This window comes from Cenococcum geophilum (assembly GCF_001692895.1).
Source record: "Cenococcum geophilum 1.58 unplaced genomic scaffold K441scaffold_60, whole genome shotgun sequence".
Taxonomy (NCBI): Eukaryota; Fungi; Ascomycota; class Dothideomycetes; order Gloniales; family Gloniaceae; genus Cenococcum; species Cenococcum geophilum.
The window spans coordinates 464055-604437 of NW_027137618.1; the positions used below are offsets into that span (position 1 = coordinate 464055).

At 40.4% G+C, this 140383-nt stretch overlaps 28 protein-coding genes across 28 annotated transcripts; 18 read left to right on the forward strand and 10 right to left on the reverse strand.

Annotated features, from left to right (window-relative positions):
• Nucleotides 1-17636: 17636 nt before the first annotated feature.
• Nucleotides 17637-18451, forward strand: K441DRAFT_736886 (DDE-domain-containing protein). Its single transcript, XM_067654318.1, has one exon. The coding sequence runs from the start codon at nt 17768-17770 to the stop codon at nt 18062-18064; it is 297 nt and encodes a 98-aa protein (XP_067498599.1). The 5' UTR covers nt 17637-17767; the 3' UTR covers nt 18065-18451.
• Nucleotides 18452-18676: 225 nt separating this feature from the next.
• On the forward strand, nt 18677-18961 carry K441DRAFT_585613 (uncharacterized protein; the record flags this gene model as incomplete). Its single annotated transcript, XM_067644587.1, has 1 exon — nt 18677-18961. A coding segment is annotated over one exon (285 nt), but the record flags the coding sequence as incomplete, so codon positions are not given.
• Nucleotides 18962-19085: 124 nt separating this feature from the next.
• Nucleotides 19086-19505, reverse strand: K441DRAFT_690230 (uncharacterized protein; the record flags this gene model as incomplete). The annotated part of the gene is made up of 2 exons (XM_067652369.1): nt 19086-19148; nt 19182-19505. 2 exons carry the CDS (start codon nt 19503-19505, stop codon nt 19086-19088), a joined length of 387 nt encoding a protein of 128 aa, XP_067498601.1.
• A 455-nt stretch (nt 19506-19960) lies between these two features.
• Nucleotides 19961-20866, forward strand: K441DRAFT_585514 (phosphotransferase enzyme family protein; the record flags this gene model as incomplete). The annotated part of the gene is made up of 1 exon (XM_067644583.1): nt 19961-20866. The coding sequence occupies one exon, from the start codon at nt 19961-19963 to the stop codon at nt 20864-20866; it is 906 nt and encodes a 301-aa protein (XP_067498602.1).
• Nucleotides 20867-22486: 1620 nt separating this feature from the next.
• Nucleotides 22487-23838, reverse strand: K441DRAFT_668134 (uncharacterized protein). The gene has a single exon (XM_067649949.1). It carries the CDS (start codon nt 23595-23597, stop codon nt 22977-22979), a length of 621 nt encoding a protein of 206 aa, XP_067498603.1. The 5' UTR covers nt 23598-23838; the 3' UTR covers nt 22487-22976.
• A 306-nt stretch (nt 23839-24144) lies between these two features.
• K441DRAFT_645566 (homoserine O-acetyltransferase) lies at nt 24145-26519 on the reverse strand. The gene is made up of 3 exons (XM_067646801.1): nt 26272-26519; nt 25820-26210; nt 24145-25770 (listed from the first exon to the last, which is right to left on the reverse strand). Exons 1-3 carry the CDS (start codon nt 26333-26335, stop codon nt 24636-24638), a joined length of 1590 nt encoding a protein of 529 aa, XP_067498604.1. The 5' UTR covers nt 26336-26519; the 3' UTR covers nt 24145-24635.
• A 1926-nt stretch (nt 26520-28445) lies between these two features.
• Nucleotides 28446-29328, forward strand: K441DRAFT_690234 (uncharacterized protein; the record flags this gene model as incomplete). Its single annotated transcript, XM_067652370.1, has 4 exons — nt 28446-28465; nt 28571-28690; nt 28811-29189; nt 29257-29328. 4 exons carry the CDS (start codon nt 28446-28448, stop codon nt 29326-29328), a joined length of 591 nt encoding a protein of 196 aa, XP_067498605.1.
• A 960-nt stretch (nt 29329-30288) lies between these two features.
• Nucleotides 30289-33946, forward strand: K441DRAFT_681377 (uncharacterized protein; the record flags this gene model as incomplete). The annotated part of the gene is made up of 5 exons (XM_067651466.1): nt 30289-30894; nt 30998-31864; nt 32038-33389; nt 33604-33632; nt 33795-33946. 5 exons carry the CDS (start codon nt 30289-30291, stop codon nt 33944-33946), a joined length of 3006 nt encoding a protein of 1001 aa, XP_067498606.1.
• A 251-nt stretch (nt 33947-34197) lies between these two features.
• On the forward strand, nt 34198-36318 carry K441DRAFT_585449 (kinase-like protein; the record flags this gene model as incomplete). The annotated part of the gene is made up of 2 exons (XM_067644580.1): nt 34198-35677; nt 35747-36318. 2 exons carry the CDS (start codon nt 34198-34200, stop codon nt 36316-36318), a joined length of 2052 nt encoding a protein of 683 aa, XP_067498607.1.
• A 1512-nt stretch (nt 36319-37830) lies between these two features.
• On the reverse strand, nt 37831-40418 carry K441DRAFT_645576 (uncharacterized protein). The gene is made up of 5 exons (XM_067646802.1): nt 40264-40418; nt 39615-40170; nt 39438-39560; nt 39030-39390; nt 37831-38964 (listed from the first exon to the last, which is right to left on the reverse strand). The coding sequence occupies exons 1-5, from the start codon at nt 40335-40337 to the stop codon at nt 37973-37975; spliced, it is 2106 nt and encodes a 701-aa protein (XP_067498608.1). The 5' UTR covers nt 40338-40418; the 3' UTR covers nt 37831-37972.
• A 74-nt stretch (nt 40419-40492) lies between these two features.
• K441DRAFT_620175 (uncharacterized protein) lies at nt 40493-41595 on the forward strand. The gene is made up of 3 exons (XM_067645912.1): nt 40493-40785; nt 40838-41137; nt 41242-41595. The coding sequence occupies exons 1-3, from the start codon at nt 40781-40783 to the stop codon at nt 41360-41362; spliced, it is 426 nt and encodes a 141-aa protein (XP_067498609.1). The 5' UTR covers nt 40493-40780; the 3' UTR covers nt 41363-41595.
• On the reverse strand, nt 41551-43665 carry K441DRAFT_620179 (FAD dependent oxidoreductase). Its single transcript, XM_067645913.1, has 5 exons — nt 43410-43665; nt 43242-43355; nt 43064-43196; nt 42743-42765; nt 41551-42669 (listed from the first exon to the last, which is right to left on the reverse strand). Exons 1-5 carry the CDS (start codon nt 43430-43432, stop codon nt 41787-41789), a joined length of 1176 nt encoding a protein of 391 aa, XP_067498610.1. The 5' UTR covers nt 43433-43665; the 3' UTR covers nt 41551-41786.
• Nucleotides 43666-44246: 581 nt separating this feature from the next.
• K441DRAFT_585414 (FAD-binding domain-containing protein) lies at nt 44247-45746 on the forward strand (the record flags this gene model as incomplete). The annotated part of the gene is made up of 1 exon (XM_067644578.1): nt 44247-45746. One exon carries the CDS (start codon nt 44247-44249, stop codon nt 45744-45746), a length of 1500 nt encoding a protein of 499 aa, XP_067498611.1.
• Nucleotides 45747-45992: 246 nt separating this feature from the next.
• On the forward strand, nt 45993-46664 carry K441DRAFT_296276 (uncharacterized protein). The gene is made up of 2 exons (XM_067641004.1): nt 45993-46483; nt 46543-46664. Exons 1-2 carry the CDS (start codon nt 46238-46240, stop codon nt 46612-46614), a joined length of 318 nt encoding a protein of 105 aa, XP_067498612.1. The 5' UTR covers nt 45993-46237; the 3' UTR covers nt 46615-46664.
• A 1716-nt stretch (nt 46665-48380) lies between these two features.
• K441DRAFT_585566 (uncharacterized protein) lies at nt 48381-50036 on the reverse strand (the record flags this gene model as incomplete). Its single annotated transcript, XM_067644585.1, has 2 exons — nt 48381-49765; nt 49832-50036. 2 exons carry the CDS (start codon nt 50034-50036, stop codon nt 48381-48383), a joined length of 1590 nt encoding a protein of 529 aa, XP_067498613.1.
• Nucleotides 50037-50674: 638 nt separating this feature from the next.
• On the forward strand, nt 50675-51650 carry K441DRAFT_585658 (hydrolase, NUDIX family protein; the record flags this gene model as incomplete). The annotated part of the gene is made up of 2 exons (XM_067644592.1): nt 50675-50995; nt 51096-51650. The coding sequence occupies 2 exons, from the start codon at nt 50675-50677 to the stop codon at nt 51648-51650; spliced, it is 876 nt and encodes a 291-aa protein (XP_067498614.1).
• Nucleotides 51651-53921: 2271 nt separating this feature from the next.
• K441DRAFT_585528 (uncharacterized protein) lies at nt 53922-58587 on the reverse strand (the record flags this gene model as incomplete). The annotated part of the gene is made up of 4 exons (XM_067644584.1): nt 53922-56192; nt 56243-56446; nt 56496-58190; nt 58240-58587. 4 exons carry the CDS (start codon nt 58585-58587, stop codon nt 53922-53924), a joined length of 4518 nt encoding a protein of 1505 aa, XP_067498615.1.
• Nucleotides 58588-59779: 1192 nt separating this feature from the next.
• Nucleotides 59780-63640, forward strand: K441DRAFT_700104 (uncharacterized protein). Its single transcript, XM_067653225.1, has 2 exons — nt 59780-60025; nt 60077-63640. Exons 1-2 carry the CDS (start codon nt 59996-59998, stop codon nt 63236-63238), a joined length of 3192 nt encoding a protein of 1063 aa, XP_067498616.1. The 5' UTR covers nt 59780-59995; the 3' UTR covers nt 63239-63640.
• Nucleotides 63641-64167: 527 nt separating this feature from the next.
• Nucleotides 64168-64461, forward strand: K441DRAFT_585355 (uncharacterized protein; the record flags this gene model as incomplete). Its single annotated transcript, XM_067644572.1, has 1 exon — nt 64168-64461. A coding segment is annotated over one exon (294 nt), but the record flags the coding sequence as incomplete, so codon positions are not given.
• Nucleotides 64462-64642: 181 nt separating this feature from the next.
• Nucleotides 64643-64898, reverse strand: K441DRAFT_296364 (uncharacterized protein). Its single transcript, XM_067641005.1, has one exon. It carries the CDS (start codon nt 64844-64846, stop codon nt 64682-64684), a length of 165 nt encoding a protein of 54 aa, XP_067498618.1. The 5' UTR covers nt 64847-64898; the 3' UTR covers nt 64643-64681.
• Nucleotides 64899-65023: 125 nt separating this feature from the next.
• On the forward strand, nt 65024-66386 carry K441DRAFT_668152 (prenyl cysteine carboxyl methyltransferase-like protein Ste14). The gene is made up of 2 exons (XM_067649950.1): nt 65024-66041; nt 66102-66386. Exons 1-2 carry the CDS (start codon nt 65210-65212, stop codon nt 66188-66190), a joined length of 921 nt encoding a protein of 306 aa, XP_067498619.1. The 5' UTR covers nt 65024-65209; the 3' UTR covers nt 66191-66386.
• A 376-nt stretch (nt 66387-66762) lies between these two features.
• K441DRAFT_668153 (uncharacterized protein) lies at nt 66763-67317 on the forward strand. The gene has a single exon (XM_067649951.1). It carries the CDS (start codon nt 66890-66892, stop codon nt 67112-67114), a length of 225 nt encoding a protein of 74 aa, XP_067498620.1. The 5' UTR covers nt 66763-66889; the 3' UTR covers nt 67115-67317.
• Nucleotides 67318-67374: 57 nt separating this feature from the next.
• On the reverse strand, nt 67375-69169 carry K441DRAFT_700107 (uncharacterized protein). The gene is made up of 4 exons (XM_067653226.1): nt 68858-69169; nt 68682-68780; nt 67576-68598; nt 67375-67445 (listed from the first exon to the last, which is right to left on the reverse strand). Exons 1-3 carry the CDS (start codon nt 68922-68924, stop codon nt 67814-67816), a joined length of 951 nt encoding a protein of 316 aa, XP_067498621.1. The 5' UTR covers nt 68925-69169; the 3' UTR covers nt 67375-67445; nt 67576-67813.
• A 593-nt stretch (nt 69170-69762) lies between these two features.
• K441DRAFT_620198 (uncharacterized protein) lies at nt 69763-71402 on the forward strand (the record flags this gene model as incomplete). The annotated part of the gene is made up of 3 exons (XM_067645914.1): nt 69763-70759; nt 70853-71167; nt 71238-71402. Exons 1-3 carry the CDS (start codon nt 70226-70228, stop codon nt 71400-71402), a joined length of 1014 nt encoding a protein of 337 aa, XP_067498622.1. The 5' UTR covers nt 69763-70225.
• Nucleotides 71403-71559: 157 nt separating this feature from the next.
• On the forward strand, nt 71560-72999 carry K441DRAFT_431097 (uncharacterized protein; the record flags this gene model as incomplete). The annotated part of the gene is made up of 1 exon (XM_067641642.1): nt 71560-72999. A coding segment is annotated over one exon (1440 nt), but the record flags the coding sequence as incomplete, so codon positions are not given.
• A 594-nt stretch (nt 73000-73593) lies between these two features.
• K441DRAFT_585654 (ankyrin repeat protein) lies at nt 73594-73968 on the forward strand (the record flags this gene model as incomplete). The annotated part of the gene is made up of 1 exon (XM_067644591.1): nt 73594-73968. A coding segment is annotated over one exon (375 nt), but the record flags the coding sequence as incomplete, so codon positions are not given.
• Nucleotides 73969-112502: 38534 nt separating this feature from the next.
• K441DRAFT_668156 (uncharacterized protein) lies at nt 112503-113485 on the forward strand. Its single transcript, XM_067649952.1, has one exon. The coding sequence runs from the start codon at nt 112891-112893 to the stop codon at nt 113179-113181; it is 291 nt and encodes a 96-aa protein (XP_067498625.1). The 5' UTR covers nt 112503-112890; the 3' UTR covers nt 113182-113485.
• A 60-nt stretch (nt 113486-113545) lies between these two features.
• On the reverse strand, nt 113546-115139 carry K441DRAFT_708496 (FAD/NAD(P)-binding domain-containing protein; the record flags this gene model as incomplete). The annotated part of the gene is made up of 1 exon (XM_067653780.1): nt 113546-115139. The coding sequence occupies one exon, from the start codon at nt 115137-115139 to the stop codon at nt 113556-113558; it is 1584 nt and encodes a 527-aa protein (XP_067498626.1). The 3' UTR covers nt 113546-113555.
• Nucleotides 115140-140383: the final 25244 nt, after the last annotated feature.

Below are 140383 nucleotides of genomic sequence, written 5' to 3' on the forward strand. Positions count from 1 at the left end.
GTAATATATTAAAAGACATCTTAACTTATCTTCCTTTAATGGTTAACGGAATAGGTCCTATTTTAAGATTAATAATGCCTCCTCTATAGGCTATCGGATCTCCTAAAATTGTTACTAATAAATAAAAACGTTCCTTTTGTCTGTGTAGTAACCCCATTTTTTTAACTACTACTAGCGAGATATGGTTCCTTATTGCTCCACTATCTATTAATACCTTAAACTATTAATCTTGCTACTTAACTCGTAAATTTAGGTGTTGTTTTTAAATTCCTTTAAGGGTTTAAGGCTCTACTACTAGCTCCCTTTAGTCCTATAGGCCTCTACTTTTCTTAACTATTAGCTACTTAATCCTGTTTATACTTAGTCTAACTTAGGCCAATACTTAGTTCGTTTTTTATCTTTAATGTACTATAAACAGGTATTCTCTGGATATTCCCACTATTATTATCCGTCTAGGTATTCTTCCGTAAGGAATCTTCCTGGTTAAAGTATTAAGTCCCCTTATTCTTAAACTTCTACTAGGTGCCAACCATGCATATACTTAGCATTTTAATACTTTGCCTTATCTATCATCCAATATATTCTTATTAAATACTTCCGATTTTTATCCTTTAGTGCTCTATATATATTATACGCATTATCCACGCATGCTATCCATAATAGTGTGTAATATACTTGGTATCTTAGGTTAACTTTTAGCTCGTCTTTATTTTTAAGTTTAAACCTTTCTTATATTAATCTGAGCGTTGTAACTTCGTTTATAGGTACTAAGATTTGCCTTTTACTTCTCTAGTCCTCTAATTACTCCTCTAGATCCTTTAACGTTATAATTAAGGCTCCCTTAATGTAAGTTATAGCCTTCTTTATAATTGGGTGGTCTTAAACAACTTTTTTGTCCAACTATATATAGAAATCCTCCCACTTATTATTATATTGTTGCCTATACTACTTTTAGTACAGCTACTTAAGTGTATACGGCTCGTCCGTAAGGAAATATCTTTTTATTACTACGTTATAACAACCTTTAGTATATCGTTCCTTAAACCTAGTAGAAATCCCTAAATCCTCTTCTTATTCCAATTTAGTAAGCTACTTAGCTCTTAGTATACCTACCTTAGGCCTATTAGTAATTCTTTATACTAGCGCTCTATCCTTTATATATCCTAATATACTAGATCTCTTTTCTAGTTTCTGTTCTTGCCATAAGGTAATTCTTACTCTAAATTCCTCTATAGTTTCCTTTATATTACGTCTTACGAGTAAATCCTTAAAGTCTTTATGCTTCCTAATCTTAGTATTAACTTTTCGATCTTTAGGCTAAACACTATATTCCCCTAGTAAGTCTTCTAGGTTTATATATCTGTCTCCTAGTCTAATTACTATTTGCGTTATAGATTCTCTAATCTATAAAGAAGCTCTTTACCTCTTACTTATAGGTGTCCTAATTTATACTCCGAATTCTTATCCCCTTAAATTACTTAATCCTAAGCTTGCTTCTAACTTAAGCTTAGCTCCAGCCTTAGTCTAACTAGGCATTACTAGTGTCCTTATCTTATCTTAAGAATCCTAGATCTTACTCATCTCGTTTTAAGAGTCTTATGCCGTTAGGAATTCTTGTCCTAAGCTTATTTGTATATCTTTAAACTAAGCTACTACTCTACTTTATTGGTTTTTGTCCGTTATAGGTCTTTAAGCTTACCTTATCTCGTCTTAAGAATCTTAGTCGTCTCTTATCTTACTATAAAAATCTTAAGCCTTTAGCCTTTTGCCTTTATTAAGTGGTAAGCTAGCACTAGCAGTTATCTGCTTACTTAATTGTCTCTAAATATTACTCCTTCTGTCTTGTAAAGCGATGGATGCCGTATCCAATAGTATTATAATACCCGTTACTAAACCTTACTCTATAGCGGTCTTAGTCTCTACTTCTATTACGTTATTAAGGTTTAGATACCCCTAGTTAGTTCCTTTACTATCCTTATCACTATTAATTAATAAATACTCTAACTCTATTGTTATTGTTACTAATCATTATCCGTACGTTATTATAATATCTTAATCTAGCTCGTAGAGTTAATCTTATTCTTTATCTAACTCTTTAGTTCCTCTAAGTCCTTTTAACTCTAGCTCTTATAGCCAATAGCTTATACCATACTTAGCGTCTTTATAAATTTAGCATGCGTTATTATAACAAAACGCGAAACTTCTAATTAAACATTCTTTTATTCCTTGCAGTATACTATTATCCCTCTATACATATATATCATATACTATTAGTCTAGTTCCCTTTATTATATAATAACTCTAACCATCTTTATAATCCCTCGCGAAATAACCCTATTTTCCGTAATTTATATAAGCTCCATCTCTAAACCATTAACTTTATTATAGAGTCCGCCTAAACATCTTCTACTATTAAGATCCCTAGTTTAGCCTCTACTCCTTAGTCCTATAATTACTAAATCCTTAACCTCTAGGTTTCTATAGTTTCTTACTCCCTCTCTTATAGGCTTCTTTGGTACTACTTAGGTCTATTAGCTCTGCGCTATACTATAGTTTCTAACTTAGCTTTAGTTATTGCGCGCTTTGCGCCTTATATAACTATAGAACTCTATCCTAGCCTCTCTTAGCCTGTTCCCTTTAAAAGATCCTATTATTAATCTTAATCGCTTAATCTATTAATTCCCTTAGGGTGTCCGCATCTTCTATTAGAATAATTACATCCTAAACTTTAGCCTTAAGTCCCTGTTTATACTATACTATAAGCGCCTTATTATTCTATTCGACTTATATCACAAATATTTAAAACTGTGTCGTATACTTAATTACTAAAGTTCACTATATTAGGTCCTAAAGCTTTCTTTTTACTATAGTCATTACTTCCAGGTCCCCAAATATCTATATTAATTATTCCGCGAATTCTACCTAGCTAAAAAATATATATTATACCTCTTAATTAGCAGTAGTTATTCCATTAGCCTATATTTCTATTAAGTAGGGTTTAAACTATTTAAGTGCCTAACCCGTTAGGAATAGTCCTACATAGGCTATCTAGTCCATTATTATAGCTAACTTAGCCCCTTTTTATATAACTTTAAAATACATCTACGTTAGAAATCCTTTAAGCTTTAATCTCTCTTCTAAAAATCGTTTAATTAATAGTAACTTAACCTTTGCTACTCTAATTCTATTAAGTCTGTTTTTAAGTACCGTGTTATTTTCTATTAATTAATCCACTATTTCTTATAATTGTCCTACCGTTATAGGTTATTACGAGTTAGTGTCCGCTATACTAGTGTTACCCCCTAACCTTAAAGTAGTTGCCGCCGTTAATAGCGTTATAGTAGCTGCTTTTAGTGGCATATTATTTAACTTTCTATATTTAATACCGTAACTAGGTAGTAATTATATAACAAAACCTTATAGTAGGAACTATAATGGGTTCTATTAATGGGCTAGGTGTATAGGAAATATAAAGATAGTAGTTAATAACGTAATAATAACTAGTGGAGTAGTTGCCTAACAGATTAACTCTAATTATATTCTAAGAATCACTATAAGGAAGGAACTATCTAGGTAGGGACTAAGAGTCCTTAAATACACAACCGTACTCCTAAGAAAGTCGTTACTCTATCTACTCTATCTGCTCTATTCGCTCTATTACAGATCTCGCAGATTACACAGATTACACAGATTACATCACATAACTCTACTTACCATTCCTCATTACATAGTTCCACGGGTTCCATCCTGGACCGTACCTATATCAACCAACTAGCTTCTTCCGACTCTTCTCTAAGTAGTCGTAACATCGTACTTAAAGCGTCCGTAACACCTAATAAGAAGTAAATAATATATTGCGACAACTTGTAGACAATTTAACTACTTACTAAAAGCGACGTAGAGCTTAATACTAAGCTTTAATATATTAATATCTATCACTACTAGCTCCGCTAGGAAGTTTATAAAGAAAGCATTAATATTAAATGGGTACTTACTGTGGATATAACTATTGGGAATGAGGCAAGCGGTCGTTACGTGTCGTTACATATCGCCGCGGCACTAGCGTAGTAAGGAACCTTAAGTTTTTTACCTACCCCCTAATTCTTAACAACAAGCTTTATTAACCAACATCACTATAACCCTACTTAAGTAGTTGTTATTAGTAAGTTACTCTATATAACTAATACTAATTAGTAGTTAAATATATAGTTAACTATAGAGCAGCTAGGTTATTAATAGAAGAGATAGTCTCGTATAGGGGTGCTATATGCGCTTATATAGAATGGATCCCGGTAATACTATACTACCTTAGACTTGCGGAAAATTAGTAATAAAAGTGTTACTAAGTACTAGGAGATACTAAGTTGCGTCTATTATATAAAACAATTATGTTTATAAAGATTTGGTTAAGTACTTTAGGTTAAAAGTGTTACTAAACCTAATAGAATTTCACTTAACAAAAGGAGCTCTTGCTGCACCCGGCCCAAAAAGACCAAAACCAACTAAAAGAACCCTAAAAAACACCTAGAGAATCCCCCTAAGATGCATGTATCGCAGGGGAGGCACACGTTAAACGACGGTGGCTTGCACTTATACGCGACTGCTAGAACTACGCCTAGCAATAGCCCTCTATAATAAAGATAGGCGAATACTATACTATAAAGCGGAAATACCTCTATTAAGAAGGCATCTAATAAAATATAAAGCCTATTAGACGCGTTTAGTATCTAAAATTGTGGGGAAGTAACCGTTAGCTATAACAAACTAATGCAGCTAGTAGAATAGCTCCGCTAGTCTAGCGAACCTTAGGCGCCCCTCTAGCAAACCCTTAATTAAATCCTCTAACGGCTAAGCAAAATTAAAAATAAGTATAACCCTTCCTTATCGGCGAACCGCACCTAAGCTGCTATAGCTGCGCTTTTATAGTATAGGGAACCCACCCCCCTTAAGTTAATAACTGGGTATATAATTATAATATAACCAAATATAGAATAAGTAGAGGGGCTTAAGGGACAATTAGAAATAGAAGTCCTTATAAAGATACACAAAGAGGTCTATAATGCTATTGTAGTCTAATACCTTAAGAGCGGAGATATTAGAGTTACCCTAAAGGACTAATAGGTAAAGGAACGAGCCGTAAGGGCAGGGGATAGGCTAGGAGAACGTATTAGCATAAAAGTACTCTATAAGGATTACCTAGTCAAAGTCCTAGCGGTTCCTATAAGCCTTAGGGTAGAAAAGGGACGCTAGGCGGACAACACAGCAATTATATAAAAGATAGTAAGATAAACGGAACGCCTTATACTAGGATTTAAAATTACCTAAATTTAATAGCTTTAATAGGAAAATACAAACTAAGCATATAATAAGAACAATAAGAGGATATAAGGGTCGCCAGAGACTTGCTAGAAAGACGCTAGACGAACGCATAGCTCCCTTATTGTTAGCACACATATACTAGGAATGCAAAAACTTCTTATTTAAAAAGGAATAATTATAAATAGCCTTATATACAATATAAGGCTCTATAACCACAGACTACGCCTAAAACAATGCTATTGCTATATATAATGGGGATATACCTAATTTATATGCGCAGCACAGGTGTGCTGCGGCTACTATGTAGGCCCTTATAATATAAGATATTGCTTAAATTAAGACTAAATAAAATATACGAACTGCCACCAAAGCACATATAAGGCGTAGGAGAGAGAAGACTGTATTAAATATAGGAGACGGAAGGTAAGGGCTTAACAGCTGCGGGAATAACTGCACGCTAGGTTATATAAATGGAAATAATAGGCGATAAGCTAAGGGGACGCAGGCGCCTTTCTAGCGTTTCCTACCTTTAATATTAGAGGGCTAGGCCAGCCATCCTAAGCCTTAATGGGCCAGAAGCGACGCCGTGCGATATTACTAGACCGATTAGGGATATAAGGGTTATAGGGGATATAAGGGAGAGGACGCCCCGTAGGAAGACCCCTATAGACAGCGACAGTAGGCTTAAGACCAGGACAATTAAGAATTAGACTTAATACGGTAAATATAATATTTATAGCCGACCTATAAAGGGTATATAGCCGACTAGTAAGAATAGGGGAAGAACTAGTAATAATAACAGATTTAGATATAGAAGCGCTAATAGAAATATAAGATATAGAAATAGAAAGCTCTATATAAAATAAGTAGTAACTAGGGTATAGATATAAGAGATAGAAGCTCTAAATATCCTAGAGAAAGTGGAAATAGAAGAAGCGAGGAACGAAGGAGAGTTAAAGGACCCTCGCTAGGGGTCCGCTACCTATCTATTATATAGTATAACTGCGGTAATATAAACCACCGCCTCGTAAGGCCCCTATTAGACAGTCTAGACCTAGAGAAACACTATATCCTTACTATATAAGAACCGTATTATAATACCTTTATATAATCGATATACTGCCCCTAAGGATTCTAGCTCCTATACAAACCAAAAGCAGCTATACACGTGTGCTTTATAATTAGTAAGGCTATTAGCCTATTCTTATAGTTATAGCAGGCAGTTAACCTAAATACTATAGTTATAATAATCTAAATATATAGGGGACTGGTATAAATTATTAATATATATAACCCTAGGGTTAAAGGGGTCCTATAAACAGAGAATATTATATCGGTAATAAGCTTACTAGAAACTAAAGGTATAGAGTTTATCCTACTAGGAGATATAAACCTCCACCACCTATAGTAGGGGGGTATCTATATTGCTGTAGATTAATAGTTAGAGTGCCTACTAAGAGCTATGGATATTTAGGGCCTTAAGCTAGCCACCCCCCTAGGAGCAATTATATAGCAATAAGGCACCGCTAAAAGTATAATTGACCTCACATTTATAGACAAAGGCCTATACTAGAGACTTAAAAGGTGCAACCCCAAAGAAGAATGGGCACTTACCCTAGATTATATCCCTATCTAGATATAGCTAGACTTAGATACTAAAGCGCAACTAAATAGAAAAAGATACGTAATAAGGAAGCTTAAGATAGACAGTTTCCTTAATATAGTTAAACAATAACTCTAAGACCTAGAAGAAATCCACCTAATACTAAACGAGCGAGGCTTATTGGCTACCCCTAAGGAAATTAACCGAAGACTAGAAAGGATCTAGGCAGTAATTAAAAATAGGCTAAAAGAGCACTGCCCAATCTCAAAACCGGGCCCCTATGCGTAATATGTATAGTCTATATAATACGCAGTTCTGGTTACTAGCTAATAATAAGTAAGAAGGAAATATATAAGCAGCCATAACCCTAAAGACAAAAGACGATATAAAGATATAAGAAACTAGCTAAAGAATACCCTAAAAAAAGAAGTAAGGAATAACTAAAGACGGTTTATAAATGAGCATACTTTTAACCCGAGCCTCCCCTATAATAAGGGCCTTTGGGCTATAGCAAAATAGGTAAAAAAAAAAAAAGGTAGGGCGCCTAGTAGAAGACTTATACCTACTACCCNTACGAAGAGTAGGAGAATTATAGGCTATAAATAATAATAATAAGAAGGCAAAGATCCTTATAGAAAGGTTCTTCCCCTAACTAGCTCTAGCAGACCTTAGTAATATTACGGGCGAAACACCGGTAACTCGCCTATAGGTTAACAGTGACATAATAATAGAGGAAATAGCTAAGACTATTAGCCGCCTTTTAAATAATATAGCACTAGAACTAGATGGGATTCTAAATAAGGCCCTAAAAACCTATAGGCCACTTATAGCACCTTAGCTTATAAATGTAGCTAAAGTATGCTTTACTATAGGCTACTACCCGTAACTTAGAAGATCTATAATAACGGTTGTCCTATAAAAAAAAGGTAAAGTAGATTATTTAATCCCAGGAAGCTACCGCCCTATTGCCTTAAAAAACACCCTTAGTAAGATCTTAGAAAGGGTAATAGTGGAATATATAGCAGACATAGTAGAGGAATACGCCCTACTACTACAAAGCTAAATAGGGGTAAGAAAGAACCGCTTAACACTATTAGCACTTACGCTACTTACTGCCACTATTAAATCTGTATAGGCGATGCAAAAGGACTTTATAGTATTAATGCTTAGCCTAGATATTAGTAGTACCTACAATAATATACCCTATAAGCGTCTCCTATATATCCTTAGGGCAAAGGGCTTCCTAAAATAGATTATATAATTTATTTAAGGGTTTATAGGCTAGAAAGAAATATTACTAGTCTTTAGCGGATACCAGAGCCCCCCTATCGCAGTTACAATAGGAATACTATAAGGATCACCCCTTTCGCCTATACTCTTCCTTTTCTTTATAAGCAACCTACTTAACTTTTTTAAGGAAGGGGCGACCTAGGGGATAGGCTTTATTAATAATATAAACCTAATTATATACGGGCCAACAGCCGTAAAGAATTGTAGAACACTAGAGAAAGCCTATAATACTTATATAGAATAGGCAAAACGTTATAGAGTCCAATTCTTACTAGAGAAATACCAGCTAATCTATTTTATAAGAAAACGTAACCAATTTACAGATCTCTAGCATATAATTCGCATTTAAGGCTTTAGGGGTTAACCAGTTTAGGGCCTAAGGGTATTAGGAGTATAGGTAAATAGTAAGCTTTAGTGGAGCGTATATACGGCGCAAGCGGCCTATAAAGGCTAAGTATAGTTTATCGCTTTATTTAGGATTATTAATTTTATATAGGGTCCATACTTCTAGAGGTCACGCCTACTATATATAGTAGTTGTCCGGCCAGCTATAACATATAAATCCAGTATTTGGGCCATTAAAGAAACTAAGAAGGGCCCCCCTAAATTACTCCTTAAACTACTTTAAAAGGTCCAGATAGCCTACCTTTAGAGTATTATAGGCGGGTATAAGNAAACNGCTACAGCACTACTTAAAAAGGAATCTAATATTCCCCCCCTATAGTTATATATTAAAGCCGCTGTAATATAAAGGACGTAAAATAAACGTAACTCTAATATTATAAAGTATATTAAGACACGCCTAAGTAAACTATAGAGGGACCCTAGGGTGCCCCATAGGAGAATAAACTAATAACCTTAAAGTAGGGAAGAGATATTAGAGAAATAGGTAAAGAAAATAGAAGAAGAATAGTGCCGCTTTAGGGCCCAGGCCTATATAGAGGAGGAAGGGAGACGCGTAAGAGGTTAGTAAAAATAATAGTAAGATAAAGAAAGGAGCTAAAGTAAAACACGTAAGAACGCTAGGAAACCATCTACCGTAATATAATACTGGTTGGACTAACGCTGGAGAGGCAAATAGAAGTTAAAGGTATAGAGGCTAACTTAGGTAAGATAAACCTAAGCTATAGTATAGTTAACGCTATAGGGGGTAAATACCTAAGGGCTCCGAGAAGGCCTAATAAAGGTAGAAAATATAATAGTAACACTCTTAAGAACAGGAATAATAGGACTAAAAGATTGGCTTTACTGAGTGGGTATCCTAGTAGGTAGCCTAAGATATAAATATGGCTGGCCAAGATAAATACCAAAACACGTAATACTACTATGCCCCTTACGCACCAATTAAGAAATAATACTCTTAGTAGCTGGCATAGAGAACTATAATATACTACTTTTAATATAAAAAGGCCTTAAGGCGGTCACCTAGTGGCTTATTAGTTAAAATATGCTAAATTAGTTCCGGGTTATAAGGGAAATGGTAATAGAAGGTAAGGGGGCAAGCAGCAGGTGCCCCCTAGTAACTCTATAGTAGTAGAGTAATAGTTTATAATACTAGCGCGTCCGTAGGCTTATTACGGCAGTAGTAGTTCCTAAGGAGGTTAAATAGTAAGGTAGTAGAGTACTATAGGCGACTCGTAGGCGCTAAGTAGGCGAGTCCCAAAAGGCGGGGAGATGGATCATAGGGTTTTCTTATTTTTCTTAAATAGAGTTTTCTCCCTATATGTAAATAAGGAGTAGTCCGTGTGGGCCTAATAGGGATCTAAATCGGACGTTAAGTAATGAATTATTATTATTATTATGTTACTAAACCTAAGGTTCTAAGTTAATGTCCGAAACGCGCTAAACAATATCTTAAATTACCTACCTTTAGATAGTAAACCTACGAGATCCTATAAAACCGAAAATCCTGCCTATTTTCAACATATAACACCTTATTAATTCTACCTACTATAGCGTTAACCTATTTAAAGAAGTACGAGAAAGATATTAACCCGGAGATATAGGACAGAGCTATAACTAACTTTATAACCGCTAAATAATAAAACCTAAATAGATTCTTAGTATACCGTATAGAATACTATAAAGACAGCAAATATAATAATACCGCGCTATAATATTATATAAAGGAGGACTTTATTAAATAGATAAAGGAAATATAGGTTCCTATAAATAAAGATATTATATAGGACTTCCGTAACTTCCTTTGGGAGTATAGAGTATTTATCCCTATAGATAGGGGTAGTATTAGGGATAATATTTAGGAACACGTTATTAATATAAAAAAAGAGTATAAATAGACTTTATAAGAGATTAAGCACTAACTACACACTATAAAGAAGCTTAAATTATAATAAAACCTAAGTAATACACCACTAGAGACGTGTTCTAACTCTATTACTCTAAGCATAAGTTCTAATATTCTATATCCATTACCTCTACCTTTGTCTTTAACTCCCCTATATTAACTAGCTTAACCTATAGCCTTAATTAATAACCCCTAACAAGCGTAAGATCCCCTTACTTTACCTTTAAACTCCGCCGACTAGATCTATATTACTATTACAGCCTATAATATAATACAGCTAAATACTAATTAGAGGTATCTTAAAAATACTTATAGAGCTTATAAAGCTCTGTTTAGAACAGGAGAAGAAGTTTAGCAGAGAACTATATAATATCCTTAATTTAAAGTTATATATCTTCTACGACTATTACTAAAAGGTTAGACTAGAACCCAATTAATACTATATTACTTATTTAGTTATGCTTAAGGGCTAAGCTAGTACCTTCTATTATAATTGTTTAGCAGAAAAAGAATATAATTTTAACCAAATAATATATAAAATAAGATGCTACTTTAAAATAGAGGAGAATAAGCAGCAGTATATATTAGAGTAGAGAGAGACTACCTTTTTAAGAATTATTACTATAAACCCAGGTACCTCTTAACTTAATTATCTTTAAAAGCTCTTTAATTAACTTTAAATAATTTAGCGTGGTTTATCTAAATTATATTAAAAGGACTTTAGCCTACGCGATTAAGTTATTAGTATATACTAAGGTATTAAAAAATATAACTTTACTTTCTTTAACCCTATAAGTACTTATAAAGGAATATATACTTAATTAAGATCCTTTATTAGCACCGCCCTACGCTCTTAAGAAGTATAGTAATTTAACGCCTAACTCTAACCTACTTTAATTAACCCGGCTAACTAACATAATTATAACTAGACTAATTAAATATATAGTAGTTATGGTAGGGGATATAGTAGAGGGTATAATTAATATTAACTATAAAGCAATTATAGAGGTCCTTGTGGAGGTTTATTTTATAATAATTAGTAGAAGAAATACTACGTTTATAAGAAGCCAAATTACTAGTTAACTAGATACCCCTTTAATAGATAAAAGGAGGTATATAATAAGTTTTGCTAAAGCGCACGAAACATTAAAAACTAAGAAGTTATTATAGCCTACTTCTAAAGCTTCCTAGTTTAATATAAAGGCGAAGAAGATTTTAAGGGTAAGATTAATAAGGCTAAATAGCTCCTTATAGATATAGAAATTAAAAACTACTCTTCTAACTAATACTTTACTAAATATAGTAAGGTAAATAGCATATAAACCGTTACTGTCCTTAATAACCAATCTATACTCTATTCTATTATAAGGTTAGATATCTTTAATAAGTTAAAGGAAAGTTCCGCGTTTTCCTTTAATAATAGATACTTAGCAAACGTCTTTTATAGTATTATACCAGATACTAGAGCTATAGGAGTATCTATAGTAGGAGAACCTTAAGTCTAAGCTCTTTAGTAGCTTAATAGTTCTATTTAGATTAACTAATTAACAGCAGGCTAATATACAATTCGCTTTAGTAAGGGTACTATAATCTCTTTTAGTATAATTAAGGTCCAAACCCCGTTAGGATATATTACTTTCTATATTATTCCCGCGAATACCCCGTTTCTATTCTACATCTAAAATATAAATAAATTAGGTGTTAAGCTTAATAACCTTAAAAATATGCTTATTTAGGGAGATAATCGGGTGCCCGTTATACGTAAGTAGGGTTACCCTTAGTTGCTCCTTTAATAGCTAGAAAGGAGCGTTACTTAGAGTTACTTAACTAAGTTAGAGCTATATTAACTATATTATTATTTTAGCCACCTATCCGTTTACTAACTACTTAGGGTTCTTTAATAAGTAGGTTATAAAGTTAAGGTTAAGGCAATTAAATATCTTATAAAGTACTGCTATTACTACTAAATAAACTAGAAGTCCCCTNGNCNATTTAAGTTNACCCTTAAAGATAACTANAACTTTAACTTCTGTATTATTNTNNANGTTATATATTTTAGCGGTAAGCTAGTACTCTAAGTTATTAACTTCTTAACCTCCTTTTAAGCCGTACGTTTTTTAAAAGATATATTAGCTAGGAACGTATAGAATTATACTAGATTAATGTCTACCTAGAACCCCCTAATTAAATCGTTTATAATATAGGAAAGAACTTCTTATCTATAAAGTTTTAATAATAAGTAAAGGTAATAATAATTAAGGTTAAGGAAGTCCCCGTTAAGGCATATAATAGTATTAAAAAGGTAAAATAATACTATACGCCATTACGCCGCGTATATAAGATTATTTCTTTAGAACTAAAGGGTGCTAGTAAAGAGCTTATCCTATAGATAGCTATTAAGGCTATTAATGATACCGCTAGCCCAGATAGGCTCATACCTATATTACTAGTCTTTAGCGCCTACCCTTAAATAACTAACAATTCTCTACTATTTTCCTTTATTATATAATAAGCTAAGGCAATTTACAAGGCAATAAAGGAGGTGCGATGTCTCTACGCTACGCGCTAGGTTAATAATGTACTAGAAATAAGAAATGGCCTAAATACCTTAACTACGCTTAATCTGCCACTCTAATCTAAGGTACGCGTATGGCGTAAAAAGGGAGGATAGTTAGGCCTATATAAACTTATTATAATTAATAGTTAGACTTATACTCTTTAAATGCCCTATAAACCTACTTAATTCCATTTAACTATTATTAAGCCTTATTATAAAGATAATAGTTCCAAGCCTTTATAGGATACCCTAGAAGATACCCTAGAAGATACCCTAAAGGAGAACCACAATTAATATACCCTAAAAGGCGACTATAACCCTAATATAACTATAGTAGATATGCCGTAACTATAACGCGGTAGAAGTCGCCTAAAAGGATTACAAAACCGCTAATACCTTATTAATTTTAAAGAGTAACTTATTGCCGCCATTAAGAATAAAGTTAAGCTATTAATAGCCTTTATAATAGCTAAAGAGAAGACTAACTTTAAGCTCGCAAAATAGCTTTAAAAGGAAGACTATATTATAACTCTAGGAGCTCCTTTCCAAGCATCTAATAAGTAGGAGATTAACGGTCTTATTATAAGAGGAGTCTTTAAGTTTAAAAAGTATAACCCTACTAAGTTTAATAGAGTTCGTATATTTAGGTTAAGAATAGTTAATAAGATTAAAGGCAAAGCTACTAATACCCTATTTAAGAAGTTAAGGCTAGTTATTTAAGGTTATAACAATAATGGTAAGGAAGTAATTCTTATATAATCCCCTATAATTTAACAAGCTAGTTAATAAGTTATTATTACGCTAGCTCCCTCCTTAATAAAGAATAGAATAGCGGTTTATTTATAAGATATTACCTAGGCCTATACCTAATTAGAGATACGCCTTTAGCGCTTAATACTAGTATACCTTCTAGAGTAAATTTGCTACTAATATCCTAAAGATATAATTATGGTTATATTTAAGCCACTATATAGAATTACAGAGGCAGGAATTTATTAGTAGGCTACTTACAGCAAGCACTATAAAGAGAAGCTTTTAATAACTACTTTTATATTTAATCCCTACTTCCTTATTACAGCTATAGGAACTCTATTTAGAATCGTCGGCATATAAATAGATAATATAATTATTTTAAAAGACGACCAATTTTTAGCTCTTAAAGAAAATAAGCTAGTAAAGGTAAATCTTATAGCAAAGCTAAAGGAAAGACTTAATTTAATAATACTATTACTCTTTAATAAATGCATTATTTCCCTAAATAAGGATTCCATTGCCCTACGCTAGAAAGGTTAAGGTAAGAAGATTAACGTTATTAATATTAATTCTCTAAAGCAAGGATATATAGAGTAACGCGCTTATAAAGCTTATATAGCTTCTATCTATTAACCTAAAGCTTTCTTTAATCTCTTTATTACTGCTTAATACTAAGAACTAACTAAGGAGGATATCCTTACCCTAAATAAGCGTCTTTTCTAGCAAAGGAGCTATTTTAATTAAGGACTGCTTTATGTGCCTATTAACCTTCCTACTGCTAAGCTTTTTATATTTATTAATAGATTATTTATAAATAATAAAGATTTTAGCTCCTAGCTAGGATATAAGATTATTATTATAAACAAATCTACTAGAGAGAGTAACTTTATAATCTATAGTAATCTTATTTATTAGAGCTTAACTAAGAGCAAACGCGTTACTTAAAGCGTTTTAGCATTAGAGATATATAGAATAATTAGCAGAGTTAATATAGTAATTGCAATTAAAACTACCTTAAAGATAATTACAGATTAACTTAAACTCCCTATTATCCCTATAATTATATACACCGACTTATATTCCCTCTATAAGTATTTAGTTAAGCTTAGTACTATAAAGGAGAAGCGCCTTATAATTAATATTATAGTACTTTAATAGTTCTATAAGCGTTAAAAACTCTTTAAGATCTAATAAATTAATAGCTAAAATAACCTAGTAAATATAATAACGAAGGCAAACCTAAATAAGATATTAGAGACGTTTATTAATATAAATACTCTACGTGTATAAGTTAAAGGTTAGGTTAAGAGGGAAATTTAAAAAAGTTAAGATCTTATAGAACTTTAACCACCGGTTAAAGTTATCTAATTAGTAAGATTCTTGCTAAGAGCGCCACGCCTAATTAATTTAGGTAGCGGTATGGAGTTCTACCAACGCTATTAATTAAGCTGGCTAATTAGGATTTTCCATCCCTAGGATAGAAAATTGCTATTGGCTTAGCTAAGAGCGGTAAGCGGAACTAATATCTTTATATAAACCCGTATATCTACCTACGCTACCCTTTCCCCTTTATTTCTTCTTCTTCTTTTCCTTAGCTTTGTATCTTTATATATTAGCAATCTATAAGTATATATAGATGGTAACTATAAAAGAAGAGTTGCCAGTGTCGGGAATAAGGCAAGCGGTCGTCACGTGTTATCATGTGTCGCCGCGGCACTAGCGTGGTGAGGAACCTTAAGTTCCTTACCCACCCCCTGATTCTCAACAACAAGCTTTATTAACCAACATCACTGTAACCCTACTCGAGTAGTCGTTATTAGTAAGTCACCCTGTGTAACCAACAATAACAGTAGACGGCCTAATAAAGGCTCTACCTCGTCAAAAGCACGAGACATTTATTTAGTAATTAAACCTTGTTAATATTAAGGATCTAATTTAATTTAATTTAAATAATATTTAGGCAAGGTAAATATATAAAGGATTTCCTTTAACTCAACACTAAATTGCTATCGTGACTTTTTAGTATTTTCTATAGCAGCCTAGAAGGCTCTGTATAGCTAGGGGGGTGTGTTAACCTAAATTAAAGTTCCTTACTACTATTGTAATACTGTCTGATGACCTAGATCGTCTATACGAACTATGTCTTAGTTGTCTCGTATCTTGAGCTCGTATGTCTCATCAAACGTCTCATTACCTATTTCTCTTAACTATGACCTACTACATGACGACGTCGTCGTCATTGTATTTGGGACCTACCTAATGTATATAAGAGAGCTTCTAGAGCCCTCTTTAATAAAAACAGAGTTCTTATTCCTGATCGTCCGTTCAACAATATCCACCCAGTTACGATCAACGAGTCTTCCAGTACCATCACGATTTGCATGGCCGGCTGTTCGAATTATCTCGATAGGGCCAGAGGGCTCCAACAATTCGCCTCTAATTTCCATGTGCGAGGAATTGCGAGGAGCAAGAGCATATACATTGTTGTCAGCATGGTGCGGTAATTCTGTTCCTAGAGCTGTCTGAAATAGCTGTAAGTGTATAGAGCAAGATGAGGAAGTAACAACAGTCTCAAAAGATCCAAGGGGAAATCCGTCAAAGAAGTTCCTATATTGGACTGGATTGCAGTCGTTATTTGCTGCGGCATCCGCAATCTGGTGTTGAAGCTGGGAGAGGAGAAGGCTGCAAATCCAACACCTGCCGAATACGTTGTATTGCTCTTTCAACTAAACGTTGTGTTAGTGAGTCTAGATGTTTGTAGTAACGTGAAGAATTCACACAAAACAACAGGAAATTTTCGATACGCGACAATTATACCTTGCTATATGACCCCTCGTGATACGTTACAGTATATCCATGAGCCATGAATGCAACAATTATAGGGTAATAAAGCTTAAATCTTGGAGGTGCTCGGTGGGGGAGAAATTATGTCTTTGAATTCATATCGTGTCCTGCTGTAAACATTCCTTCCCCCACAATGGAGGCTCCAAACGTGCACGAGGGCCACACGGATCCTAAGAGTGTGATTCATTCGTTCCTGAGTCACAAACCGCCCGAATGCTGCAGCACAACGCGCGTGTCTTGCTTGAACCAAAGTTTAAGGCCGGGTAGGAAACATCTCGAGGTTCGTCGTAAATGTTGGATTCACCCAACCTGCAAGAGTCTTCTCCATCACCATCACCATCACCACAGTAAGCTAACATGGACCAAGCCAGCCAAGCGCTAGCACAAGGTATTCCTCATGGCGTACGTAATACATACCGTGCCCTAGCGGACCATCACAATGTCGCTCGTTCTACCCTCCATGATCGCGCACATGGCCAACGCTCGAGAGAACAGAAGGCCCAGAGCCAACAGTATCTCACCCTATATGAAGAGAAAGCCGTCGTGAACTTTTTGTTGCAATGTCCGAATTTGGGCAACCTGTGCGAATAAAGCATATACCTTCATTAGCCTTCGGCGTCGCTCGCCAGCGATCCACAAACAAGCCACCTAAGCCTCCAGGCAAGAACTGGGCTCGGGCTTTTAAGAAACGTCATCCAGAACTCAAAGCAAGAAGTATGGCGCTGGACTGGGGCCGTTATAACATCTATGATAAGGTTCTGCACTGGTTTGAGGTGATTGGAAAAGTACTGCATGACCAGGCCATCTTGCCGGAAAATGTCTATAATATGGACGAGACAGGGGTGGTGTTAAGTATGCTCGGTAGTGTCAAAGTCCTTGTTAGTAAGGACGACCTCTACGTATCCGATAAAAGCGGCGGATATTGGCTCGTGCACTAACACCAAGGTATACGACTAAAAAAGCTAGTTTAATACGGTTTACACGGATTTTTAATACAGAAATGGACCAAAAGACAATATAGTATATGTATAAATATTATATAAAGCAATTGTATAATATACGTAGAGCAAATGGGCAAATAACCTAATATTAGATGTATATAATGTTGGTGTTAGTGCACGAGCCAATATCCGCCGCTTTTATCGGATACGTAGAGGACGACCTACGAAGCTATAGAGGCGCGCGTGTGAAGCGCACAGTAGTAACAGCGATCGAGTGTGTCAGCGCCAACGGTAGGTATCTGGATCCAATGATAATCTGGCCAGCCTCGACCCATCGAGCCAACTGGACTACATATCCCACCCCTGGATGGCATTATGCGTACTCTAAATCTGGATATACCGACTCTAAGATTAGCTTGGAGTGGCTTAAGCGTGTATTTGATCCTTAAACTAAAGAACAAGCTAAGCAAAAACCACGGATTCTGATATGCGACGGCTTCGGGACGCACGAGACCCTTAAAATCTTAAAGTTTTTTTTTGAGAATAATATTTTTCTGTGTCGTCTTCCCTCTTACATATCCTACAAGCTACAGCCTTGCGATATCGCGCTATTTGCCCTACTAAAGGCAGCCTATCGTGACTAGGTTGAACGACAAGAGCGAGGAGGTGTAGGTACAATCGGCAAGCAACATTTCACCTATCTATACAGCCCTGCAAGGGAAAGGGCTCTTACTAAGAAAAATATCCTTGCAGGATAGAAAGCAAGCGGTTTGTATCCCTTTAATCCCGATAAAGTACTTACGAACATCCCAAAACCAGTTACTGAACCAACCATTCCAATTCTTAAGACCTGCGAAATTGATCTTTATCCGTAAGGTGAAGTAGTCTAGACGCTAGTGATACCAGAGGCTCTTACATCGCTGCATAACCTGATTAAACAGGATGCCTATGCGGAGGATGAGAAGAGCAAATAGCGCCTACAGAGGCATATACAGAAGTTTGCCAATGCTGCCTAAATATGCTTTGCCGAACGTGCCCTCTAGCGGGAGCAAATTCATTTTCTGAGGAAAGTGAATAACGAAGCTAAAGTTCGCCGATCTACCAAATCACTGGTACTAGGGAAGGCGAAGGTCATGAGCTATGAGGATCTCGAGGTGGCACGAGCGAAGCGTGTTGCGAAGGACGCAGCTAAAACGAAGGGAAAAAGCAAACGTGGTCCGAAGCCCAAGAGTGCTGCGCCAGAGGCAGATGCGCTGCAGCCGAAGGCCAAAGTGGCTCGAACGAGTGAGGCACCAGAGCAAGTGAGGGCCTCTGTACAGGTTGCCCCAGTGGCGCGAATGATATAGGCTGTAGAGATAAGATTGCCCATGGGTGTCGCTGTACTCCTGTTTCTCCTGTGGTTGCAGACATTCCATTTCGAGTTCAATGAGCCGAATTGAACACATGGTCCTTGGGCATCGTTGTACCGCCCTAGCCTTTACAATGACCGTGTTTACATCCTTCACAAAGATCACTTTTGTGTGGAGCTCTGCTCTAGCCTGAGTATTGCGGCGTCTCCACCTGCACTCCAGACCACTTTTTAAGACGATACGCAACTCTTTGTGCATATGAATCATCCAACTTCGGTTTGCTAAGCTTATTGCAAGACTCGCAGCGTTGATGGTATACTCTTGCGTTGTACTCTGCCCCAGCATACATGCGTATGGTAATGGCTATCAGCTTGCTTGACCATCCACGGACTGGACAACTACGATTGTGGCATGTAAATCGGCCCATAATATTAGTGTCGTACTCCTCCTCGCAATCGCTGTCGTCATCTCTGTGGAAATCGAAGAAGAGATCGTGCTCTTCAAGCAAATCAGACACTGCATTATGGTATGACGGGTACATAGACCAAGGCTTGGGTGGCTTTCGAGAGGGCTTTGTCCTTTTGCTAGGCATAGTGAAAATTGGCTGAAGCTTGTTGCTTGGGAGAGAGTGTCGAGAGTATGTTGGTTAAAACTGGGGAAGTCTCGCTAATTTGAGAAGATAAAGGATTGGAAGATCTTCATCACGAGACTTTAGCCTGCATCACAGGTGGATGTGTGCCAATTGGGTATTGGGTAATTGTAAAATCGCGTAGTTACACAGCATAAATGTAGCCGCCATGTAGGAGTTCCACTCGTGGATAACGAATAAAGTGAATCATTGACGCACCAATTCCTTGTGAGTGCATGATCTCTCTCTCTAGTGCTCATTCTCAAAACCGAGTTGAACTAAGTCGATGATACTCCTGGTGAAATGAGCATCACACGACCATTAGTCGCACCAACTTCTCGCCCTAGCTTTCTTCGACAGTTTCTATGATGACCTCTTTCAACCTACCATACTTCGCTGATGAAGCAAGCCTTCCTGCTATATTGCCCACGGTGGAAGAGATCGAATCTGCGACGGAAATCCTCAATGAGCGCATGTCGGCGGCGTCGGGCAGAGTCGTCGGAGTTGGCGATCACTTTATTGTCAAATATGGTGCCTTTGTCAATTTACAAGAGGGAGAGACAATGCTCTTCCTAAAACAGTCAACGACTGTTCCGGTACCTCGCATCTATGCGTTATACCAGAGGCCCGGACCCGACAAGCATACCTACAGCTACATCGTCATGGAGCGCATCAGAGGTCCAACCCTAGCTTCCGTTTGGTCAAAGATGGGTCAAGCGGCAAAAGAGGCAGTGTCTTCGAATCTCCGCCTTGTTTTCGGAGAGATGCGGAAGTTGAAGTCACCGGGAGGATACTGCAGCTTTGGTCATCGCGGATTGCTGGATGGGCTTTTCGAGTCGGAGGATCACTCAAAGCCATTTAACGGGCCATTTGATACCGAGTCGGACCTGAATGAAGCTATGGTCGCCAGATATGTCAAGGAAGGCCTTTCCATATACAAGGCAGAGCACTTCTCGCGCGCCTTCGGGGATGTCTTCCAGAACCACGCCCCAGTTTTCACGCATGCAGATTTCCAGCGGAAGAATATCATGTTCCGTAATCCCCTGACGACAACAGAAAACAGCCAAGTCCAGTGGGACACAACGGACCTAGAGCTCGTGATCATCGACTGGGAGTTCTCTGGGTGGTATCCTAGCTACTGGGAGTATTCAAGAGCACTGTTTGGGTGCGGAGCATGGAGGGATGACTGGAGCTACTGGATCGAGCGAACGCTGGAGCCGTTTCGATCCGAATATGCCTGGGTACTACTATTTCTCACAGAACTATTTTCGTAAAAGCATGTTCAATTTTGACATCTTGCAGTTATATGCGTTCTGGTCTCCTTATGTATGAACCGATGCAGTGGACACATCCTGAGCTGGAGATTAACAACTCAACATGTTCTACTAGGTCCTCTCAGTTGGTGGGATTGGTATTCATGCGCCCCAACCTACGAGCTGGTCTCATCGAGCGTGAGACTACATACGGCAGCATTTTCGCCACTGCATGCCACTGCATGCCACTGCATGCCACGATGGAATGGCCTGGAGAGGAATTACCACCGGGAATATTATTGGGGTGGAGGGATTGATGGATCAAGGTGCATACTGTCAGACGCTGAGCAGGCTGATGGAAATGATACATATGATGCTCTATGAGGAAGAAGCTCAGGGGCTCGAGGGCCCCGAGAAGGTATCTACACGATGGCCCGCGGGCTGTCACGTGACACGTCGCTGAGCTCAAAGAGACTGCCCAAGTACCCCCCTACCAACACATACTGCATCCGTTCTGGCGCGAAATATTTGAACAAGATCTGAAACAAAAAGAAGTACGTGTCTAAGGATGCTTGCTCCTTATCTATGCTTTGCAATGAAAATATCCTGGAAATAATATTGACGAGCAGTGAAAGGATCTAGGGGTTATAGGCTCAGTACAACTTTACCTTGCTTAAATTCTCATGCAGCAGTATTCTGTTATCTTGCTGTAGCCTTACGTTCTCCTCCTGCTTATATTTTGTTGCTCCGTCTTTGCTTTTATAAGCTTCCTCTCCCTCTATCTTGTTCTGGGATTTTGGGTGTTTTTTAGTATTGCAAGGCACTTAAGAGATTTTTACTAGCTACTAGGGACAGGTTTCTTAGAGAAATCCACTTTTAAGGATAGTACCACATAGCGGGAGTAAGTGCCAACACTGACTTTTAATGTATCATACGCGTAGTTTTAATTCTGGTGTTCCGCACGTACCATGCTTTGACGGTTATACGGGAAAGATGAACCAGTCTACGACAACAATGCTTATACAACTTCTAGAATCTATCATAGCAGCACGCTCAAGATGTTCAGCCACTATACTGCTTAGCCGAACGGGGCTGGGACTCGCCCTGAGTATGATGACTGGTAACAAAAGATCCTACGTGCAAGGACTCGCTGCACTCAAGAATGCTGAAGATTAGACAAAGAAGATGAGGGACACCGTAATTGTGCGCGCGAACGAGATGGCAGGTCGAACAACCGCAGACGACGAAGAGGAAGAGGAGGAGGAAACGGACGAAGAGGCTGAACCGCCAAGCACAACGCCAAGCCTCGCCCACAGAACTAAACCAACCCTTAGCTCACTGACTGACAATGAAGATTCCGGAAGCGATACTTCGATAGACGAACTGCAGGGGGATTATACCAATCCCTATCCACTAGCAAAGCGCTCTTCATCAAATTCGTATTGCTCCCCTCTAGGAAAACGCAAGACTAGCAGTCGACGAACTGGCTGAGTGGGCAGTGATCGCGGGTAAATGGCACGGACCATTTCTTTCCGAGGCTGGACTGTTATGAAGACTCAGAGACGTGAGCAGGGAAAGTATAAGGGAACAGCGGCCCATAAGACATGGGTGGGGAAGGAGCCTACTTGCAAATAGAATATAGCCAGCAGCATTAGAAAACCAATACAACAACTTTCTACTCACTGACAACCGTCCCACACGGTCTGTACGACCTCCCATGACACCTAACTAGGGAAACAGGGATGTTGAGCTATTCAGTAAGACAAGTATAGTTAATTATTAAGGCAATCCCTCTTATGTTTTTGTCACCTGGTGTTAAGCCGGGACCTCTTGGGATTGAAAGGGCCTATACCAATGCGAGCAAACTTGTCATGCTTTCTTACCAACAACTATGCGGGCAAGAACTACTGTCAACATAATGTGAAATAGGAAGCGAATATATACTTTTCGTCAACGATAACTTATGTTGGCTTAGGCATCTCCATTATGCAGTCAACAGTCACTAACTCCAATCGCAATGCAATGTACTCAGTCCATGCAAGTCTATTTCAAACCCCATTCCCATCTAGTCCAATGCATTATTCCTGCAGCATAAGCTCTCCTTCCGGGCTCGGCCTCCCCCACCCATAGCTTATAGCACAGCCAGTCCAGCAGCAACAACGCCAACTGCAAGTCCGAACATCCCCTTTCCAGCAGCCAAAGCAGTTGCCGCACCAGTGAAGTGGGATGTTGTGGATGGAAGAGTAGCAGTGGCTGTCAAGTTGTTACCAACACCGGATCCTGTAGCCGAGATGCTGCCGGTCCCAACGACGGTGGAATGTCCAGGAGCAGTGGTGATGGTTGCGAAAGAGACGGCCGAAGAGACAGCACCATCGCCCGAACTCTCAATAGTAATGCCGGGGAGGGCAGAAGATGAAACGGTAGCAGCAGAGGTAATGGCCATGGTTGTTCCCGCAGCGACTGAACTTGCTATCGCGGTGGACACAGCGGTATTCGGGCTATAGCCGGACAAGTAGCTTGGCTCGTAGCTCGCAGTGCCAGAGTAGAGCGGGCAACCGGGGACAGTCGTCTTGGGAGGAGCCCTCCCGCCGCCGCAGTCGAGGAACTCGCAGATCTCGCCTGTGCCAGGCACATAATAGATCATGGAGGCCCCGCCAAAAGCGACGGTTTCAGAGGACGTGCAGCCACTCAGGTCGGTGCGGGCCAGGGCAGTAACAGCGAAGGTAAGGAGGGTGAGGATATTTGAATACATTATTCCAGTTGAGTAGGTTTTAGGCAAGATTGCTATTAGAACAGAGGAGTGTGTTTTTGGCAAGATGATATTCTCTTCGGGCTGTTTGAACGAGTGATAGCAGATATCCCGCGGATAACAGGAAGGGAATATAAATTAATAAGCTTCGTCTGAACGAGTGACTAAAGGATGAAGAGGAGGAGAGGAGAGGATGAGAGCGCTTTATACGAAGAGTATAAAATGAGTAAGCAATGATTTACTGCAGGCTGCAGTTCTTGAATTTGCCCGTTATGGTTACATCGCTAGCTTGCGCTAGTCACGGGAGGCTGGGAATAGATTTAAGGGGGAGGCGAGTTTTGTAAGCACCAAGATCTCGGGGCTCGCTGCCGAGACTTTTCATTGGGAACAAGGAGAATTAGTATAAAAGGCCGTTCAAATAAATCGCGACGACTTTTCACATATGCCTATAGTGATCATAAATCTCGAAGATCTTTCCTAAGCATCTGAATAAGGCTAAGTTCGAGCTTCTCACTACCCCTGCATGCCGAGGACCTTTGCTACTCCCGAAGTACTCGTCTTGAGACAGTCTACTGAACTCCTTATGTAGATCTTGAAATGAGTTATTTTGGTCCAATTCGCTTTATGATAAGTACCGTGGTGGATTTTCTTATTCTCAACTACTCCTACATGCGGCTCTCCGGTACATATATCAAAACCTAACATCAATAATGAACAGATTCGCCCTCCTTTCCACATGAAGCCGATACTCTGTGCCTAAGATAACCCGAGCAAACTATTTGTAGAGCGACATGCACATCTCTTCTAAAGAGGTAAAACTATCAGCAAATATATAAACAGGGTCTTTATCTATATCATAGCCGTGTCGGCAGGCATCATATGGAGGGGTTGAACCTCTTTCCGCGTTACTCATTTCGCGTAAGAATATACACATAAGCGTTCTTTCAAGCATATGCCGAAAACCAATGCGTCCCTTAATTCCATGTCATCTGAACGCTCATTCGCCTCATCTTCAACAAAAGCTCCTTGGTCAGCTTTTTCTTACCAAGCTGTTATATCCTCAACTTCGGCTTCCCCAAAAGTGCTATTCTTTTTAATTCCCATCCCATCATCCCCATCATCTCCTACGGCGTCATCTAACTTCGGACTGCGCGACATAATGTCCGGTAGCGTTTCATTCAAGAATCCAAGGAGATGCTTGTTGACTTGCTCAAATTCTAATAAGAAAGCATCATGGCCCTCCGGCGAGTCAATGGTTTTTAATGTAGCATTGGGAACATGTATAGCAAGCTCTTGTTGCTCGGCGAAGGTAAAAAGACCGTCCGATTGGATACCAAGGATGAGGGTCGGTTGCTCAATCAGTGATAATGCGTGGTGGAGGGCAGTGGCGGGGTCAATACCCTCAGAGTCGCTCGAATCCGGGCAACGATTTCGGGAAAGGTCATGAGTGTCAAGTTTGCGTGTTATAGCGATGTAACAATTTGCATCGAAGCGCTTTATGAATTTCTCGCCTTGGTAACGTAGATAGGATTGTGCAGAGAAATATGTAGGAGTGCGCCTCTTTGAAGGCTCTATAGAGCTGCTACTTTCGCTTGCGATTCGGTTTCCCGAAACCGAAGACGTGGGTAGCGAAGGCGACGAAGATGGATTGTGAAACTCAAGGTCGGAGTGAGTAGATGAAGCCTGTGCAGAGATGGCAGGCAGGTTTGAGGAGCTATTCGTTCGTGAATCGCGAGGAGACCGCGCGTTTTTATGACCCTCATTGTGGATGGCCCAGTGCTCATGGGAGGGTGTAGATGGTCTTTGAACGCCGTTTATGTTCCGACACTTTGAAGGGTTGGGAGTATTTCGTCCGAACCTCGATTCAAATGAATCGCGGCTCCGGTATGTCAAAAGTGCTGACATGCGCGCGGCTCCGAGGCCTGTTGAGGGAGGGTCTTGGAAGGTGTAGTATCCGTCATCGTATTTCGGGTCACTGTAAATGCTCTGCCTTTGTGCCTCTCCCCAGCTTATCCCCCATGCACTGTATCGGGCTGATGTTGCAATGGGAATTATGCTCCTTACATAGTCTTTCCCAAAGTATGCAAATTCGAGCACAAGCATACCACCCATAGAGCCTCCGATGACTGCAGCGACCTGTCGTACACCTAAGTCATCCAGGATGAGTTTAAAGATGCTACTACCATTAACGCTATGCCAATTCGCCCTTTACCGTTTTCACTTACTTCACGTCATCTCGTACAGTTATCAGCGGAAATTCTGGTCCATATAATCCCTTTTCTACATCTCCGTCTTTGCTGGTAACGGGACTCGCGCTGCCATACGGACTTCCGAGACTATTGATGCACACGATGAAGAATCTTGAGGTATCGAACGCCTTCCCTGACCCCCCTAGAAGAGGTCCCCACCAGTCTCCCACATCTGCACTTCCAGTGAGAGCATGGCAGATGACCATGGCATTGTCTCCCTTTGACGAGAGAGAGCCGAAGGTCTTGTACGCGACGGGGACGTTGTGAAGAACAACACCCGATTCGAGGGTAAAATGAGGAATAACGGCAATCGATTGGTCTGGTATAAAGCCAGCAAAAGGGTTCTCTGGCTGCGAATTCAGTCTTCCTATACAACTGTTAGCAGATATTAGTGGCGGAGTCATACAAAAAAAAGTTTCATAGCGTACTATATTTATGAGTTTCACTAGGAGGGTTGTTCGTGGAGGAGTCGTTCATAATTCCAGGCGTCATGAGTGTGGTAAATCATAAGAGTAGTGCTTTGAACGATGGGAAGGAGCAATTCCATGTTTCGCATTCCTCGGAATGACAGCAGCTTTTTTGGGCTCCCAAGCCCACTGCGGCGAATGACGTGCTAGCGATGGATAAACGGTTAATGCGACACCCGAAGCCTATTACGGCAAGCTGTAGCGCGCAATCACCGACATTGCTGGGGAGGCCTGGAGAACTCTCGAATAATGAGCGCGAAGATCTCACTTACTCGTGTTCATTGCAATCTGCCGGGCAGTGGCGGCACCATGATTTTATAACTGTCTCCAGCTCTCCTAGATTTAATAGGCCAGAGTTTTTCATGTATCCGCACGCCTGCCAGTGATAATGAGATCACACGAGATGACATCCTGGGTACGTTTTAGGAGAGTCGGTTTCCGTCTTTGATAAAACAAGATTGTTAATGGTTATTATCACGCTACATCCATGGATGCATAACCAAGAGCAGTGATCTTCAAAGTCCTCTAGAACTGTCGCACAGGACGATCAAGGATGAGAACTCTGGTTTATTGCAAGAGGCTCAGAGCCTCATTAAATATACGAAGTTGGAGGAGCTCCATATTCAAAAGTTATCAGATTTATCGAACAACAACCTCATATTCAGATTTGAGCTCCATATTGAATATGAAGTTGCGACCGAACGGCCCTTAAAAAATTCCTCGGAGAATTGCTTTAATACAAAAAATTACCTAGGTAGTATTAATAAGATCCTTGGCACCAAAACTGAACTGATACAATAGTTCCACCCTTTGCGCTAACAAATTTTGGGAAAGTTTTTAAGATTCATGGGTTCATGTGTAATGCAATTACCCCCCGCACCACTCAATCCCTTTAGAGAAGGTCACTCGACCCACACTATCTTCGATGGATTAAAGTATCAATGCCCCATAAAGCATTTGGTATGGTCTAGTTTTGTCTTTGAGTGGCAGTTGCAAAGAATGGTGCTCCACCACGTGGACTACAAAGACACGAATGAAATAGCACCGTTGGCGTTAGCTTTGAGAATGGCTCAATCACGTAGAGCTCGAGGTAGTAGAACTGCACCTACTCGTTGCGATACATGTCAAGTGTGATGAGGTCGACGACAGAAGCCTATACACATCTCAATGAACGATAGTTACCTGCCAATCAGGGATGATGGCTAGAATAATTAGAAGAATATATTTTAGAAGGGTTTGAAATCATAGCAAAAACCCCGGCTAGGTGCGGAGAGTGGTAGGGAAGGCTACTCCGGTTGAAAGGTGGCCCTACTATATTAATTGGCAGCATTGCAGATGTCGAGCAGTTCTGGAGAACACCAGCTCTGTGCGGAGCCGAAAATGGGGGAATCGTTTCATGAACAGCTATGCGATGCGGGATAGATCAACATGTCTAGTGGATCAGGTAAATAGTACGCCTCCCGGTGACGAATCATCATACCCTCATACGGGAAAATATGAAAGTGAAGTTCTGTGGTTGTGAAGCAGGATGCCAAGACTTGCGCTTTTAGTGACCTACCCAAATCCAGACTGAGGCCGCGCTGGACCACCATCAATCACCAGAGCTTCGCCTCATCTCAGCTGCTGCTCTTCCTTCCCTTTGATAGTAGTCCTCCCCTTCACCGAACCTGTCAAATAGATTCCCGCGTCTTGCCCTCCTTTCCTCCGCCGATCTATCTCTCGCTCCTATTGTTCTCCTCGTCTCCCGGTTTGAAACCTCACGCACGGAGCCACCTTACGTTTCGCGTTTCAAGAACAGACCAGTCCGCGTTGCACGCGCCTCTAGTGGTCCTGAGTAGGAGTCTGAGGTATGATGATTCTTTGGTGTGGTCTAGTAAGTTTTTTAATGTGCGATGCTGATTTATCCGGTTACTAGGCTCCTTTCTTTCATTTCACCTCTCGTTTGGATACATCCAAGTCTCTAATCGTCCAAATCTTCTTCACACTACCTTTCGGAGCTATTGACGCGATTCTATATTTGTTAGCGGCTATATTCATTATTATAGGCACCCGTTACACATATCGGCTGCTCTCATCACCGCTTCCGAATATCTTCCCTCGACCGAACTTAATAACCGTACCTTCGTCCAATAATCATGGTTGTAGCCACTATCAAGTATGCTCAAGGCCCTTCTTCTGCGGGATTATGTTACACCATAGATCACATTTGACAATTCCTATGCTCCTGTCACACTAAACTAACATTGACATTGTGGTTTAGGTGTGTTGTCGTCGGAGATGGTGCAGTCGGCAAAACGTGCCTTCTAATCAGTTATACCACCAATAAATTTCCATCAGAATACGTTCCTACGGTTTTCGATAATTATGCCGTCACTGTCATGTGAGCTCTCTGCATCATACTGCGGATTTAAGCCAGCGAACCGAGGCAGCTCTGTCAAAGTTTGCTGGCAACATGGCATTGCGCCGGCCCGAAGCCTATGCTGATTGCTCATGTTTTCAGGATTGGTGATGAGCCATACACTCTTGGTCTGTTCGATACTGCTGGTCAAGAAGATTATGACCGTCTGCGACCGCTATCCTACCCACAGACTGACGTCTTCCTCGTTTGTTTCTCAGTGACTTCGCCAGCGTCGTTCGAGAACGTCAGAGAGAAGTGGTTTCCCGAAGTCCACCATCACTGCCCTGGGGTCCCTTGCCTTATCGTGGGCACGCAAGTAGATCTTCGGGATGATGCGGCGGTGAGGGATAAGTTGGCTAAGCAGAGAATGCAACCAGTCAGGAGAGAAGATGGTGAACGGATGGCTAAGGAGCTTGGTGCTGTCAAATACGTTGAATGTTCCGCTTTGACTCAATATAAATTGAAGGATGTCTTTGATGAGGCAAGTTCGCAATGATCTATTTTGAGGCCCCAGTACTATACCTTTCGCAACGCTAACGGTCAAACAGGCAATTGTTGCAGCCCTTGAACCTCCGCAGACGAAGAAACCAAAGAGACATACAACTTGCGTAGTGTTGTAGGCACGGGTCTATCGTGACAGCCCCGAAGGGGCTCTTGACTTCAACTGCTAGCATTCATAGTGCCCATCTCTATTTTGTGCTCTTTGCCTATCATTTCTTCAGGCCGGGCGTAGTTTGGGGGATACCTTATGTCGTGGACACCCGGCGCTTGTGGGGAGCGGTGTTTTTCTCTGAATTGTGGTCATTTGCCTCTGAGCTTTTCAATTCAGACTCCGAATTTACTCATAGATTGCCTCTTTTCTGAGACCAATGCTGTAAGCTTTGGCGGAGCATCAACTGACCTCTAAATCAGTGCTTATCATGGCGCTCAATAGATTCAATTGCCAAATTTGATATACTAGACAAATCATGCACGCTTAGTATGGTTGTCCTGTAAAGTCTAGCCGGCTTGTAATCAACACTCGGGTGGCTCTTGAACAATATTTTCCTTTTACGCAAAAAGGCTCGGGGATAGCGGGTTGCAGGCGGTCTTCCAATTCTTGGTATTCCATTTTTAGGTATACATATCTTGCCTAGGACGTAAGTTGACATTGTGTAGGTTAAGAATATGCAGGCGTTCTCAACGAAAGAGGAGCTCTGGGATACTCGACCATATTCCCGCAAACAATTATACCCGTAAAATTTTGGGGTGGGTATTGAAGGGTGGTTTATAACTTCCTTGATCGGGACTATTCACCTTTGAAGGCACCTAGCCAGGCAGAACATGAGAGCCAATGTTCTCACCATCATTTGATTCCTTGCTATTGTTCTAGACTCAAGAGCTGCCTTGCTGAATGGGCTTTGCGTCCTATTGTGCCGTTGATTGTGTGGGAGTTATAAACAACCAATGCAGTGAGTATCTCCTCCAAATCATTAATTTTGCCAAACAACGATCAACAGTGTCATAATCTGACACAAACCCTTAATCCGACATCCAAACAAATATTACTTGCTGATCATTGAGTCAACCAGATAGGCCCAATGCTGCCCAGAAAACGTCCTCCAATTACAATTCCCAGTGCGCCGCAATCATTATTTAGCGGGAATGCTTTTGCCATTGCAAAGGCGCGAGATGACGACGCACTGGATAGACACAGAGAACTTTCGAACGCATTCTATGCCCTAGAGAAGAAATCCGCGACGCCTACTCCAACTGGAACTCCTCCACCCACTGCAAGCAACAGCCAACAACCATCGCGAGTACTGAAGCCGGATGTCAACACACTTAAGGCGCAGGATTTCACTCCAATGACTACTATGACACAGTTCATTGACGCCGGGAAAGAGAAACCCCAAGGCATACCAGTCACGAAAGAACCCATGTCAGTCGACCGGAGTGTAGCGGGCGGGAAACTAGATCAGAGTCAAATAACTCGAGGAGGTGTTGAATCCAGGGGGAATGAGGGTACACAGGCTACCATGCGGGCAACAATAGAAGCAAGACATGAAAAGAAGCTATTCAAGATTATGGGCACAGTCCCTACAACTCCAACTTCATCTGATTCTGAGGGGGATGCAATTGGCTCTACAACGTTTGTGATCTCGAAGGTAGACTTATCTGATGCATGTGCGAAGGCAGCCGTAAAGGTACGCTAGGCGTCTCTTACTCCTTTCTGCAACTGTGCTGGGTGTCTAATGCTCACTAGTACCCCGCTCTGAGAAAGAAAGCGGTTGAGCTAACTTTACGCAGCAACAGGTCGAACAAAACGAACAAAAGAGTCCGAAGAAGAAACTCTTTGGCATGAGCATACCCAACTTTAGAGTAACCACTACATTCTCCGCAGACGATCCGCCGATGCCACCAAAAGCGGCACAAGTACTTGGATCTTTGCCATCCAAGAAGCGTCGACATCCACGTCCTGTCAAGGGCCAACGCTCCGAAACCTCTACATCACTTCCGCCTAAGCCGGGTAACACGAATCGTTCAAGCGACAAACTCATCAAATTATCCCACCAGCCAACACCTTATTGTAGGCCTCGAACCAAGAACTCACACCAGCTATCATCCAATCCTACTCAGTATCAGTGTAACCAATCAGAAGACACCAAGAAAGTTCTTCCATTGAGCCTCGAGCAATCTGAGGCTCAGAACTTCTCAAACAAAGCCCTTCCGCCTACACCACAGACTAAAGTAACTCCTCCGAATACCAAGGTACAACATACCCAAGCACCGGTTGATGGGCTTGGGATATCTACTACGTGTGAAAGTAAAGATGAGCACGGACATGCACTAAACGATACCAGGAACCTTCAACTTAGTCCAAATAAATTATGTCTTTATGGCGCGCAAGAGTATACCAGTCTAATCAAAAATGCTCCCAGCATCTACTCTATGCATGGTGCCATTGAAAATGGAGGTACTTATACTGCGCCTTTAGAAGGTGAAAGACGTGATCGGGTAGATGGACCACCCGTTGGTCGTTGGAGTGAAGGACAAGCTGAAGAACGCAGACAGCATATTGGTATGTTACATGGTGGCCATCTACCTCCAACTTTCTACACACCATCCGACTACTCTATTCCATTCAGCAGCCCGGGCTACCGGCCCTCTCACAATGTAAGTCAAAATGAATTTCTTCATTCATATGGCGTTATGGTAGGCGAACGGAACTGTATGTAATTGACCTTTCCAAGGTCAACTCTGAAGGAAGCCACTTTTAGTGTTATATCACCAATTCACCTTCCTCGGAACGCCTTTGTGAAGAGTACAACGGCTGACAATGTATTTAGTTCGACACCCAACGCTTCCTCTTCTCCTCTGCTCGTAACAACATCTCAGACCCCACTCACGTCCACCATTCTCGGATTAGCGGGGAGTCGATTGAAGTCTGTTTTCAAGACAACGCTCATGAAGTCACTTCAGAAGCTGACCGCAGAGATTTACCAAACTCTAGAAACAACCTCAACTGCTCATTAAACCACGTTAACTCCTCCGCACAGTTTCTAGGTGAATCGTCGTTGGCTTCAATCGTATACGCAGGTATGCGCACGCCTTCTGACGATACTTCCAATTACTCCGTCAATCAGGAGACTTCAGGTTTCACCTTCAACAACAAGCTTGCAGGCGAATCACTCAACGACCAACAGGAGATTGTCGGAGGAAAAGACGACAGCTCCACTTCCTTCGGTCTCACTCCTCTTTTGAACGAACAACTCGCTCACAGTCCCAGTCCCCCAAAGGGTCGTTACGAATTTGCCAACCACCACCCCAGCGCAGTTCCTTCTCCACTTTACGTCCACACCACAATGCCTCGAGGCCCACCAAGCCACCTACTTGCCGATGGTAGCGATATAATCACTCATTTTGGCGTTGCCAATCATCACATTGACCTTGTGGCCCAGTCGCTGCATAAATCCATCGACACGACAAAGCAAGAGGCGGTCAGCTCCATGATTACGAAATACAATGAGACGGTAACCATCTTGGAGGAGCATGTCAGTGACATCAAAGCACATCTGAACGCGGTCGAACATAACATGGGTAGCATATCTGGCAAGACAGAAACAGCGAATTCAAAGCTAGACAAACTCGTGGAGTTCTTGAAGAAGGAGGTTGTTGAGCCGTTGGTCAAGAATATTCAACGGAATGTTAAAACGGAAAATGAACTGAAGGCATATCAGATTAATACGGAAAACGAATTGAAGGCCTTACAAGCAATTGTACAGGAACTACAGAAGAAGTCGGAGACAACTCAGAGCCAGTCTCAGCATCCACACAACCCAGCCTCGTCCTCCGACAATGCGTCTCTACCTGCACACCGTTCCCAATATCTGGAAGATTCAGGGTTGCCATACTTTGATGAGTCAAATCTAGACCTTATTCGCGAACTTCCTGTTCACATGCATGTCGTGAGACAAATGCGCAACGATGGGAGGTTTCAGCAGTACTGCCACAATGTTGGACAAACTTGGGCCAGCACAGACGCGGGACGTGAACATGAAGATAACATCCGTCGCCAATATATCGCGCAGTATGCGGGTAACGGACCGGGGCAGTTTGGTGGTGGCTATGGCGGGGCATATGCTGAAGCATATCCTGCCGATTCTTCTAGTCAGGGTTATGGCTTCGGCATGAACGCAAAGTGAGTATCTTGAGGGAATCGAAAGTAGGTTAGGTTTGACAGACGATCGCTCACCATTGAACGATGCCGCTGCGAAAGGGGAGGCGATTGAGTCTGTACGATATTTCGTGGGTGGTGCCTCACTGCAGGCGGTTTTTTAGGGTTTGGCATGGGTACATGCACAGCAAGCGAAAGTCGAGTACTTTGGCGGAGTTCCCTATGCAATTATGCAAAGCTTAGGAGGCCGGCTAATTGCAGGTCAAGGTATTTTTTCGATTGGTAGCGGGGCTAAACGTGGCCGAATGTGTCTTCTGATGAGTAGATGTCTAAAAATAGCAGGAATTCCTGGTTGAATGGTGTTCACTCTGCTCGACCATGGTGATGCCAATTGATGCTCAGTCATGCTCGAATGCTGCGTTGCAATAGGTCGAGACGCCGGCCGCACGTCACGGCCAAGTACGCGCACCGCAGCGTGGTTTTGCGGACTCGCTTTATTGAATTCCTGGCTGGTGATCGCGCGGCCCAAGAGTCAATCAGGCGCTGGGCCAGCGCGGCAGCACCATGTATCTATCAAGTAGAGAAAGGCCAAATAAACCACCATCTTCGTTCACGTACCGCGCTCCCCAGCCATCCCACACTGAAAGCCGGGGCAGCCTCTAGTGCCCCTCCGCCTTCAGATTGGGCCCGAAATAATCCTTCCCACTAGAAGCCTCCCGCTTGTCGGGAGTGTTTCGGCATTGGAGCCTTGAGGCTTGGAGGCGCTGATGAATGACCCGGCTGCCTCAACACCAACCGAATCCCTCAGGTCCCGCCGCAGTGCTCTCTCATCATGGGTGAGCGCGACGGCTCTCTCACACTCGAGGGCAACCCTCCTTCCACCACTCTTCCTGCCGGTCAGGAATCTGCTACAACGCCCGTACGGTCCAATACCACTGTATATACGGATACGAAACACAACGATACTACTCATTCCGACTTTGCGTCTAGGAACACCGCTACCGTTTCGCATAACGCTGAACTGCCAACTATAGGTCCCTTAGGCCTAGCGCCATCTCTTCCTGTCCTTGCGAGTCGTCCTCACATTCGAACCCCCTCAGCCACTGGCCTGCAGCTCCAGACAGATCTTCCCCTGTACGCGACTACCGCGCCACGAGAGTCGCCAAACACTCCCACTATAGTCGAGAGTAAGGCAGAAGGATATCTTCGGTTTTCGGCAACGGCACCGATTGCCATACAAGGAGGGAATCTAAGGACTGCGTTATCGACGGCCAGTATGACAAGTTCTCTCTCACCTGGATCTGCGCTCTCCTCACCTGCCTTGAATGCATTGACCGACATAACACCGCTACCATCACCATTGGTGGTCAGTGACTCTCCTGGCCCATGGATGCGAGCGCGCCCAGGCTCTCGAGGTTCCACGAGTGTCACTCGAGACGATTCCTTCGCAATGCTCAGCAATGGGACGTTATCACCTTCGCCTTCGAAGAAAGGCTACAAGGGGCTGATGCCTGCCGCCGCCGAAGCAGCCGCCGCAAATATGCAGACTTACCAGAAGAACGAATCAGGTCATACTAGGAATAGGAGCATAAGCGAAATCGTCCCAGAAGTCATCCATAACATACGCCCACGGCATGTTACAATCTCAAATGTTACACCTGGTCAGGTGCCGCTAGAGCCCCACCTCCACCGGGAGGAGTACCTCGCCGCCCAACGCGGCCTGCTGCATGCTCCAGCTATTGCGCCTGCCAATCTACCTACACCTCCAGCAAGTAACCGAAGTGTTACGGAGAGCGAAGAAGAGGAAACTCAAGAAGAAAAAAGTAATATCGATTATCTCACTGTCCGACAAGGACCACAGAACCGAAAGAAGTTATGGAAGCCAGTCCGCCAGCTCGGGCAGGGCACATTCAGTAAAGTATTTCTCGCTACCAGTGAGAAACTGACCGCGAAAGACCCTCTAGATGAAGCTACCCTCGATCCCAGAAAACTTGTTGCTATTAAAGTCGTCGAGCACGGTCCAGCCGGCGGCGCTGATGAGAAACGTGTAGAATTGAGTTTGAAAAGAGAAGTGGAAATGCTCAGATCTGTCTCCCATCCATCCCTCGTGCATTTGAGGGCTTTCGACCATGACGACTCGCAAGCACTGCTGGTGTTAACCTACTCCGCTGGTGGTGACCTTTTTGAAATTGCTAGCGAGCATCGACACCTTTTGAGCGCCGACCTCGTCCAGCGTATCTTTGCTGAGCTTGTCGGTGCAGTTCGCTACCTTCACACTCAATTGATCGTGCACCGTGATATCAAGCTTGAAAGTACATTTCTCTGCTCCGGATTTGGGATTCAACCCAGCCGAAACGGCTAGACATGCTAACCTCCGATAGACGTTCTTCTCAATATTCCCGTTGCAACTGTCCCACTCCTCAAGCAACCTCAAACCCACCCTTATCCACTAATAACACTTACCGATCTGGGACTTTCCAGGCGTATCCCTACTCCGCCTGCTTCCCCCCTTCTCACCACCCGGTGTGGTAGCGAAGATTATGCTGCACCTGAGATTCTTCTTGGGCAACCGTATGATGGCCGCTCTACAGACGCTTGGGCTCTTGGAGTCCTTCTTTATGCGCTTATGGAAGGCCGACTGCCCTTTGACCCACCACCCGGAAAGGTGAGCTCAAGAAGTAGAGCAGCACACCGAATCGCCAGGTGTGATTGGGTATGGTGCCAATTTGGGGACCAAGATGGTGAGTGGGATACAGAGAGAGGCAAATCCTGGGAAGGCGCAAGGCAATGCGTTGAAGGGCTATTAAAGAAGGTCACTAGAGGGAGAAAACATCTAGAAGAGATAGAAAATACAGATTGGGTCAAAGCCGGCGTGGCTGTAGAAGGTGGCCTAAAAATGAGGATGGAAGATGAAGACGGCGATGAAGAAATAGACTACATGGAGGCGAGGTAGCCGCTAATGAGGAGCGAAAGCTCCAAATTGTGATTTTTTGGAGCGTTTAGAATTTCAACCTACCCTGGTTATTCCGAGTCCTTTTCAGACGCGTTTCGGCATCTGTATTATCACTTCGTCTTTCGCTCGCTCTCTTTCTTCTATTTTCTTGAACTGAGCTTGCAGTTTTCGGGATTTGAGTTTGATTGAACGAGAAGATACCACACCGACTAAACAGGAATAGCGAGCAGGGCGTTCATGGGAGATTTACAATACACTTATGTCTCAACTTTTTCTTTCTCGCTTTCCTTCTTCTCTCCTTTGTCTTCGTACTTTCTCCTACTTTTTACCATTCCGATATTCGGGTCCTTCCATATTATGCCTCACGAAGCCGTACCTACCTTCTTTTAAATCCTTTCAGAAAGCTTTTTTCTATTTTGTGCGGTAGCGCTTCCACCACTTGAAGACCTGTCCATTTTTTTGGACTCTTACTATTAGAAAAAAGTTGTGCTCATCAAGCTGCTGTGGGCCATGTTAGAGGAAGAGTGGGTTCATTCAATTTAGATTGCTTCTTTCAAATCGATCGCTGATTTAGGTGTGCTGTTCTATTATCCGCAACACGTTAGAAATATATAGCAGAAGCTTTCTTCACTCCCACTTCGCTTCAAAGTTTCGGTATATTCTGGATTCTTTGCAAAGTCCGACGGTGTCAAGCAGCCTTTGTAGCCAATCCTATGTTCGCGATCTACGCCTAATGTGCGCTTGCAGTTGGAGTGAGATCTCCTAGAACTCGTGAAATCGCTCCAGCGCCTCAAGTAGAACAGGACGGCCATAGCTGCCAGGATTGTGTCAGCTAGGTTCGGACACTTCGCCGCCCTTGGGTACAAGCTTGGTGCTCTGGCATATGCCACGGATCTCGTTTGGTCCTTCAAGTTTGTGTAGGCTTTAGTATGGTCGGATCACGCGCATGACAAGCGGTGAAAGTGTACACCAGCCCCCGGAACGTGTGATGTTCCTAAATGCCCTCTCTCTATTGCTCTTTTCTAGAACAATCAAGAGCATTCAGCCGCGTGCGCAACCGTTACTCTAAATAACATCTTCCTAGAAAAAGTCGCGCCGTGACAGTGTTTTATTTCTGAGCCTGGGGATCGAGTCCGCTACCCCCAGTTCAAGCGTCACAAGGCTTTAGAATTCACTGCTGGTATCTTCCACGATGTCTTCAGGAATGGCCGGTACGCTTTCTTGGCGCTTTTGGAATTCGGCTCGACACGTTTAAGCATTGAGGATTGAGGACAAAGCTCGGTCCTTGAGTGGATAATGTATGTTAAGAGAATGGAAAAGGATAATACCCTAAAGCGGGTAGACGGTGGCTATACGGTTGCTTATGCAGACAGCTGGGAGGATGTGATCAGATAATTAGCCCCTTGCATGTTTTCAAAGATCCTTAATATATAGCAAACGGCAGACGCAAGAACGAGATTACGAAATAGTGTATCATGGGCTCCATCTTCAAGTGCGTGAGATGGTAATCTAACCTTCCTACAGTTAATGTTTATTAAGGAGTTAAAGGCTGGGTCAGGGTACCCACTATTAACATGTTTATCCGATAGAAAATATTACTTCGTTCTTTTAATACGACACGGGTAGCACAAATGCCCTACCTTTTAACCATCGGTTATAGCTTACTGTCCCTTCCCTCAGCCGGTAATGCACCACTCATCACTTTATCCCCCTCCGCTAATCTTTCCCTTCCGTAAAGCACCGCCTCTACCCCGCCTTTGCTCGTCCACCAAGCGACTGCAACACCGCTCCTCTCTGGATCCATCTCCCCACTTACCAACACCTCCCAAAACCGCCTTTTCGTAACATCCCGCATGTCGTTATCTTCAATCACATTCATTAATTCTGCACACAGTGGCAGCCACTCTTCGAGTAGTATTATGGGGAGGAAAGGGAGTGCATCCAGTAACGTCAGGACTAATACCGCCTGTTCAGACAGTGCCGGAGGCGGGGCATCCGATCCCGCAAGAGCCAGGGCGACAGAGTCTGGTGGAAGGGGAGACGTTGGAGCGTGGAGAGCGCGGTGATGCACCAGTTCCAATAGGGTGGCCGGGAGGTCTGGCTGGGTAGCTGAAAGGGGGGACGGTGGAGCGGTGACACGTAGGAGCGTCTTGAACGCCAGCCTGAACTGACGCGGAGAGAGATTCTCCGGGAAGACTTTAAAAAGCGCGTCGATGTAGAAAGGTAAGTGCTTCGCAGTTATCTCGGCGCTCTGTGGTGCGGATAGAACGGCAAGCATGACGCTATGCGCGGCCTCAAAGATAGGCAACATATTATGGTTTCCTCCAGCAGCAAGATACGGTACAGCGGCTGCAACGAGCAGCTCTTCGTTGGTGACAGGCGATAGGACGAGCGTGAAATGTTCTACAGTATTGAGGAAATAAAGATCTAGTGTACGGTCAAGGGGATGGCGAGGGATTTGGCCAAAGTGAGAAGAAGCAATAGATTTGAGGAAAGCGTCCGATTGGAGGGGATAGGCCGTAAGGATATCAATGGCAGTTAGATAGACGAAAGTGTGCTGAGAGAAGGAAGAGGGTCCGAGACGCGAGGAGATGAAATAAAGATGTCGAAGAGTGTGGAGCGTTTGAGTTGCGAGAACGGGCGCCACTGTCAAAATATCAGTGAAAAATATTGGGCAATAGAGTGATATATGCGTTGTAAATATGGCTTACCTCCATCCGCAGCTAGTGTGCTGTCACCTAGGACACGACCCATTACGCCTCGTAAAACAATGGTTGTGGCAAATAGGGCCGCTTTTAACAGTTTCCAAAGAGAGGGGATAGTTCTTGCTCGAGCCTCATCGTCTAGGTATAGCGATTCTTCTGAGGCATCAATCCCAGAGAGTTTGTTTTGTCTCCATTGGGTCATAAGTGCTCGAGAGAAGCTGGCCAGGTCATCCATCATTGTTTGAATCAGCCACGGATCCCTGACATGCTCCACGGAATGTGCCATTAGCCGTGATAAAGGGCCCATCGATGTTACCAGTGGGCGTGATGTCATCGCCTCAACCTGTTTGAAAGATGGCGAGCTGACCTACTGTTGTTCAATACTTGAAGAGCCATAAGGGAGGCAATGCCTACCGGCCAATTAAACTTCCCCCCTTCTACCTCCACAACATCCAAATCCACTGTCCCCAGAAAATAAGCTGATTGGAATCCCTCACTCGAGAAAAATGCCGTCCCGATAAGTACAGGTAGGAGAAGCTGAGTAACCATAAGTACCATGGAATCGGTGACATTACAGAAAATCGCACTCACATCGTAGTCTAACCTAGCTCTCTCCACGTCCCCAAGACATCCAAACGCATGATTGAAAACCAACACTATACTCCACCCCCCCATCGCATCCATTTCGCCCATCTCTCTTACCTCTACCAGAGCCAAATTTGTCGCCTTCACTAGTGCGCCCTCCAACCTCTTCCTCAAAACTCTGGCCCATCCCAAATCTAGTCCCTGTTCTTCTTGACTTCCGATTCCAATTAAAAATCCGCCAAGCACCATCAGATGTTTCCACCGCGGGCTCCTCTCATCTGCGCCTGCAACTACAGCTCGGACCCATTCATCGGGGGATAAACCACCACCAATGGGTAATTGACCTGGAACAGGTGGAGGAGCGGAGTTTGTGAGTACAGCATGGTGGTGTGTGAGGATTGTGCTGATGGCAGAGTGGAAGACACTTAGGAGACGAAGGCAAGTGCGGAGACCAGAGGGACGGTCCCAGAGAGCGGGCGCAGTGAGGAGGTGAGATGTTAGGAGCGAGAGGTTATGCGGGTTACTTAAAGTTGTTAGAAGGGATGTTGCAGTTGCTAAGAGCCTGTGTGTAGAGAAATATCAGTAATGTGTGCTTGGTATAATAAGAGTAGGAATTTATCGATAGGGACGGTATGGGGAAAGGGTAGTTGATTACCGTAGGGTATCCTGCTGTTCCGCATAAGTTTGAAGGGAGCGGAGAAGCGTGCTGAGGAGGCGGTCCGCTGGCATAACTTCAGCCTTGATTGTTTCCGTTATAATGATTTCTTCATGCACAGCGGAGGCGCATAGTTAATAGGATGTTCAGATGCCGAGGTCACTGGAAGAATGTTCCTCCATCTCTATCCACGCGGGTGACAAAAAAACTGGCTCTACAAAGTAGTCATCTTCCTTACAGCTTAATAATATAATAACCGTGAGATATATGAAATAATAAAAATATAAGTATAATATCTTATGGTACCTTAACACCTTTATCTATTAAAAAATTTAAAACCTACGTTATTGTGGCTTAATAAATTCGTAGAGCTGAGCGACTTTGGACGTTCCCCATGGTTTGAAAGGTCACCTTCTGTCATCCGCGTGGCATCAACCTACCACGAAGGGTAAATCAAGCTCCCAAACTATCAGTCCTGTCGAACGGCTTGCGCTGTTCCACGAAAGATGCTGATTCGATGAGGTCGGTCATATGCGGATCTCTTTATGATAAGTTTTACTAACATCACCCTTAGCTTCATTCAACGTATCTCCTCTGCCGCCCCACTTGACTACACAACTCCCAGCTTTCCTTCCCTATATTGGCCTGTCCCCGTCCGCGGGCCCCAAGCTTACTACCTCTACCACCCGACCGATATCTGGCGCTTTACAACACTCTGGACGCTCTTGTTCTATGCCGCAGTGCATTTCGTAGTTGCGGGATGGGCCTGCGGGGTGCAGTGGCGCAATTGGAAAGTGGTATGGGTCGTGCCAGTTATTTATGCAGTGCTAGGAGGAATTGAAGGAGTAGTAGCAGGAAGCGTGATTGGAGGATTGTAAGTGAAATATTTTTACGCTGCAAGGGACTCTATGATGGAGTAAGAAGAGAACGATGGGGCTAGGGAAGTGAGATGTACGTCCTAGGACTAATGAATAACAGATTAGGTGGCGTGTATAATGCCGGCTACTTCAGGATGTCTACGTGGATACCGTTCGTGTGGGCTCTGATAAATGCATTAGTACTAATTTTATCATCGTTTGCAATCCAAGGAGGATTATAGGGTTCAGCACCCCTATTTATGGCGTTTTGGTGCTACTAGTAAGGCGGCTCTGTTACTGGTACAGGATCCTATGATTGCGTTATGGCACAGCTCACGGAGATCGAGAGATATACCCAAGCAGATGCAGAATTGTGTCAGCAGTCGTCGGGCTACTTTATCATTATAAATTCTTCTGTATTATTGTATTTCCTATTCAATTGGTCATCAGCACGACTGCCATCGGCGTTCCTATCAACCCGTGTCATTTCAAAAAACGTATATGATGTTCTGAGAGCACCATCTTCCAGCTAAGCTACAGTACTTGTCCGGGCTGAAAGCTGCATAGCCGAATCACACGACCGCCAGCTATTTGATAAAACAAAAAGTGCGGTCGGCTTTTTCATGCTGAATACAGATGCTTTCCCAAATAGAGGAAATTGCTACTCTAGTCTCTACTTGCGATCTCTTGGTCCTTCACTGTTTCTCGCACTTCCTTATCGTCCCCTTTTCGAACACACTCTCCAACCAATGCTACAGCCTTCTCCGCACTTCCAATCGAATTCTGATAGCCTGCCCCCCCATGCCCGTACTGATGCACTACAAACTTCGTTTTCCCGTTCACCTGCACCTCTTCCGCCTCCAATCTCGCGCCCCCTTTTCGTCCAGGCCTAAAACCTACCTGCGTAGCTAACATCTCAATCTCGGCCTCTCTCAATGCAGGCCAAAGTGCTCTGCACCGCTCTATAATCTCCAATGTCGTGGTTTTATCAGCAGCCACAGTCCAATCGTTGACTTGTTTTGTGCCGCCGAGCACGTAGGTTGAGGTGCCCGGACGTGGGATTATGTATGTTATGGAGGGGGTGGCTGCGTCTTCGCGTGTATATATGGCGGGAGGTGGGAGAGGTGAGCTAGGTTGATTGAGTGGCGACGTTACAGAAGGGATGCATGCGAGGAGTGTTTGTCCCCTGATTGGAAACACGTTCTCATCTTTTACCAACTCTCTCGCGCCTAAGCCTGTACAGTTAACAAATGCAGCCACTTCCACCTTTTCCGTCCCCACTTGACTGAGAAGCCTCTCGGCTTCTTCAATTGCTCCTGCAAGACCAGCCTCTGTAGGAAGCATGGCACGGATAGTGGATGCACCTAGGTTGGTAACACGGGAGAGGAGTGAGGCCAGATATTTAGACGGATTGATGGCTATTGAGTCATACAAGACACCTGCATAAGTATCTGGCGGCATAGACCTAGCAGGGAGTACGGAGAAATTATGTGTATGAGATGCGAACCAGATTGACGATGGGGACACAGATTCCTCGGTTGGTGTGGCCCTGCAGAGGTTGGTGTTTTAACGAGACTAGAAAGAGACGGAACGGTAGAGGAGGTATTTGAAAGGGAAAGTACCAGTAAAAGTAGGACGGGTAGATCTATTGCGATGGAATATAGTTAGCTGCTTGTCTACAATAGTGTGGGAGTAGACTTGTGTCTTGAATCTTAGAAAAGAGTTCGGTGCCTCGTTCTCTCTAGGAGTTTCTAGACCGTGTCGTTCGGGTCGATGGTCTTCACTGGCACAAGAAGGGTAGTTACTCTTGACGAATGGCCTCGTAGTATCCAAAGATCTCATATGATTTTTTGTGGGCCAATCAATATTTGAGGGGTATCGTAGGTGATAGATTGTGAGGTACTTCTCTTGGCTGCGAATGGTACAAGCAAAATCTTGCCTACCTCAATGCCATTCTCACTTCTACCTTCCGCACCCTTCTTAGTCATGTTTATCCAGTATTTATAACTCGCGATATCCCATTGGCACTGCTCTATTTGATCCGCCGTGGCATGTGTTCGCCATTGCGCACCGGCCCTTGTAATTTAGAAAAAAATTGGATACATAGGCGTGTTTACTTACCAGGGAGAAGTATATTCTGTTGATTCGTCTCCAGGAAAGTGTTTCGCTATAACAGTGACCTTGTAGCCTGCTTCAACCAGTGTCACAGCCGTCTGAAGGCCAATGACACCGGCACTAGAGAGAGTTAGATACCCAATTTCAAAATACCTTTATATTGTCATTACGTACCCAAATACAACGACGTTTGACATTTGAAGGCTGGGTTAAAATTTTAGGGAAGGCTAATGAGGAGTTATACTTTATATAAATTATCTCTGATCTTTTCCATTCTTGGCAGGTCCTGACGGGATTAGCTCGCTCGTAATACCAACAAAACCACCACCGAAGACTTGGCCGCTGCCCGAGTTTAAACCCTTTATTATAGACAACTATAACGCTTATAGAAAGAAGACTCCGGAACCTTATAGAGGAAGAAGGAAGCTTTTGGTAGATCTCTCTATTAATACTACTCGTGAGGAGGGAACTAGTAGAGACTGGAAACGCCGCTAACGCGTGCCAAGAACTCAATTCGGATGCAGCGTGTAGAATTCCGTTCTGTAGAAGGGGCGACTGCTGGAAAGCCTATATCGAACGACGCTCTACTGAGGATCGAGTGTAGATATTAATATATATAGTTTTTTGAGCTTCATATTTCTCATCACGGCTCTAAGATTCTCTTGATTTGATTGGCTGGAGATTATCGATAAGAATAGGGCACATTTCAACGTTGCAAGGGGGCTCACGAGAGCTCTCTAAAAATGTCTTACACTTAATTGCGAAATATTATTCAACCAATTCACCTCCAAACGACCAATTCGCGGGCTGCAACGTTTATCTCACGGGCAATGAGGGCCTCCTCCCTAAGCCGATGGAGATCCTTCCGGATCCCCAAGTTCACCTCTAGCATCTCTAGCTCCTTCGCCTTCTCCCTCCTCGTCCGCAACTCAATCCGGCTTTCGACCAAGGAACGCGTCCAGACGTCCTCAAAATCGGCATTTCTCGTCCCACAGTGCTGCCAGATCGGCCATGGACACGCATCAGAAGCAGGTTGAGCTCATCTCCAATCAGATCCGCCATCATTACGAGCGAGGCGAGAAGTTCCGCATTTCCCATGGTTCAACAAACAGCACACGACCATCGACAACAAAACGGCGGGGCAACCTTGTTCACATTGAACATCTATCCAATGTTTTGAGCGTCGACAAGGCGACTAAAACCATCGTCGTTGAACCGAATGTCCCCATGGATCGCCTTGTTGAAGCGACATTGAAGCATGGTCTCATTCCCCCTGTGGTCATGGAGTTCCCAGGCATCACTGTTGGAGGCGGCTACGCGGGGACTGCGGGTGAGAGCAGTTCCTTCAAGCACGGCTACTTTGACCAGACCATCAATTGGGTCGAGATGGTGCTTGCAACCGGTGAGACCGTTAGGTGCTCCAAGTCCGAACGGCCTGACCTCTTTCATGGCGCTGCCGGTGCCGTGGGATCGCTGGGGGTCACCACCTTAGTCGAGATACAGCTGATCGATGCGAAAAAGTACGTCGAAGCAACGTATCATCCTGTCAGCAGCGTAGCGGAGGCAGTGAGAAGCTGCGAATTGCACACTGCGGATACCACTTTGGATTACATCGACGGTATTCTCTTTTCAGAATCGCAAGGAGCCATAATCGCCGGTCGGATGACAGATTCACCAACCGCTGGTCTAAACATCCAGACTTTCAGTAACGCCAATGATCCCTGGTATTTTTTACACGTGCGAGATCGCATTCTGAACACCACTGGTCCGGTTTCAGAGGTCATTCCATTGGCAGAATACTGCTTCCGGTATGATCGGGGAGGTTTTTGGGTTGGCGCCTCCGCTTTCGATTACTTCCCCTTCCCCTTCAACGACTTCACTAGATGGTGGCTCGATGATTTTGTACACACAAGAATGCTCTATTCCTCTCTGGACGCTAGTGGGCAGTCAAAAACATACGTCGTACAAGACCTGGCATTACCTTATCAAAATGCCGAGCAGTTCATCCACTACACCGCCGAAACATTCAAGATATGGCCGCTTTGGCTCTGCCCACTCAAGCAGACCTCTCTACCCACAATACACCCCCACCACGATGAGAGGCAAGCAGATGGCACCCTTAAGCCCATGCTCAACATTGGATTATGGGGTCCCGGGCCAAAAGATCACGACGCCTTTGTCGCCCTTAACCGCGACCTGGAGCGGAAGTTGCGCGAGCTCGGCGGGATGAAGTGTCTTTATGCGCACACTTACTACTCTGAAGAGGAGTTCTGGGATGTCTACCCGCGTGAGTGGTACGACGAACTGCGGGAAAAATACAATGCGAAAACATTACCAACGGTCTATGAAAAAGTAAAGATAGACCTCGATGTGGAAAAGGAAGAAGCCCAAACATGGGCGAGCACAGTCACCAGTACCTGGCCTGTTGGAGGGTTTTGGGCCATTAAGAAGGCCATTGATAGCGGCTCATATCTACAGGCTAGAGCCTCTTCGTGGAGAACGCGAAAGTAATGCGAGCAGGCCACGTAGCGAATTCTCTCCTTCGCTTCAATCTGCTGTTCCCCGTGTGAATTCTGCCTTAAATGCTGTAACGAGCTGGAGCGTTGAAGATGTTTGCTATCGAGAGTCACCTCGCAAAGCACTCGTGCCTTCATGCTCATTTCTCTTGGTACTCTCAAGGATCTACAGATTTATTACTTGGTGTGGACGCAGATAGCCTTGTCGGTCCGTTTTTCAGTGACAGCACTCCAACGCGTGTGGCGTAGAGGGGCTATGCTACAGATGCATTAAATATATTTTACTGCAGCACATGAAAAAAACAACTCCGTAACTCCCCCACACTCAAGCTTGCAAATTCATAGCCACATCCAGCGCACCACAAGGCCGAAAGACGGACACGCACTAGACATCAAGGCAAAAGCCCAGATCCACAACCTATCCCATCCCATCCCCTTTCACGACCGTCTTTCACCTCTCCTACCTCTCACTATCTCACGGGAGTGATGGTAAACCCCTCGGTCTACTTCTTTCTTAACAAGATCACCACCAGAGACGACATCGAGCCGCTCAAATATGTTCCTTGCGACTCCACAGTGCCCGTAAGCGTCTGTTGTGTCATTGGAGAATCATGTACTGGAAGCAGACTCTGCTACAGCGCTCTCGGCTCTATCTATCGTGGCGCATGTACGGATAGGAATTGGGGCGACTCTTGCCCGCAGATATGCACAGATGACGGTGCTGGATTTAACGTAGGTATGCGTGCCGCGTGATTGATTTCCCTCTAAGAATATCAGCTTAGGTTGAGTAGAAACTGGCTTGTGCATTGTTCAAGGCCGGATCTGAAGGCAAATCCACTCCATCCGCTAAAATAACGATTTGACGCCAGGAGCGCTGCGGAGCTCCGGTCTGGTGCTATACAGTTATTAGCTGCGATCGAGAAATCCCTGCCCTGGTAGCCACAACTTGAACAAATTCAACATCAACCTGCTCTCCATCCCAACTCCTGCCATAATACCTCCAATCTTTCGCACCGAAAATTTCCAGTGTTACCCACGCTCTTGCGGATCTGGAAGGACACCATATTAACCATGGACAGGCTGTTGCGAAGTTTAATCTCCACGAAGCGAGCTGCTGAGAGGATATCCGCTAAACCGACACCTCGATTCCCCGGTTGTACTATTTGCATCAAAGCTAACATGTGCAATTAAATCGAGACCTTGCCATCTAGGCTTTAGGCACCGATAAAGTTGAACCTGCACTTATTGAAACGCACTCAACAGATGGCGTTGTATCATCACGGGAAAGATGATTTGGGACACCTGCGAGGTCATCGTGAAGATGGCACAGCACGCTTTGAACTACTAAGTGGTAGACCTTCGGTATACGTCTTAGAATCTCATCGCTTCATCTTTTTACAGCCAATGAATTGGATCCCAGCTTGAGGGCTAGAAGATCGGAGCTTGGGAGCGCTTCGTAAAGTCGTGATAGAATCTGTGTCTGAAAACCGAACCACCTTCACGCAACGACAAGATTACAATGCGGACAAAGAGATTGGAGAGATTGGAAGGGTGAAAAACAATTGAGAGAATATTCGAAGCGCAAGAATATCGTCGACAGGTAACGAATCAGTATTCTGATTGAGACGGAATCACTCTCAATCGATACACCAGATGATAATGACGTGGAATGTTTTCGGCTCTCCCTTTCTGCAATAGTGGCCAAGGCGCAGAGTAGAGAAGTGGCCTGATAGCTCCGAGTATTCCCATGGGTGGGTTAGATCCATATTTACAATCTACTTCTTTTAATACAGCACACCAGCGCTCCACACAACCTTTCTCTGTATATCGAGGCTCATTTCGAAAATTCATCCGAGAAAAACAACATACGATCAGCAAAAGAGTGCTCAGTTGTTGATCATGAGCTTTCCACTGGCACTCTTACGAAATATGAGACGGAAATCATGGAAGTCCTCGGAATTTCAAAGTACAACGAACTAGATATCTGGGGCGCACACGAAGATAGTTTACATACGTAGGCAGTGTTCGAGACTTCGGGAACTCGTTGGAGAGTTGGGGTAATACCTCGGGCTAGTTCAAAGCATCCACAGCACGGAATGTGAGCCGTGTAGGATTATCATCAGGGTTGGCATGTCGGCGATCGGGCTGTTAAAATAAAGGGCCTTTACTAGCAATATTATCGCAGGTGAAAGGCGTTGTCCTTGAGACATTCACCTAAAGGAGATGATAAAGCCTGAGCATCCACGAGATCTGGTTGTATTCATTCTGCCAATATCTAGCTGAATTAATATCTAGATATAGGATCTTGCTCTTTCGCCGTTATTTCGCCGATCTAACGGTGCGGTTGTGGCCAACCACAGGCTCTATGGTAATAAATTTAGCGTCCATTGAGTTTAATACTACGATCAGCAATGTATAGGGATGGATCCTTTGCGGAGGACATAGTTGTTCAACCAGCTTGTGGAAGTAGTCGAGCCAAGTTCTTCGCTTCTTTATTCATTCTGCTTTTCAATGAAACCAAAGAGTTGCTTCATCCAAAAGGGGTAGATGTTCGACGTTTCACATATTCCGATTTTTATAATTAGGTATCCAAAGCCCACCATATTGGCTAGATTTCCCAGTTTACGGATTAGCCATGGTGGATTCGCACCCGCTGGCTGACTTTCTTTCTGCACATCGGGCAGTTCGAAGGCCTTCGCAGAATTGTCCCATGCCGGACGGGCATCGTTATGTCAGCACACCACTTGCACATCACCATGTGACCACATGGGAGACAGGCTATATCTGCTACCTGGGAGTAACATATCTGGCACTCTAACTTGACCGTCATTTCAGCGTCAGTCTTTGGCGGAGGGCGGTTGTCGCTGTCCAGTCCCATGTGCGGTAGATCAAACGGCTGATCCTGGCTAGGAGGCCGAGGACGGCGTGTATCCCGAGACTGAATTTCAGCAATTCGCCTGGCAATCCTTTCATGTGCAGCCGCTCGAGATCGCCCGGAGTATGAAGCAGGGCTATTAGCTGGCTCTCGGGCATCTGCAGGGGATGATGCTTGGGATGCCGGGTTCGCACCACCGTTCCTGCCAGCTTCCATTTCTGCAATACGCCTGGCGAGTTCACTCACTTCACCTGTTGCTCTCAACCGTGCACGAAAATTATTAGTTTGGATACCAAGAGCTGGGTATGCTGAGTGCGATGCCGATGGATCTGCAGGGGATGATGCTTGGGATGCCAGGTTCGCACCACCGTTTCTACCAGCTTCCATTTCTGCAATACGCCTGGCGAGTTCATCCACTTCATCTGTTGCTCTCAACCGTGCACGAAAATTATTAGATTGGATATCAAGAGCCGGGTATGCTGAGTGCGAAGCCGATGGATCTGCAGGGTTGACGTCTTCTCTACGTTGCTGCTCTGCCTGGTGATACCTGTCCCATGCCCTTGTGTATAACCCTGCAATAGGACTCTGGTAGTCATCGCTCTGTATTTCCTCGCGGGTTCCAAAGACGCGGGTCACGTTTTCTCGCAGTCGTTCTGTCAATCGACGGGTCATCTGCTCACGTCGTGTGAATGGGCGAGATAATTGGGATTGAGGCGTGTTGTTCTCCTGCACGCCTTCTCTTGTGAGGTGATCGTGCTCTTCGTTATCGGATATTTCTTCCAATAAGTTGTCGATGGTTTCTTCTAAGGTTCGTTCAGGCTCCTCGGGGCCGGTGGCGTCGTTGGAGGGGGTACCTCTTATTGCCACGGTTCTGTTTGCGGCTCTAGTTGCGTCGTTCCTTTGACCAGCTCGAAGCTCTTGGAGTGTTCGTGGTAGATACCCAGGAGAAACGTCTTTGAGAGGCTCGCCGATTACAGCAATTCGGTCTTCGCTTCCGTTTTCTCTTCTTACAGTACGGTACCCTTGATGAAATTCGAACCACCGCTCAAGAAACTGCGTCTGATCGGGCACTTCAGGAATCCTAGCTTGTGATGGTTGAAGCGGGGGATCAGTGGCCGCAACCCGGTTGTTCCAAAACTCTGGTGCAAGGCGTCAGTGTTGGATAAAGAGTAAAGCTGTCAGCCCCCTAACGTCTGATGGCATACCTTTGCAGAACCAGCAGTAACTCTGCCATCGCGTACCTCGTTGTACAAAGCCAACTCCATCAATATACACCGAGTATGTTGTCGAATGAAGTCGCACATCCGCACAAGCGCAGCATCGAGGAGTCGCTGTTAGCCTACAGGAGGTAGCCAATTTGTGAGGGCAATGCTCGGCGAGCCTTGGGGCTCCCGCAGTAAGTGTCCCCATGTTATGGGGACCTCACAACCTTCCTCCGAGCAGTAAGGTGTTGGATAACAAAGTCACTAGTAGCGGTATATTGGGCAGATGCAATGCTGGGTGGTGATGGCACAGCAAATAATCAAAATTAAAAGGTCAAATGATTCAACAAATAAACATGGACCTAAGCAGACACCCACACAAAGGTAAGCTATGTGGCGGAGAGGTATGCGGGAGTTGAGATTCGGTTCGGCACTGCGCACTTGGCGATCATAGCTCACTAGTGCATAATCCGAGAGCATTTCTACATATGTTAGAACTTAAGATTATGATGCTTATGATGCCATGTGTCGTATCGAGAGTCTCATTAACTCTAAGGGAGCCCTGCTAAGGAATACCTTCGGCACTAGGGGCACGTTATAAACCTGAAAATCGATCGTGAGAGCATGCTATATCTGGAGGATTCACCTAAAGTGACAACCGCGGCGAGATCTTAAGCGCACTCTCTTAACGTCAATCTCTATACCAGGCAACAAGAAACAATGCCCCAACAAACTGATGGAAGGCACCCATAGAGACTTCCTTCTAGCGAAGCCTTCATGCTTCCTCGATTTCGGCTAATCCTCCATCAACTTCCCAAGCCATCCTTCGTGCTAGAGGCAGCCACAATGTCGACATCTAGTTTTACACTGGCACAATCGAATTGTACGGTCAATCTACCTTCCAATCTTACAGAACAACAACTTCTGAAGTTTACCGCGTTCAAGAATTGGATTTCGACCTTACAACATTCGCTATCTCTACAAGCTTCGAAGCAGCACACTTTCCATGCCTCGCCCTATAAACTTAGGAAGATAGATGTCCAAGCTGTAGATTACTTTGGGGGTGAAAGGATAGGATTTATTAAGCTTCAGGCAGAAATTTCGAATGATGAGGGCGAGAAGCTGCCAGGCGCAGTTTTCTTGCGCGGTGGGAGCGTTGGGATGCTTGTAACCCCCCCCCCAACATTTGAGTTTCGCGAACGCGTATGAGGACTCCTAAGACAACCTAGAATCACTGCACATGCTGATGATATATCTACAATATCAGTTGATCCTCCAACCAGATGACGTTCCCCAGAACACCGAAACAGACAAACACGTCCTCCTAACAGTCCAACCCCGCATCGCAGCTGGCAGTCTTGCGCTTACCGAACTGCCCGCTGGTATGCTAGATGACGGTACATTTTCAGGCACGGCCGCGAAGGAAATCAGCGAGGAGACCGGATTGCAGGTACCTGAATCCGAACTTATAAACATGTCAGAGTTGGCTATGGCCAATGCTACCACCACGCTACCAAGATTAACATCACAACAACACAATAGCCAACATGGAGAAATAGTAGTGGAGAAGTTACAGAATGCCATGTATCCTTCTCCAGGCGCCTGTGACGAGTTCATATCTCTCTTTTTATACCAAAAACGCGTACCGAGATCCCAGCTGGATGAGTGGCGCGGCAAGCTTACGGGACTGAGGGAGGAGGGTGAGAAAATCACTATCAAATTAGCTAAGTTGGAGGATCTTTGGAAGGAAGGAGGACAAGATGCAAAGGCATTGGCAGCATTGGCGTTGTATGACGGGTTGAGAAAAGAAGAGAAAATATAGGTGCCGGTTAATTGGAACCGTCGAAATGGATTTAGCTAAATTTTGAGAAGATTGCAGGAAATTCCGTCGTATAAAAGGCTACACTACTCGCATTTTTGGTGCGAGGCGTCCCTACACAAGAGCCGAGCTCTGTAGGTGCCTTCAATTACCCTAGTAAATGTTGCGAGGAATGCGGATTCTTTCTAGCAGAACTTATGAAGCACTTAACGAACGATTGCTATACAACTAATCAACTATTACGTTTCTGAATTTTGTTAAATAAAATATTTAATATATCAGTTTGCCAAAATCCTATTGAGCTCCATCGTCAGCAGACACCTAAGTGCGGACATCCAACCTCGAGAAATATCGCGTAACACTTCCTCTCAACTATCCGCCGTCCCCCAATGCATGAATTGCGAATCAAGAAGGGGCTAGCAATCATCGATCCGGAGACGAACCAACCGATGATGGTAACATATGCCCACATTCGAACCTTCCTCTTCATAGCTCTTTACCAACCAATACGACTGTTCCCAACTGCTGCAGAGATCCTTAACGCGCTTTATCGGGGAGATGAAATGGCGCTGCTGCTCCGACACTGCCATCTAGCTTTGATATACGCGATGCTAATATAACTATCGACTGTGGTGACAAGTGGTATAATGTGAGCCCTTCCAATGCCTAAGATCCCCATTCAGACCCTCATTGTCTAGAAATATTCGCTGATGAGCAGTGACAGTTTAATGAAAGTATCTCAAACATCTACTCATTATTTGAACTAATGACCCGAAATGCGTCATTCGCAGACGTCGTAATACTCAGCTTTCTTGACTGCCAAGGCTAGGATATTCCGTTGTCTGATCCGCCTTTGCCTTAGGATCTAGACTATGGGATCCTGGGATCGGATGATCTCAGTCCATTCAACTCATCCAGCAAACAGAAACACACCTCTTTCCCGTTGCTCTTTGTAAACACTTCGTTGGATCCCGTCTGCCCGCTCTCTGGAGCCCCTAAAATGGCGCGGAAATCCGCCAGTGCAGGGCTGTTATAGCAGGTCTCGGAGGAGCATAGATCACTTTCCTTAGTATCGTGATGTACGATCGATGCTATGAGGAAATATTTTCAGTATGGTGAAGTTCTAGCCCCACCTAATTCAGGTGTTGAAGGTGGGTGGAAGAGATGCGAGACTGACAAACGGTCGTGGAAACCCTTTCATAAAGAAGAGTAGCTGCGACAATATGGAAAGGCGGCAGATATAGATGGAGAAGACGTGCAAGTAATTGCAGAAAGAATGCAAGCGTGGAAAGATATCCAAAGATACATAGGGAAGAGGCGGGAGGTGTGATACTAGAGCGGTAGGATCTGGGCAATAACACTAGGCAGTAGCAATACTTTTTAAATCTTCTAGTAAGTTTAATTCTGCCCGTATACAATTAGTGGCTTAGAGCTCTTTTTTTGGAATTTATAGGGTAATCAAGTACGGTTTATCTTGGGCAGTAAAACTAACGTTTTCAGGGCGTTTTTGCGCCGTTATGGTCGCGGAGCGGGCGTCGTATCTGTCCAGGTTTACACCCGGCTGACCTCAACATATGGCGCATCACAGCCAAGTCGCCTGAGGCTTTTAATTTTGGCGAAGACCCCCCAAGCCTCTAGACGTGAATGCATATACCTCAGAAAACTTAGTGCGGCCTTTGGAGTACAAAATTAAGGTTGCTCCGCGGAGTGAAGGGCATCTGGCAGTACAGCACGAGCTGAAAGGTGTACTAGAATTTGGTCCCACTATGGGTCGAAATTGTTGCATTATCAGTACAATTTCCAGAGTCGTACATCTTGCTCAGATTCGACTCTTCGCTCTCTTGTCACATCTTCAAAGACCCACAGCTGACGCACGACTCCCTGGTGAATTATGCGTCTCACGTTACTGTGGAAACTATCCTACAAGAAATTCCATGCATCCATTTTAGGCAAGAGATTGCAATCATAAAACCACGTAGTTAAGCAAGACAGCGGGTATGACGCACTAAATAGAAAGGGCCGTGCTCAATAGAGACCGCACATTATGCAAGAAACCCAGAGATGGAACGTGTGAGTATGATGCCGAAACCTCAGGTTCCAAAGTAGCATAAATATGAAAGGCCAAGTATGGGCTGAAGAGGAAAGAGGAAGCATTTTCATACCCATAACCGTTGTGACTTCCCGTATGTATAGCCAAAGTTACACGTCCGGCAATTAACTAGTCTTCCAAACACTCCTTCCCACACATGATTATAGCAACGCTGGAAAGAGTAGTCACTCTTGATCCGATTCCGGCGGATCAGTAAGTGCCTCATCGTCTTCTTGGACTTCCACAGAAGCCTTGCCCCTGGCCCTCCCTCTCGTTATGATGTTCGTCTTTGGGGTTGTGTTAGCCTTTCCATTCATCTTCGCCTTCCCCCTTCCATTAACTGTAACAGGGGTGGACTTCTTGGACTCAGCGATAGGGGTAACGCCGTTCGATTTCTTAGCCCCTCTTGTCCGCGTTTCCCTAATCGCCGGTTCTGGCGCCGGCTCTGGTTCTGGTTCCGGTTCCGGCTCTTCCTCTTCTTCCTCTTGCTCAACTTCAGCTTCAGCTTCAGCCATATCCTCATCTTCATCAGCACGACCGCCTTCCTGATTTTGGCTCTCCGTCTCACTTGCCTCAACTTCCTCGTCTGTGTCATCAGCCTGCCACTTTTCCATCTCGACGTCATCTTCATCATCGCTTTGCTCGACATAGCTCTTTGTAGTGGACTTCCTCCCGCTCCGGCGTCGCGTCTCACTCGAAGGTGCGACACCACCTTCGGCATTGCTATCATCAACCCTTCGGGACTTCTTCGGTGTTCTAACCGGCTTAGTGGCTTTCAGCTTCACTTTGTTTATGGTTGGTATTTTAGCACGTTTCTTAGTTCGTATCTCCGTGCCGTCATCAGCAAGATTTTTTCTCTTCTTTGCCCTTATGCTTCCCCTGACCACGCCTTCTAGCCCTTCTATGACTTTTTCCCCGATCCACACTTTGTCAGCAACCTCTTGTGCTCGTTCGTGACTCTCCAAAGCCTTAAAGATCACTCCAGGCGGTTTCAGTTTCCCAGGCCAAGCTTGCATACTCCAGCCCTGTAGCTCTTCCCACTGCCTGATTACCGCTTGAGCCAAGTCGCTTAAGACGTAAAGATTTTCGTCTGCAACAAGGGAAGGAGGGGAAGCGATGCCGTCTGCGACACCCTTGACTCGTTGCGCTACATGATATATGAGGCTCAGATTATCAGGGTTAGCGACACATTTGAGGTAGAAGATGATATACTGCACGAAATCTTTCAGGTTTTCAGGATCTGGGTCGAAATCTGGGTGGTGCGCGAGTAGACTTATTAAGCGCGCGAAGACAGTTTCGAGTGTCGTGCTCTTACGGGCCTCGAAACGTGTGCGCTGCGATTTGACCCAAGTTACTACACTGTCCTTCAAGTGTTGATCTGGTTCGAAAGCCATCAGGAACAGGATGGAGAAGAAGCGGGGATGGAGAGATCCTTGGCCAAGATATTTCATTAACTTGTTCACGAAACCAATACGTATAGGTGTACAAGGATCTTGCGCCACAGTCGCAAGAGCGTTGAAGGCGGATGGAGTAAGCATAGAGTCGAGATGTCGAGTGCAGGAAAGCTTTAGGAGGAGCTGAGAGGCAAGCAGGCGCAGCCGACTTTTGTGTCCGGCTGGGGAGTTACCCTTCTTAGAGAGCTCGCCATGCTTAGCGACAAGAACGTTGAGAAGCTTGTAGACCGGAGATGCGATTTCCGCGGCAGGGACATCGGTAGGAATGGCACGCAAACTATTGATGAGAATCTTGAGAGCCCAAACTTTGGCCGTCAGGTCTTCGTCTGGTGTATCAATCCATTCAGGGTCGTCAACTGAGGCTTCGTTGCGACTTTGGAGGAGAACATGGTTGATAGCGATATCGATTACAGGATCAGTGTCATCTTCAATTTCACGCCGGGCGAGCAGCATAAGTTGGCTAAGTGCTGCGAGTTTGGATAAGTAGTTGCCAGAGCCACACTGGAAGTCCTTTGAGCACTTGCTCAGGATATCTTTAGCGTGCATCTCTTTCTTATCCGCAATACTCATGATGATTGTGACTGCATGCTTTGCAGCTTTTGGCGGTGTGCCATAGAGGGCAAAGCTGATCAAGCTTTGCAAGAATTTTCGATCCTTAGGGAGATCCTTAGGGAATTTTCGCGCGAACCCAGCACAGGCCTTAAGGTCATCCACTGCACCTTGTCCGTTGGGTTTATTAGCTGTGGGAGCTTCGCCTTCGATTGCTTTGCAAAGATCCTGTACATGAGCCTTGAAAACATCAGGGTGTTTGGTTGATATCTCCTTTAATACTTCGTGTGCGGTAGACCCAAGACCTTCCTCATCAGCGCGCGAAAACTCAATGATGGCCGGCACATGGCTTCTGTTGTAACAAAGAATGCTGACTCTATAGATGAGCGGTGTTAGAGTGTCCAATAGACTAGAGTTGCCCGGAGCATCCTCTATTCTCTTGGTAAACTCTTTCTGTACACTGTTTTAGTAGTTGCGCGCATGATACTGCCCTTGAAACTTACTATTGACTTGTATACCTTCCTATAATCACTATCTGGGGCCATACAAAACCTGATCAGCTGGTAGCTCCGGCGGTCATGCATCTTGGCAAATTTCCAGAGATCATCATGAGTTCGTGAGGCATCTGGTAGAACCTTGCAATAGTACGCAATGAGACCGCCTAGTTGTTCTTTGACTTCCTTTTCGCCTTTCTCTACGACGCCGCCCTTGGAGTATGTTATCATGTGTGTTAGTGTAAGGAGGGGCTATGCTCACATTATAATCCTCACACTTCTTAAGAAATGCTTCCATGTACTTTGCTCCTGCAGCCTGGTTTGCTTGACGCGCAAAGTAAACCATCTTAGCTCTGTCATCTAGGTCCCTGACAAGCACAAGCTGGCGTTCCGTCCTAATTTTGTCCAATTCCGATTCTGTGTAACCATGATCTCCGTTCTTCTGGCTGTCTTTCACAATCTGAGAGCCGCCATTAGCCGTGGGCTTTGGCTTAATCGGTGGGTAGTTGAGGGGTAGTAAGGACTCAAACATAACGTGGTCGACAAGAACATTAATTTCGAGGTCATTGATATAACATGCGCCCAGAATTTTCGACGGAATTGGACCAAGGAGCTTGCTTATCCGTTCGTTCCCTTCCGCAATTGCACCGGATGCTACGCCCCACATCTTTCCAAGCAAGTTCATTGCTTCGGCACGAATGCTATGCTTCCTATCCTTTACTCGATCTGCAAGATTAAAGAGCACAGACCCTGTTTCGGATGCGCTACCAATGCTGCCTAGCTTTTGAACTATATCATTGAAGTTGAACTGCTCGATGGATCTGACGGCTGCAAGCCGGACCCTCTCATCGATATCTACGAGCATCTCAGCTAAATATCTGAGCAACTTTTGCTCTTCTTCAGGGTCTAGGCCGACGCCTCCGGCAGACGTCATGAGAATGCGTCCTATGCTTGTTGTCCATGTGGCACGAATAATTGGGGACTTGTCCTGTTTTCGCGAGAGAAAAGACTGGTATGGCTGGGAGTGACTGGCTGGAAAAGAGTGAGGCGAAGTTGGGGTAGTGAGGAAGTTGTATACTTGAGTATAATCTGACGGTGGTGCGAGACTCTGTGAAGGATAGGCAACGGGATTTAGTACCGCAGGAGGTGGCGGACCTGCTGCTCCAATACCAGAAATCATATCGCCAAACGTCTCCGTTGCTAAAAGACGAAGCTGAACGTTCTCGGCGCCCAACTCATCTTGTAGGTGTGGGATAATATCTTGCAGAACATCTGGAGTACATCGCCATAGCTCACGAAGTAGCCTATGCGCCTTTTTGGCTTCCTCTAGATCCTCTTCCGTAGGTCCTCGTAGCACCTCATCCTCTGAATCGTCCATTTCGCTGCTAGCTCGTTTCCGTGACTTGTGCTTCGGAACGGAGGTTATAGCGGTCGAGGCATCAACAATAACAGAGCTGAAATATTGGCCTATATGTCGTGCCATCTTGTCAGGGCAAGAATTACAAATATTTTTGGCCATGTTGTATGGAGGTGGTGCCTCTTTGAGAAGTAAGGTAGACTGTTTCTCGTCCACATGCCCATTCTTTTTGTTCTTGGAGCTCCCCGTCGGCGCCACCCTGGGGTCTGCGCGCAAAAATTGTGCTAGTATTACGTCTACCACTTCGGCGGGTAGCGTCTGGGATTCATCGACCAGAATCGCCAACACGGCGGTCATATGGTGTTCCACGTTCTTGCTTAACTCTTCGCCAGAATCTGCTTTGGAGGGACCCGAAAGAACATCGAAACAGTAGGAGAAGAGTTGTGACATAAGATTCTGTGAGGATGGAATGTCTGTAAGAAGTACTATGGTCTTAACTTCAGCGAGGGACTTCAGGACATAGAGATGTTGGCCGTTATATGGGTTCGAAGGGTCCGCAAGCGCAGGAAATATTTTCGTTATGAAGAGAGCAAAAACATCCTGCGCATATCGTTAGTAATTGCCCCTAAATTGGTGTATCTCTAATCACCTTTAATTGCGATGCCGTGTAAGGCGCATCCGGAGCGCATAACCGGAATATGTCCACGATACAACATGCTGTCCATGCCCTGACACCTCCATCTTTATGCTGTACTAGATTGTGGTGCGCCAATTCCTTTGCAACAGGCAAAAGTGAATCTCTGTCCGCTTCCTCCTGTTCCATGCCCCGCAGCTCCTGAGAGAGCGCCTGTAGTCGTCGCAGAAGTTCTCCTACTGCTATCGGTTTACCCGGTCGCCCTGTGAGTGTTTCGTCGAATCGCAGCTTTGAAGTGCCATCCTGCCCTCCCTCTTCTTCTACGACTTCGGTGGCTGCACTCCGCCGGCTTCGTGTCGCCATGCCGTGTTGTTGCTCGTGCTGTCTTGCGCTTATTTCGATGCTATAAAGGCGAATACTTCCGGTAGAGGGTTCGAAGATCGAGACGGGTGATTGAGTCCGCTTGAGTATCTGAGTAGAGGGAAGGTGTGAATGTGTGGATTCAACGTGTTAAAGATTCGAGGGTTGCACGGCGCGTGGGTTGGCAGTGACGCGTGAGATGGAAGCTCGAAGCGAGGAATCCAGACGAAATGTCAGCCACCCAAGCGAGCCACCGAAAATTATGCCAAAATCAACCAACTTTATATATCAATAACTCTACTACTACTTAATATATAAATTTAATAATTTAATAATAAATACTTCCATACTTATACTACTAGTATAATAAGCTTTTTAAGTATTATTTTTATTACTTCTATTAAAGTTATACTTTTTACTGTTTTAATTTTTTTGGAAAATTTAAACTTTTTAAACTAAAAGTTAACGTATGTGATGGGGTTATGAAGGTGACCCTAGTTATGACCGATTTGAAAATCAAAATTCACCAAAATGCTGATTTGGTGGCAAATAATTAGTAAATGCTATTATATATTATCGCATCATCCTTCCTATAAATCCTTTGGTAAGCAGCTTCTTCTACTGCCTTCTTATTGGTCTCCTAAAGTTGCATAATAAAAGCTGTAGCTGTAGCTGTAGCGGCGGCTGCGGAGGACTCTTCCGCCCGCTTTTAGAGCGGTTGATTGTTTCCATGCCTTAATATACGCTAGGTAGACTCTAGGATACGTTATATAGGCCGCAAAATACGCACCTATGCTTGCGCGTACGCTGGTTCAAAACTTCCTAGGCCTTTGCATAAGCTTTGGCGCCTTTATAAAGTTTTTTTTTTGCTAGGCCGTTAAAGCTGCTTATAGACGATCTTTTGCATTTAGAGTACCCGGCCAGCGAGGCATGGCTTTAAGTTCTGTGCAAGGAAGTAAGGAGAAAAGTTAATGTGTTGATGTTCAAAGCGGCAGTATATTTAGCTACCCTAAATGAGAAGGCGGTAATGTAAATCGGTCATAACTAGGGTCACCTTCATAACCCCATCACATACGTTAAATAATTAAGTTTTTAATATTGAAATTTTATAAACTATTACTCAAAAACTTTTTAAAAATTTTTTTTTTGTACGTATATAAGTTTAGCTAATTTTAGTGTAATTTTTGGTGGCTCGCTTTGGGTGGCTGGCTTGTTTGGGTGGCTAAGACGTTAGATCACAGACCTTGATTGAACGTCAACCATCAATTCACCCTCTTAATCAGGACATTTTCTGATGATTATGGTGGGAAATTTAATGCAAAGAAAAGACCTGGACCACTGAGAGATAATTATGTTCTTCAAAAGGGTACCTGAAATTCCGATATACTAAAGCGCCAGAAGCCGTGACGTGATGGAAAGAAGGAATCAAGTCTTCCAAACTGTAAGACCCTAGGAGCTGATGTCTTTGTTGACTATCTAAATTCCTTCTCAGCTAAAGCCGCACTGTGTGAAGCTGAGCCAGGCAGCACTAGGGTTTGCCGGAAAAGCTGGAAATAGCAAAGATGTCGTTGACAGCTTAGCACAGCTTTTAACAACTCTCAAAGATATCACCACAAGCTCAGACTCCCTAGATGAAAAACTCGCCGATTATGCCTTCTTTCCACTATCGCATGTTTTACGGGAGTCTCAAAATCTCCCCGTTCGTGCTCTGGAGCTTTCTTTGCACTGTCTTTCTATATTACTAAGAACAGGCTGGCGCTCTCGAATCGCCCCGAATCTTGGTGGCCAGCTCCTGATCCTATTAACCTTTTTAGCAAACGCTACTTCCGCCGGAAAGAAGATACCAAACACTTCCGAAGAGCTTCAATCAGTGGCATTCATATGTTTGTCAGAGCTGTTTTCGGCACTCGCTTTTACCCAGCAGGGTAGAGAATCTCTCATCAGTTCTGCCAATATACCCGCACTTAGTCACGCGATCACAGTTGTCTTGGAGGGTATTACAAATGGAGCGTCGAACGAGGTTCAGCTTGCAGCACTCGCAGCTCTAAAAGCAGTTTGCTCTGCGGTGGAGGAACGAGACGCACTAGCCAGCTTCTTACCAGGAATTGTATCATCACTAACCAGAGTCTTGACTCTGAGTACCAAATCTCGGAGATCTTTCAGACTCCTCGAAGGTGGACTGAATGTGTTATCCGAATTATTTCATATTGTACTCAGCGACGCGCACACAAAGGACCTTCCAGATAATACGGAGGATGATGGAAAATCACCCAAATTCGAAGGCCTCACCCTTTCCTGGCTCAAGGCTACTGCTGGCCAGATTAAGCTTGCGTTGGCAAACATTGTCAAGTTACGTCAACATGACCGAATTGAAGTCCGTCAAGCCTTGCTTCGACTTTGTATCAGAGTTCTCAAAGATTGCCGAGTCTCTCTGTCCCAATCCACTGGTATGATGGTGGAGACCCTTGTGATGCTATCTGGAGTGGATGAGCGAGATGAAGTTCAACTAACATTGAAACAAATGCTCGGGGCAGATTCAAATCTAGCAAATCTACTAAGATCAAGTTTGCATGGCTGGGTCACAGCTTTACCGCGTATAATGCAGTCACCAGAGGATTCAGCCAAACGAAAAATTATTCATCTAGTTTCTATCGCTTTTCGCATTCTCAGCGAGCAAGGAATTGATCTTACAATCGTTGACCGCGTAATGGCTTCAAATCTCCGAGACAGTGTCTCGAATGTTATCTGCGAGTCCAAAGGATTCGGATCTGTTATTGAATCAAGTTCAACAAGTTCGCTCACGGACAAAAAGACTTGGTCTGCAGAAAACCAGTCAACTTCCTTTCAACCTCTTCTCATGAACTCAAAAGGCCAAGAAGATACAGTGTTGGAGCTGGAATCACTACTTCAGCAACTAGCTACTTCAGATTCTTCAATGATGATTTCCAGAGACCTCGTAGAATTCACTCGATCTAGCTCACGTGAACCACAATTAGCCAGTTTTTGGTTATCTTTGAAGCTACTCGAGCTCAACACCAAGCATAGCATCGAAATTGAAGACTTTCTGGATCTGGGCACGTCGCAGGTGGGCCTTCGAACCGAGCTTCTCGAGGAACTTTACTCCTTCTCTCTTCATATCCTTACAAATTCGGATTCTGAGACAGAGTTAGACTGGCGCTTTCATGCCATTTCATTGGAGACAGTGGCAATGCAAGCTATGCGGAACAGAGTTGGCTTCAGAGCTGAGCTTGTCGACGCGCTTTACCCTGTAATCCATCTTGTCGGAAGCTCCAATCCTATGCTCCGTAACCATGCAATTACTTGTTTGAACATAGTTTCTGACGCCTGTGGTTATGCGCATGCCGGCGATCTAATTGTCTCAAATGTCGACTATCTCGTAAACGCTGTCGCGTTAAAACTGAACACCTTCGACATATCCCCTCAAGCTCCCCAAGTTCTACTAATGATGATTCGACTTTCGGGGCCATCATTGTTGCCGTATCTTGATGATTTAGTTGAAAGTATTTTCGCAGCGCTGGAGTACTTTCATGGATACCCAAAGTTGGTTGAGCTTCTCTTTTCGGTGCTGAAAGGCATTGCGGAAGAAGGCGTGAAGACCCCGCAGCTTGCTATTACCACGGGCGATGTTGATTCACATCACAAACTGCCGTGGAAGCTAGCTAGTGTGACAGATGTGGTGGATGTCATTAAGGCGATGAAAATCGATGCTGCGAAGAGTGAAGAGGAGAAAGCCGAGAAGATGGAAGGGATTTTCCCCCAGAAACCTTGGAATCCAGCCAGTAATGAAGAGGAACATCAAGCCAACGACTCCTTTGATGAAGAAACCAAGGAAGAGCAGCCAGCCGAGCGTCCAGAAACCCCTCCGCGGGCTCCCAAAATATTCGATATCCTCCTGAAAATCTCCCAACTTACCCAGCATTACCTCACGTCACCATCGCCAAGCTTGCGCACGTCGCTCCTCTCTCTACTGAATACGAGTTTCCCTGCTCTCGCGTCTCATGAGAATTCTTTCTTACCGCTGATTAATACTTTATGGCCTGTTCTCCTTCCCCGTTTAGAGGATCCTGAGGCTTACGTTGTTTCCGGTGCATTGGATGTGGTTGCCATAATGTGCCTACATGCTGGTGATTNCATGACAAGCCGCATAGAAGGGATCTGGGAGGATATCACGAAGATCCATCATCGAGCCGCACGCGCTGTCAGAAGGCCACCTCAAAGTAGCGGAGACTCAACATCAATGACCATATCGCAGTCAACTCCGAAGAGGACCGATATTGTTCTCTCTGAACCTGCCCAGGTAACTCAGGCCGCAAACCAAGAATATTACGTAGACGCTCCAACACGGTTGGTCTGGGAAAGCCTTGTGCGGTTTTTGACAACGATTGTCGAGAATGTGTCCGTGAGAGAGGAAATCTTCGACGACGTCTTGAGTATGCTAGAACCCGTCTTGGAGGAACGGACAGCAATCAAGAAGTCATTAGAGACTAGGAATCCCGATGCAGTATGGCTGAAGCTGTTCGCTAAGAGTCAACGGCAGATGCACGAGCCTGGAGTCAAAAACGTTTCTAAGTACGAGCTAACCGAGCCTGTCGGGCGGCCAGAGTGGAAGTTTGCACGACTGGAGGCACGATGATAGGCACGATGATAGGCACTTTAAGGGCATACTTTTCACATTAAGTCAACGCGTAAATCCACGTCATTCAGGCGTGAAAACGTCCGGCATTCCCCGACAACATTGAAGCTGGTAGCGTGCACAACATTACATGTGTCACACATGTGGTGCTGCATATCGAACCCCAATTTGACCTGTTTGGTCTTGCTTTGGTTAACCAATCAGAGGAAACAAGCATGTGCGGGCGTCATCAGGACGCAAACACTAGCGATTAAATTTTATTAGTGGCATAACGATGCGAGGATTGCTTCTTTGCATATTCGTAAGGAGTTAATGGATATAAAGGGGACTCCTATGGTTATGCAAACATGTACATCGTATTCATTCTTTATATTTGGTGCCGAACAACGTATTCCCAGCTGTGATGTGCTCCCACACGTATACCACCTACAACGTTTGTCATTGCATCGCTATTCACTCGCACCAATGTTGGCGGTGCTACTCCACTCTGCCTTAGGCTAGATTGAGCATGCTGGTTGTTACAAGTGGTTTGCGACAGATCTAATGTCTATGCGCGAACCTTCTACAACCCAAGTTCTTCTCATTCCGGAGGAGTTCGTAATTCACGAAGCATGTTTCTGTGAGTCAGCAATAGAAAAAGAGCGTCTGGAGTAAGCAAAGAGCAACTTAAAAGCTCTCGATGACTCGTTTCACAGTGAGGTCAAAGCCCACCAAGTGTAACCTCAAGCTCCTTTGCAAGCTCTGGAACACCCCGAGTCTCGATCTGCAGTCTTTCTGACAATTTCTTGGCTCGCTGGGCCATAGGCATTTCGGCCCCCATAACCTGGTCTTTGGTAGACACTGGGCCTCTCTGCGAAGGATCCATCTGCGTCTCAATCTTCCTCAAAACTCTGGCAGGATTTCCCGCAGTAACGCAGAAATCCGGAACATCTTTAGTTACCACACTTCCTGCACCAACCACGCATCCTCTGCCCAGCGTCACACCTGGTAATATAACTACATTTCCACCGATCCAACAATCCTCCCCAATTTGGATCTCTTTACCAAGCTCAGGACCTTGTGTCCCGTTACGGAGCGCTGGGTCGAGGGGATGTGTGCCAGAGAAAAAGGAAACGTTTGGTCCGACGAGTGTGCGGGAGCCGATGGAAATGAGACAGGTGTCTAAGAAAACAGCATTGAAGTTTAGGAAGACGTTGTCACCAAGGCGGATATTAGTGCCATAATCAATGTGGACCGGAGGTTCGACCCAGGGGTCGTTATCAAATAATGCTTCATCTTCTTCTGGTGTAGTGGCTGGATGAGGTAACGGGGTTTTGTCGTCTGTTATGCTGCGAGACGATGTCAGCCTTTTACGTTGCATTCAGAAATACAAGCAAGGATAGGATATAGCCAGTAATGCAGGGTAGAAGGGGCTATAAGGACAGAGGAAACGACAAGACATACTTACTCCCTCCATAACTCGGTCAGACGTCTGCGCGAGACTTCTCCTGCATTGTTGTAGCGGGCGCAGGCGTGTTTGCAACGGGCTCTAGCAGCCACTAGTTCAGGTGTGAAAGCGTAGTAGAGTTCGCCACGTAGCATCTTCTGCTTATTATCTGAAAGAGCCATTTTTGGACTAGTTCTATAATTTTCGCCGAGTAATATACAGGAAATGATTGCAAGAAGGAGGGTTTGTTTGTGATGTCGAATTCGGGGTCGGTTCGGAGGGACATTTTCCTGTCCCGAAGGCGGTGGCAGAATTAGCGACGACATCACCGCCGGATTCGACTTCAAAGTGTTCAGAGCTTCATATTGTTCTTCTGGCGCCGTTATATTCCTTCGTTTAAAGCAGCCTGGCCGTATTTTTTTTCTCCTGGCTCTTTCGATAATGCGCATTGCATTTCACCTGCCGAACTATTTGTCTCGCTACCTGCTTCTGATTTCACCTTAATCTTGCATAGCAGGTGCATAAGACATATCATATAGCGGAACATGGCTGAACCTGCTGCTTCTGTTAGCGGCAGCGGTACGCCAAAGCCAAAATCTTCCTCAAAATCTTCTTCGAAATCCCCTCCTACATCTCCTCGTCCGGAGATCTCATGGCCTGTCAATCGCCCGCCAGAACAAGGTCCCTGGACGCCCCGCCTCGATGCTGCATTGCGCGCTCGTGAAGCTTCCACCCTGCAACATGCTTCTCCAAACTCTCTAGCTAAAGAGTTCTACGCTAATGGCAAGCGGTCCCTAGCTGGTATTGCTCTGCGTGCCTTCTTGCTCGGCACAACACTCGGCGTCAGCATTCTAATGACCCTCCTCCTTCTGTATTACAACAACAACTTCTGGCGCGCGGCGTTCTTCCTAGCGGCTCTTTCCCTTTTCCATTTCCTCGAGTTCTGGACGACCGCCGCTTACAACACGCCTCTTGCGACCGTTGCCTCATTCCTTCTCACTAATGGCCAGCGCTACCAGCAGGCGCACACTATCGCCTTCCTTGAAACCCTCATAACGTCCTATTTCTTTCCGGACTGGCAGTCCCATATAAACCATCCCTCCACAATAACTATCGGCCTCGCCATGATTGTAATTGGGCAGAGTGTGCGGAGCGTCGCCATGGCGCAAGCGGGTACGAACTTCAACCACCAAGTTCAGAGTAGAAGGAATGAAGGACATGAACTGGTAACGACAGGGCTGTATGCATGGCTGCGGCACCCGTCTTACTTTGGCTTCTTTTGGTGGGGGCTAGGAACACAGGTTGTGCTGGGGAATATCGTGAGCTTTCTGGGTTATCTGGGCGTATTGTGGTATTTCTTTTCTATAAGGATTAGACGTAAGCGTATTTCACTACTGTCAGTTCCTCGTTGTTTTATGCTAACATAATCCGGCGTAGATGAAGAGAAGCATCTTGTCGATTTTTTCGGAGACGAGTACGTTGCCTATCGGGCGCGTACGCACGTTTGGATACCCTTTATACGATGAGCTAACGGACTTCGTCCGATCTTCCTCCATCAATGGATTGTAATGTGGGGTGTTCACGAGAAACTTATGCGTCCTCCGGTTGAGGCAATTTAATAAGGCTCCGCCTTTGGCTGCGCCCGAGATTAAAATAGCTTCCAGATTAGTATCTATAGCTTATTCAGATGAAGCTTTGGCCTCATGGTTATTGATATCCGACATACAACTTTCGAATTCATGTGATCAGACTGATGTTTCACGCCAATGAAGAAAATACAGGCCTATGAGCTTCCGAACTGTAACTGCTATTTCCTGTCTACTTAATTTGTTCGAGCTATCGTATCTCAATGTCCACCGCTGCACTCCCGTCTTAACACTTATTAAGGAGTTTCAAGAATAGGCTTATTAAAGTAACTCCTTAGCCACCCAGCCACCCAAGCGAGCCACCCAAAATACACCAAAATAAACCAACTTTATATGCTAATAAATTTACTACTATTTAATAAATATTTATAATATTTAATATTTAAGTTAATGATTTATAAAAGTTTAAATTTATTTAATAATAAATGTAATTATAACTCTAAACGATCCAACGGCAGATTGACCCCCGTTTTTAGTGGTTTGTGACGCTGTTTTCTGCTATAAATCTGCCACCCTTAGCGCCCATCAGCGCGATTTCACATTTCCAACTTCTCAAACAGTCATCAAAGAGGACCTAAAATGGCACCAATATTCTTGCCGCCCAGTATCTTTCCGACGGCCTCCCCATCTGTTGGTGTCTTCTTTCAAGAAGCTTCCTTCCATCTCTCCTCACCTCCCCTCGTCATTTCAACCCACTTCACTCTTCTCCCACTGGTCGGCCTTCTCCATCGACTCCTCCTCTCACCTTTCTTCGTCCTCGCTCTGCTCCTACGCTTGCTCTACTCTACCCTCCCTCCTCTTTAGCTTCCTACTAGAGGCTTGAACTAACTATGGGTTGTCGTCCATCAGACGATTCCCGCCCTTCTCAAGGCTCGGCCTAGAGCGACCCCGGGTCGGAAGATAAGGCGGGCTATGAGACGGGCGCGGACGTGACGGATGCTCTAGACGCTGGTTCAGACGATGCTAGCGAGTGAGAGTTGGCCGATTCGGCCTGGCTCCTCGCTGGCAATGACCATCCGCCAGAATACTGCATTCGCCAGTGGCAGGAGGTAATGATAGGAGACGAAAAACAGGATTACAGTCCTGGCAAAGCTCCCGCTCGATCGGATTGAGGAGCAGTGGTTCCAGCAAGCAGCTTGTTGCGCACTTTGACGTGACATGCGCTCGATCGGATTGAGGAGCAGTGGTTCCAGCAAGCAGCTTGTTGCGCACTTTGACGTGACATGCGCTCGATCGGATTGAGGAGCAGTGGTTCCAGCAAGCAGCTTGTTGCGCACTTTGACGTGACATGGCCTCGCTTCAATGATTATGGAATCTAATACCATGTAGATTCTGCAGATACATACAGCAGGACCCTTAGAAGATGTACCAGACCGTATCTTAGAGCTCCATGATACCACCTCTAAACCAGCTGCAAGGCCTGATTGTAAAACCACTAAGCTGGGTGCTGACATCTGAGCCCCACGACACAGCATGCGTAGCTTACCAACCATCCTTCCCCCTCTAGTAACGATGGTTTCTAGTCTGCCGACCTCTCGGCGCTGGAAACCCCTTCCCCGGCACCTGCCTTCCATACCTCGGGAGCTCCATCGACCGCTGCCGGGTATTCCACCGACCCCAGTTGCGATTCTTGTTGCCGGCGCCGGCGCCGGCCACAGGGGCTTTCGTCTGGGCTGACGGTGGACGGTCGTCCAGATGGCCACCGTGGCGCACAAAGGCCATCATGGCAATCAGCACCACGAACGCGGCCGCCAGCCCGAGGCCACACCGCAGCATGGGGGCGACCACCCGGCCCGGCCCAGCGAAGACGGTTTCTGCGGATGCGCCAGGGAGACTGAGAGTCCCGACAACACGCTGCGCCGCCTGCACCTGCAGCAGCGAAAACGTCGACGCGCCGGCCAGCATGAGCCCGAGGCTGGCGCACAGCGCAGCCAGCAGCAGCAGCACGTTGCAGATCTTGCGCCGGCGGGCCAGGTTGAAGAACAGCGGGATGATGAATAGGGGCCCGGCGGCGCTGAGCAGGCTAAACGCGGCAATTGGCAGGGACGTGCCGAACAGCCCCGCGCCGCGCAGCACGCTCGCGGCCTGGATCAGCGAGGATAGCGAGGCGTTGTACTGTCCGCTTGGGGTGATGGTCAGGTTCATGCCCCGGATGAGCTCCGCGGCGAGCTCAGAGGGCGTCAGTCTAGCAGTGTCAAAGGAGGCGATGCATTGCCTCTGGCCGGACTGGGTCGTGTTGCTGCTGCTGGCGTCGCTGGCTTCGGAAAAGGGGTAGGAGACGCAGACGCCTGGTTGGGGATAGAGGTTAGTCTCACGTGGTTTCAGGCTTAGGAAGGGTTTTCATATCTCTCCCGGGACGATATTCACGTACCGAAATAGCCCAATTCCAGCTTCACAAAGCCTGTGGTGTTTGTGGACAGTTCGACGATGGATCCGTCAATGTCCTTGGGACATCCCCAGATTGGTATCCCTGTAGCAGCAGCGCAGGTTAGGTATCTTTGGGATTCGTGGACTGAAAGGACTTAAAGGATGAAGGGAGGCACTCACCATAGAGAAGCAGTGCGGCAAGTAGGAATAAGTAAGCAAGTAATGACGCGAAACCTGAGAACCCCATATTGAAGCGACAACAAGTACAATATAGCAGCCTAAGATATGAGAACCTTCTGAAAAAAAGGTAGTTCGAAATGCCCAAACAAATCGGCTAACTTGGCTTCTTGGAGGGGTTTGAAGTGAGATGAGCCCAGTCCATGGCGAGAAGAGTTGCAAAAGGGTTTAAATCTCCAGCAATGACAAGCACGACGTGCTCCATGTTGCTGAGGGCGCCAAAAGGGCACAAAGCCATGGCCGACTGGTGGACGGTAGCCGCTAGGTCCATTTCTGGGCATTGCAACTGCCCAATTGATGGCCTAACTTCAGGATAGAAAGCCACAAGAATTCAGTATTTCTCAGCCTGATGGTGGATGCAGGACGAGGTTATCTTATAAATCAGATCCCCGGGGAAAAATCCCGCCACGGCGTAACGCTAGGGATTTAGCGTCACGCTTGTGGACCCTTGTAAACTCCTAAGCTAATCAAATCACTATACATTAGTCTTGTAAGGTCCTGCAAAATCTTGAACTAATTATATTATACTAAGAGGTATTTCTCCCCAAGAGTTTAAAAGCCTATAGGTGCCTTTTATATACAAATTTAAAGTTTTTTATTGTCCCTAGGTGCAACAGTACATGTGCTCATCGGCCACCGTGCCTTAGGGGTGTGCGTGTAAATATATTGGACCTCCAGCATCTACAGCGCGGCGCCTGAAGAGGCACGCCTCATGATTTGATCGTGCAGTGCCGCTATCTCGGTTGCATAGAAGTCTCCGCCAAGGCTGGAGGCCCTTGTCTCTAAAAAGGGCGAGTTGCCTATCGACGGCCAGGGCGCCAGGCGGCGGGCTTACAACTTCTTCAGCTCCTCGATGAGTGGCCGAATCAAAAATCCTTCCGGCTTCCAAGCAGCCATTAGAGCCATGACGGAAGCTAATTACGTGTTACGCGCAGGGGTGAAAATTGAAACTGACCTCAAGGGATGTAACAGCATCATACTTAGTTATTTTAGGATATAACGTTTAAAATTAGATCATATCAGTACTTCTCAAGTACTACACCTTTTCCACACAATTTCAGGAACCCAAGGTGACTACGCCTCTGATAAGCGCCCGCAAGTCGGAGACGAAAGTGGATGACCACATCTGTTCTTGGGCCAGAACACTCAGGGGCTTTGTGGAAGGATATATAACGTACCTGGAATCTCCATACGGTATGCCTAGATATCAAGGCCACATACACCATCTTGTCGAGCCCCTGAAAATACACTCTCCATCCTGACTGAGATTTTTCCACTCATCGTGCTCTCCACCATTAGAGGACTGTCAACATGGGCTCGTACCCACAAACTCAACTGGTGAATGCTTCTTGGCAAAGTCTGAACCTAGCGACACATGACAAGTATGCGGGTTCATCATCATTCAAGACCCAGCCATCCACCTTGTCCCCAACTCCTACAATCCGACTCGCACCAGTCGCATCTCCGTCTCCATCGCTGAGGGTCTCTGGCACTAATGCCCTAGGCCTTAGCCTCCTGAGCCGGCTCGACGACGAACATCTCACCACCACTAGCGCAGACATCATCGCCATCCACGGCATCAACGGGCATGCGCACTACACGTGGATGGTGGACGGCAACGACGGCCCGTTCTGGCTACGAGACTTCCTGCCCCATGAGATCCCTGGCGCCCGCGTCTACTCGTTTGGGTATGATTTCAGGGTCCTGTTCAGCAAGGCCAACTGGGACCTCACGTCCATCTCGCGGAGCTTCCTCACCCAACTTATTGCTGCCCGCCGTGGGCGGCTACGGCACCGCCCCTTGGTCTTTCTGTGTCATAGCATGGGAGGCTTGGTATTAAAGCAGGTATTTCCATGATATAGCCCATGCGTGACCCACATAATTCTGTGTCTTGGCCTTAGAAGGAAGCAAATGAGGTTGACACTCCATTCTTTCTAGGCTTTGATCCAAGCCCGATTAGACGAGCGCGACTATCCCGGCATCAAGGAATCGGCAAAGGCTATCATCTTCCTGAGCACGCCGCACCGTGGCTCCGACTCTGTCACCTGGCCGCTCCTACTCGCCAACGTCATCAACGCCAGCCTCGCCGCCGGATCGCAGCTCTGGGGCCGGGCCCGAACCGATCTGCTCAAGAGCCTGGAGAAGGACGCGGGCGGACTGCACGAGATCTCAGTCAACTTCCGCAACCAGGCCGCGGGCATCAGGGTCGTGTCGTGCTATGAGCAGAACGTCACGCCACCGTTGAATGAGTTGGTAAGGTCGAGATTCTCCTGCCGGGAAAAACAGTTCCCAGTGGCTGTTGTTTCACTGACAAGAAAAATAGGTTGTCAACGAGTATACAGGCGTGTTGGGCTTCCCTGGGGAGAAGTTGATTCCCATGATGGGGTGTGACCATCGGTCGATCGCCCGTTTCGCGAGCAGGGATGATGCGAACTACAAGTTGATCGTCCGTGAGATTAAAGAGGCCATAGAGTCTGCAGGTAAATGAGACCTCTCGATTACCAGGGGTTTTCTTTTTCTTTTTTTAAACTCTGAATCTCATTGTTAACACGTACTCAGCTTGTCCCAATGGGAGACTAAAGAACGATAATCATAATGCTCCCGCTGCAAGTGAGGCCTTTCTCGACTCTCTATCATTCCCCGAGATGAGCACCCGAGAGAGCGAAATCAAGCTTCCCGATAATGACACCTGCCAGTGGCTCACTGCTGATCCAACTTTCAAGGAGTGGGAAGACGCCAAGGGAGGCGGCCTCCTCTGGTTAAGGGGCAAGCCCGGATGCGGAAAGTCAACACTGATGAAACACCTGCTCCATCGCCTTCCCGGCGCAGACCACACCTATACCATCTCCTTCTTTATCTCCTCCGGGGATGAGCTCCAGAGAACACGCCTCGGACTCATGCGAAGCCTCGTCCACCAGCTCGCGTCGCGTTTCCCACAGGCTTTTGAAGGCTTGATGCACAAATTCGAACGAGCTCGAGCCTTGCTGCCAGCAGGCCAGCGGGTTGTCTGGATCGCGCAGGAGCTGTTCGACGCCCTCATCAAGGCTGTGCCTAGAATTATTCGGACGCACTCTCTGCGCATCTTCATCGATGCTGTTGACGAGTGTGGCGAAGGGGTTGCGCGGAGCCTGGTCCAAGACCTCTGCAAGCTCGTTGATAAGTCCCTGTCTCCCAAGGGTGAACCTGGTCATTGCGTCCATGTTTGCATTTCGATTAGTCCGTATCCCTCAACTGATCCATTCCCTTCGGCTTTCATCCAGGTGGATGAGCAGAACACTTTGGGAGTTGAGAGATGGGTGCGCCGCCGCCTGTTTAATTACGACCGAAGCTGCCAGGACCTGGTCATCACCCGAGCTGAGGGCCTTTTCCTTCCAGCTACTATTTTCGTGGAAGGGATAAAGCTCCTCGGGACTCGAGGTTCTTCTGCGATCCAACAAGTCTTCGACACCATACCAGCTAGTGACATCGCGAGTCTCCTGAAGAGCGTGTTCCAAAACATCGTTCGGAGCCCGAGACAAGCGGAAGCGAGCCAGGCACTCGGCTTGCTGAAGTGGGCGTGCTTTTCTACCAGACCACTCTCTCTTGCAGAAGTCCGACTGGCTCTGGCCTTGAACACCAAGAAACCTCACGCCAGTGCCAAGGACTACATAAGGGGTGAGGCCTACGAACGCAATCGCCATGATGAGTTCATGGAATCTTGGGTCAGGACAGCAACACATGGCCTGGCCGAGATTACTGTGATGCAAAATCGGAAGGTGGTCCATCCCATTCATAGATTAGTCAAGGATTTCCTCATCTCAGATGGCCTGGAGAGCCTATCGGCGGGTGCCCCTAGTAATGCTCCGCGGGAGCTCGACGCTGTGGTTCGGCAGACTCATCTCTTCCTGGGGAGCTGCTGTATCCGCTACCTCGTGCTAGCCATGAAGGAGACCGGATGGGACAAGGACGCCAATCGTAGCTCCGAGCTCCAACTCGTGTCATACGCCGGATCAGCTTGGGCGAGACACGTCGCGTTGGCAGATGTCAATGGTGCAAGCGCATTGAGCCTCCTGGAGCTGCTGGGATGGCCGTCCGAGTCATTGCTAGCAGGCTTCATCAACCTAGCCTACCGGACCGATCTGGTCCTTGCCCAAGCCAAGAAGGCCTGCCCGGCAGTTATACCTGAACCCGAACCGCTCTACGGCATCACGTGGCTCCATCTGTGGGCCATGCACGGCTTACACAAACTCCTTGCCGCCGCCGCCCCGCAGTTGGACAGAGACGCTGTCAACCGTCAAGACGGACAGAAGAGAACGCCGCTGCACGTCGCATCCTCATGCGGCCATCTACCCATGATCAAAGCCCTCCTCAAAAGGGGCGCCAACCCGGCCATCCAAGCCGACGACGGCCAGACGGCGCTGCACCTCGCGGCTACCCAGGGCTGCGCGGCCATCCAGCAGGCCCTGCTCGATCACGCCGCAGATTTAGTGTCTAATACCAATATCGCTTTGCAGACCCCACTGCACTGTGCCGTCACTCGCGAACACGGGGCATCTGTGAAGCTCCTTCTGGCGCGCGGCGCCCCTGCCAACGCCCAGGACCGCGACGGTTGCTCTGCCCTGTTCCAGGCTGCGGGTCTGGGGAGCACGAGCATTGTGCGAATTCTTCTAGAGCATGTAGGAGGAGGCGTAGATCTCGAAATGCGAGATCACAAGGGCAGAACCGCCCTGCACATTGCCGCGCGCAAGAGCCACATTGCCGTCCTTCGCCTGCTGCTAGATCGCGGTGCCAAGGTCAATGCCGTTGACGGCCACGGGAAGACCGCCCTCTTTGAGGCCGTTGCGGCCGGGAACAAGGCTGGAGTGCAGCTGTTGCTGGACAGGAAGGCGGACATCAACGCCAGGGACGAGAGAGGCCGCGCAGTCTTAATGTACGCTTGCGAGGACCGTCGCCTCGCCCCGGTGGAGATTCTCCGCAATGCTGGGGCCGACGTCAACGCCAAGGACAAGCTCGGTTGGACGGCTTTGATAATTGCGGTCCGCGCGGGAGGCGACAAGGTAACGAGACTGCTACTAGACAGCCATGCGGATATCACCTGGCGGAACAGCGAGGGACACGCTGCCATATTCTACGCCGTGCACAGACAGAATGGCGGAGTGGCGATGACGGTGCAAGAGCGCAGTGTTGTTACCCTTCTGTTTAAGCAATACAAGAAGGTAGTGGTTGCGGCGTGGGATCCAGAGTGGACGGCTTGCCAGCAATCCTTCCTGGCCGCCGAGAAGAGCAATGAGACAAGGACTGAGCCGATACCAGGCTCGAGACGCAATCTCGTGTTAACGAAGCCGATCGAGTCAATCCCTGGAGGAGTCCAGTCTCGAGAATTCGTACCGAGAGCCCCGGTTCCCGGGGAGAACTCTGTGAGCGCAACGATTCAGGCATCTCAGCCAGATCCAGCAATGATCAAAGGGAGATCATCGCCAGTGCCTGCGTGCCTAGTCCCGGGAGGAATGGTGGCTTTACGGGATCTCGGAGCTGGGCTGGTGGGAACAAGCCCATCTAACGGGGTCAGAGGCACTCCTGCATCTCAGCTTATCTCGGCCATCAACCTGAAGGCTCCGTCTTCTAGTCTGGGCCAATATAACGGCCAATCCTCAATGTTCTTCGGAAACATTCACGTAACGCCAACGCCGACTGTCAAGAATGCTACCACGCTGGCAGCCACCAATGTCCACGGAGGAGGCTCAGGGGGAGCTGGCTCCTCATGTACCCCAAGCGCGAAGCCACTGCCATCTGTCATGCTACCGCGAAGCATTCCCCAAAGGCCATCATTTGGCGGTCCGGAGCCAGGGGTGATGCGTCCGGTGCAGGGCCAGGCCGGCCAAGCTCCGGCTCTCCCCCAGAGGACAGTCCCATCAAGTCGAAGAGAACCACAGCTTCCAACCCGACGCCTGACGGGAAATGCTCTGGAGAGGAAGCCTCTCCCGCCACAGCCCGTGCCGCAAGAAAACAGGGGCTTCACGCCCAGTAATGGACCGCCAATTGCCCCGCCGAAGCCTGACGAGTTTAACAGCATCGTGGGCGAGAGAGGGCTTCGGTTTCAGCAGCCGAAGAGGTCTTTCCCAGGCGGCCTGGAGCCGGTTTCCAGCAGGGGCCCTTCTCCCAACAAGTCGAACTTTTTGGGGACTGTGCTCTCGAGCTTTAACAGTCTCCAAAGCCACGGACGGGCCGGGTCTAGTGGATATCATCGCGGAGGGAGGCATGGCCGCCATGCCGATGGCCGCCATGGAGCTAATGGACACGAAGTTGGCCACGGATATATGCCGCCCTCGCATCCTCCACCGCATCGCGGTATCGGGAACTCCGAGACCATCAAAGCTTCTACGGGGCCTGACAACCACGATGACCATGTGCATTCAGCTTTCACCGAGGAAGTCACTTCGTCCTATCGTGCCGAGACAGTTGAGACGAAAATCCACACTTCGTATTATGCCGAGATCACAACTTACGAGGAAGAACATCCTGAAGAACATGAGTCTAAAAAATGTGACGAAGACGAAGAAGACATACCGGACCTAGATGATACGACCCCTACAGAGGAGGAGGAACTCGAAGAAGAAGAAGATGAGGAGGAAGAGGAGGAGGAGGAGGAGGAGGAGGAGGAGAAGGAGGAAGTTGAAGGAGATGAGGAAGAAGTTAAAGAAGATGAGGAGGAAGTTGAGGAAGATGAGGAGGAAATTAAAGAAGACGAGGAGGAACTCGAAGAAGATGAGGAGGAAGTAGAAGAAGACGAGGAGGAACTTGAACAAGATGAGGAGGAACTTGAAGAAGACGAGGAGGAACTTGAAGAGGACGAGGAGGAACTTGAAGAGGACGAGGAGGAAGTTAAAGAAGATGAGGAGGAACTTGAAGAAGATGAGGAGGAACTCGAAGAAGATGAGGAGGAACTTAAAGATGACAAGGGAGGAGAAGAGGAAGATAACAACGCTGAATCTGGAGACTATGGTGAAGATGACTATGACTTCTACAAGGGCCACGGACACGAGGAATATGGCGTCGAGTATCAGAGTCAGGAGTATTACGAGGAGTATGAGGAGCATAAAGGTTACGAAAACGACGACAGCTCTTCCTGTGCCTATGGTGATGAGGGGCAGGAAAATGGGTACATACGATGGGAGGGCGATACCATCTATCGCGATGACTACCACAACACCTACGATGGGCAGGTTGAGGGAGCTCACACTCAGGAACACGAGGACGATTATGGTGGCTATGAGACATACGAAAATGAGGAGGGTGATGCTGGGGGAGGTTACTGGGGGGTAGATGATAGGGGATATGAGCATGGCTATGAAGAGGGAGAGGGTGGGAGGTATTATGAGGGCGAGGACATGTATTAACGACGCAGGGACACGTCCCGTGCACAATTGGTTGGAGGAGATCATATGGGCATGGTAATATGCTCAATGGAGGACATGGACATTGGGTTTCGTTATGTTATTATTCTGGTTCGTTTATTTGTCAACCTGATAGTTTGCAGGCCCTGTGAGTTGGGTTATAATTTGACTGGTTCCAAAAATAATTTATGTTTTGAAACCTGCATTATGCATATACCGTGAATTGACTGTCTTCCCAGCTCAAGATTTCCGCATTGGTGTCTGGAAACGAAATGGCGAGTGCGACCACGACCGAGACGAAGAGGAGGAACAAACGGTATAAGGATGAGCGATGCTCTAAAAACAACTAATGATGAGGAAGGAAGCGAGAGGGCTGCGGCGTAGCATTAGCGATAGGTAGTCGCAGCACATGCGGGCAAGGGATACCCTAGCGGGGGGGAGACATTATGGTTGAAGGGTGCGAAGGGAGAATTGGAATAGAACAGGCGGAAGTAATGGAGGGTCGGGCCGGGACGGAAAAACTTATCTCGGTCCCAGACGATCAACCAATCATAAGCTGCTTACATAACAGATTAATCATCTTATGTTATTGTCGTCTGGTACACGGTTCGGAAATTTGTTAGTCTCTCGCGCCAATTTATATGTAATTCTTATATAAACTCACGCGCCATACTAAATGTTTTAGCTATTAATCAACAACAAACTAACGCCTTTATAAATAATTAGCTAACGTTATATTCTAGAACTTTATAGGGTAATTCTAATACTACTAAAATTATTACAAACGGCCTAGTGGTTATTACTACATTTCGCCTTAAATAAGCGAATCTCCCCTTTAAAGCTCTGCTTAAAACTCTATTATTATTAATTAATAATAAACTAACGCCTTTATAGATAATCGGCCAACGTTATATTCTAGAGCTTTATAAGGCGGTTCTAACGCTGCCAAAATTATTATAAATGGCGTTATAGTTACTGCTACATTTTNCCTTAAATATTACCACTAAAATAGTAAATATTTAGCCAGAGCTATTAACTATTACCAATCCTTAATATTTAACCTCCTATATTAATATTTATAGTAGATGAATACCTAAATAGCTAATTTATTGTATCTAGACTAACTCTGGGCCTTATTACCTGCTTTATTGCTCTTCCGCTGCCTGCATAAACGCCTGCACAAAAGCCTGCACGAAAGCCTGCACGAAGCCTGCACGAAGCCTGCACGAAGCCTGCACGACGTCTGCACGAACGCCTGCACGAATACAAACTCTATATAAAGCTCTGCACAAGGCTCTGCACGAGGCTCTGCTTAAAGCTCCGTCGAAGCTCTAGTCGAAGCTCTGGTCGAAGCTCTGGTCGAAGCTCTGGTCGAAGCTCTGGTCGAAGCTCTGGTCGAAGCTCTATACGAGGCTCTGCTCAAAGCTCTGCACAAAGCCTCTGCTTAAAGCTCTATACGAGGCTCTGCTCAAAGCTCTGCACAAGGCTCTGCTCGAAACTCTACTCAAAACCTTATATAGAGCTTTAAAGCTCTACTAATACAGCACTAATATACTACGAAGGTTCTATAATTAGCTATATAACCACCTATATAATTATTATTATTAATTCTATTTATTGCCCAATTTAGTCCCCTTTATGGTCTATATAGGAAAAAGCCCTATAAGGGGAAAAATCCTAAGTATTTCCTTTTAGCTAGTTCTATTTATTCCGCCTTTTCCTAGCTAGTATATCTTTTATATCTTCTAGTCTACCTTATATACTATACTTCCTAGGTATATTAGAAAATCTAAAGGAGTAGTAAAAGGGTCTAGAAATTCGCCTAGTAAGCCGCCTATAGCTAGGCGGGGTAGTATTTAGTCCTTAAGGGCTAGAATAATAGGGCGTATATTTAGTGTCTCTCCTATTAAATCTTATATGCTATTTAAAACTACTAAAGAATTCCTTAACCTATAAGCTATTTTTACTAATTTTATATGCCCCTAATTATTAGAGAGTATCCTAAGTAATATTATTTATGCCTACGCTAGTAGGTAGCTAGTCCCTTACTAAGCGGTTAGCTATAAAATAGTAGTATATTAATATCTAACTAAATAGGCCACCGGTAGATATTATTAAAGGTAACTAAAAAGTAGTTTATATAGGCCTAATAGGGATCTAAATTAGACATTAAGTGATAAATAACATAATATTATATATTTAAGGTAAGATATTTAAAATATAGATATTAGATATATTTGACCTAGGGACCTTAATATATAGTAAAAAACGGCTATAGATTATTACTCCCTCGTTAGTCCTTTTATATAAGAAAAGAGTTAGTATTAAACTATAGGGTATTTATTTGTTATTAACTTAATAATATAAGTAAGTTATATCCAGGGGCACGAAATACGTATAGTATCGTATACCCTTTAGAGGGTAATGACCTTTCTCTTTTAATTATATATAAATAGAAGGAATTTAAGGGTTTCCTAAGCTACTTAGCTCACGTTAATTGCGTCCACATAATTCTTATACGAACTTATTTAGATAGGTTATTCTATATACGGCTACGTCTTATATTTACTACTACCTCTATATATTACTTTGATTTAAGATCTACCTATCTTATAATTGCATAGTAAACTCTATCTATATTAGTAACTCCTTCCTCATTACCTTATGGTACTCTACTAGCTCATAACGCTAGGACTATACCTAAATTAACAAACTAGCTTTCCTGACTCTTCTTTAAGTAGTTATAACAATCGTACTAAAGCGTCTGTAATTCAGATAGTAGGCTTCCTAGCTAGTAATATTTAGGCATATTAACCTCTTAAGGGGCCTATCGTCTTCATATATATACCTCGTCTCTCCTTATATTACGTTTTAGTATTTAGTATTATTTTATTCACTGGTCAGCCTTATACTATAACTACTCTCTATATAGTAGTTAAGTTAACTATATAAGTCTAGTAGTAGAACTACTACTGTCACGTTCTAGTATAAGCGGCGTTTAGCATTCTTTCTATAAGCCCTATAGTTCTATATAGGCACTAGTTTTTATACGCTTAGTCTAATAGCGCTAGTAAGCTTTTTACTAGTACCTAACCGCCTAGTCCTAAGCCCCTAGATTTAAGGAGCCGTATAGCAATTATTAGCCTTACTACTACTATATATAGTAGGCGTATAATATTTAAAAGAGGGTCCCTTATATTAAGGTAGTAATTTATAATACTACGCTAAAAATACTACTACTCTCCTTATAAGTAGCCTATATAATATACTTTATTCTAAGTTTAACCTAAAGTCTACCTAAACCCCTAGGACCTAAGGGTAGCTTCTAGTTTTACTTCACAGCCCTAGATATTTACTATTAAGGCTAGGTTACTACTTACCCTTCTTTTCCTTATAAAGTAGATAAGCTAGTAATTATCTTAGACTATATACCTGTACAGATAACGCTTAATATTGCTATATTAGCGTAACAAACCTGCTAAAGATATATTACTAAGAAATTTAACTTAAAAAAGTATACCTAGGAAGTTACTAATAGGCTAGTAGCTATACCTTAGGTATTACTAGAGAATATCTAAAGGATTATAAGTAACTACTTAAAAGAATACTACCTAAAGGCCTAGCCTAGAAAATACGCCTACCGTAAATAGNNANTAGAAACGGCNTAACTACTTATAGGCGNAAAAAGGGNAAGGTAATAGTATAGCGTAATAAATAAAGCCTACTACTAATAGAGCNATAAGGCCCTAAAGNATAGGCCTAAGAAGATAATATAAAAGGAGGGTAGAAATAGCTAGCGCTAATTTCTAAAAGAAATTACCTTAAACCCTATTAAACTATATAATAAGGGACTCTAGTATATATTAAAGTAAAGTAGGCGAGCTGCTAAAGAGACGCTAGGGGACTTTTACCTATTTATACTTTACTAGATAGAATAGAACTAGTATATAAATAATAATAAGGAAAATATTAAAATATTAGTAGAGGTTTTTTTTAGGCGCGGGCTAAACAGACCTATAGAATATTAGTAGCTGATTTTACCCCTTACCTATTAATATAAGTTATATAATATTAGTAAAAGAAATAAAGGACGCTATATAAAAGCTCCCTACTAGTAAAGCGTTAAGGCTAAATAAGGCAATTAAAGCTATAGTAAAAGCGGTAGTAATACTATTCGCTAACGTCGTAACTACCTACCTTTAGAGAGGCAAACTACCTAAATACTTTAAAGTAATAACTATAGTCGTCTTATAAAAGGTATAAAAAAAGACTACTCTATTTTAGAAAGCTACTAACCCTAAAAAGGCTCTTAAAAAAGATAGTTATAAAACGTATATAAGAAGCGGCAGAAGTATAAAGCTACTACCGTAGATATAAATAGGCTTAAGAAAGAAAAGATTAACCCTTTTAGCCCTCTTCCTAATTACCTNTAGTATCTAAGCGGTATAGTAAGCTTACCTAGAATATATTATATCTATACTAAGCCTAGACCTAAGCGGAATATTTAATNATATATTATATAAGAGACTTCTATAAATCCTAAGAAATAAAGGCCTATTAAACTAGATAATTAAGTTTATCTAAGCCTTTCTAATAGGGTGTACTATAAAAATTATAATTAAGGGCTATAAAAGCGAATTAATACTAATACCTATAAGTATTATATAAGGATTACCCTTATTTCTAATTCTAATTCTTTTCTTTATATNTAAACTACTAGAGATATATAATAATAGCTATATAGAATTATAGGGGCCTATAAAAGGACACTACATGCCGTAATAGAACGTAAAGTAGTAGTACTACTACTACTAGACGTATATATAGAAGCAACTGCTATATAGAGGGCATTTATAGTATAAGGCCACCTAGTAGAGAAGGAGATACGCTAAATAATAGAGCGTATATAAGGAGCAAGGGCCCTATAAAGAGGCATTATGCCTAAGCTTATAAGTTAAAAAGCCCTCTATCTATAGGTAGTAGAGAGAGAATAGGAAATATAAGAGCTACTATAACACTTAGCGCTACGCTAGTAGAGCACTATAATAATAATATAGGATATAGGGCTACTAGTATAAGTGGAGATCTACTATATACATCGCAAGATAGGTAGATATTAAGTAGAAACGATNCTAAAAGAAGGCGGTAAAAGCGTAGAGAGGAACTANNTNGAGCACNCTATAAATAATATTAACTTTCTCCCTATATAAAGGATAGATAAAGGCAGAATTTAAAGCCGCCTTTCTACTATAGATAGAGGTCTTAGAACTAAACGTATATCTAGTAAGNATCTATATCCTAAATACTATACTATACTATACGTATAAATAGCCTATATAGTTAGTACGCTATATAATACTNTTCTATAACTACTATATAGTAAAAGACTAGCTATTNNCTATNGCGGGNATAAATAATATTACCTAAATACTATTTATAAGTAGGGGCCTATATAAAANAGTATAATAGTTTATAGGTTAAGAAGTCCTNTAGTAGTTTTAGATAGTGTATAAGATCTAATAGGAGGACATAGGGAGATACGCCCCTTTTTAGCCCCTTAGGGACTAAACAACCCTACTAAGCTAAAGGCGGCTTATAGGCGACTTANTATACCCTNNNACTACCCCCTAGACCTTCTAAGATACCTTAGAAGTATAGTATAAAAGGTAAATATATTATAAAGGTAAATAGGCTAAGCGTAGGTGGAGTACGTAAGACTAACTAAAAGGATACACCTAGGTTTTTCCCTTATTAGGGATTTTTCCTATAAATAGAAGGTAGAAGCCTATATAGACCTAGTAAAGGGACTAAATTAGGCAATAAATATAATAAATAAAAATAATAATAATAGCTAGGATATAATAGTCCTAGAATTTATAGATAATATAAACCTAATTATATAGGGAAATATAGTAGTAGAAAACTATACTAGGCTAAACTAGGCATATAATAGGTACATTATATAGNCAAAACAATATAGCGCTAAATTCGTACTAGATAATTACTAGTTTATTTACTTTATAAGGGAAAAAAGGGTAAGTAGCGACCTAGCCTTAATAGTAAATATCTAGAGCTGCGAAGTAAAACTAGAAGCTACCCTTAAGGTCCTAGGGGTTTAAATAGACTCTAAGTTAAACTAAAACAAGTATATTATATAGGCGACTTATAAAGAAGTTATAGTATTTTTAGTAGTATTATAAATTACTACTTTAATATAATGACCCTCTTTTAAATATATACGCCTACTATATATAGTAGTAGTAAGGCTAATAATGCTATACGGCTTCTAAATCTAGGGCTTAGGACTAGGCGGTAAGGTACTAGTAAAAAGCTCCCTAGCGCTATTAACTAAGCTATAAAACTAGTACCTATATAGAACTATAGGGGCTTATAAAAGAATGCTACGCGCTATACTAGAACGCGAAGTAGTAGTTCTACTACTAGACTTATATAGTAACTTAACTACTATATAGAGAGTAGTTATAGTATAAGGCTACCTAATAAAAGAATATATATATAAGGAACGAGGTATATATATAAAAAGCGATAGCCCCTTAAAGAGGTAATACGCCTAAATATACTAGCTAGGAAGCCTACTATCTATTACAGACGCTTTAAGTACGATGTTATAACTACTTAAAGAAGAGACAGAAGAAGCTAGTTGGTTAATTTAGGCATAGTCTAGGATAGAGCTAATAGAACCATGTAATGAGGAATGGTAACTAAGGTTATATAATATAATCTATATAATCTGTATAATCTATATAATCTATAACAGAGTAAATAGAGCATACGTATATTACGTACAAGAAGGATTTTATAGGAGTATAGTTATGTATTTAAGGACCCTTAGTCCCTACCTAGATAGTTTCTTCCTTATAGTAATTCTTAGAATACAATTAGAGTTAATCTGTTAGGCAACCACTCCACCAGTTATTATTACGTTGTTAACTTTTATACTTGCATTTCCTACACACCTAGCCTAATAACGAGCCCATCGTAGTTCTTGCTATAAGGTTCCGTTATATAATTACTACCTAGTTATAGTATTAATATAAGAAGTTAAACAACATGCCACCAAAAGCAGCCACCATAACGCTATTAACGGCAGTAACTACTTTAAGGATAGGAGGTGATACCAATATAGCAGATACTAACTTATAGCAACCTATGACGGTCGGATAACTATAGGAAATAGTTAACCAGCTAATAGCTAACTGTATAGTATTAGAAGAAAGACTTAACAGGATAGGAGTAGCAAAGATTAAGCTACTATTAATTAAGAGATTTATAAAAGAGAGGTTAAAGCTTAAAGGATTTCTTATATAAATGCACTTTAAGGTCTTATAAGAGGGAGTAAAGTTACCTATACCCGTGGATCGGATAGCCTATATAGGACTATTCTTATTAGGGAAAGCACTTAAGTGGTTTAAACCTTACCTTATAAAGATATAGGTAAATAAAATAACAACCACTAACTAAGACGTGCGATTTATATTCTTAAGTTAGGAAGAATTTATAGAACGACTTACGCAGATATTTAAAGATCTAGAAGAAACAACTATAGTAAAAAGAAAACTCTAGAACCTCATACAACAAACTTTAGTAATTAAGTATATAATATAGTTCCAAATACTAGTAATATAAGTAGAGTGGAATAATAAGGCGCTTATAGTATAGTATAAATAAGGACTTAAGGCTAAAGTCTAGGATATAATTATTTTAATAGAAGATGCGGATACCCTAAGGGAATTAATAAATTAAGTAATTAAGATCAATAATAGGATCTTCCAAAGGGAACAGGCTAAGAGAGGCTAGGATAGAGTTCTATAGTTATATAAGGCGCAAAATACACAACAACAAAAGCCAAGTTAGAAACTATAGTATAGTACAGAACTAATGGACCTAAGTAGTACTAAAGAAGCCTATAAGAGAGGGAGCAAACTATAAAAACCTAAAGGATAAGGATTAAGTAATTAAAGGTTTAAGGAGTAAAGGCCAAATCAGGGATCTTAATAGTAGAAGACATTCAGGCGAACTCTATAGTAAGAAAAATAGTTTAAAAAGGGAGCTTATATAAATTACGGAAAACAGGGTCATTATATTAGAGACTATAGAAGTAGGCAAAGTTACTATATAGTAAAAGGCATAAGACTAGTAAACAATATATATATATAAAGGGACAATAATATACTACAAGGAACAAAAGAATGTTTAATTAGAAGTTTTGCGTTCTATTATAATAACGCATACCGAATTTATAAGGACGCTAAGTATAGCGTAAGCTATTAGCTATAAGAGCCAGCACCTGCAGAATATAGAGGAACTAACGAACTAGTTCGCAGATTGGATATTAAGGACAATAAATTCAATATAGGCGAAATATTTCATAACAATAAGGCAATAAGGGCCGCTTACTGGGAGCGAGCAGACCTTAGAGATGTTATACTAGAGGCAGAGGATAATTCCACTACAGAATAGGGAACATTAGTAGGGATTAAGACCCCACTAAATACAATATCTATCGCTTTATAAGACGCAAAAGAAGTAGGATAGCGAACTACTTTAGCACTTAATAAAGGTAAAAGGCCAAAGGCTTAAGATTCTTAAGACAAGATAAGAGACGACTAAGATTCTTAAGATAAAATAAGGCATACCTAAGGACCTATAACGGATAAAAACTAATAAAGTAGGGTAGTAGCTTAGTTTAGAAACATACAAATAAGCTTAGGATAAGAGTTTCCTATAGCATAAGATTCTTAAGATAAGATAAGTAAGATTTAAAACTCTTAAGATAAGATAAAAATACTACGGATGCCTAGTTAAACTAAGGCGGGAGCTAAGCTTAAGTTAGAAGTAAGCTTAGGATTAAAGAATTTAAGGGACTAGGATTTTAGAGTACAAATAAGAACACCTATAGGTAAGAGGCAAGGAGCTTTTTTATAAATTAGAGAATCTACAATATAAATAGTAGTTAGACTAGGAGATAGATATATAAACCCGGAAGACTTACTAGGGGAACGTAGTATTTAGCCTAAAGATTAAAAGTTTAATACTAGGATTAAAAAGTAGGACAACTTTAAGGATTAGAGCGTAAGACATAAACTAAAAGAAACTATAGAAGAGTTTAGGTAAAGAATCATTATATAGTAAGAATAGAAACTAGATAAAAGATTTAGTATATTAGGACGTATAAAGGACAAAGCACTAGTATAAAGAATCACCAATAGGCCAAGAGCAGGCACACTAAGAGCCAAGTAGCTTACCAAACTAGAAAGTAAAGAGGATTTAGGGATTCTAACTAGGTTTAAAGAACGGTATATAAAAGGCTATTATAATATAGTAATAAAAAGATACTTCCTTACGGATAAACCGTATATACTCTAGTAACTATACCAAAAGTAGTATAGACAAAGGTATAATAATAAGTGGGAAGATTTCTACATATAGCTAGATAAGAAAGTTATTTAGGACCACCTAATTATAGAAAAGGCTATAACGTATATTAAAGGAGCCTTAATTATAATATTAAAGGATCTAGAGAAACATTTAGAGGACTAGAGAAGCAAGAGATATATCTTAGTACCTATAAATAAAGTTATAACGTTTAGATTAGTATAATAAAGATTTAAACTTAGGAATAAAGACAAGCTAAGAGTTAACCTAAAGCACCCAGTATACTATACGCTATTATAAATTGCATACGTGGACAATATATACGAAATATATAAGAATCCAAAGGAAAAGAATTGGAAATACCCTATAAGGATATACTAGATAGCAGACAAATAATAGTATAGGAATGCTAAATATATATATAGATGGCATCCAGCAGAGGTCTAAGAGGAAGGAAGTTTAGTACTTTAACCAGGAAGATTTCTTACAGAAAAATACTTAGACGGACAATAGTAGTAGAAATACCTAAAAAATACGTGTCTATAGTATATTAAAGATAAAAAGCGAACTAGGTATTAGCTAAAGAATAAGCCAAGTATATTAGAATTAAGCAGCTAATAGTTAGAAAAAGTAGAGGCCCACGGGACTAGGGGGAGCTAGTAGTAGAGCCTTAGACCCTTAAAGGAATTTAAGGACAACACCTAAATTTACGAATTAAGTAGTAAGATTAGCAGTTTAAAGCGCTAATAGATAGTAGAGTAACGCGAAATTATATCTTACTAATAGCAGTTAAGAGAATAGGATTACCTTATAAATAAAAGGAGCAACCTTACCTATTAGTTATAATTTTAGGAGATCTAATAACCTATAGAGGAGAGATTATTAATCTTAAAATAGGACCTATTTAGATAACTATTAAAGGAAGATAAATTAAGATATCTTTTAATATCCTACTATTAAGACGGGATAAGGTAGTACTAGGCATGCCTTAGTTATAGAAATATAATCTAAGGATCAATTGGATTATAGGTTAAGTTAATATAAGAAATACTTAACGCCATAAGACGCGACAATAAGCCAAGATGGTATAGTACTAAGTAAAAGCAACCTATAAAGAAATAGAAAAAGGACTAAGTTATATACTAAAGAGATACTACAAGTACGGCAAAAAACTATAGTTACTAGAAAGTAAAAAGCTGTTAGAGTATATAGCATAGGACTATAAAATAGAGTTAGAACTAGGAATAAGTCTAAAGTTCTTTTTAATCTATAAGCTTACCAAAGAAGAAGGTAGAGCGTTAAAAGAGTTTATCCAGAAGAATTTATAAAAGGGATATATTAGACCATTATAGTTATTAGCAGGTTATTTAGTACTATTCATACCAAAGAAAAATAGTAAACTAAAACTGTATATTAACTATAAACAGTTAAATAGCATTACTAGAAAGGATAGGTATCCCTTACCCTTAATTAGCGAAATCTAAGATAGGATAGGTAATGCGCAAATCTTTATAAAGATAAATCTGAGATANGCGTACCATTAGATTAGNATTAAGGAAGGCAATAAATAAAAGGCAGCCTTTAGGTTAAAGAAAGGACTATATAAACCATTAGTTATATAATTTAGGCTTATAAACATACTAGCAACGTTCTAGAAGCGTATTAATAATATATTAAGGGAATACTTAGATGAATTTATTATAGTATATCTTAACGATATTATTATCTACTTAATAACAGAGGAAGAATATAAGGAATACGTTAAATGGGTCTTAAGGAGACTATAAGAGGAATAGATGCCAGTAGCAATTAAGAAATGCAAGTTCTTTACTAGAAAGACCGATTTTATTAGATTTATTATTAAACTAGGCCAACTTAGTATAGATCTAAAAAAGATTAAGGCTATAGTAAATTAGCAAGAACTAGAGAATATTATATAGTTAAAATCGTTTCTAGGGTTTTGCAATTACTGTAGAAGGTTTATAGTATAGTAGTTAAAGGATATTAAGCTATTTACGCGGTTAATAAAGAAAGAAGAACTATAGGTATAGGGAGAGGAGTAAAAAGAACTCTTTAAGAAAGTTAAAAAGTTGTTTACCTAGGAGCCAGTTCTTAAGATCTATTAACTAGGACTAAAGACGGTTATAGAAATAGATGTATTAGATTATATACTAGGGGCGTGCTTTATATAAAGGCATTAAGATAGATAGCACTTAGTAGTATACTACAGTCGGAAGATAACACTACTAGAGTTAAACTATAATATCTATAATAAGGAGTTATTAGGTATAGTTATAGCATTAAAGAAATAGAGAGTATTCTTATAAGGTATAAAAGAACTATTTATAGTTAAGATAGATTATAAGAACCTAATAGGATTCCTAATAATAAAGGAACTTAACTAAAGATAGGTTAGATGGGCAGAGATGCTTATAAAATACTATTTTAAGATTTAGTATACTAAAGGTACAAATAATACGCGGGTAGATGCTCTAAGCCGTAAAGCTAAACTATAAAATAAGGAAAAACCATTAGGGGCTTTATTGCAAAAAGATACAAACGGATTAATTAGGTACAACTATCTAAAAATCGCAGCAATTTAGAAAAATAATAAACTAGAGAAAGTCTATAAGATACCGGAAAGCTTTTAGGTATAAAGAATTTTAGAAGCATAGCTAGAAGATCTATAGGCGGATATATATAAAAATTAGGAAGTAAAATATATCCTAAGAAGCATAGCAGAATAGTTTATAGAGGACTTCTATAAGGGACTAACTTAAGGATATAATAGAGCTATAAGCTTAGTATTAAGACTTTAGGAGGAGTATATCATTAACAGAATCTAGAGGATAGCTAAAAAAGTTATAAAGGAATATCTAAATTGCTAAAGGAATAAACTAATAAGGCATAAGCTATATAGAGGGCTATAACCTATTAAAATACTAGAGAGACTATAGGAGGTTATATTATAGGACTTTATTATTAAGTTACTAAAATTAAAAAATCCTATTACCAAATAGGATTATAACGCGATCTTAGTAATAGTAGATAAGCTTATAAAGTGGGGATACTTTATAGCATATACAGAAGAAATCTCAGCAGAAGATATTGCTAGAATCTACATAAAAGAAGTATTTATAAAATATAGAGCACTAAGTAAGATTATATTAGATAGAGATCTAAGATTTATAGTAGTATTTTAGGAAGTATTCTTAGTAGAGCAAGGAGTTTAAGTAGCAACTTCTACTATATATTATTTATAGACAGATAGCTAAACGGAAAGATTAAATTAGACGCTAGAGCAGTATCTAAGGCATTATATTAATTATGCACAGAATAATTAGGTATTACTATTACTAGTTATATAATTTACATATAATATAACACCTTAAGAAGAAATAGGCATATTACTATTTAAGGCAAATTATGGATATAAGTTAAGAACATTATTATTACTACGGCAAGTAAAGAAAACGAGTAATAGAGCTAAAGAAAGAATAAAGAATTTAATAAATCTTTATGCAGACCTTATAGAATTAGTAAAGAAAGTATAAGAAAGAATAAAAAAGTACTATAATGCTAGGAGATCTAAGGGACCAGATCTTAAGGAGGGAGATAAAGTATAGCTACTACACAAAAATTTTAAGAGTCGACGACTAAGTAAGAAGTTAGACTATATTAGACTAGGACCTTTTAAAATTACATAGAGAATTTTACCAGTTATATTTAAGTTAAAACTACTAGCTAAAATAAAAATCTACCCTATATAGCATATTATAATGCTAGAGCTAGTATATAGGAATATTAAGCCACTAGTTTATAAAGTAGACACATATAGAGAATAAGAAGAAGATAAATGGTAAGTTTTAAAGGTCGTTAATTATAAGGATATTAACAACAAAATATAGTACGAAGTTAAGTAGATAGGCTATACTAAGACTACCTAGGAGCTACTAGAAAATCTAAAGAACGCTATAGGAAAGGTATAGGAGTATTAGAAGAGATTAGGTTAGGTAGTATTAATAAAAAAGGATTACTAAAGAATAAGTTACCTAAGGGGGACCTAAAAAGAGCAGTTGCTAAACTACTTAGATTTATTTCCTTTTCTATTAGAGGAGAATCTATTTTTTTATTACCTAGTTTCTGTAAACCTTATTTTATAAGTTTCTACTTCTTAAAACGGACCTTCTTACGCACCTTCTTAAGACGAATTAGCTAAGCGGACGCCGCCAAACGAGACTTAAGAGCCCGTTGCTAAGCATCGGCAGCCTCCTATTTAGCGTCCTAGGATTAGCATAATTTAGTAAGAGTAATAGACAGTTTATTATCTAGCCGCGTAGTAGCAGATTAAATATAAGACCCTAAGATAAATTAATAAGAGAACCAGACAACTATTAAGAGTAATAGGCCGCGTATATTTAGCATCTAAAGTAGAGCGAACGTTATAGGATAAACGAATATTCGCTTTAGTATACTCTAAGCAAGAGGACAGTTATTGCGAAGATAGATTTGCCAACGCAATATAAACTAACCCCTTTTTTAAGAACACGGAGACGGTATAATCTCACTAAGAGATAGTACTATAGTAATAGTGCGAGCACAACAAGCAGTCGAGGAAGAAGAAATTGCTTTAGGTATAATAAGTAATGATATTAACTAAATTAATTAAACGGATATTATACCTCTAGTAAATAACTTAGAGATATTTTAAATCTTTAAGGACAAAGATAAAAAGGAAGGAGATGGTGTTACGGACGCTTTAAGTACAATGTTACAACTACTTGGAGAAGAGACGGAAGAAGCTAGTTGGTTAATTTAGGCACGGTTTAGGATAGAGCCGATAGAACTATATAACAAGGAATAGTAACTAAGGTTATATAATATAATCTGTATAATCTATATAATCTATATAATCTGTAATAGAGTAGATAGAGTATACGTATATTACGTATAAGAAGGATTTTATAGGAATACAGTTGTGTATTTAAGGACCCTTAGTCCCTACCTAGATAGTTCCTTCCTTGTAGTAATTCTTAGAATATAATTAGAGTTAATCTATTAGGCAACCACTCCACTAGTTATTATTACGTTATTGACTTTTGTACTTGTATTTCCTACATACCTAGCCCAATAACGAGCCCATTGTAGTTCTTGCTACAAGGTTCCGTTATACTATCTATAAGTAATAAAGAGAGAAAAGGAAATATAGAAACTATTAGCTTACTAGGCGGAGACCTAATACTATACTAGTAAAGCGCTATAATAGTAAAAGAGGATAAAAGGTTACTAATATAGATAAAAATCTACTATACTAATTATAAGATAGGCAGATCTTAAATAGAAGCGATAATAAAAGGAGGTAGCGAAAATATAAAACGCAGCTATAAAGAACACCCTATAGTTAATACTAATACTCCTCCTATATAAAGGACTAATAAAGGTAAAATCTATAGTCGCCTTTCTACTATAGATAGAGGTTTTAGGCCTAAATATAGCTAGTAAGTATCTATATTTTAAATACCTTACCTTAATATATATACGGGTGGCCTATTTAGTTAATACGCTATATATTACTATTCTACAGTTATCGCTTAGTAAGGGACTAGCTACTTACTAGTATAGGTATAAACAATATTACCTAAATACTCTCTATAAGTAGAGGCCTATAGGTAGTAATAAGATAGCTTATAGGCTGGGGGGTTCTTTAATAGTTCTAAATAGTATATAAGATCTAATAGGAGGATACTAAAGGGTACTCCCTTTTCTAGCCCCTTAAAGACTAAATATCCCTACCTAGCTGTAGGTAGTACGCTAGCGAATTACTAGATACTTCTACTACCCCCCCTAAATCTTCTAATATACCTAAAAAATATAGTATATAAGGTAGACCTAAAGATATAAAGATATATTAGTTTGGTAAAGGTAGAATATATAAAACTAGCTAAAAGGAAATACTTAGGGTTTTCCCTTTATAGGAAAAGGCCCTATAAAGGGAAAATCCTAAGTATTTCCTTTTAGTTAGTTTTATATATTCTACCTTTACTAAACTAATATATCTTTATATCTTTAGGTCTACCTTATATACTATACTTTTTAGGTATATTAGAAGATCTAGGGTGGGTAGTAGGAGTATCTAGTAATTTATTAACGTACTATCTACAGCTAGGCAGCGGTATTTAGTCTCTAAGGGGCTAAAAGGGGTATATCCTTTAGTGTCCTCCTATTAGATCTTATATACTATTTAGAACTACTAAAAAACCCCTTAGCCTATAAGCTATATTAATACTACTTATAGGCCCCTACTTATAGAGAGTATAAGTAATATTATTTATACCTATATTAGTAAATAGCTAGTACCTTACTAAGTAGTAGCTATAGAAAAGTAGTATATAGTATACTAACTAAATAGGCTATCTATAAGNGTATTAAGGTATAGTATTTAGAATATAGATACTTANTAGCTATATATTTAGGCTTAAAATCTCTATTTATAGTAGGAAGGCGGATATAGATTTTACCTTTATTAGTCCTTTATATAGGAGGAGTATTAGTATTAACTATAGGGTATTCTATATAGCTACGTCTTATATTTTTACTACCTCCTTCTATTATCGCTTCTATTTAAGGTCTACTTATTTTGTAATAAGTATAGTAGATCTCTATACTAATAGCCTCTATTCTCTATACTATAGTAGTACTCTACTAAAGACAGCGCTAGGTTCCACTAGTAAGCTTAATAGTTCTATATTTTTTTTCTTTCTTTACTACTTATGAAAAGAATAATACCCAACCAAGAGGCTTGCTCCAGTATACTTAGGCGTATTAACAAACTTTTTAAGGGGCCTTAATCCTTATACCTACGTTTTAGTATATAAATATTAAGTATCTTTTACTAAGTAAGCAACTTTTACTATCAACTATTCCTCTATTAGCCGATAATTAATTAATATATAAGTCCTACTAGTAAGAACTACTACTTTATATTCTAGTATAGCGCGTAATATTTCCTTAGAACCCCTATAAGTTCTATATAGGTACTAGTTTTTATAGCTTTAGCTAATAGCGCTAAGGAGCTTTTATTAATACCTTCTACCCTAGTCCCTAGGCCCTAGATCTAGGAGCCGTATAGTATTATTAGCCTTACTATAAATAATTAATAAATATCTATATAATTTCTATATAATTATTTCTATAATCTATAATTAATTACTAGTATAAAATAATATATTTATACGCCTATATATTTATATAAAGCTCTATATAAGGCTCTACACAAAGCTCCGCTCGAAGCTCTACTTAAAGCTCTACTCGAAGCTCTACTTAAAGCTCTACTCGAAGCTCTGCTTAAAGCTCTGCTTAAAGCTCCTCAAAGCTCTGCACAAGGCTCTGCTCGAAGCTCTGCACGAGGCTCTGCACGAAGCTCTGCACGAGGCTCTGCACGAAGCTCTGCACGAGGCTCTGCACGAAGCTCTGCACGAGGCTCTGCACGAAGCTCTGCACGAGGCTCTGCACGAAGCTCTGCACGAGGCTCTGCACGAAGCTCTGCACGAGGCTCTGCACGAAGCTCTGCACGAAGCTCTGCACGAAGCTCTGCACGAAGCTCTGCACGAAGCTCTGCACGAAGCTCTGCGTACGGAGGCTCTGCACGAAGCTCTGCACGAAGCTCTGCGTACGGAGGCTCTGCACGAAAGCTCTGCACGAAGCTCTGCGTACGGAGGCTCTGCACGAAGCTCTGCACGAAGCTCTGCACGAAGCTCTGCACGAAGCTCTGCACGAAGCTCTGCACGAAGCTCTGCAGAAGCTCTGCACGAAGCTCTACGCGGAGCTCTGCGTAGGGCTCTGCGTAAGCCTCTACTAAAGCTCTACATAAGGCTTTATTAAAGCTCTGCGCGAGGCTCTACTAAAGCTTACCCCCTTCTATAAAGCAAATCTATACCTACTAGTAGTCCTTAGTTATTATTTAAAGCTAGCTCGTCGTTTGGGTACTCTGGCTGCGGTAGGAAGAGGTTGTGGGAAAGGTGCGGCTGCTAACCTCGGGGGCGTCGGGCGCGACGACGAGATAACGAATTGGAATCGGGCAAATCGGGCAACGTAGTCTTCTTCGCTAGGTTTAATTTGGTAATTCTAGCCATTAGGAATAGCTTAGGGAGCTATAGAAGTTAAGACAATTTGGCTTAAAGTAGGTGTATATAGGCCTAAATACCCCGCGCGGGACTAACAAAAATCCGAACCGTGTACCAGACCTTCTAACGAAGGTCTTGCCAAAAGCGGCTAGCGGCTTGGCAAGGTAAGCCTTGGCAAGAAGGTCTGGGAACGAGACAAGGAAAAACCATTGGCAGGTTATCTTAGTAAGCGACTTAGACGGCAAACAAGACAGTAAATCTCACTAGTACTTAATTAGTATAGCTTTATATAAAACCCCTACTAGCTTTATTAAACCCCTACTAGCGTTATATAACCCCTGTAATTATAAGCGCTATCTTATTTGCTATTTAAGGGCCTTTAGTGCGAAAATGTATAAAGGTCTACTTATTAATTAAACGCGACACTGCTAAAGAGCGATATATCTCCACTAGTTAACCAGTTAACTACTTTAAAAGGTAATCGATTATATTTTAAGGGTTACTTTATTTATTTATATACTTATTTATACATTTTAGCTAATATAAAGTTCTAAAATTATAGGTTAAAATTTTTTTATAAGTCTTATTAGGTCTACTTATAAATTCTTTTTAGATGCCTTAAAGCAAGCGGTATTACTAATAGTAATATAGCGACTTGCGCTATTTAATTTCTTTAGCCTCTTTAACTCCTTCTAAGGCCTAATTATATACTGCCTAAATAAAATATATACTAACCTTAACTATCCTATAGCTCCGGAGGCTTATATTAAATGGTTCTAAACCCTAAAATATAAAGCATTAGACAGAAATGCTTACTTATACTATATACCGACTCCTTAGGGGAAAGAATCCCTATACTTAATAGGTTAGGGCGCTTCGCCAACTAGTTTATAGAATAGGGGACACTATACTTATTATAAAAACTGGCTTTGGTAAAAGTATTGTATTTTATGCTTTCTTAGTCTTAACTAGCTAGATTATAATATAGCTTATCCCGTTAAGTAAGCTAGGGGGGAAATAGATTAAGTTAATTTGTTAATACCCTGGTATAAACCTATATTTAATATTAGCGGATATAAAATTCCAGAACCCTTAACTGCTTAAGGATATTAAGAATGGTGTATATACCTATATACTACTTAGGCTAGAGTAAGCTATATCTCCTAAGTTCCGGAAGATCCTATAGGATTTTTTTTTTTAGTGTTAAGTTGGACTGGTGGCTATTAATAAGTGTTATATACTCTACTAGTAGAAGGAGTTTTAGAGCAACTTTGTTTTAATTTATAAGCTACGCCAGTCTCTCCTATTAAGTGTTGTTTTTTTTAGCTGCTCTATAACTATAGACATTAAGATAGAGTAAGTAGTAAAAAAAAGTGGTGGGTTTTAGCTGGAGGGAACTAAACTAGGTATGTTAGAGATTATCTATACGTTTATTAACTAACTGGATATCTTAATTTATGCGTTTCTAATACTAAAAGGAAAGATAAACTGCTATAAGCAGTTATACTTTTTACTTAACCAAGCAGTTAATTTTTTAGGCGGTGGCTTAACCCCTTAGAAAATACCAAAAATAATTATATTTCTTGACGGTAGAAGACGTATTATAGCAGTCTCTTAGTACCTTAAGAAGTCTCTTATCTAGAAGGGCTACTTAGCGCGTTTTATAAACTAGATAGTTGGGATATATATATCTTATATGGTGAAGCATAATTAGGATAGGATATATAATATTTTCCGCAGTAAGTAGTCGGTTATTTAAATTATGGTAGCTATAACTGCTCTTAAAATAGGTATAGATATCCTAGATGTTTATATAGTTGTCTAATAGAATTTCCTAATTATAGATAATATTAGAGATTTATAGCAGAGGTTTAATTATATAGTAAGGGGTTATAATAAAACCGGAGTAGCTGTATTCTTTATGCCGTATTAGGCGTTTAATTAGTTAGGATATTAGAAGGAGTTAATATAAGAAGAAGTTACTAGTTAAATAATATCTAAGCCAAAACGTAGATATAATATGCTCTTACGTAATTGCTAGGCGAGTTAGTTATAGCAATTATTTTCTTAGGGGAGTAGTTGTGAGTCCGATTTAGATTATAATGGCAACTTATTAGACTAGTACCCTTATTTAAACTAGGAACTTAACGGTATAACTACTAACTAGTTAACTAATAAGAATAAAGTTCGTTCCTAGATAAAGTAGAAGATTAAAAGTAGGGACTCTATAAGTGACTATTGGAGGGCTATGCTAAATAGTAACTACTACTATAAATACCTACTTAAGTTTCTTTAGGAGGATAAATGCGATCCTAAGATATAAACTCTAAAGGCACTATAGGAGAGTTGTTGCAACGGTATAGGTTATAACCCTAATTTTCTTATTATAACCGCTGCGCCGGCTGCTTCTGTCTCCCTTTAAAAGCTAACCTTAGGCTTAAAGTAAGGTATTACTCTCTAATAGCTAGTTAAGTGGTGTTAAGTATAAGTAGATAAGTTAGTCCTAATAGAAGAGAGATTTGCTTTAATACTTTCTTTATATTTCTTGCCTAGTTACTACTAGTAGGTAATTATACGCGCCTTTAATAAGGTTACTTTAGCTGCTGAGTTTCTAATATAAACTATAGAAGATCTCTATAAGTATTTCCTATTAGATAAGTAGAAACATACTATAGCTTAGGGGGAGTAGCTAGTTTAGTTCCTTTGCTAGAATGTAGATAGTATACTAGCTAAGTAGTTAGAGTCTAGAAAACCTAAGAAACTAGTATCTAGTACTAGTAACTCGTTACCTATAGCTAGTAGCGCTAGTAATAGTAAGCTTATAGCCAATAAATAAAGGGTATAGGTTATAGAAAGATAAACTAAGATTAATAATAAGACTGCTTTACTAGCTATATTATAGTAGAAGAAGCTTATAGAGAACTATATACGCTTATTTGGCTTAGTATTAAAATCCCCTTTTTTAATAGCGGTGCTATCTTTAGCTAGAGGAGTTACTCTATCTCCCCTTAACTAGTATAGTATGTTATCCCCTCTACTATAGTATAACTAGTCGCTAGGATAAGGTTATAGTGGTTTATACTAGTTATAGCAGTGAGAAATTAAATGCGAGTAGTTATAGGAACTAGAATTATAGAGTAGTAAGAGCGTAGTGCTAAAGACTTAACTAGTAGACTTACAGACTACTTCGCTAACTAATAGTATAGAGCCTAGCCTAGAACTACCTATAGCTCCTAGTAGTAGAACCCGTAGAGGTAGAAAAAGAAGGGTAAGGACTATAGATTTTACTACTAATAAGATATAGCGGGGTTTAGAGGGTATAGCTTCTATCTTATATAGGTAGTTAATATTAGTACCTATTAGTGAGAATATTAGCGGCCTAGTATTAAAAAACTATCGTAAAGAGATAAGAAATAATGGGCGGGATAAGCGTAAGCGGTTGTTAATACTAAAAGCTATATGTTTAGGAATGTAGGAGGTGTAAATAAGACGGGCTTAGTATTTTTAGATAGTTTAGCTTTATTACGTGCTAGAAGGGTATAAGTAGTTAATCTCTAAGTAAACTTTTATATTAAATTAAACTAAAAAGCAGTTAAGGAATTAATTGGCCTATTTATTTAACTATTCTAAACGGCTATAAGTTACCACTTATTTATCCTAAAAAGAGAACTATAAACCTATCTATTAAACTATCTACTAAACTATAATCTACTAGTTATATATACAATTCCTAAGTAGCTTATAAAATATGCTCCTTATTATTATATACGTTTATAAATATAGGCTTAGGCTAATAGGTTAATTGGGGAGGAGCCTAAGTAGTTAATAATAGAGGATCTTAAGTAGCCTAATTATAAGGAGTAAACCGCTGGGAGAGAGGCTGGTGAGTTAAAGTAGAAGGAGTTTAAGGGGTTAAAGCTAAAGGAGTAGAGCGTTAGGAGGGAGTCTAAGGAGTTAAGCGAGGATTTATGGATATGCGCGAGAGCGGCTAGATTAAGGAGTTGGGAGGAGCTAGTTGATCTACTAGCGGAGGTATACTATTATACCACTTTATCCAGTCTAAAAACTAAGCTACCTATTTTTTAGAGTTGCTAGTAAACTAGCTAACTAGTTAACTAAGACTTAAGATATTATAGAAGGAAATTAATAATGTGCGTATTATATTACTATATAGCGGTAACTTATTAGAGAATAGATTAAGTAGTTATACTTAATAGTTTAGCTAATTGTAAGTGTTAAGACTCGCTATTACTATATATTAAGGTGGAAGGAACGCCGAAGTAGTTAACCCGTATATAATGCTAATTACAATAGCACCTTAATAACTCGCTATATTAAGAAGATTGGTCTAACGTTCCTCTATTAGATAGACTGGTAGTAGTTAGGTAGACGTGCTTAAGGCTACGCTATAATATGCTAGAGCACCATAACCACAACTAGTTGGTGTTAGAGTACTCTTACTAGTTAATATATAACCTATAGAGAAGGTATATAGCTATTATTACCTCTCCCTAAGAGGCGTAGGCTCCTTATTATCCGACAGCTTAATAGGGTTAAACTGCTGTAACTTCTATAAGGTATACGGATATTATTATCTCTTTCTAAAAAGCGGGGACTGCTTATTATCTAACTGCTATAACTGCCGCGACTACTAAGACTGCTCTTAGCTGGCATTACCCTTATCCTTATTACTGCTAATTATAATTAATTCACTAGTATCCTTACCACTCTTATTACTGCTGATTTAAGTTGGCCTACTTAAGAGGCTAAAGCGGATAGTATATAACTAGAAAGGCTGGCAGCGGTTAACTAGGTTATGGTTTATATCCTAGGTTAACTGCTAGCCTACTTAACCCCTGTAAGCAACTGCTGCCCATCTATCTATGGCGATAGTATTAGAGGTGCCTATTAACCAGTCCTTAATATTATTTAGAGTTACTATGTTTATGCCCTTAGGTAGAGTCTAGTCGCGAAGCCTATTAGGGTAAAGGTAAAGCGATAGCTGTTAAATCCGTGACTTTAGGAACCTAATAGTGTATGTCTTAAACGGGTTAAGATAAAGGATATTAAAAAAGTTAACGTTAAGGAGAGAGGAGTTAGGACGGCTAGCGAAGCTATTAGGATTATAAATGCTAACTATAATAAGTGATCTACTATAAGCAGTTAGTAAGACGGTTTTCTTAAGATAATAATATAAAAGACGTTAGGTATAAACCGTGCAGTAACTTAAAGGGGTAGACTGTAAGGAGTAAGCAGTTAGTAAGTAGTTATTAACTATAATAAATAAGGCAAAGAGAGTAGAAATAAGGGTAGTCTTTAACTAGTAGTTGTAAAAGAAGTGGTTAATAATAAGCTAAATAAGTAGTTGGGGGGGGGGGTGGTAAGTAATAAGCTGAATAGGTGGTTGAGGGGTTAAGGGGTAAAGTGCAGTAGTTAAGTTAAGTGAAGTTAAAGTGAAGCAGTTAATAATCTCTATCTTTAGTATAAAATATATTATTAATTGCCCCTATATAATCTCTAAGTGCTAATAGCTTAGTAGTAGTAGTAGATTGCTCCTTATCTTTAGACGAAATAGAAATAATCTTATTAGGTATAGTAATATTTTAAAGATTAAAGGAGTGAATCTTTTCTTTAAGAAGCTTTGTACTATTAGTAAGAATATTAGTAGACTTAAATTAACCATTATAATTACTATTAACTGCTTAGATATGTGTATAACCCTTAGCTTAGAAATAGTGTGTAAGACTAAATATATTAGCGAGTGCTAACTTTTTACTATATTTGGAATTGGCTCTTTAACTAAATAAAGTCTCTAGTATAGTACGTAGTTAAGAAATATATAAACTAGAAAGCGTAACCTGTTTAAATATCTTTTTAATATTATAAATGGAGTTCTTATATAGTTTTATGTTAATGGTATAGTAGCAGTTAATATGCTCTAGGGTAAAATTAATTGCTTTAAAGGTATTTAGTCAACCTACTAGATTTACTAAACTTAATATAAGAATTAATTATTAAAGCTTAGTAGTTNNNATNTAATCNATAAGAAGCNATTAAAGATAAAGNATCTTATACCNNTANNNTAACTNNTTAGCCCTATANAACTAGATAGAGAGTAGATTAATAAGTTAGCGGATTAGACTAATATTGCTATAACGGATAGTATGCCGTAGAACTATAAAAGCTTTAACCTATTAAAGATACCAATATATACTAAGAAACTCCTTATTGTTATGCCCTTAACTAGTTTAAGCGGAGTAGGTAAATGCTTATTGTTATATATACTTAATTAACTTAAGAAATTAAGATAGAGTTAGCTGTATAATAGCATTGTTATAGGACTCTTTCCTATTATTTTCCTTACTATTAACCCCTTAGAACTACCCCTTAGTGCTAAGTATATTATACTAAAGTGCAACTACTTAAGCCGTCTAGCCTTATGTAATTAATAGCTCAATAAGATAGAATTTAGTATTCTTTTATAAGATTCTATATCGGTCCTAGTAGCCAATATTATAAAGGAGTATAGCCTTTAAGTAAGTGCTAAGAGGACTCTCTTAGTGAGTGCGAACTATAAGGTAGAGGAAATTTTAAAGGATATAAAAGAATATAGGTGGCCTAAGTAACTAGTCCTAATGGTTAAAAGCTTAACTAGTAAGAGACTGCTTGGTTTTAACGCTCCTAATATATTAAACAGTTTTCTAATTACCCTAGGCGAGTTAAAGGTACTAGGTAAAATGGCCCGACTTATTATCCTCTTTAAGGCTAAGTTTATGGATCTAGATATCCTAATAGACACTATATATACCTTTAATTATACCCTTATTATAAAAGATCGCACCTAGCTGTTATAGAGTAGTCTTTTAAGGAGATAGTAGGTTAAGCTTTGGTACTGTAGGAAAAAGACTTAGTTTACTACTAAAAATATATTTAACTACCTATAAATAAAGCTTATGGATAGCAGTTGTAATAAAGTATATTAATAACTGCTATAAGATATAGTCCCGTTAAAGACCTAGAGATAAGATAATATTATTAAAAAGAAGTGGTTGTAACGGGTTAAATATTAACTATTTAAGGCTAGTAGTTAGAATATTAGGGTAAAGGATAAGAAGCGTAGTGGTTATATTATATATTCTTATTCCGGAAGACCTAAGCACTTAATCTCTAATATCGTCCTTAAAATTAAAGTTATTGTAGACTAGTAGCGCTTAAGGATTAACTATAAGGCTTAGTAGCTTATTTTTTTTATTAGTTAGCTATATAAAATATAGACTAGGGGGTCAAACCTTCCTTTATATTATTAGTAATATCTATAAGGTATTAATTAATATATTTATAACTATTATAGAGACCTAGCCTAGCTAATACCTTAATAACTTAACGCTTAACACTACTTCTAAGTAGGTAAATTCCTAATATTTTTGTAAAGAAATTGGTAGTATGCTGTATATAACTCCTATAGATAATAGAAGTAATTAAATATAACTATTGCTGGACTATCTTAGAATTACCTAACCCTTTATAACTACTCTAGCCCTAGTATTAATTACTTATAAGCTTTTTAAGCAGAGTAGTCTATATAGGAGTAGTCGATTTAATTTTTTCTAATATTTAAAAGAAGTTAACTATAACGGAACCTTGTAGCAGGAACTACGGTAGGCTCGTTATTGGGCTAGGTATATAGGAAATGCAAGTATAAAAGTTAATAATGTAATAATAACTAGTGGAGTAGTTGCCTAATAGATTAACTCTAATTATATTCTAAGAATTACTATAAGGAAGGAACTATCTAGGTAGGGATTAAGGGTCCTTAAATACACAACCGTACTCCTATAAAATCCTTCTTATACGTAATGTATATATACTCTATCTGCTCTATTATAGATCCTATAAATTGTATAGATTATATAGATTACCCCACGTGACCTTAGTTACTATTCCTCGTTATATAGCTCTACCGGTTTTATCCTAGACTATACCTTAATTAACTAACTAGCTTCTTCTAACTCCTCTCCTAGTAGTTATAATATTGTACTTAAAGCGTCTATAATACTATCTCCCTCCTCTTTATCTTCGTCCTTAAAGATTTAAAACATCTCTAAGTTATTTACTAGAGGTATAATATCCGTCTAATTAATTTAGTTAATATTATTACTCATTATACCTAAAGCAATTTCTTCTTCCTTAACTGCTCGTCGTGCTCGCACTATTGCTGTAATATTATCTCTTAGTGAGATTATGCCGTCTCTATGTTCTTGCTATTCGAAAAAGGGGTTAGTTTATATTATGTTAGCGAACCTATCTTCGCAATAACCGTCTTTTTACTTAGAGTGCACTAAAGCAAATATTTATTCGTCCTATAACGTTCGCTCTGTCTCTAATGCTAAATATATATAACCTATTACTTTTAATAGTCGTCTAGTTCTCTAATTAATTTATCTTAGGGTTTTATATTTAATCTGCTACTGCGCAGCTAGATAATAAACTATCTATTACTCTTGCAAAGCTGCGTTGTTCTTAGGACGCTAAATAGGAGGCTACTAATGCTTAGTAAAGGGCCCTTAAGTCTCGTCTAGCGGCGTCTACTTAACTAATCCGTCTTAAAAAGGTTTATAAGAAGGTCTGTTTTAAGGAGTAGAAACTTATAGAATAAGGTTTATAGGAACTTAGTAATAAAAGAACGGATTCTCTTCTAATAGAGAAGGAAATAAATCTAAGTAGTTTGGCAACTGCTCTTCCTAGGTCCCCCTTAGGTGACTTATTCTTTAATAATCCTTTTTTTTAATGCTACCTAACCTAATCTCTTTTAATACTCCTATACCTTTCCTATAGCATTCTTTAAATTCTCTAGTGGCTCCTAGGTAGTCTTATTATAGCCTATCTACTTAACCTTATACTATATTTTATCGTCAACGTCCTTATAACTAACAATCTTTAAAACTTACTATTTATCTTCTTTCTATCCTCTATATGTGTCTACTTTATAAACTAGTAGCTTAACATTCCTATATACTAGCTCTAGCATTATAATATACTGTATAGGGTAGATCTTTATTTTGGCTAGTAGGTTTAACTTAAATATAACTAGTAAAATCTTCTATATAATTTTAAAAGGTCCTAGTCTAATATAGTCTAACTTTTTGCTTAGTCGTTAACTCTTAAAATTTTTATATAGTAGCTACACTTTATCTCCCTCCTTAAGATCTAGTCCCTTAGATCTCCTAATATTATAGTACTTTTTTATTCTCTTTTATACTTTCTTTACTAATTCCATAAGGTCTATATAAAGATTTATTAACGTCTTTATTCTTTCTTTAGCTGTATTACTTATCTTCTTTACTTGCCGTAGTAATAATAATATTCTTAGCTTATACTCGTAATTTGCCTTAAATAGTAATATGCCTATTCCTTTTTAAGGTGTTGCATTATATATAAACTATATAACTAGTAATAGCGATACCTAATTATTCTGTGTATAATTAATATAATGCCTTAGATACTATTCTAGCGTTTAATTTAATCCTTCCGTTTAACTATCTGTCTGCGGATAATATACGGTAGAAGTTGCTACTTTAACTCCTTACTCCGCTAAGAATACCTTCTAAAATACTGCTATAAATCTTAGATCTCTATCTAATATAATCTTGCTTAATACTCTATATTTTACGAACACTTCTTTAATATAGATTCTAGCGATATCTTCTACTAATATTTCTTCTATATATGCTATAAAGTATCCCCACTTTATAAGCTTATCTATTATTACTAAGATTGCGTTATAATCTTGTCCGGTAATAGGATCTCTTAATTTTAGTAACTTAATAATAAAGTCCTATAATATAACCTCCTATAGTCTTTCTAGTGTTTTAATAGGTTATAGCCCTCTATATAGGTTATACCTTATTAGTTTATTTCTCTAGCAATCTAAATATTCTTTAGTAACCCTTCTAGCTATTCTTTAGATTCTATTAATAATATACTCTTTTTAGAGTCTCGACACTAAGCCTATAGCTCCATTATATCCTTAAGTTAGTCCCTTATAGAAATCTTCTATAAACTGTTCTATTATGCTTCTTAGGATGTACTTTACTTCTTGGTTTTTATATATATTTGTCTATAGATCTTTTAATTATGCTTTTAAAATTTTTTATGCCTAAAAGCTTTCTGGTATCTTGTAAACCTTATTTAGTTCTTCTTAAGTTGCTATAATTTTTAGATAATTATACCTAATTAATCCGTCTATATCTTTTTATAGTAAAGCCCCTAATAGCTTTTTATCGTTCTATAGTTTAGCCTTACGACTTAGAGTATCTGCTTATATATTATCTGTACCCTTAGTATACTAAATTTTGAAATGGTATTCTATAAGCATCTCTGTCTATCTAACCTATTTTTAGTTAAGTTCCTTTATTATTAGGAATCCTATTAGGTTCTTATAATCCGTTTTAACTATAAATGGTTTCTCTATGCTTTATAAGAATGCTCTTTATTTCTTTAATACTGCAACTATACCTAATAACTCCTTGTTATAGATGTTATAGTTTAACTTTAGTAGTATTATCTTTCGACTATAGTATGCTATTGGGTGCTATCTATCTTAATATTTCTACATAAAGTATGCCCCTAGTATATAGTCTAATGCATCCGTTTCTATAACCGTCTCTAATCCTGGTTAATAGATCTTAAGAACTAGCTTTTAGGTAAATAACTCTTTAACTTTCCTAAAGAGTTCTCTTTATTCCCCTCTCTATGCCTATAGTTCTTCTTTCTTTATTAACCGCGTAAATAGCTTAATATCCTTTAACTATTACGCTATAAACCTTCTGTAGTAATTGTAAAACCCTAGAAATAATTTTAACTGCGTGACGTTCTCTAGTTCTTGCCAATTTACTATGGCCTTAATCTTCTTTAGATTTATACTAAGTTGGCCTGGTTCTATAATAAATCTAACAAAATTAGTCTTCTTAGTAAAGAACTCGCATTTCTTAATTGTTACTAGCATTTGTTCTTTTTATAGTCTCTTTAAGACCTATTTAATATATTCCCCGTATTCTTCCTTAGTTATTAAGTAGATAATAATGTTGTTGAGGTATACTATAACAAATTCATTTAAGTATTCTCCTAATATATTATTAATACGCTTCTAGAACGTTGCTGGTGCGTTTATAAGCCTAAATTGCATAACTAATGGTTTATATAGTCCTTCCTTTAACCTAAAGGCTGCCTTCTATTTATTGCCTTCCTTAATTCTAATCTAATGGTACGCCTATCTTAGATCTATCTTTATAAAGATTTACGCATTACCTATTCTATCTTAGATTTTACTAATTAAGGGTAAAGGATACCTATCCTTTCTAGTGATGCTGTTTAACTGTCTATAGTCGATATATAGCCTTAGTTTACTATTCTTCTTTAGTATAAATAGTACTGGATATCCTGCTAATGACTATAATGGTCTAATATATCCTTTTTATAAGTTTTCCTAGATAAACTCTTTTAGTGCTCTACCTTCTTCTTTAGTAAGCTTATAGATTAAAAAGAACTTTAGACTTATTCCTAGTTCTAACTCTATTTTATAGTTCTATACTATATACTCTAATAGCTTTTTACTCTCTAGTAACTATAGTTTCTTACTATACTTATGGTATCTCTTTAGTATATAACTTAAGCCTTTCTTTATTTCTTTATAGGTTGCCCCTACTTAGTACCATACTAACTTAGCTTATTATTGCATCTTATAGCGTTAAGTATCTTTAATATTGACCTAACCTGTAATCTAATCGATCCTTAGATTATATTCTTATAACTAAGGCATACCTAATACTGCCTCATCCCGTCCTAATAGTAGGATATTAAAAAACATCTTAATTTATCTCCCTTTAATAGTTATCTAAATAGGTCCTGTTTTAAGATTAATAATCCCTCCTCCGTAGGCTATTAGATCTCCTAAAATTGTAACTAATAGGTAAAATTGCTCCTTCTATCTATAAGGTAGTCCTATTCTTTTAACTGCTACTAGTAAGATATAGTTTCTTATTGCTCTATTATCTATTAGCGCTTTAAACTACTAATCTTACTATTTAACTTGTAAATTTAGGTGTTGTTCTTAAATTCCTTTAAGGGTTTAAGGCTCTATTACTGGCTCCCTCTAGTCCTATAGGCCTCTACTTTTCCTAACTATTAGCTGCTTAATCCTTATATATTTAGCTTACTTTTTAGCTAATACCTAGTTCGCTTTTTATCTTTAATATACTATAGACACGTGTTTTCTAGGTATTCCTACTACTATTATCCGTTTAAGTATTCTTCTATAAGGAATCTTCCTAGTTAAAGTACTAAACTTCCTTCCTCTTAGACTTCTGCTAGATGCCATCTATATATATATTTGGTATTTCTATACTATTACTTATCTATTATCCAGTATATCCTTATAGGGTATTTCCGGTTCTTTTCCTTTGGATTCTTATACATCTCGTATATATTATCTATATACGCAATCTATAATAACGTATAATATGCTAGGTGCTTTAGGTTAACTCTTAACTTATCTTCGTCTTTAAGTTTAAACCTCTATTATACTAATCTAAACGTTATAACTTTATTTATAGGTACTAAGATGCGTCTCTTGCTTCTCTAGTCCTCTAATTATTTCTTTAGATCCTTTAACGTTATAATTAAGGCTCCTTTAATATGCGTTATAGCCTTTTTTTATAATTGGGTGGTTTTGGATAACTTTTTTATCTAACCATATATAGAAATCTTCCTACTTATTATTGTGCCTTTGCCTATACCACCTTTAGTACAGCTACTAGAGTATATACGGCTTGTCCGTAAAGAAGTATCTTCTTATTACTGCGTTGTAATAGCCCTTTATATGTCGTTTTTTAAACCTAGTAGGAATTCCTAAGTCCTCTTTATCTTCTAGTTTGGTAAGCTACTTAGCTCTTAGTGTGCCTGCCCTAGGCCTATTAGTAATTCTTTATACTAGCACTCTGTCCTTTATATGTCCCAATATACTAGATCTCTTATCTAGTTTCTGTTCTTGCTATATGATAATTCTTATCCTAAATTCTTCTATAGTTTCTTTTGGTTTGCGTCTCGCGCTTAAATCCTTAAAGTTCTTTTACTTTTTAATCTTAGTATTAACTTTTCGATCTTTAGTCCAAACACTATATTCTACTAGTAAGTCTTTTGGGTTTATATATTTGTCTCCCAGTCTAATTGCTGTTTATGCCGTAGATTCTCTAATCTATAAGGAAGCTCCTTACTTCTTACTTATAGGTGTTCTAATTTATACTCTAAATTCTTAGTCCCTTAAATTCTTTAATCCTAAGCTTACTTCTAACTTAAGCTTAGCTCCAGCCTTAGTTTAACTAGGCTTACTTAGTGTTCTTATCTCGTCTTAAGAGTCTTATATCTGTAGGAAACTTCGTCCTAAGCTTATTCGTATATTACTAAACTAAGCCATTACTCTGCTTTATTGGTTATCGTCCGTTATAGGTCCTTAAGCTTGCCTTATTTTATCTTAAGAATCTTAGTCGTCTTATATCTTACTATAAGAATCTTAAGTCTATAGCCTTTTGCCTTTATTAAGTGCCGAAGTAGTTTGCTGTCCTACTTCTCTTACGTCTTGTAAAGTAATAGACATTATATCTAGCGGGGTCTTAATCCCTACTAATATTCCCTGTTCTATAGTGGAATTATCCTCTACCTCTAGTATAATATCTTTAATAGCTACGTGTTCCTAGTAAACCGCTCTTATTACCTTATTATTACAAAATGTTTTACCTACGTTAAATTTATCGTCCTTAATGTCTAATCTACGAACTGGTTTATTAGTTCCTCTATATCCTGTAGATACTAGCTCCTATAGCTAATAGCTTACGCTATACTTAGCGTCTTTATAAATTTAGTATGCGTTATTATAATAAAACGCAAAACTTTTAATTAAACATTTCTTTGTTCCTCGCAGTATATTATTATCCCTCTATACGTATATATCGTCTACTAGTCTTATGCATTTTACTATATAGTAACTCTGCCTACTTCTATAGTCTCTAATATAATAACCCTATTTTCCGTAATTTATATAAGCTCTTTCTTTAAACCATTTTTCTTATTATAGAGTCTGCCTAAACGTCTTCTACTACTAAGATCCCTAATTTGGCCTCTGCTCCTTAGACCTTTAATTACTTAATCCCTGTCCTCTAGGTTTTTACGGTTACTTACTCTATTTTTTATAGGCTTCTTTAGTACCACTTAGGTCTATTAGCTCTGCGCTATACTATAGTTTCTAACTTAGCTTTAGTCGTTACGTACTCTGCGCCTTATATAACTATAGAACTCTATCCTAGCTTTTCTTAGCCTGTTCCCTTTAGTAGATCTAATTATTAATCTTAATCGCCTAATCTATTAGTTCCCTTAGGGTATCCGCATCTTTTATTAAGATGATCGCGTCCTAGACTTTAGCCTTAAGTCCCTATTTATACTATGCTATAAGCGCCCTATTATTCCACTCTACTTATATTGCTAACGTCTAGAACTGCGTTATATACTTAATTGCTAAGGTTTATTATATAATGTCTTAGAGTTTTCTTTCCGCCGTAGTTACTGCCTCTAGGTCTCTAAATATTTATATAAGTCGTTCTATAAATCCATTCTAGCTTAAGAATATAAACCGTACCTCTTAGTTAGTGGTTATTATGCCATTCGCTTATATCTCTATAAGGTAAAACTTAAACTATTTAAGTGCTCTTCCTATTAAGAATAGTCCTGTATAGGCTATTTAATCTATAGGTATTGCCAGCTTTGCTCCTTTCTGTACTACCTTAAAGTGCATTTATATAAGGAATCCTTTAAGCTTTAATCTCTCTCCTAAGTACCTTTTAATCAATAGTAACTTAACCTTTACTACGCCTATCCCATTAATCTTATTTTCTAATATTGTATTATTTTCTGTTAGCTAGTTAACTATTTCTTATAGTTATTTAACCGTTATAGGTTGCTATAAGTTAGTGTTTGCTATACTAGTGTCGTTACCTAATCTTGAAGTAGTTGCTGCCGTTAATGGCGTTATAGTGGCTGCTTTTAGTGGCATATTATTTAACTTTCTATACTAATACTATAACTAGGTAGTAATTATATAATGGAACCTTATAGCAGGAACTACGGTGGGCTCGTTATTGGGCTAGGTATATAGGAAATGCAAGTATAAAAGTTAATAATGTAATAATAACTGGTGGAGTGGTTGCCTAATAGATTAACTCCAATTATATTCTAAGAATTACTATAAGAAAGGAACTATCTAGGTAGGGACTGAGGGTCCTTAAATACACAACCGTACTCCTATAAAATCCTTCTTATACGTAATATACGTGTACTCTATCTGCTCTATTATAGATCCTATAGATTATATAGATCATATAGATCACCCCACGTGACCTTAGTTACCATTCCTCGTTATATAGCTCTACCGGTTCTATCCTAGACCGTGCCTAAATTAACCAACTAGCTTCTTCCGACTCCTCTCCTAGTAGTCATAACATCGTACTTAAAGCGTCCGTAACATTAACCTTCTCTATAGAGGTAGAGTGGTTAAACTTGTTAAAATATGGCTGCCTAAGTAGTATATTAAGTTCTTAGATAAGTTCTATTAAGGAAATATCCCCTACCGATATGTAACTAGTCAATTAAAGGGCTGTATAAACCTCCGCTTATTCTAAAGCAGAATATAATAGTAAGATCTACTAATTAATATAGAGGCCACCTAATCTACTATTAATATCCTCTGTAACCTATGCCTTAAGGAATTTCCTAATATTAAAGTTATTCCGCTACTATAGTATTTATATCGCCCGTAGCTTTTAGCGCTAAGAAAGAGGGCTCCGCTATTATCTAATTTGCCTTTAGTAACTAGTAAGGGATATAGTTACTTGCCTTTAAGACGACTAAGATATAGAGGATGGTATTAAGGGGGAAAGGGAGTTAATATTAGAGAGTAGGGAGGATAAGGACGCGTTGGTGTCTACCTAAATACTAGAAGCGCGTAACTTATAAGGAAGTGGTATTCCTATTATAAAAAAGTAATTAATTGTAGAGGAGACTGGTCTAACTCGACTTATTAGCTTATTAGGTTAAATAGGTGTTATTAGGGAGTTAAATATATAGGTAAAAGTGTCTCTTATATAAAATTGCGAAATTTAAAGTTGAGCGCTATAGAGTTCCGCACTAAAGGCCCTTAGACGGCAGGGTAAACTTAAGGTCGGTAGATAGCTGATTGGTTAAAAAAAAGTGGCGTTTTCTTAGGCGGAGACTAGTGACATTTTAGTATTAGTGAGTGCGCCTTAAGTTCTGCCCTTGCCGTCTAAGTCGCTTACTGAGATAATTGGCAGGACGACTGGGCCGATGAGAGCGAGGGGCGATTACCTAAGATGGTAATCCTCTAAAAACGGGGGTCGACCTGCCGTTTGATTATTTACTGGTCTAACTTAGTTAAACTTCTACTAGTCTCGCGGTTTTACTAGTCTGCCTGGCAGGCAACATGCATCCATTTCCAATAACTGCACAGTGACTCTCTGTCGAATTCGCGCGTTCCCTAACGGTCTGAAAAAGGTCAAGGGCCGGGCGTTTTATCTAATAAATCAGACCCGTTGGTACGTGCACTACGCGCACGGGGCGGGCATACTGCTCCTTATTAACCAACGAATTCTCCACCGAGAGTCTAAGAGCTTATAGGTGGTAACTTATTATTTTAAAAATTAGATTTTCCCCATTTTTATCTTCCCCTACATATTACAACTTAAATATATAAGTTATAATATATCTTTTTAATATAGTGGATTCTTTAAGTAAAAGGAAGATCAAAAATTCTACGGCTACGTTCTGATTCTGAGGAATTTAACCGAACGATCGCCTCATAATCATATTTGAGCTCCATATCGGTTAAATATAGAGCCTCCATATTGAATATGAAGTTGTAACTGAACAACTCCTAGCTCGTTTCCTACATGTTAACTCGTATTCACCTTGAGCTGTTAAGAAGAATTAATGAATAGAGTGACTATTTCATGAGATTTTCGGAACGGTTTGCTCAAACGCTTTCTTAGTGCATGTGAGATGTTTACCAGAGCAGACGATCCACTAAATACAACCGTTAAGTTGTGTAATGATTTTCGTTACGTGGAATAGCTTCCTGCAAATACTCTCTGATAATAGCCACACGATCGCAGAACGATGGCAATGCGGCATCTGTCTTCGCACTCAACCGGAAGAGTTGTGGATGGCCGTGCACCCATTCGCAAACCATCCACCCTTTCCAATCATTTTCTTCTTTTCCTTTCTCGGCCTCAGATGGAGCCACATTTTTGGCGCGGCTATCCCACACAAGCATTTCCTTCCTCTCCTCAGGCTCGCTCTTCTTACCCACGTCAATGTCTCTATCCCCTTCCAAAGGAAGGAATTTAAAGCCTCCGTCTGTCTCGTCTTCCTCAATTCTAACGTCCTCTCATGCAACGTGTGGATGCGCAGATCCAATTACGAGACCCCATGAGCGACCAGGATGTTTAGTGGATGTAAAAAGCTGGCGATCTTCGGACAAGTATGCGCGAAGATATATTGGTTGCGAAGGCGTCAGAACTACCGGGGAATGGCCTGATCCATGCAGGCGGAGATAGAGAGATGGATAGTTAGGTTTAGAGGATAGAGGGCAGGTGCGGAGGAAGTATTGGCGGGGTGTAGACATTGGGGTTTAATTCGCCAAGAATATGTTGATAATGTCCTCTGCCAGGTTTACAAGGCACGGATACAATATTCGCTATCCCTTAACACGCTGGTTTGCGTCCTACCATTATCGATAAGAACTACCCAATCAGATTAATTAAATAAGGCTATACGCGTTGTTTTGATTCGGTGCTCCGCACGGACCACTTGATCTTAGGACGCAAGCGTGTTAAGGGATACGAGAATAAAAAAAAGCAAAGATGGGGCTTGCACAAAAATCCGAATATCAGCAGAACGACGGAACAGGTTTAGAATACGACCTTTAACAGCAGCCCTGTATATTCTATTGTTTGCCACTCTTTTCAATATATACAACCGTATATACTTAGTAGTAGGGGGATTGAAGTCCAAATAAACGTAATTACTGGTGCTTATCGATTGACGTGATGACCGGGGTAGTGGGGCTTATTGCGTGCTGACATGGGATCACTAAGGTTATATATATTTAACCCCCGCAGCATCCCAACCTTTTTCAAGCTGTTACATTCCTATACTTTTCAGACTCTTGGAGCTCGTGAACCTTTAAATTCTATTAGGGCCGAAGACAATCTTGTGTACTTCCAAAGCCCCTTCACTCAGCCCCTGGAGCTTATTCCTCGACAGGATGACTACACATAGCCCAGCTGCTAGGATTGTTGAGCGAAGAAAGCAATATGTGGTGTGCTGTTCCCCTGCCATTGGCAAGTTGTACGGCGTAGGCTAGGGCCAAATTCCGCCGACGGTAATCATGATCGTCCGCTCCCGTTTCGCATCTCCGCCAGATCTCGTCCGAGAAATTACCGCAACGTCTCTAGAAACTTCTCTAGAAACTTCTTTAGAATTTTCCATTCAAATATCAGCCTTTTCCGTCCAAGAATTGAATTTTCGGCCCCAGACCATAGCTGTGGCCGTCAATTCAAAGCCTTATTCTCTTTCATCAACCTCGAGATTCTCAGCCCCTGGCTACAACATCAAACTTTGACAAGATGGTAACTGCAGAGATCCCGAGTGAATACGGGTAGGTTATCTTTATTAAGTCTTTCATTACTCTCTACACTGTACTATTCATTCATTCCCACCCCAAATCTTCTCGCCGTTCTACAAACCCCTCGACTCGATTGCACCCACCACGCCATCATTCCGGGTATCCTAACTTACCTCAACCCACAGCTATGTCATCCTCACAGCCGTCTCCACCTTTATCCTAGCAAACTGGCACGGCATCCGCGTCAGCAGTTTCCGCAAGGCCGCCAAGGTCCCCTACCCCTACGAATACGCCTCGTACGAGCAAGTCCAAACCGCATCCCCCGACAAGCAGAAGGCAATGTACCTCTTCAACTGCGCACAGCGCGCGCACCAGAACTATAACGAGAATCACCCAACAGCGCTCGCGGCGCTGCTGATTGCTGGGCTTAGGTATCCGAAGGCTGCAGCCATCACCGGCGCGATCTGGGCTGTTAACCGGGCGATTTACGCGATTGGCTATACGAAGGCAGAGGAGAAGGGCGCACAGGGCGGAGGGAAGGGGAGATACTATGGCATCATATGGCTTGTGGCGCATTTTGTGCTCATTGGCATGGCAGGAAAGACGGGATATGATTTGCTTATGGCATAATAGGACGCGAGGGGAGATGTGAGATTAGGTGGTTTCTGGGTACCATCCAAGAGACCGGGGGTTGTAAAATATAATTTAGAGAAATTTTTACACTGCAGTCTGATTCTCCTTTCGGTTCCTGGTGTTTTGAATGTCGCTCATACATTACGTTACATTGTGAGGAGAGATCGATTCAAGGAATCCAGACAGCATAGGTTTTGCCGCATAAGTTGGATTCCGATGTTTATATCAAGGCTCTCTGTTTGCTCTGCGCCAAGTCTGCCAAGTCTCAGCGGTCTACGTCTGTCCTCTCAAACTACCAATGATGTACTTGCTACCTGCGCGAATGCAGGTGAATTGAACTTTATCATTGCTTCTATATTATTGCATGAACGTTATAACGCTGCTCTGGCGACTGGTCCATTGAACGCTATCGAGCGCTCTGCTGCTGATTTCCCGGCTTTCCGCCCAAAAACAGCTCCTGAAGTCAGGCCGCTTCCTCCAGGGTAGTTGCCATAAAAGAGGCCACCGACCATCTCGCCGGCAGCGAAAAGCCCAGGTATTTCCTTTTGTGTTAATTCAGAGATGACTGCTGAAGTCTCTGAATCTATCTTCAGGCCACCAAAAGTAAAAGTAACACCGCAAGTGACCTTGACCGCCATGAAAGGAGGTTTGACGATGGGGACGGCCCAGTTGGTCTTGTCCGGCTGAAGGCCTCCCGAGGAGGATCTCGTGGAGAGCCCGTCCTTTTTTGATGGATCGAAGACAGCATTCGGATGTTCTTTCCTATGTGCTTCAACAGCGCTATTGTATTCTCGTAGGGACGCAACAAAAGCCGTGGTATTCTTCAGGCCCTTTTTGCTGAGCTTTTCAGCAAGGCTTTCAAGGGTATCGGCCTTTATCTGCTCAACTACATCATCCGCGTACTCTTCCGATCGGAGCCAGCTCGTGCCGTCAGCATCCCAGACCTGGAAAGCGATACCTTCCGGCTGGCGGAGGATTTCTCTGCCAAATTTGGCATATGTATAATTGCGCATGTCAATGCCCTCATCTACAAAGCGAACACCATCTACGTTAAACATGAGACCCAGCGGGTATCCCGACTTTGTGAACTGGTTGGTAAGCTTCTGGTCTCCAGCATCAGTTGGCGCGTTCGCATCCCAGCAGGTGGAGTGGCAGCCTGACCAATTTCCTGCAGATTCGGCTTTGAGGTCATTGATGACCATTTTCAGACAATCTCCTGTGTTGTACGGAGTACCCCGGACGTACGCGAGATCCCAGCCAGGGCCGAGATACTGAGCACGCATACTTGGATTCGCCTCGAATCCTCCAGCGCATAAGATAACGCCGCCACGACCCAAGACATCATATGTTGTACCGTCCTTTTGTCGTACTGTTACGCCAATGGCTTCGCCTGCAGGATTGCTTAAGATTCGCACGACGGGACTGTCGTAGCGAACTTCAACTCCTTTTCTTTGCGCGTTCGATTGGTGTTGCTGCGTTAAACCTTTGCCTCCATCGATGACGGATAATACCATACCTCCCCAAAACTTCTGGCGGCCACCAATCTTATATGCTTGGCGATTGAAAGAGAGCTGAAACTTGATCCCATTTTTTGCTAACCACTTAGTTGTAGCATTTGACTCCTTCACCAGTACAGAAGCTAGCTGAGGATTGCTTCGATTATTTGTGACTCTTAGGATATCAGCCATAAAATCCTGCTGGGTGTAAGGCTCTATATCTATCTTGTCTGCCATATCAGGCGGAACGTTTTGGACAAGCGGAAGGATATCATGAAGGCTATGGAAAACGGTACGGTATGCCCCCGCTGTGAAGGTTGTGTTTCCGCCAGCCCATGACTCTGGACTCTTCTCAAGAAGCAATACTTTAGAAGCACCGTATTCTTTCGCTGAGACGGCGGCGCAGAAGCCAGCATTACCACTACCGACCACGATAACGTCGTATGTTTGGGCCGGCATGGCGTTTTAAGACAGATGAGAGAGCAACTAGCGGATATCACAATTGAGAGGGAAGAGACAGCCCGGTGCTCTCTTGTCTTATGCGAAGAATCTGAAGAAATCCAGTCAATTGGCGGAAGGATCCATCCACTTAGGCTTTCCTGGCTTCAGACAGGATCAAGACTAAAGCTGCAGCTGCAGGGTTCCCCGCATCGAGCTGTGCAGCACTAGCGAATGGCCAAGAAATGTTCTGCCATCCGGATCACTAAGTATTTCCGGAATATCACCTCATTCCAGAACAAAGTCGTCCTCAGCGCTTTGGGACGGAAAACGGGTGGAGGTGTGTACGGGGTGGAGGTGTGTACGATGCGATGGCTTTGGTCAACCACGGCCTAGCGGACAGCATGCATTCCGCCGTCATCTGCCTGGATGCGGCTTCTTTGTCCTTCTCGACTGAGAATTTGATGACGCTTACGCCGTCGTCCTTTCCCCACACGCCTTGATTGCCCCCTGGTAAGTCTCTCGACCCCACTTATGCCCTGCTGGATGGTCCTTCTGGCCGCCTCAGTGTCCGCCACCTTCTCTGCTGTTCTACGTGGCTAACATCAATCACCAGCTGCCGATTATTCCTGCTATCTGTCTTTCCGCTGCTCGTCATGCGCGTGGGCCACCGCTGGCTGCGACCGAAGTTGGATCCCAAATCACGTGCCACTGAGATAACTGCCTAATTAGGCAGTAGGGAGACAGCAGCCACAGCTATAAATAGCTGTGCCTGCTGCCATAGTTAGTTTAAAATATCATCACACTTATGCTCCTAGTTCAGAGCTCCAACTACCGACGCCTATGTTTGCGTGGACGGGGGAGACACCGAGAGCGTGCCGTGCTGCGCTCGAAGAGATCTAGCCACTTCTTGGAGTTCGGCGTTCCGGCTCTTAAGGTGTTGCTGTTCCTCTTTAATTGTTGTAATAATGCTGCTCTGCTACATAATTGTCTCCCATAAAGTATATAGGCGGACTTCGCCCTAGGGCGTATCTATTACGATATATACTACAATACGTTTTTTCTCTCCCTCTATATTAGGCCCTAGTTGCAGTTAAGAGAGATACGCTACTAGGGCTTTAGGTTTTCCGAAGCCTAAGCTAACTTCTCTTTAGCCTACTTCTAGTGTTCCTTACAGTGGCCGCCTACGGTCCTTTAATTCGCCTACGTAGCACTGGCGTCTAGGGGGTCTCCTAAGCTATCTAGCTTTTAGGTAGTCTCCCCGGGAGTTTACTTAAAAAAGCGTTGCCCTTTTTAGGTTCTGTTCCCTAAGCTTAACTCTATAGAGCCTATGCTGCGACCGCGCTTCGTACGCAATAATTTGCCGCTGCTACTTACGCAATCTTTTACGAACTTTATAGTATTAAGCAATTGCTCTACACAGCGGATTTCGTTAAAGAGGTCTTTAGCGGTTCTTACCTATTAGGCGAAGTTCTAGCGGAAGAGCTCTACTTATAGGTGGGCTGGGAGATATAAGAACTAAAAGTCTACCTATTATTTAGGATTAACAAAAGGGGTATATAAGAAGAGGTCCTTTAAGCTATATATATAGGCTAGGAAGACATTAAACCTCTAATTCTCCTTTATAACAGCCGTATAATATATTATAGCATTATTAAAGCGTCTTACTATGGGGTTCCTAATTTAGTCTTAGACTATAGTCTTAAATTCGTCCTATAGTAAAGGACCCTTATCCTTAGTGCCTAACCGGCAATAAACTAGTTAGGTGATTGTCTTCTCTTTTATAAGACCTTTAATAGCCTAGCGCGTGCGTCGCTTATAGTTATAGTTAGCGTTATTAACCTTAAATTGGTTCTTAACTACGGCGATCTACCAGTTAAAATGCTGTTAAGTAGTACCGCCAATATTAGGTGGTGACTTCTTAACTAGGGCGTTAAGATTTATTTGGCGTATGCGTTCGCTATATAACTTATACTCTTTACTAAAGAGGTAATAGGAGGGCTTTATTAAATTAATAATACTCTATAAGTTAGCTATTTTCTTAGCTAGCTTATCTAGCTCCTTTATATTAGCGGTATTAGGTAGGACGCTAGTAACCTTATTAAGCTCCTATTAAGCCTAGGTATATAAGTTAAACTAGTCTCTAGCGTTTATAGATATCTAATCGTTTTAAGATTTAGAAAATAGCTTAGATGCTACTAGTGTGCTTCTAGCGGTTTCATCTATACTAAATCTTAAGGCGTTTTGCGGTCGCATCGCTAGCATATTACTGTTAGGTATAGGCGTCGGTTTTCTTTTCGGAGGCATTATAGAAAAATTAAACCAGCTATCCTCCTAAGGGGATTAGTAAGGATTTAAATATAAGGTAAGGATATGGATAGGGAGTCTAATAATAGAATAATAGGTATATTGTATAGATAGAGACAAATCCTTAAGGGAAAAGGAGGAGTCTATGTGCGAGGTAGGAAGGGTTTTCCCTAGGTACGTGCAGAGCACATGCCTTATAGACGAGTCACCCCTAGGTTACCCTAGGGTCGCCTATACCTTACGGCTATATAACTATCTACTTAGGTTTTACCTAATATAAAGTATTTAGATTAATTCCTAGCCCTTTTAATAAATATAAAGGGAGCTGCCTAGCTTAGTCCTATATAGCGTTTTATAAAGACTAATACCCTACTTTATAGCTATCTATAACACCACTAGAGCAAATTTTATAAACTTATAACTCTCTAGATATATCTATTATTAGTTACCTCTAAAGCCAATTATAATTTAGTTTAGGCTCTTATCTAAGCTTAATCTATCCCTAGCTCTAATATTAGTATAGCCTAGCCTAATAAAGAGCTAAATTATAAGTTAGATAGTAAGCGGCATTATATATAAGCCGTAAAGAGCCTATATTAATTGTTAAAAAGAGATAAGAAAATAGTGGTACTAGATTATCTTTTATTGTCACCTACTACTAATAAGGCTACTATAGTATCTAGATAACCTTAACCTATCTATACTAATATCGATAAAAATACTCCTAGGTTTATTATTTGCCCTACTAAACTAACTAAATCTCTAATACTACACTCTTTTAGAATTGCTAGAGTAGAGCCTAGGTCTCCTTTAAGTCTAGCTATATTGCTAATAGGGATAGCTATAGCCTAAGCTAATAGAGTTCCCTCTATAACTTCCGCCGAGACTAATATATTATAAATACTACCTTACCGTTCTAGCGCGCAGAATGAGAATTACCCTACTAGAAATCAACCTATTAATAGTAGCGATTCTAAGCTAATACTATTAAAAGCTTAATTATAGATGGATAAAACGCTAATATAGACCTCTGCTATTAATAACTAAAAGAAAACTAACCTAAAAAAGTATATAGAGCTAAGAGAGATAGGTAATAAACGTAATATAAACTATTTAACCCTGTTTTAACCCGTTAAAAATACTTTAGCGTAAGTAAAGGCTAAATTAAAGTAGTAGATTTCTGTCTTTACTTCTGTTAGAGGCATTATAATGCCTATTACGGCTCTTAATCCCTATAAAGTTACACTAATAATCTGTATATCGATCTTCTTTAGTATAAAAGTTAGTATTATTTTAATGTCTATTATACTCTAACTAAAGTTAGGTAGGCTCTTTTCAGTATTATATCTCTAGAGGAAAGAGATAAGATTTTAGACGTTCTTCTTAGGTATAGTTAAGCTATTAATAATAGTATACTATTCGAAATCACCTTCTATTAAGAAAATTATAATGCGGGTAAGGAGTGTATCCCTAAGTTAAATAAAGCGTTATTTAACTAATACTTACTTTGCCTATTACTTACTTCTAATATTAAATACTTTTATAATAATAACGAGATTAAAGATAGTGAGGACTGTAGTACCCTAGGGAAAGTGCAGAAATGGGTAAGAGATAAAGGTAAGTAGATCTGTTTCTTTACTTCTTTAACGCCGAAAAAGTAGGCCAATCTTAGCTAGGATTTTAGATAATTTAAATTAAAGCTAAAGAGTTTAAATTCTAGTTAGCTAAATTAACTACTTTTATCTATTATATAGAATTTTCCCTATTATTAAAAGGAATCCCTATACTAATAAATCTGTTATAAAAGGCATAACGGCGTAAACTAAATTATCTAAAAAGTTCCTTTACTAAGAAGCCTAAATAAAGGAGATTAATAGGGTTATGGCTAATTGGTTAAGTGAAAAAAAGTTAATTAATATAGAATTTAAATCAGATACTTTAACCTAGAAAGTCAGCGTATAGATAAAATATAAGGACGATCTTAAGCCGAAGCTTAATACTCTTAAGAAGCGGCTTATACTAGGGTATAGATATAAAACTTCCGCGTAATAGTTTCTAACTGGCGACGAATTTCTAAGCTAGTGTCTACCTTTAGAAGATCTAGTATTAAAAGATATATCTATAGAGAAGACTTATCCGTTAAATCGGTTATTATAGGTTAGAGGTAGACTAGGTATTAGTAAAACTAACATCTTATATATTATACTTATAGCGTTAAAAAAAGATAGCCAATTTAAGGTAAAGGATTTTGTAATACTTTAAACTTAATTAGTACTATAAAACTTACTTAATATACCTAAGGTTCCTACTAGTACTTTTATATCTCTTCTACAGAGTACTCTAGGAACGTTAAGTATACCAATTTAGGTTAAGTAGTAGCGACTTAATTTAAACTACTTAAAATTCTATTAACCCATATCGGCGGCATCTTTTTTAGCGGCATAGAGGTTGTAAATCTACGATAAGAGCGTAACGCTTACCGCCAACAGATATTACGTAGTCTTAGCGCTAAAAGATAAGCCTAAATACTCTACCCAGAGAGGACTTCTGCGGGTATCTTAGTATTTCTATAACAAGGGCAACCCAAAACTTAAAGTAAAGGGACTCGGCCTTAAAATAATTATTTATACTTTAGCTAGCCGCCTAGCTTTACTACTAGACCATACGCTAGTAAAGGCGGCTAAAACTAGCTATACCGTTACAGAGAGCAGCTATAGTTAGGAGAAAGATTATATAATTAAGGACTAGGAGAAACTTTTTAAGGATTTTATAAAAAACAGTCTAACCCAATCGCAAATTATTATCGTTAATACACTTAACAAATGCAATTTAGTCAAGGTAGAGCACTTTCTAATTTTTATAATAAAGATTGTAAAGGATTATCCTAACGTCCGCTTTCTATACTCTTCGCATTAAAAGGTCTAAGTAAGAGAGATCTTAAAGAGAATTCTATAAATATATTACGTACTAGATATAGAGATAACCAAAGTAGCGACGGCTAAGAGTATAAAGATTTTTATAACTAAAGAGTTGGAAGCTAGGAGAGTAGAGTATTTAGATAGCATTTTCTATACATAGTTCCTATTGCTTTTTACTTCTTTAAAGGGCTACAACGCTAACTTTTATATTTATAGATAACCCTAAATAATAACGTTTACTCTATAATGTTAAACAATTATTAACTAAAAACGTATGGGGAATATAAGCTATTATATCCTAACTTAATTGTCTCTTTACTTATATATAAAGGTTCTAATAAGTTAAAGTTTAGCTTAAAATACTCTTTCCCCTTAACAATCTATCTAAAACTATACTTCTTAAGGACGACGCCAAATCGCTATTGGCTAAATTATAAGCCGATGTTCCTAATACTAATAAATAAGAAGGTGTTAATAAGGAAGATAAAGCATATAAGCGACTTTAATTTCCCTATTAACGACTCTAGGACTTAAACAGCTTAAAAGGGTTTACTAAATTGCGGATTCAACTCTTTTATCTTATGCTTAGAGCACTTAAGCCTCTTTTACTAGAGAAACTGCAAGAAGTACTCCGGATTTAGGGTAGTTTGTATAAAATAGACGTAAAGACTAAGCAAGTAAAGCGACTCTATATAAATTTCCTCTATAAGGACGTATAGGGGAACCTTTAATTTAATCACAACTTGGCGAGAACGTTTGTTTCAAATATAACTGTTAAAGACGTACTTGGATCTGAGACTAATAAGTCGAAGCAATTTACGGAGAAGATTAATTACCTATATATTGCGGAACTTTATATCGATCTTATAAAGAGTTCGGCTTATCCTTATTGGTAACATACCTTCCTAGAACCCTTAATGTGGGCAGACCCCTATATGATGGTACAAAACATAGATTTAATCGATTTATACCTGTTAGAAAATGGGTTGGAATATTGTTCCCGGGCGGCTAAGAAGCAGTCTATGTTTAATCCTTTATGGGCCAAAGTCCTTAATAATGTTATTCTTCCTCCTACTTTGGCTTTTGCGTTTATAATTGTTACTCGCCATCTATTTCCGAGCCGACATCCTCCTATAACTTTACCTGCAGAAATACTGTAGTGTGCACTAGGGGAAAACGAAGGGCATCTTAAGTTACTTTATTCCCACGCGTTAGCCTTCCTAAACATCATTAATGAGGATAACGTGTGTTGGTTACAGCTCTCAGGCCGTCAAACGGATGTATTAAGTTAAACCCACGAGGAAGTGCGTTAGTATACCCTTTTTAAGCACACCGCTTGCGTAGGGGGATTGGGGAAACGATATGGCCTTAAGGTTAAAGCAACAGCTTTGCATCTCGCATGTTACGCTAGGAATCACGCTGCGGTGCAAATATTCCTCTAGGCCACTTACCATCTATACGGTAAAACTAGGCTCGTAAAGATACTATCGCAGCTTAGGGCGCCCAGCTTTATCTTTAACTATCCGTTCTATATAGCTCTCCAGGACAATAACGTCCGCATTGCCAAAACATTGCTCAACTTCGAGAAGAATTACCTTACCCGGACCAGCAGTGTCCTATAGTGGTCGCTTTGATGTATATCGACTAAAAGGCGAGCGCTATGCCTTGCTGCGCAATACCTTAATAAGGAAGAGACGCTTTATCTCTTGCATATCGTACAACCCGCCGATATTAATGCATCAGACAAATATGGCCGCACTGCACTCCATATAGCTGCTGGATATGGTCGCTTTAAACTTATAGACGCGCTAAAGAGCACGTTTAAGGCAAACTTCGATGCCGAAAACAAGTATGGGCAAACCCCTTCGGTGTATGCTAAGTTCTACTCCGGTTCACCCGAACGGAAAATAGCTATTAGTGTGCACGATCATCAGTATTATGCGTACGACTTTCCTTAGGGTGTAGAAAGGTGGAATAGTAATAATAATGGTGAATTTGACAATAATTATGATTTATAATCATGAGTATAATGCTTATAATGCTTATAACGATTACGATTACGATAATAATAATAATAATAATGATTGGTAGGAGCGAAATAAGTTTTGGGATTTTCTGGGGTGTTTCTTTAATAGTGAATTGGTCTTTCGCTTTTCTTATGGCGTCGAAAGATATTAATCACGGAGTATAGTGTACTTGTGGTCAGTAACTATCGGTCTTTTTTTAGCTCTTAATAGAACTTTCAATCAAACCTGACCTTGGTTGATGCTTTTCCCAATTCGGCTGCGGGATAGGGGTTATTTTCCGGCAAGACAATTATGCAGCGTATAAGCCAAACCATCCTTATCAAATCCGGAACAACAGGTAAAAAATTTATATATTCCCTACCCTACGACACCCCAAAAAAAATAAGGAGAAAAGAGAAAAAGGAGTCAGCATTATGTGGAAGAATATATAACTAGACCACGACTTAAATAAGAAGACATATTGTTATAATATTGATTACATATGCAAAGCGCCACCTAAAGGTCTACGCTGCCTCTAAACTTGCGCTCTCCTTCTAATTCCCTACAACCTCGCCGAAATAGTCATCTCAAGACGAATAAAACTATCCTCCAAAGGCTGCGAATGCTCAAACCCCCCCCCCCCCTCCTACTCCGACCATGATCCTGCAACCTCCAATAAAGCGCTATCGGAAACGTCCGATGCTCCTCTTCCTAAAAAGCTGCCTCATCCTTCGGCCCCTGCGCAATAGACCGCCTCTAATACTTAACCAACTCCCGCTTTAACATCCTCTCCACATCCTTATTCTCCGCCGTAAACTTCGGCCACTTCAATCTAAGCGCGTTAAAATTATTGCTAACCAACAAGCCCATATTGCAAGACTCCAAAAGGCTTTAATACGCTTATATCATGAGGAACGGGCTATACACCATTGTCTGCTTATCGATGAATCTGCCGGCTTCGCCGAGGGTAAAAGCGGATGGCGTGCGCAGAATTGTAATGTCTAGTCTTTAGAGGAACGCTTCATCCACTTTTGTGAATGTGGGGTTTTGCACGTAGAGTTTTATCCCCGTTTTACTCCCGTATTCCAGTTGTTCTGTTATAGCCATAAGGGTATTCAATTGCTTAATTTAACGGGATTGGTCCCTTAACGTTAGGCTTCCCAGACCCATGGAGATAGCTTTTATAGGCGCTAAGAGGTTCGAGCACAGACCCTCGCTACGATCAGATTAGATCTGATAATAATAGGTACTAAATTAACCTTATTAATTAAGATATTGTCTATAGGTTTAACCTGCCTATACGCTACGCGCTATATTTACGTAAACCTATTATATATTTCCTTAATAGTAACCAGATAATAATCTGGGATACTTATAATCTAACGGTTACCACTAGCGACTCCTAGAGTACCTCTTATATTATCGGCCCGCAGACCTTTTAGGGCGGCTTATTTAATAGTTATAATATAGTTCTTAGATAGGATTGGCTCGCGAAAACAGATCTATTAATTAGCTTCCGTTCTAGATAGTTTATTTAAGGTACTTCAGACCCTAGACGCCTCTAAATAGTTACCCTTAACGCTCTCCTAGTAGATATTAAAGCTAGCGAAATAGTTTATTCGCTATAGCTAGAAGACTCCTTCTTTACGCTAGTCGTAAATATAATAGAGGACCTATTATTACTAGCAGCGAGTACCTATATAGACCCTCTAGATATAAAGATACTGGTTATAAATATAGTAGAGGACCTGCTATTACGGACAATTTAAGTACAATGTTATAACTACTTAGAGAAGAGTCGGAAGAAGCTAGTTAGTTAATTTAGGCACGGTCTAGGATAGAGCCGATAGAGCTATATAACGAGGAATAGTAACTAAGGTTATATAGGGTGATCTATATAATCTATAGGATCTATATAATCCGTAATAGAGTAGATAGAGTATACGTATATTACGTATAAAAAGGATTTTATAGGAGTACAGTCGTGTATTTAAAGGACTATAATCCCTACCTAGATAGTTCCTTCCTTATAGTGATTCTCAGAATATAATTAGAGTTAATCTATTAGGCAACTACTCCACCAGTTATTATTTCGTTATTAACTTTAACTTACTTTACCTATATACCTAGCCTAATAACGAACCTATTGTAGTACCTACTATAAGGTTCCGTTATACAATTACTACCTAGTTATAGTAATAAGTGTAGAAAGTCAAACAACATGCCACTAAAAGTAGCCACTATAACGCTATTGACGGCGGCAACTACTTTAAGGTTAGGTAACACCAGTATGGCAGATACTAACTTATAATAACCTATAACAGTTAGACAATTATAAAAGGTAATTAATTAGTTAATAACAAATAATGTGGCGCTAGAAGAAAGGGTTAATGGGATAGGAGTAGTAAGGGTTAAGCTATTATCGATTAAGAGATTCTTAGGAGAAAGATTAAAGCTTAAAGGATTCCTTACGCAAATATACTTTAAAGTCACGTAGAAAGGGGTAAAGCTACTAATACCTATAGATCGAATAGCCTATACAGGACTATTCCTATTAGGAAGAGCACTTAAATAGTTTAAGCCTTACCTTACGGAAATATAGGTAAATAGAATAACGACCACTAATTAAGAGGTGCAATTTATATTCTTAAGCTAAGAAGGGTTTATAGAGCGACTTATACAAATATTTGGAGATCTAGAGGCAGTAACTATAGCGGAAAGAAAACTCTAAGATATTACGCAACAAATATTAGCGATTAAGTATACTACGTAGTTCCAGACGCTAGCAATATAAGTAGAGTAGAATAATAAGGCGCTTATGGCACAGTATAAATAAGGACTTAAGGCTAAAGTCTAAGACGTGATTATCCTAATAGAAGATACAGATACCCTATAGGATTTAATAGATTAAGCAATTAAGATTAATAATTAGATCTACTAAAGGGAATAGGCTAAAAGAGGTTAGGATAGAGTTCTATAGTTATATAAGACGCAGAGTACGCAATAACTAAAGCTAAGTTAGAAACTATAGTATAGTATAAAGCTAATAGACCTAAGTAGTACTAGAGAAGCCTATAAGAGATAGAGTAAGAAACTATAGAAATTTAAAGGTTAAGGATCTAGTAATTATAGGACTAAGAAGTAGAGGCTAAACTAGGGATCTTAGCAGCAGAAGACGTTTAGGCGGACTCTATAGCAAAGTTAATAGTTTAAAAACGGAGCTTATATAAATTGTGGAAAATAGGGTTATTTTATAAGGGATTGTAAAGATAGTTAGAGTTATTATATAATAAAGGGAACCTAATTAGTAGAAGATATATATATATAGAGGGATAATAGTGTACTATAAGGAACAAAAGAATATTTAATTAGAAGTTTTGCGTTCTATTATAATAATATATACCAAATTTATAAAGACGCTAAGTATAGCGTAAGCTATTAGCTATAAGAGCTAAAATCTATAAAGTATAGAGGAACTAATAAACTAGTTTGTAGATCGGATATTAAAAACAATAACTTTAATATAGGCGAAACATTTTATAACAATAAGGTAATAAAGATAGCTTATTAGAAGTATACAGACCTCAAAAATATTATAATAGAGGTAGAGGATAATTCTACTACAGAATAGGGAACATTAGTAGGGATTAAGACCCTACTAGATACGATATCTATCGCTTTATATTGGTTACACAAGGTAATATCACGTAGCTACGGTTTGTAGATAGTATAATAATAATTCTATATTCTTCTTAAAGAAAGGGGTAAGAAACTTAAGGTTCCTCACCACGCTAGTGCCGCGGCGGCACGTGATGGTAACTTGCCGCATGTAACGGCAACTTGCTATATATAACGGCAATATACCTTATATAGTAACTATTTGCCTTTATTCCTAATACTAGCAACTCTTTTTTTATGGTTGCCATCTATATATATATACCGCTTAACTAGCGGAACAAAAATTAATCCTCTTTACTTACTATTACTATTGTAATATAAGTCTTACTGTCCTAAAATTTGCCTCTTAGCACGTGGTACTTTCTTGCTTATAAGTTATAGGTAGGTATCTTGTTAGTAGGGCCGCTAAGGCGCTAGCGGTAAGCGAGCCAATAGCGATTTTCTATCCTAGGGATGGAAAATCCTAATTAGCTGGTTTAAGTTAGGGTCTATAGAATATTATACCCCCCCCTCTAAAAAAGTCTTAGCAAGAGAATCTAACCAATTAGATAACTTTAACTACTAGTTAAAGTTCCTAGATATCTTAAGACCTTACGTAACTAAGAAATTTCTAGGGACTCCCTTTTAACCTAACCTTTAACTTATATACGTAGAGTATTTGTATTAATAAACGTCTCTAGTGCCTTATTTAGGTTCGCCTTTATTATTATATCTACTAGGTTATCTTAGCTATTAATCTATTAAATCTTAAAGAGTTCTTAACGCTTATAGGATTGCTAAAGTGCCATAATATTAATTATAAGGCGCTTCTTTTTTATAGTACTAAGCTTAACTAAACACTTATAGAGGGAATATAAGTTGGTGTATATAATTATAGGGATAATAAGAAGTTCGAGTCGATCTATAATTATCTTTAGGGTAGTTCCAATTACAATTACTATATTAACTCCACTAACTATTTTATATATCTCTAACACTAGAACGCTTTAAGTAACGCGCTTACTCTTAGTTAAGCTCTAATAAATAAGATTACTATAGATTGTAAAGTTATTCTTTCTAGTAGATTTATTTGCGATAATAATTTTATATCCTAGCTAGGAGCTAAAATCTTTATTATTTATAAACAATTTATTAATAAATATAAAGAGCTTAGCGGTAGGAAGGTTAATAGGCACATAGAGTAGTCCCCAATTAAGATGGTTTATTTGCTAGAAAAGACGCTTATTTAGGGTAAGAATATCATCCTTAGTTAGTTCCTAGTATTAAGCTATAATAAAGAGATTAAATAAAGCCTTAGGTTAATAGATAGAAGCAATATAAGCTTTATAAGCACGTTGCTCTATATATCCTTACTTTAGAGAATTAATATTAATAACATTAATCTTCTTACCTTAACCCTTCTGGCGTAAAGCAATGGAATCCTTATTTAGGGAGAGGATACATTTATTAAAGAGTAATAGTATTATTAAGTTAAGCTTTTCCTTTAGCTTTACTATAAGATTTACCTTTACTAGCTTATCCTCTTTAAGAGCTAAGAATTAGTCGTCTNCTAAGATNATTNTATTATTAGTTTATATANNAACAATTCNNAATAGGGTTNCTNTNGTTATAATAAGGAAGNAGGGATTAAATATANAAGTAGTTATTAAAAGCTTCTCTTTATAGTGCTTGCTATAGGTAGCCTACTAGTAAGTTCCTACCTCTACGATTCTATATAATAGCTTAAGCATAACCATAATTGTATCTTTAGGATACTAGTAGCGAATTTACTCCGGAAGGTATGCTAATATTAAGCGCTAAAGGTACATCTCTAATTGGGTATAGGCTTAAGTAATATCTCGTAAATAAACCGCTATTCTATTCTTTATTAAGGAGGGAGCTAATATAATAATAACTTGCTAACTAGCTCGTTAAATTATAGAAGATTATATAAGAATTATCTCTTTACTATTATTATTATAACCTTAGATAATAAGCCTTAAGGCGTTAATAGCCTTGCCCTTAATCTTATTAACTATCCTTAACTTAAAGCTGCGAACTTTATTAAACTTAATAGGGTTATACTTCTTAAATTTAAAGACTCCTCTTATAATAAGACCGTTGATCTCCTTCTTATAATAAGACCGTTGATCTCCTTCTTATTAGATACTTAGAAAGGAGCTCCTAGGGTTATAATATAATCTTCCTTTTAGAGCTATTTTGCAAGCTTAAAGTTAGCCTTCTCTTTAGCTGTTATAAAGGCCATTAATAACTCAACTTTATTCTTAATAGCGGCAATAAATTATTCTTTAAAATTAATAAGATGTTGGCAATTTTATAATCCTTTAGGCGACCTCTACCGCGTTATAGTTGTGGCGCATCTACTACAATTATATTAGGATTGTAGTCGCCTTCTAGAGTATATTAATTATAGTTTTCTTTTAGGGTATCTTTTAAGGCATCCTATAAAGGCTCGGAATTATTATTTTTATAATAAAGCTTAATAATAGTTAAATAGAATTAAGTGGGTCCGTAAGGTATCTAAATAGTATAAATTTAACTATTTATTATAATAAGTTAATGTAGGCCTAATTGTCCTCCCTTTTTACGCTATACGCGTACCTTAGACTAGAGTAGTAGATTAAGCGTAGTTAAGGTGTTTAGGCTATTTCTTATTCCTAGTGTATTATTAACCTAGTATATAGCGTAGAGACGTTATACCTCCTTTATTGCCTTGCGAATAGCCTTAGCTTATTATATAATAGAGGGAGATAGTAAAGAATTGTTAGTTATTTAAGGGTAGGCGCTAAAGACTAGTAATATAGGTATAAGTTTATCTAGGCCAGTAGAATTATTAATAGCTATTTATAAGGTAAGTTCTTCGCTAGCGTCCTTTAATTCTAAAGAGATAATCTTATATACGCGGCGTAATGGCGCGTAATATTATTTTACTTTTTTAATACTATTATATACCTTAACGGGGACTTCCTTAACCTTAATTGCTATTGCCTTTATCTATTATTAGAACTCTATAGATAAGAAATTCTTTTCTATATTATAGATAATTTAATTAGGGGGTCCTAAATAGACATTAATCTAGTATAACTAAAGGGTATCCTATGCGTTTCTAGCTAATATATCTTTTAAAAAACGCGTGGCTTAGAAGGAGGTTAAGAAATTAATAACTTAGAGCATTAGCTTACCGCTAAGATATATAACGTTAATAATAATATAGAAGTTAAAGTTATAGTTATCCTTAAGGGTAAACTTAAATCGGCTAGGGGACTTCTGGTTTATTTGGTAGTAATAGTAGTACTTTATAAGATATTTAATTGCCTTAACCTTAACTTTATAGCCTGCTTGCTAAAGGACCCTAAGTAATTAATAAATGGATAGGTGGCTAAAATAACGGTATAGTTGGCGTAATTCTGACTTAGTTAAGTAGCTTTAAGTAATACTCTTTTCTAGTTAATAAAGGAGTAACTAGGGGTAACCCTATTTGCGTATAATAGGTACCCAATTATCTCTTTAAATAAGTATATTCTTAAGGTTATTAAGCTTAACGCCTAATTTATTTATATCTCTAATATAGAATAGAAACGGGGTATTTGTGGGAATAATATGGAAAGTAATATACCCTAAGGGGGTTTAAACCCTAATTGTGCTAAGAGAGATTATAGTACCCTTACTAAAACGAATTGTGTATTAGCTTACTATTAAATAGTTAATCTAAATAGAGCTATTAAGCTACTAAAGGGCTTGAACTTAAGGTTCTCTTATTATAGATACTTCTACAGCTCTAGTGTCTGGTATAATACTATAGAAGACGTTTACCAAGTATCTATTATTAAAGGAGAACGTAAAACTCTCCTTTAGCTTATTAAAGATATCTAACTTTATAATAGAGTGGAGCGTAAATTAGTTATTAAAAATAGTAACGGTTTATATCCCATTTACCTTACTATACTTAGTAAAGTATTAGTTAGGTAAGTAATCCTTAATTTCTATATCTATAAGAAGCTGTTTAGTCTTATTAACCTTACCCTTAAGGTTTTCTACGCCTTTATATTAAACCAGAAAGCTTTAGAAGTAGGCTATAGTAACCTTATAATTTTTAATATTTCTTATACTCTAACGGAACTTATTATATACCTCTTTTTACTTATTAAGGGAGTGTCTAGTTAACTAGTAATTTAGCTTCTTACAAACGTAGTACTTTTTTAGTAATTACTTTAAAATAAACCTCCATAAGGACCTCTATAATTACCTTATAGTTAATGTTAATTATACCCTCTTTTATATTCCCTACTACGGCCGCCATATATTTAATTAGTCTAGTTATAATCGTATTAGTTAGGAATACTTAGTTAGGTAGGGTTTTTGGTATAGAACTATTAAGATTCCTATATTTATATTATAGTACCTATAGCGGAGCGTAGCTTAGTATATACTCCTTTAAATGTATCTATAGGTTTATATAGCGCTAAGTTACACTTAGGAATGCTATAGCATGCTAAGATAACCTAGTCCCTTAGGCTATTCTTATTTTAGTAAGTTTTAGTAAAACCATGTTAGATTTTCTAGAGTTTATTAAAGAGTAGTTAAAGGCACTCTAAACAAGTCTTTATTAGGTTAAAAGTAATAACTCTCTAGAATATAGTCTCCCGTTATTTAGATATATAAAGTTAGCAATTCTTATTAGTTTTAAAGTGGGCTCTAGTAAGCTAAAGTATTATATTAAAGTTATAGTTTTTACCTGTAATATAGTCGTAATAAAATATTGCCGCCTATCCCTTTAACATAATAGAGAAAGCGTAATAGTACTAGTAGCGTTAAATTTTAATCTTATTATAACAGTTATAAAAGACCTATAGTTTTACTCTAAGTATATTATATAGTTCTCCTTTAAACTTCTTCTCTTCGTCTAAATATACCTTTATTAGATTCGTAACTTCTTATAGTAAAGGCTTACCGGTTAGCTAGAGTAGAGGAGGTAAAGGCGAAGCAACTCTAAGTAGGAGAGCATCTCTAGGTAGGAGAGTAGCTCTAGGTAGGAGGTTAGCGTTTTAGAGATTTTAATATAAATTAAAGTTGCCTTCTAAAGAATATGGGTTGTTTTTAGGTTTCTATAGTTAATAGATAATCTTAGCTTTCGTCTATATTGGTTCTTCCATACTAGTAATAATGGCCTAAATATTGCTAGTAATTAGGTTACTATTTTTAGTAATATATACCCTATTCCTATAAAGGAAGTCTTAAAAATTCTAAACGATATTACCGTTGCTAAGTACCTAGGTATCGGCAGTCCATCTTATAAAATCCTCCCTAAAATACTCCCATAGTTGTAAATTGGTATAGTATCTATTTTAGTAGAATATAATATAGTATAGGAGAAAGCTATTAACTTGTTTTATAGTATAAGTTATTATATTAAAGGCAAATTCGTTCTAATCTTTATTAATAAGTTTCGCGTACTTAGCTACCCCTAGTAGTAAGGAGTCTTTCTAGTTATTTAAAGTAGGCGTAGCCATGTTTTCAGAGGGAGGGAAGTGTTATTAGTATAGGGATTGTTGTTTGGTACGCGTTCGTAATGTATATTTATTATTTAGTACGCGTTTATTATTTAGTACGCGTTTATTATTTAGTACGCGTTTATTATTTAGTACGCGTTTATTATTTAGTACGCGTATTATTTAGTACGCGTTTATTATTTAGTACGCGTTTATTATTTAGTACGCGTTTATTATTTAGTACGCGTTTATTATTTAGTACGCGTTCGTAATATATATTTGCGGTTATAGGGCTTAGGACTAGTTCTAGCCTTAAATTATAAAGACTTATAAAGCGTGTTATTCTGTATAATAGACGTAAGAATCTATAATCTTAAAAAGGCTTAGGACCAGTTCTGGCCTTTAAATCCTTAGATTTATAGAAGAGTTCTATTTAAGGTTTAGGACCAGTTCTAACCTTAAAAGACAGCTCCCTTTAGCATAAGTAGTACTAGTATAGTAGCTTATCTCTTCTTAGTGGAATACCTAGCTACTCTATAGTATAATAGTAAAGTTAACTACTAATTAGTGTTGGTTACACAAGGTAATATTACGTAGCTACGGTTCGTAGATAGTATAATAATAATTCTATATTCTTCTTAAAGAAAGGAGTAAGGAACTTAAGGTTCCTCACTACGCTAGTGCCGCGGCGGCACGTAATGGCAACTTGCTACACGTAACGGCAACTTGCTATACGTGACGGCAATATACCTTATATAGTGACTATTTGCCTTTATTCCCAACACTTTATAAGACGCAAAAGAAGTAGGATAATAAACTACTTCGGCACTTAATAAAGGCAAGAAGCCAAAGTGTAACCGACTACCGACACTGCGTTGAGACACAAGATCACCGCTTGGAAGGCTCCAAGATAGCGTTAACGCCACCCAATATAGTGGTTGCAGATCAATATTGGTGGCAGATTACCGTTCCCATTTCAGCTATCTATTACCCCATCACTTCTACCTTCTTCGTATATATATAGAGCCTCTAGAGCTACATTTACAATCAAGTCGTTCATTCAATTCTTCGCACTGTAAAGCTTATAGTTATAAGCCCGGATCGCACCACCTGCTAACTAATCAATCTACTACCTTATTTAAGAAGTCACTACTTCTACTACCTTTGTAGTGTTTTGAGCTTCTTTATCTATCAAACAAACGGACGATTAACCCCAGTTAATGTACGTACCCGACCGACGAATGAACTAATAAATTAAATCAAAAGTTCAAAACGTTAAAATAAGGTTTTTGCTAAGACGCTAATTGGACCCTGCCTAACCTATTAAATCCTAAAAATAATAACTATAAGCGAATTAAAAGTCAACCTAATCCTTAACTAGCCTTCTAATTGGATATAGTAGTTCTTTATTATCCAAAACACTGCCAAAACTAACAAGGTATAGGAGCATATTAACCTATCTAAAAAAGGCAAGCGTCTAAAGCTAGCATAACCAAGTCGTCCCATACTAAGGGATATACTACCCACGGCTATATCGATAGCAAAGCTAGACCTAAGTTAGCTCACCACCTATAACTAGCTCTATGCTGAATATAAAGACGATCTTCGCACATATAAGAAGCAAAAACGGGCTATAAACGATATCAGTAACTATATCGTTCGCACTATATCGGTAGCCTACCTTCCACTCATTAACGACCTTAATACGGTACACGAACGGCTTTAAGCACTTAAGACTGCACTAGCCCCTACTACCTTAGGTCAAAAACAAGACGTCCTAAATCAGTACACGGCTTTAAAAGTCTATAATAAAAAGCAGAGCATTAATAAATGGTTAAACAACTGGCGGAATATCTATAAGCTTGTAGAGCAATTAAAGCTACCAGATATACAAGGATTTAGGCCACACTATAACATTATTTAAGCTATTAAATCTATCTCTTCTAGTTTTATAGGAGCACTAGAAGTAGACCTTATTAGAAAAAACAGAAGGATAAAGAGGCCCCATCTATCATCAATCTAATTAAGGAATTCAAGGAGCACTACCGCATGCAGTAAGTAGCATCCTCGGCTACCCCTGCCAATAACTCTGCTTTTATAACCCTAGGCAATTCTAATTTAGATTCCAATAATAATTCTAATTCAGATTTAAAATGGAATAAGGAATGCATATACGGCTTCAAATATTAATTTAGCAGCTACTACTACATCGTTGAGCAGAAGCGCCCTTAAGGATAGAAACCAAACCTAGACATCTAAAAGAAAGTAGAAAAAGCAATCTCATCTACGCCTTAAATTAAACGCATTATTAACCTCATCTTAAAAAAAGAATAGGAAGCAAAGAAGAACACAAAATCTACAATTAATTTTAATTCCAAAACCCTACCTTCCAAAACCCCAACTAGCTATGCTGCTGTGTTTAGTACTAGTCAAACTCTATTTAAACTCCAGAATACCTGGATACTTAACCCTAGTGTAAATACCCACGTCTATAACAACTAAAAAGACTTTACCTTTTCCTACCTAGCTACAGAAGACGACTACCTAATTACTGGTGGAAATTGTAAAAAGATATAGACTTATAGAACAGTAACGATTACTATTAATACACCTACTGGGAGCTCAAAAATAAAGCTATTCTATATAGCATTAGTACTTACTATATTCACAAATATTATAGCACTATTAAGGGCTACAGATAACGATATCCATTTTAACTTAGGACGAAACTTGCTATACCATCTAGCAACTGGCGAAATAGTATACTATGCGAAACGACTAGGGGGCCACTAGGCACTAATACATAGAGAGCCTACCCTAAATTCAACAACTTAATCGACCTTTTTAATAAGAAGACATTAACTAAGTAGAATAGCCCGCAAATCAATCGGAGCTACAGCTATAAAATAGCACAAAATACTTAGCCATACAGGACCTGACGCTATTAAACAGCTTCCTAAGCACGTCAATGGCGCAGAGCTTGAAGAGCTAATTGACGAATAAGCACCGCTTAAAATTAAATGCGAAGTCTGCTTAATATTAAAGCACACATAGCAGATCTCTTAAAGACGAGAATATGAATTTCCAGCCACTTAACCATTCGAGCGGGTAGCATTCAATATTATTACCCTTGGAGAACTAGGGTACAACGGCAATAGATACGTAATACACTTCTATTGCACGTATTCCAAATTTAATTTTATATTTACTACCAAGAATAAGGATAAAGCTACCATCCTACCTACCATCCGCAAGACCCACCGTTTAATTAAAATACGATTCTATTAAGACGTGATCTTCTTCTAAAGCGATAACGAATAAGCTTTTAGATAAATAGGAGACACCTTGCATACATAGTGCGTAGACAAAGGCATTACTTTTAAATACCGAGCCCCGTATACAGAAGAATAAAATGGCGGAGCTAAACAATCTAGATAAACCCTTATAGATTGATTAAGGGCTATGCAGCTAGAAGTATCCTTACCCCCGTCTTTAGGACCAGAGGCGTTCCTTACTGTAGGATACGCACTTAATTAAACCCTAAATAAGCAACTAGGATGGAAAACTCCGTATAAGATCGCCTACAGCAAGCCGCCATCACTTACCTATATGCATATATACGGCTGCAAAACCTATACACTAGATAAATAAATTAAAAGGGGAGATAAACTAGCTCCTTGTACATCAATTAGACACCTAGTCAGCTACGATTTAACTAATATCTATTGAATCTGGATTCCGAGTCTCCGCAAAGTCATTTAAACTAAAGATGTTATATTTAACGAGACCTCGTTCTATAACCCTAAGGGTCAAGACATCGACTACCTGCTAAGGGAAGTATTAGAAGACACCCTTTAGACGATTAGTCTACCAGAACCTCTATATAAGGACGAATCTAAGGACAAATTAATCCTATATACAGTCAATCTGGACCCTTAAAGATCTACCTTAGGTGTAGATCAAACAACTATATCTAAATCAAATGATTTAGCAAAGCTTCGTACGAAGGATACTAAGCAGTTACCGACACCTAGCAGAACGGTATCTCCAGATTTACTAGAATCGAATACCTCACTATAAGGACTTCAAGACAACATCCTAGATACAATTAAAACAATTTTAACCTAGCCAAGCTCTCCAGAACCATCTAATAGAGCAATCAATACAGCTTTATAAGCTAACGAAGTCTTGGCTAAACCTTCTGCTGACCTTATCCTACTAGAAGGATCAAAACGAATTTAACGTTAAGCGTATGTAGCAGCACTAACCAATCTATCTACCCTATTTGGTTACTACGCTAAATTTATTACAGGACTAGTAAAGGATATTAACCGAACTAGATCCTTATCTCTATATTAGGACAACCTTCCTCCTAAACCAAAGAATCTCAAAGATCTAAGAAAGTATCCTTTAACTACTGGCTTTTAAAAGGCTATGAAAAAAGAATACAACAACCTAAAACGCCAAGGGACATTTAAGACTATACCAAAAGCAAAAGCAGGCAACGAGCAGATCCTTTTACTAAAATGGGTCTTCAAATATAAGCTCGATAGTGACGGCTACCTATAGAAGCTTAAAGCTAGACTATGCGTCCGCGGAGACCTGCAGATTATAGAGGAAGAGACCTATGCAGCAACCCTAGCTGCTCGAATATTCCGTGCTCTTATAGCTATAGCAGCCGCATTCGACCTAGAAATTCGATAGTATAATGCTGTAAACGCATTTATAAATGCTAAGCTTAGTAAACCAATCTACTGCTACTGCCCATAAGGTTTTAATTAAAACGGATATGTCCTAAAGCTACTTATGGCGCTATATAGATTGAAAATCTCACCACTACTTTGGTATAAAGAGCTTACTAATACACTGGCTAAATTCGGATTAGAACCAGTACCAGGCACTAACTGCCTATTTACCGATGGACGACTTATTGTCTTCTTCTATGTAGACAATATAGCCGTCCTATTTGCCAAGAAGGACCTTTTAAGACTTGAAGAATTTGAAGCAAAATTGCTGCACCGATACGAAATCCGTGCACTAGGAGACCTACAGTGGTTCCTAGGTATTTGAATCAGTCGAGATCGAGTAAGTAGAAAGCTCTGGCTTTGCCAAGACTTCTATATCGAAAAGATAGCCAATTAATTCAATATTTAACCACCAGAAAGATTTCCTAAGTTACTACTTCCTACCGAAGAACTAATTCCGTCCAACTAGTAGACGAACCCTTAAAGAACCCTAGCCTACTAGCAATAAGTAGGGTTACTTGCACACCTTGCCGTATTTAAAAGACCTAATATTACTAAGACGCATTCTAAGCTGGCCGAATTTCTTACTAATCTAAATTAACAACACCTTAACGCAGCAAATTAAGCTATTGCTTACTGTCTTAGAACAAAATCTACAGCTATTGAATACTCTGGCGAAGTATTTAGAGCCCACGTCTACTTTAGAAACCCTAAAGGAGAAGACGTCACCTTTTATAGAGCATCTAATGTAGCATTTGCGGACCATACTAAAACTAGACGGAGCTCTTAAGGATATCTATTTATCCTATTTAGAGGACTAATTAATTGGAAAGCAACCCTACAGTAATCTATTACTCGCTTAACTACTAAAGCAGAGCTTCTCTCCCTATCTACTGCTGCCGTTGAAATTATCTGGTGGCAACGATTCTTTAAGGCAATTAGCTTCAATTTAGAACGCGAATTTACTATACTCTGCGATAATATGCAAACCGTATAACTCTTAAGACAGGATATACCAAAGCTTAACACTAAGCTTCAATATATCGACGTCCACTAGCACTAGCTAAGATAGGAAGTCCAAGACAAAAAGATTAACGTCTAATAGGTCCCTATAGATAAGATGCCTGCCAACGGCCTTACTAAGATCTTACCCCGTTAAAAGCACGAGGCATAAATAAAGCAATTAAATTTGGTGGATATTCAACATTAGATCAATTGATTCCATTTACAATATCCGCAATATTTATAATATTCGCAATATGCTATTCTTACCCTATCTATTTGCTACTCTTAAATTATATCTAAATTTCCTATTTTAGTATAGCTTCTGCCCTCATTTTATATTCTACAGCTTTAACTACACTATTAAATCTAGGGGGGTGTGTAACCGACTACCGACACTGCGTTGAGACACAAGATCACCGCTTAAAAGGCTCTAAGATAGCGTTAACGCCACCCAATATAGTGGTTGCAGATCAATATTGGTGGCAGATTACCGTTCCCATTTCAGCTATCTATTACCCCATCACTTCTACCTTCTTCGTATATATATAGAGCCTCTAGAGCTACATTCACAATCAAGTCGTTTATTTAATTCTTCGCACTGCAAAGCTTACACAAAGGCTTAAGATTTTTAAGATAAGATAAGGCAGACCTAAGGACCTATAACAGACAGAAACTAATAAAGTAAGGCAGTAGCTTAGTTTAAAGATATATAAATAAGCTTAGGACTGTAACGGAACCTTATAGCAAGAACTACGATAGGCTCGTTATTAGGCTAGGTGTGTAGGAAATATAAGTACAAAAGTCAACAACGTAATAACAACTAGTGGAGTGGTTACCCAACAGATTAACTCTAATTATATTCTAAGAATTACTACAAGGAAGGAACTATCTAGGTAGGGACTAAGGGTCCTTAAATATACAACCGTACTTCTATAAAATCCTTCTTATATGTAATATATATATGCTCTATCTACTTTATTATAGATTATATAGATTACACAGATTATATAGATTATATTATATAACCTTAGTTACTATTTCTTATTATATAGTTCTATCGGCTCCATCCTAAACCGTGCCTAAATTAACTAACTAGCTTCTTCCGTCTCTTCTCTAAGTAGTTATAATATCGTACTTAAAGCGTCCGTAACACTATCTCCCTCCTCTTTATCTTTGTCCTTAAAGATTTAAAACATCTCTAAGTTATTCACTAGAGGTGTAATATCTGTTTAATTAATTTGGTTAATATTATTACTTATTATACCTAAAGCAATTTCTTCTTCCTCGACTGCTTGTCGTGCTCGTACTATTGCTACAGTACTGTCTCTTAGTAAGATTATGCCGTCTCTATATTCTCGCTGTTTAAAAGAGGGGTTGGTTTATATTACGTTAGCAAATCTATCTTCGCGACAACCGTCCTCTTACTTAGAGTGTACTAAAGCGAATGTTCATTTATCCTATAACGTTCGCTCCACTTTAGATACTAAATATACGCGGCCTATTACTCTTAATAGTTATCTAGTTCTCTTATTAATTTATCTTAGGGTCTTATATTTAATCTATTACTGCGTGGCTAGATAATAAACTATCTATTACTCTTGCTAAATTACGCCAATTCTAGGACGCTAAATAGGAGGCTGCCGATGCTTAGCAATGGGCTCTTAAGTCTCGTTTAGCGGCGTCCGCTTAGCTAATCCGTCTTAAGAAGGTATATAAGAAGGTCCGTTTTAAAGAGTGGAAACTTATAGAATAAGGTTTATAGGAACTAGGTAATAAAAGAACGGATTCTCCTTTAATAGAGAAGGAAACAGATCTAAGTAGTTCGGTAACTACTCTTCTTAGGTCCCCCTTAGGTAACTTATTCTTTAGTAATCCTTCTTTATTAATACTACCTGACCTAATCTCTTCTAATACTCCTATACCTTTCCTATAGCGTTCTTTAAATTTTCTAGTAGCTCCTAGGTAGTCTTAGTATAGCCTATCCACTTAACTTCGTACTATGTTTCGTTATTAATATCCTTATAATTAACAACCTTTAAAACTTACCATTTATCTTCTTCTTATCCTCTATATATGTCTGCTTTATAAACCAGTGGCTTAATATTCCTATATACTAGCTCTAGCATTACGATATACTATATAGGGTAGATCTTTATTTTGGCTAGTAGTTTTAACTTAAATATAACTAGTAAAATCCTTTACGTAATTTTAAAAGGTCCTAGTCTAACGTAGTTTAACTTCTTGCTTAGTCGTTAACTCTTAAAATTTTTATATAGTAGCTATACTTTATCTCCCTCCTTAAGATCTAGTCCCTTAGATCTCCTAGTATTATAGTACTTTTTTATTCTTTCTTATACTTTCTTTACTAATTCTATAAGGTCTATATAAAGATTTATTAAATCCTTTATTCTTTCTTTAGCTCTACTACTTATTTTCTTCACTTGCTATAGTAATAATAATGTTCTTAGCTTATATCCATAATTTGCCTTAAATAGTAATATACCTATTCCTTCTTAAGGTATTATATTATATATAAATTATATAACTAGTAATAGTAATACCTAATTATTCTATATATAATTAATATAATGCCTTAGATACTACTCTAGCGTCTAATTTAATTTTTCCGTTTGGCTATTTATCTATGGATAATATACAGTAGAAGTTACTGCTTAAACTCCTTACTCCACTAAGAATACTTCCTAAAATACTGCTATAAATTTTAGATCTCTATCTAATATAATCTTACTTAGTACTCTATATCTTATAAACACTTCTTTTATATAAATTCTAGCAATATCTTTCGCTAAGATTTCTTCTATATATACTATAAAGTATCCCTACTTTATAAGCTTATCTACTATTACTAAGATCGCGTTATAATCCTATTTAGTAATAGAATCTTTTAATTTTAGTAACTTAATAATAAAGTCCCATAATATAACTTCCTATAGTCTCTCTAGTATTTTAATAGGTTATAGCCCTCTATATAGCTTATACCTTATTAGTTTATTCCTTTAGCAATCTAAATATTCCTTTATAACTTTTCTAGCTATCCTCCAGATTCCGTCAATAATATACTCCTCCTAGAGTCTTAACACTAAGCTCGTAGCTCTA

Bases quoted from the DNA above. Each gene is read 5' to 3' on its own strand.
- K441DRAFT_620175 (XM_067645912.1), top strand. The intron at 41,138-41,241 runs GTAAGTGAAATA...AATGAATAACAG, and splicing joins GGAAGCGTGATTGGAGGATT to ATTAGGTGGCGTGTATAATG.
- K441DRAFT_668153 (XM_067649951.1), top strand. From the start codon at position 66,890: ATGGCACCAATATTCTTGCCGCCCAGTATCTTTCCGACGGCCTCCCCA.
- K441DRAFT_645576 (XM_067646802.1), bottom strand. From the start codon at position 40,337: ATGCCAGCGGACCGCCTCCTCAGCACGCTTCTCCGCTCCCTTCAAACT. The intron at 40,171-40,263 runs GTAATCAACTAC...CTCTACACACAG, and splicing joins GAACAGCAGGATACCCTACG to GCTCTTAGCAACTGCAACAT. The intron at 39,561-39,614 runs GTGAGTGCGATT...ATGGTTACTCAG, and splicing joins GAGCTAGGTTAGACTACGAT to CTTCTCCTACCTGTACTTAT.
- K441DRAFT_296364 (XM_067641005.1), bottom strand. From the start codon at position 64,846: ATGGCTCTTTCAGATAATAAGCAGAAGATGCTACGTGGCGAACTCTAC.
- K441DRAFT_668156 (XM_067649952.1), top strand. From the start codon at position 112,891: ATGTACCTCTTCAACTGCGCACAGCGCGCGCACCAGAACTATAACGAG.
- K441DRAFT_700107 (XM_067653226.1), bottom strand. From the start codon at position 68,924: ATGGGGTTCTCAGGTTTCGCGTCATTACTTGCTTACTTATTCCTACTT. The intron at 68,781-68,857 runs GTGAGTGCCTCC...CTGCTGCTACAG, and splicing joins TGCCGCACTGCTTCTCTATG to GGATACCAATCTGGGGATGT. The intron at 68,599-68,681 runs GTACGTGAATAT...ATCCCCAACCAG, and splicing joins GCTGGAATTGGGCTATTTCG to GCGTCTGCGTCTCCTACCCC.
- K441DRAFT_620179 (XM_067645913.1), bottom strand. From the start codon at position 43,432: ATGTCAAACGTCGTTGTATTTGG. The intron at 43,197-43,241 runs GTAAGTAAACAC...CTAAATTACAAG, and splicing joins ACAGAATATACTTCTCCCTG to GGCCGGTGCGCAATGGCGAA. The intron at 42,766-43,063 runs GTAGGCAAGATT...CCATCGCAATAG, and splicing joins GAAGTGAGAATGGCATTGAG to ATCTACCCGTCCTACTTTTA.
- K441DRAFT_668134 (XM_067649949.1), bottom strand. From the start codon at position 23,597: ATGTATTCAAATATCCTCACCCTCCTTACCTTCGCTGTTACTGCCCTG.
- K441DRAFT_736886 (XM_067654318.1), top strand. From the start codon at position 17,768: ATGTATATAATGTTGGTGTTAGTGCACGAGCCAATATCCGCCGCTTTT.
- K441DRAFT_668152 (XM_067649950.1), top strand. From the start codon at position 65,210: ATGGCTGAACCTGCTGCTTCTGTTAGCGGCAGCGGTACGCCAAAGCCA. The intron at 66,042-66,101 runs GTAAGCGTATTT...AATCCGGCGTAG, and splicing joins CTTTTCTATAAGGATTAGAC to ATGAAGAGAAGCATCTTGTC.
- K441DRAFT_296276 (XM_067641004.1), top strand. From the start codon at position 46,238: ATGGTAAACCCCTCGGTCTACTTCTTTCTTAACAAGATCACCACCAGA. The intron at 46,484-46,542 runs GTAGGTATGCGT...TAGGTTGAGTAG, and splicing joins ATGACGGTGCTGGATTTAAC to AAACTGGCTTGTGCATTGTT.
- K441DRAFT_645566 (XM_067646801.1), bottom strand. From the start codon at position 26,335: ATGACGCCTGGAATTATGAACGACTCCTCCACGAACAACCCTCCTAGT. The intron at 26,211-26,271 runs GTACGCTATGAA...ACAGTTGTATAG, and splicing joins TAGTGAAACTCATAAATATA to GAAGACTGAATTCGCAGCCA. The intron at 25,771-25,819 runs GTAAGTGAAAAC...TAATGGTAGTAG, and splicing joins ACTGTACGAGATGACGTGAA to CATCTTTAAACTCATCCTGG.